This window comes from Microchirus variegatus, assembly GCF_963457635.1.
Source record: "Microchirus variegatus genome assembly, chromosome: 14".
Lineage (NCBI taxonomy): Eukaryota > Metazoa > Chordata > Actinopteri > Pleuronectiformes > Soleidae > Microchirus > Microchirus variegatus.
The window spans coordinates 18,180,079-18,323,262 of record NC_139815.1 but is presented as its reverse complement, the minus strand read 5'-3'; the positions used below and the strand labels follow the sequence as shown (position 1 = coordinate 18,323,262).

Sequence of the window (143,184 nt, the reverse complement as noted above, 5' to 3'; positions counted from 1 at the left end):
TGAAGTTTACTGTCTCAATGACAGCAAAGCATTCCAAAAAATCCCGACCGTCGACAACGCTGTTGTTTCTGTGATCTCTACAGTAAGAGCCGGTGAGTTCTCCGACACAGAACAGAATCCCTGGACTCAAATGTCGTCAGGAATCCCTCAGGAGTTCATGATACCAATCATTGTTTTGTGCGAGGGACACTGGCCTCTCCAGATGTCGTCAAGCCTCTTCAAACAAGTCCATGCAAGTGGAGGCACAGGGTCTGAACATGGAAGTTGTAGGAATTGAGTTTCCTGAAGTAAATACTGATGTTCCACAATCTACGGAGTATCAATTAGTCTTCTTGTACTGTAACTCCAGTACAGCAAACTTGCTTCATAAAATGACTAACCCATTCATGTATGGAGGATGATCCACTGCTTGCACTGGTGCACATTTCAATCATTATAAGAACAACCTCTGACAGTGAATCCCAGATCAAAGAATGTCCAGACTTATTTCCTTAAACCTCTCACAGTTTAAACGTATATTTGTCCTGAATAAACCTTTTAAACGCCATCTGAGAAAAAAAACATGCCAACTGTTGCCAAAGAGCTGGTGTCACCTTTCCAGTCACGCACACTGCAGAGATTACACAACATTATGGGATACATTTCTGCACATACTTTTGAATCTCTTTTTGGCAGGAAGTGATGTATAATCTGGTGAAAACACCTGCGCATCAGCTCTAAAACAAGGGGAACAACAGAGACTCGGTGCGATAACTGTGACTAATTCCATTTCCACAGAATGTGTTTTGTGCACCATGTTATCCTCACCGATTTCCCAATCTGCATGTTGGCAAAAGGAATTATCTCTCTCTGGTCTGATAAACACATCCCAAGGTATGATGATCTAATATAAGAACGCTGCAAAGAGATCACTTTGTTTTTACAAGTGGAAAACAAAGATTCTTAAGCTCTCCTCATGAATACATAAAGCCTGTCTTTTGTCCATTTCATGTATTCATTATTTTACTCCTTCACTGCCATTAGAAATAGTCCCATTAGCTGTCAAAAACACTGACAAGGAGACATGTGAAAGAACCCTGACCTCAGTTTTAACCAACCTTCCAATCGGTTGCTGTAATCGTGTTTTTTATTGCGGTTATGTTGCTCAGAGACCGAGGGAGTTTCAGAATACGTGAGCGTTACATGCCTCTCTTATCACAGTAAACACCTGACTGTTAGAGCCAAACGACGCACAAGCCATCTATCAATATTAGAACATGGAAGGAAAGTCTATCTATGAGTGACATTGCACAATTGTTGGAGATGGTTTGTGTGAAGCAGTGACAAATGTTAATAAACTGACACTTTGGCTGAACTTTGAACACTGCACAAACGTGTGTGCGAGTGTGTGTTTTTTCATAATTTCAAGCCAATGTGTTGGTTTGAATACTGCTGATCACTGGAGTTAGAAAAGCAGGTTCTGATCTTTAAAATAACACTTGGGTCTCTTTATCAAGTCTAATTGTTACATTTCAGCAGGAGTTGAAGTGAGGGCGTGATGGCATGATTCTGCTGGCCTCACACTAACATGAAGTGGAGGCCTTTCGCTCCACTGGGATAAATACAGTACTTTTAAAAAAAACACTGTGGTATCATCGCTTATTATTTTATGAAATTCAAACCGGAAAAAGCAGGTTTCTGTCCTGCTTCTAACACTCTGGAGATGTGGCCGACCCTGTGGAGAATGATTTTTTGGTTTATTTTACAAGGTGTTGTCCACCACTTTAAACAGCTGTTCAACATCTGATTTCTGGCTCGAGAACCACGGCTTCTTTGGAAATTTCTGTTTGACTTTTAAATGTGTCCTCACGATGGCATGTGTGTCGTGTTGAATACCAGGGAATTTCATGCGTATACTGGTGACGCAAATTCCACAGAACTGTCATACTAACTCCTACTATTTGTCTGTATACCAAAGAAAACTTGAATTTTCATGCTCTTGTTAGCCAATTTGAAATAATATTATCCGTGAGTGTGTCTCTAAAGTAATTTTATTGCTTCCCACGAAGCTAGACATGTTCTACGCATGTTTTTAGCTCACTTTCTTTGATGTGCGTTCAGCGAGTCACACAAACGTCGTCCAAACATAACATTTTAACGTAATTGTGCAGAAATTGTACCAATTTGCAGTGCTGCTGCTGTGGCCTTCACCTCTAAGCAATCATATCATCTTTCATAACAAATTGCAATAATCAAAAGCCATTTCCCGGGCTAAAAGTGTTATTTACATTCTCATAAGAATTCATTTTTGTTTTCTGACAAAACTGTACCTGCACAAGCTCCTACTGTATATGATTGATAGTTTTGACTTAAGGGGGTGCACGGTTTTTTTGTTTTGTTTTTCCACAGGTGCACCCTGCCGTCAGCAGCTGAAAACACACACTCTCACTATAACAGGTTTGGAATAAACACAACTTAGACACGAACACGTCACTCCGTGCAGCACAGCGGCCATGTGTCAAAACTGTGTCAAAACTGTGTCAACCGTGATGGATTTGGCTCCACTGACTGGATAATGACGTGATATGATGAAAAAAGCTTACAGGGATAGTTTTTTTGTTTTGTTTTTTTAAAAAAGGACAAAATAAAAGGATACAAATTAAACACATAAGGCAATAGAAAATGCTACAATACCTTGGAACGTAGATCTAACAATTATATGAGCCTGATAAATCTGCATTTTAAAATATTTAGAGTATGGTGTTGTACAGAGGCTATGGTACAACCTGACTGACTGAAAAGTACAGTACAATAAATCCTATAGTCTAATGGTGTGTTTCCATCAGTTCAGTTTGGTACCCGATGGCTGCCAAGTGTGATGTTATACCAGTGCACCAATAACGGACAACAAAGGAGGACATCCAGCAGCTCTATGTTTCTGCTCAGTTCGTCTCCACTAGACATCGAGCTTTGCATGAGTTTTGTTGCGGAAAGACTTGTTGCAGAAGTGACACTTTTCACTTGTACCATATCATTAAGGGAACGATGTCAAAAAAACAGAACGGTTGGGGCTGGTTATTCTGGTACTATTCCTAATTGAAACACAACAAAAATGTATAACAAAACGTTCCACTAGGTGGAAACACCAAAAAGGTACAAACCAGTGGTATAATTTATAGCAGAAGCAAGAGGCAGCACACTTATTCCCACAGAAAAGTGTATTATGGTAGTTTATCAGAGGAAAATACCATATGAAAAGAATGTCATTCATTCATCTTCTACCGCTTTATCCACCAGATGAGGGTCGCGTGGGGCCACATAGAGACAAAAAACCATCCACCATCTCATTTTCACATCAATTTGGAGAGTCTAATTTGCCTAATCCCCAAATCTGCATGTTTTTTAACTGTGGGAGGAAACCGGAGAACATGCAAACTCCATGCAGGAATATCATTCATCCATCTTCTACCACTTTATCCTCCACTTGAGGATCGTGGGAGGGCGCTGTGCCAATCCCTGCTGACATAGGGCAGAAGGCAGGATACACCCTGGACAGGTCACTAATCCATCACAGGGCCACATAGAGATAAACAACCATCCGCTCTCACACTCACAGTCAATTTAGAGTGTCCAATTTATCTAATCTCCAGGAACATCCTATTCATTAAAAATTAAGTTGTAGAAAAGTAGAACGTATATGTCAGGTGACAGATTTGTTTTAATCTTAAAGACTAACTTTTCCCAGTTGAGCTACAATCAATCTTCTCATTTAACTCAACACAAAACATGAAATGTGCTTATTGTTTGACGTTATTGTAAATGTCATTGCAATGCGATGGATAGTTCTGTATTACTGTTGTATAGCGCAAAGATAAATACACAATATAACAAAACCAACATGACACAGTGTCAAGAGTAGATATTACTAAAATCAGAAAAAGCGAGAAATTGAAAGATGACATCATTATTTCTGTGAGGACGTGGCAGAGGGTTGGAAGAACTTTCATAGTTGTAGATAAGACGATGAGTAATTATTACAAATGTCGCAACAATACAAATACTCCCCCGATGGTAAAATATTAGTTATTCTTTCACACTTAGGGAGTTTATCTCAAACTTTCTAAAGAAAAATATCTGTCCCACAAGTGACCTCCATCAGTCACTGCAGTGTTACTTACTGTAAATGAATGTAAATGTAAATATAAATGTTATGTAAACTGGTGAGGGCAGGTTAATGTTCAACAACCCCCCCAAATCCATCACAGGAACATCTCACTGCGATGACCCAGCCAAGCGGAGACAGCTTATAGTCGGCGCTTTGGGTCAAAATGTCTTTTTTTCTTCTGAAATGACCCCTCCGACAGGAGGGATTATGCATTGGACAGATCCTGTGGTCAGGTCTGCTGATTAGCAGCATCACAAGGCCACAAAGGGGTCAAAAGAGGGTTTTCACCTACGTCACGTTCTGGGCAGTAACCCGGACGCACGGGCATATTGGAGGTACTCGGAGGTAAAAAACTGTGATGGATAAATGCCCGAAACCACAGAAAAGCTCCTCAAAACGCTTTATAGATTCAAAGGCATACAGGGAAGGACTTGATCCGCAGGAAAGGGCACGATATTTGGAAAAGTAACGGTTTATTGGTGGTGCAGATCCTTACGAGTTGGCTCCCTCGAGGCTTCTGTCTATTGCGTATCCTGATATGGTCAATAAAGTCTTTATTCAACTTAACTTTAACTGTATGATATCACGAATACCCAAGGTGTAACATTAGTCAAGAGTTTTTCATTTCAAGGACCTACAGTTTGATATGCATTAGTCCACAGACCACAGAGTATATTTGTACACACTGTACAGTGTACACTATATGAATTATATTATCATCACACTAGAAAATTTGTTAAATCCTTTTACAACTGTGTATTTAAAATTACGTAACTCCTGGATACTTTGTGCAATTTAATCGTGTAATTTGAACAGCCCCTGAAAGTATATAAATATATCTATTATTGTGGTGCTAAAAGAGTTACCTGACAAGAAATGGGCCCAAAAAAAAAATCGGATGTTTTCTAGATTTCTGCCTCATAAATCCTGGTTTAGCTTCGTTAACCACAAGCGCCTCCTTTCCTCTGATGACTTTTGACATTGTTCTCCCTGATTTGTTAGAACTTTTGGTAGTCTATAAAACTCCAAATGTTATTCCAAATGACAGATTGGTACAGCCAAAAACACAGCAATAATTCATCATTTCCTTTCGTTCTACATTCGGGATCTGCTTGAGTGCACTTTGTTTACCTGCGGAGTACCTCCAAAATGGCGACTTCCGGTTTAATGACGCGCTGTGAAAACCCTCTAAGACAATTCATGCAGAATTATATATATATATATATATATATATATATGTATATATATATATTTGTATATATATAATATAATATAATATTATACACCCCCTGAGTTCCTCAGGGGTGTAGTAGCCTCACAGAACAAATACTGTAGATTAGGAGTGAAGAAAAACAGCAGCTTTGAATTCTTTACATGGTGAAAGGTTAAGCACTCTACCCTATTTACTTCCTAAAATAAAAATCCACTATAACATAATTGCATTGCTTTGACTAGCCAGCATACATCACAGTACAGGAATCAAAGCCCGAGCAGGGATTAACCTCTACCCGCTCAGCGAAACAGGACCTCATGCAGACTGAAGTTAGATATATGACAATTAAAACATTCGCTCATAGTTGGAACTCTATTCCCCTGGCTGACTTTTAATTTACATCCTGCCAGCATGCGGTGCGGAACAGAATTGGGGGAAAATGTGTAAATCTCCTCAGCGAAACCGAATTCAACAGCTCTAAAAAGATAATGGGGGGGAAACCTTCGTCGTGAATCAGGCCGCGCCTGTACCTCGTACAGCTGCGTGGCCTGGGAACAACATTCCTGCGTGCAGTAAGTCACACACAGAGGTGGTGGTAGAACACGCACACACAATCGAAAAGACAGGATTATTCATCATTCTAGTCACACTCCTGGGAAATATTTCATGTCTTAACTCAATCTGGAGGCGACGCTGTCCCAAAGGGGGCCCCCCCCCCCGTGATGTGGCGACTAATGGGCTACAGACCCAATTTTACCTCTCAGTGACGGCAAACTGAGCCAAACACACGAGGCCTGCTCACTGTCCGCCCCACGGCGGGCTTACAAGCTTATCGCCACATTTATATTAATTGCACAATGTCTCTTAAGAACCCGGAGCTAATCAGATCGACCGGATGAAGAATGATGACAGCCGAGTGTAGTTGGAGCGGCATACTAAATCTTATGCCCTGTATGTGAGGTCTTTGCTGCCACACACTGTTTGCACATGTTCTCTATATCTGTGTATGTGTGTATGTGTGTGTGTGGGCTTATTAGACCAACCAGGTGAAATACTGCAAGGGATCTAAAACTGCAAAATGAAAAATCACTGGCATTCGCCGTATCAATTAAACACAGCTGCACAATGCATTCGCTGCCTGTAACGGCCACAGCAACAATCGCTCGCAATCTTGTAAGAGCAAGTCTCAGGCATCATTGTATACAAACTATCTGATTTATAATATGATTTATATATGTAATTATGACATATTATTGCCATTGGCTAACTTATTTGTGCAATTTTCAGGCCGTCCCTGATTCAAGTGGACCTAGACCGGAAGTTCCACTTAACGCTGTTTTTTCGTGTGCATCTGCAGACGTCCTGCTCCGGGCACTAGTCCGGGTACATCCGGTTGCGTACATTGAACCGCAGAAGAAGAATAACGTCCGTTGTGGAGGTGTTTCACGAGCGACAGTGTCTTCTGACTCTGGGTCTGACTCCGGGTCAAAGTCATAAAAGGTATTACATCGGGGAGTCGTGAAGAAGCTTTTTTTAAAACACTGTTAAAACAATGTTTTGATAATGAGTAGCAGTGCCTCCACCGTTCCAGAGGGGGGAGCTGCGCTTCTGAGAGCGGGTGTGCTGATTATGTCACTTCCGGGTACTGGCCAATCAAGACAGTTGGGAAGGCTCTACGCTGGCTGGCCAATCACAACACACTCTTCTGGGAGTGTCTTCTGGGGGTGAGATTTCAGTCTGAAATATCGCGGCTCAGGAGAGCGTCAGAAAAGACAGATTTCTATCGGCTCGTTTACAGCAACTAGGAGGTTTTTGACCATAAAAACAAGTTAATGTATGTAAGTAGACCTCCATAATTAAAATATATGTGCAACAGGACCACTCTATGTGAGCTTTAAAGATGCCTACCGATTTCTGTTTTGTAGCACCTAAACGAGGGTCTTCTACATTGTACTGTGAGAGACTCAAAGACAGAAGTTGTCACAGTGTTGTGTCCTAAGACACCGACCGTATATTCTTTGTTGCACACACAAACTGAATGATTAACACAGCACAATTCTACTTGTTCTGCTAACTGGTGCACACTTATGACATTGCCAACTTGTTGCAGCTGAAGACTTTCAATTGTAAGCGTTCTACGGTCTGGATGCCTCGTATTTGATGTTTCGGCCAAGTTTACTTCCATTGCGCACATCGTGATTTATGACGAGCGTATAAAATTGCTTAAATCTGTACGAGACATGTGTATTTCGAGGATTTCACACCTAACATGTTAAGATGCTTGGTGATGAGGTGTAAACTCCACAGACCAGACAGAGCCAAGAAAATACATAGCGGCGAATTTTGAGAGCTGAAGGCAGAGAGGGAACCAAACTGAGACAAAAGATGGGGCCAGTGGGTGTGGGTGTGGTCACAGCAAGGGGACGTTAGTACAATCTGAGAAACGGGAAACCACAGAGTTAACATGGAACAGGGCTTTACAGGGAAGTGACTAACAAGGACGGGGGAGTCTGCCAAAGCATCAATACCACACTGGCAGATTAAATGATATGGTGAAGACAGGAGTGACGACGAGCTGCGGTCTAATCCAAGCGGGAATCGATGATGAGCAGCAGCTGCGTTCGTGAATTGGCAGAAATTCTGTCTCGATTTCCGCTTAAAAAAAAAATCATCATCAATCAACAAAGAAACCTTGAAAGGGAAAAGTCAGGGGTTTCATAAAGTGTGGTTTCATGAGTTACTGACACACCGACTATACTGTACAATTTCAGAAACCATGCTGATCAATACCAACTGAAGTTGTACGCATAAATCAGCTACAATTTAAAGACAAAACTCACAATTTAATGTGTTAACACGACACAGCCTGAGAGCTCACACCCTGTACGGCCACTAGCTTCTTTACACCAATGGACAAACAAAGCCAGATGAAAACTGAATTCATGTATAACTCTGACATAATATCAAGTCATAAATGGCGGTAGATGCAAGTCTAGCTCAGAACTTTTAGTTAGGACCTGCAAACTGACATGTTGGGAGGTTGTGGAATTTCATCCCAGTAAATGTATGAAGGGTGAATTGAACGCAGGTCACACAGGTTCATAAAAACAATATTTGTCCAAAGGTTTTACCATCAAGTATAAAATACACTAGGAATCAATCTCACAATTTCAAATTAGTGCTCTGTCAGGGGGGAAAGGGAAGAGGACAGAGCTGGGCTTTACCACAGCAGCAGGGGAATATTGGGGGGAAGGGTCCACAAACTAAACCACTGTGACACTGCACACCAACAGAAAAATGGGATTGTGAAGAAAATTCAGTTCAGACTGCTGCCTAGACCCAGAGCACCTGTCCAACAGCCATGTCACATTCAAATGTGATTATAAATATGTTAAAATGGATGAAGTGAAATAAATATTCAGACAAAATAAAGAAGCAATGTTCAAAAGGAAGTAAATCAGCCTCAACTAATCCACATGATTAGCTAACCAAACATGACAATTTAAAGAAACTAAACAAACTAAACTTAATTTACAAAAGAAAAACACACAAAAGCAACCTCAACGCCCCTTAAAATGATTTGCACATGAGGCAAAACAGACCCGAGCTCCAGCCAACACAAGGAGGAAAAACTAAAACTGAAGGAGGCCTAAACCATCCAGGACCAGGAAAATGAACTCAACAGCAGCCAAAATCCAGGGTTTAGCAACAGGAAGATATGGTTCAACCAGCAGAAAGAGCACGGCAACAGTTAACAGGGAGCTCAGTGACTGTCTGACAGACAGAAGGACAAGAAAACTCCGGCCTACCTTCCAGATACGAGACTTCATGAGAAGCTCCAGAGGACCATTGATCGGCCACGACAACAAGTGGCGATGACTTTACTGCACAGGACGCTGCAGACACCACAGGAGAGAGGAAGGAGAACACAATCAGCACACCTGTATATATAACTGTGCACGACTCCGCCCAGCAATCAGTGAGACTCCACCCACTACTACACAACCTGTATTTTCACTTTGTTCAGTAAAGGTTGACAATGTGCAATGTGGTAAACAACAGTTTAGAACTGCTGCTCTTATTTCTGCGGGGCGGCTGATTCTGAATCAGGATTTACGATCCACACTAAAGTCAACACAGCTTTCTTTTCATACCACCAGGGCTTTTGAATGGCAGCCATTTTCTTCTTTAAAGAGCTCGGTTTATGAGGAATTATTAGTATGACTGCAACATGTCTTTGGCCGCTCAAAACTGGTGGGCCGAAAACTACCTGTTGTTTTACAGCTTCCTTTAACTCCAACTACAGATTGTCCAAAATAGAAGACAGACTCGTAGCGTTCCCATGGCCACTGACCCAAATAAAAAGCCCCCCCTGCAATAATTTAATTTATGAGGACGACCAGGCACTTGTCCCTGCAGGTTTTACAGCTCAAAGCTGCTTTCAGACCAAATGCAGATTATGCGCAATGCTATTTAAACACGTTTACATACCAATTGGACTTCAGGCAACAAATAAATCCTGCACTCTTTAACAAGGCTGGCTTTAAAATGTTGATTTTAAATCTGTAAAGGTAGCAGTAAACATGCGCAGATGGGGACAGGGGGCCTTGTGGTAAAAAGCCCTCAAATTGCGCCGCATAAATGTTTGGTTTCATTATTTGCTGGTCTTTACTGTTCCCTGTAAATCTCCTCTATGAGCGTCGTCATCGTGATAAAATGCAGATGGAAGTTGTGTCATTAAGAAACAATGATTTGAACAAGCAGGCATGGATTGGACGCACTTGATCACGTTAATGCGAAACATGTGCTGATGAGCGACTGCTGGTCGACTACACAGAGTGTTGATGAAATGACTGATCTCTTGTTGAAAAGCCAAAAGTCCAGTTTGTAACACAATTGAAATCTAATTGTTCTTTCCTTTGATGGGAGACAGGGAAGAAGAAATGTGCTCTTACTGTAAGACATTATCAAGTCACACGCTTCAGTCACTTCTGGGAACTGGGGAATTTTCAAATCAACTGTGTTGCTGTTGCCTAATTCTACTGAAACTCATATTACACAGAACAATATTCAGAACGCAGTAAAACCGCGTCTGTTAATGACATTCTTATCGATGGAAAGTGCAGTGTTGCAGCACTACATGTGCAAATGTTGACAGTTTTATCCTTTATTTAAGCAGACGAAGGAGAACAAGAACCAGCACAACTGTTTTCAGCTGTGCTAACATCATTGCACAAGGGTTTTCTAATCATCCAATAGTCTTCTAACGCGATTAGCAAACACAATGTACCATTAGAACACTGGAAATGGGCCTCTATACACCTATGTACACATTTCATTCAAAACCAGACGTTTGCAGCTAGAATAGTCGTTTACCACATTAACAATGTATAGAGTGTTTTTCTTATTCATTTAACGTTAGTCATTGAAAAAAAGTGATTTTCCTTCAAAACTTCTTACTGACCCCAAACTTTTGAACGGTAGTGTATATGGAAACAATGTATGGGAAGAAGGTATTGGAGGGGGAAATTGGGAGGGGGGGGTGGGGGGGGGGTAAAAGAAAAATTAATTATTTATGTGAACAAATATGTGATAACAAGGAGAGGGGACATGATACTGAACTGAAATGTTTGTCACGTTTCAAGTGATTAGATTAGATCAGATTAGCCAATATGCCTTGAAAAAAATCCAGGATTTGGACTTAAACGACAAGCTTTTAGATGTCTGATGTTTTAGATGTGAAACGGATTGAAAGGTTTATTATTTTTAATTTGTTTAAATTGACGTACATGGTGTCTTGTCTCATGGCAATTACAGATATCAAACGGCTAACTGCCAGTCTTTAAAGATTAAAATAAACATGACTATAAACCCTGTTTTGTTTTATAGAAAACAGCTTGAGTCCTCCTCCAGAATACTTTATTGTTGCTTTAGTCTGACTACGTCTCAACAGAAAATGGAGATTAAGAGAACTGATGCTCAGTGGTGATTTAGGAGCAGATTATTATCAAACTAAATAATAACAATTACCTGCTGCTTCACCATAGAGCTGTTGCCAGTCCCTGGTTATCGCGTTATCGAGAAAAAAAAAGAGATTTCCCTGAGCTTTTCACGCTTTGAGGTTAATGTCGTGTGAAGTTAATTATATAAACTTCTCTAGAAGATTGTTTTTGAGAGTTTGCCGCCTCTTATGAAAAACAGGCGACCTTGTGTGTGTGTGTGTGTGTGTGTGTGTGTGTGTGTGTGTGTGTGTGTGTGTGTGTGTGTGTGTGTGTGTGTGTGTGTGTGTGTGTGTGTGTGTGTGTGTGTGTGTGTGTGTGTGTGTGTGTGTGTGTGTGTCATAGCACTGTGAGTGCACAGACACATCTGTGTGGTCTGTATCACTGTGCAGCCTGACGTTCACCTCCCACTGTGACACACAGGAACAAAGGGGTTAATATAGAATCTGCAAATCCACATTCATGACAATAAACACAGATTCTGCCACTTGATTTCGCCAGAACAATCAACTGCAGCTTCTTCTTTTTTTTTTATCTCAAGCTGAACTGGTCACATCATCTCTGGTCACGGTGTCCTTGGACTTTAATGTGAATCCTCGAGTGAAACAAAATGGAACCTTAATGAGCTGTAATCTTTGTTTAATTCAAAACAGTTTTCTGTGAGATTAAGATTAAGGCCTTAAAGGCTCAGTATGGTATGGTTTGAAAGCATCACCCAGTACATACTGCTTCACACCTTCAGGGACTCGTGCAGCTGGCTCTGTCTGTGCTAAGCTTGAAATGTTTCCAGTAACATCACTGTCACATAATCATCTGACTTCCATCACTGGCTCACTCCTTTTTTTCATTTATTTATTTCCTCTGGCAGTCGAACAGAGCTGAGGTGATGCAGAGTCGGTGTCGTCTGCTCCGTGGTTGACGATCGGTGTCAAACGACCGGAGACAATAATGCTCCGCAGAATCCACTGCAGCTCTCACTGTAGTCATGAGCACTACAGTTCAGATAGGACTGTATGTGTGTATGTGTGTATATACATATATTTGTGTGTGTGTATATACTCTATGCATATTTTATCTTATATTATATTTTATGGTGTCGGGTAACTGGGGTGTTTTTCTTTCCTGTCTCCTGTAAATAACTTTAATTTAACAGTGCTGTGTGTGAATGCTGAAATTGTTAATTTTCCAGAGGGAATCTCCCAAAGGGATTAATAAAGTCGTCTCTCTGTCTGTCTGTCTTAGCAAATAGAGTGTGCACAGATATCTGAGTACAATGAGATTAAGGTAATGTGCAATTCACCCCAAACTGAAATACAATAAATACTTTAGCACCAGTCACTTTACATTTTGGTCACTAAAAACTATACAGCCCCCTTTCCTGGTTCACATTGCATTTTGTGCTATTGGTTCTGCCCTCGTTGGCTTTTCCTAGCCGTTATTGTCATGTTGTGCACGGATTTTCACCCAGGTTGGTGTGTTGATCAATCTATTTTGTAACTTTTTTGTTTTAATTTGATTTAGATATTTCTAACTCCTGCAGAAAAGACCTATTTTGTATTTGATATCAACGTTTTGGTCGTTTTCTCTTTCCTCCTAAAGACGAACTGTCATCTCGACAAATGTGTGTGCATGTGTTACCCAGAGGATATTGGACATCAGTTAATCTGATAAAGATCTGGTTTTCTGCCAGTGCCAGTGCTTTAGAGTGATGCATTTAATCCCATTCTGCATCTGGATAACACTGTATGAAGGCTAAAACTCCCATGAAACCCCTTAAAAAGTGTAAAGTTGCACAATATTTGTGAATTTCTTCATTCATGAGGAGAAACTATTAACGACTTTTATGAACACTTTAAGAACAGATTCTTCTTTCTCATGATTTGGACCTTTAAACTGTCCTTAAACCGTTTCCACAGATTTGTTTATTCATTCATTTGTTCCCTTCTCAATTAAAGTCGGGGAAAACAAAGCTCCACTCCACACAAAATGAGGTCCTCAGATGCTTTGAAACTGGCCAGGGCTGACACACACTAATCGCACACCCTCTCACAAAAGTATCCTCAAACACTCCCAACATTTCGGGGAAGTTGAAAAACACAGCGTGTTCGTGCAGAAAGGCTCCGACAGCGAAACACAACGACGGAGACAGAAACAAGTGTCATGTGTTTTTGCTTAATATTGCCTGGCCCTTTGTTTACACGTCGAAGAGAGAGACACACTGAGTCCAGCTGCTCTGGAATATTTGGGCCTCGCGCTCTTTAACACATCTTCATTGTAGCTCTGGCTGCAGCTGCAGTCCTGCGCCTGCTGTCCCTCTGAATGCACAGCGGGGACTTGGTGTGGTGCAGCACAGACCTGCAGATCATCATATACGCTGGATAGTTTTACACATATTAAGTTTCTAGTGCATTTTAAGTGTTGGCTTAAAGGCCAGGTGATTTCATGTTTTTTTTTTGTGGAGGGGAGCAGGTTCATTTGTTATTTGGGTGAACAAATTTCAAATCATTCAAGCTTTTTTTGTTGCAGATTTGCTCTCAGTAGGGGACATGTCCTGAGGACAGATATTTTATTCTTGCTGTTGGACAAAAAGTGCATGTCTAACAACTTTTTTTAAGAGTGCTTACACACTAAAATGTAAATAATTCACACTTCACTGAATTGCTTCAAACTGCCACTGAAACAATGCATTCAATTTGCCTTGACCTGAACTCATGAATGCACATGTGGAGACGCGTGTAACCGGATCATCACACTGAAATCAGAGCTCGATCCCAAAATATAGGAGTCAGGTTTGCTCAGCAATGGAGAACGACTGTGGAGAAGTAGACGTTTGAGTAAGAGGACAGAGAGCGGTGAGAAAAAGACTGAAAAGTTTACATTTTTGCAAAAAACGTCATACATTTTCCCCGTTCTCTCATAAGTGAATCATTTAAATAAGAAAAATGAGTTTGCACTTATGATTATTTGCCCTTTTATCATAAAATTGCTGCATTTATATTTTGTATTATTGTAATATGCGTGGAGTTTGACAAACAAGGCCATAGTTTAAGGAAATGTGCTTTTGCAACAGTTGCAATAAAATGGTTTATTTCTGTGTGGATTCTCATCTGCTGCAACTAAAACGTACATTTAGTAGTTTATGCCCTCTAAAAAATCATATTAAATTACTTTTTTCCCCCCCCTGCCCATGTACCTCTACAGCCTGAACAACGTCCCTGTCTGTCTCCATTCAGCAGGCATTTGATCTGCCCGCCGATGGACTCGAGACCTCTGACCACGCTACGATTTCAGGGCCCTGAGCAACTTGAGACGCAGCCGCTAAAACTTCTGAGCTGGCACAAGGAGGCGTGAAACTCGGGTCTCACCGAGACACGGGGTTCATTAATCATGTTCACAGAGAGCTCTAATAAAGAAACGGGGGCTGATGTGATCTTCGTTCTCGGCTCCTCTGATCCTGCACCAGGATCGGGCTCCAGATGTTCGTGCTGACAGACTCACTAACATCTGGACACACACAGAAAGAGAAGGAGAGAGGGCTCAACATTTTCTTGCATGTAACATCACAATCATGAGGATTTTACCCTCAAAAGGCCAGAGGGGCTGTGTGTGTGTGTGAGAGAGTGTGTGTGTGTTTGTTTTGACATAATGTATCTGAAATGTGGTCTTACTGTATAACTGCGGTGGAGACAACTGCTTTCACCTGGACGTCTCTGATTATGAGTGTGTGTGTGTGTGTGTGTGTGTGTGTGTGTGTGTCTGAAACTGATTAAACACAAAAGTGATTCATCAAACAAAGGGAAACTGGTTTTGATTTCTGGTTTCCTATAACCTCACACACACACAGCAGTTGTATCTGACCTGACAAAACCATTTTACAGCTTCACTTTTCCTTTATTACCTTACAGATCCACTAGAGAGAAACATTAAGCCGTTTTATTGTCAACCATTTGAGTGAGTTCTCACATTCTGGCCAGGATCTCATGCATCATGTCATGAGATAATATCATAAATAAATACTATAAATGTGGGAAAAACGCTAGTTTTACTTTGCTTGAGCTTCATCGATGGCTGCTTAACAGTCAAACATTGCTCGATCGTAAACGACCTTTCCCATGATGCCTCTCTTTCATCGCTTTCACTAATGTACGTAGGATTATAAACAGATTTATGTCGTACTAAAACAAACACCAAAGGCAGAAAGTGATAACAAAACGTGGAGAACGTTCACATTCTGTCCCGCTTGTGTATTTATGTAATAAAATAGAAGTCTGACAACACTTTTTGCATTTGTTGTTTCTGTGTCATCAGATGACATTTTAATGGCTTCATTAACAAGATGATAAAAGATCTAACGGTGCAATCATCCGTGTGGTGTTCCAGTAATTAGTGGGATGTACTGTGTGTGTCAGAGCTGCGTGATCTGTATCATGCATACACATTTTAATACACACACATTAGGTAAAGACGTCACTGAATAAAAGAGAGATTAACTCATCTGGCATGCTGATAAAGTCACTTCAGTCGTCTTTCTGCCTCTTCTGATGATCAGTTTGAGCTTCAGCAGGTTGTCTTGACCTTATTACTGAAATTAATACAGTTAGTCAGTGAGTGAGAGGACACAGAGGAGGATTTTCCTCATCCAGGACAGAAAGATGTGCATTATTTACATCATTAATAACAGTAAATAAACACAGCACATGCTAAAAAAAAAAGTATGTAAAATGACTTAAATGCAGAATTAAATCTCCTCCACATGCTGTAATATTACTCTGCTTCAGTTTGCCTCCTCAGCAGAGATACAGTGATCCAGACTCTGGTGACTGACTCTCTTTATCTGTGCCAATAGATGAGAGGGAAGCAGAGACATATCATACCCTTTAGAATAATTGAGTTCAACTGCAATTAATGCAACAGCGCCCTCCACTGGTACAAATAGTAATTTTTGTAAATCTGATCTGTGTTTTTTTTTTTTTTTAATGTTATCGGTTCATGTACAAAAACCTGAGACTCACTTCACTCACTGAAGTGAAACACTGCAAATTAAGCAATCAATAAAATTTTAATGTTGTTAATTTAAGGTTTAAAAGTAGTTGCATTCTAACAATCAAGTCAAGAATGACTGAGATTATGGGGCAGTGTATCAATAAAAGATAACAGGTCTAAACTGTTGTAATTTTAAATCTGTGGCCATAATTCAGTGACATTTTGACCGTGTTGTCTGTTTTCTCAGGAAGTTAAAGAAAACAATAATACAAAAGACATCCGTTTTCTGTTCATTGCTGCTGTATAGGTCGATGTGAATGTCCTGCAGGTTTGTGGTCTTGAAAAATGTCTAGACAGATTAAAGTTTGACCTGATGAAAAGTCAAAGGTTAGATGGATCATGAAAGAAACCCAAATCTCTGTCCAAAATGTCATAGTAATCTATCCAAATAAGGAGGGAGCAAATTCATTCATCATCAACTGCTTTATTCTCCCTAGGAGGGTCTGCTAGTTCATCACAGGGCTGGAGGGAACAAATGAAACAAAAAACCCTCAGTTGAATGAGGTGAATTTCCTTTACTGGTATAAATCAATAACATTGAACACTGATGACTTTAAATGTCAGTGTGGGGGGAGCCTACAGTCATTCGGGGATGTCAAGATGTAATTATAATCACCTTAAGAGTCTTGTTTTTTTTTACATAAAATATTCAAAATATTCACAAAAATATGAATCCTGGCTTTGATTCTGTAGCTTATACGTTTTCATCAACAGTAGATATGCATTATATATATATATATATATATATATATATATATATATATATATATATATATATATATATATATATATATATATATATATATATATATATATATATAAATACTGACCATTTACCAAGAAAGTGACAAAAATTTGTTGCTGGTGAAATCTAATGTCTTTGTCATCGCACTGCTGAAAAACAACGGGCTCGTTTGTGTAGTTGTTACAGTTTAGTGTCCAATTTTTAACTGTATTTCACGCAGAAGGAGGAGGACACGTCCCCCTCGACCCTTAAAACACAGGGTCCTGCTGTGTCCTCAGCTGAAAGCAGGTGCACGGTGACAGGCAGTAAATGTCAGACTGTGGGCTGGTGGAGGCACCGAAGCAGCATCGGTCTTAAGGAGTGAGTCACAGATGCTCACTGCGGTGTAATGTGGAGGATGTTAGCGCACTGTTGAGGCTGGAGATCATTAGTTCCTACACACATTTAATGGTTGACAGAGACGGTTTTATGTTCCACATCACTGACGCCTGTGTCCTCACGATGTAGAATAAGACACTGACACAGTATACTGTGTCTAACAGTGTATTTGTACTCTAGTTCTGTGGGTATTCTTCCAGACAGGTAGATCAGCCGGCACACAGCGGATCAATAGTGCCAAAAAACAGTCTGCAGACAGACCAGTGGAGGGTTTGTTCAGGGTCAGTGAGTCAGGAACTGCTGCTTACTGAGCAGAGAAACAGCACAGACTCTCATCATTTGGGAAAATAGAGTGGGAGATCACCTGTAAATCACTGATAAACCATCCGTTTGGCTGTCGTGTGGTTAATCAAGTCATGAATAAAAACACCATTCCTAATCTGATACTTTTACAACTATCATATATTTGACCATGTTCCTAAATTAAGTCAATAATGGCAACAGCATAGAAGCCTTTTACAGTCATTTCCCTGTTTTTGCAGAGTTCACAACACACACAAAATAGCAGTCACGTGAGGCGCAAGCATGCAAATCACAGAAGGCAGAGCACAAATGACTCACAGCGAATGTTACAAGCACGGAGAAACAAAGAAGAAGATGATGATGGCTGAAAGAACTTGCAGCACACAGACGAGACAATCACCGATTGACAGGTGAGTGGAGGATATAAAGTGAACTGATGAGGTAAAGAGGAACAGCTGCAGTGATGTAAGAGATAAACTAGACAAAGAAAACTGTAACAAATGTCTAAATTAGATATTCAAAATAAATCAAACATTGTTTCTGTGTGTGTGCCCATGTATAACTAATGTTATGGGGACGTAAAACTGTTTACAAAGTCACATTATGGGGACTCTTCTTCCTTGTGGGGACAAAAAGCTAGTTCCCATAATGTAAATGACTATATTTTAAGGTGAAGAAATGTTTTAAGGTTAGGGTTAGGATTAGGACAGTAGTAATTATGGTTAAGTTTCGAGTAAGTCTCCAGGTAATGAATGTAATGTCCCCTTAGGTCATGAAAACCTCACGTACGTGTGTGTGTGTGTGTGTGTGTGTGTGTGTGTGTGTGTGTGTGTGTGTGTGTGTCTGCTAAATCTTTATAGCTTGGCTTCATTCTATTCCTCATTTGCCTCTGTGTCTTTTTACTCCTGTATAAATAAAGCTCGTCTCTATATGCATGTAAAAAAAATGCACTCCTTTGTTTGGGTGGGGGACATGTCATTTAGAGCAGGTCCCAGTTTTAAAGTGGTTAACTGTTGTTCTTACAAACAGACACGACATCAATAAGAATTTGAATAAAGGGTATAGGGAAGCCAGATCTGATCACATGTGGTCACAGGAGACAAATCCAGGATGAATCTTAATGCCAGGAACTGTGATAGTGGGTGACTCGTTTTAGACGAGGTCAAACTTTTCTCTCGCCTCTGTCAGACTTGTATATTAAGGTTCTCACCAACTGATGCACGGAACCTGTGAGAGTCAGCAGAAGATCAATAAAAATCTAATTTCCATCGCCTGCCCCCATGAGAGTGAGCAGATCAGAGGAATAAGAGAACTGACGTGTGTCTGGATCAAAACGCTTTACAGCCTCATGCCAGAAATGTGTATCTCAACGGCTTCGCACTGAACGTCGTGACTTTCATGTTCACGTTTGCAGACACTTTCAAAGTTTAACCTCAAAGTTGAAGAAACATGCAGCTGAATGTGAGACAGGAATCATCTCATCTGCAGCTTTTCAGGTTGTCACTTCATGGACAGAAGTGATGACTCAAGCCAAATTACAGAGCGAGGGGAAAAGAGCCTTGAATTACGGCAAATTTGTTTATTGGAAGGAACGGAGTGAAAGTTAAATGGAAGCATGATTTGATATGATGAGTGTAATTAAGTGGGAGAATGTGTTTTCCATCCAGCTGGGCCCGTGACACAAAAGCTGCCACATTGTACACATTGTCGATGTATTTCTTACATTCAAAGGAGCGACGTTAAGACTTTTCACGTGGGTGTGTGCATCAGTGCGTGCTGCTACTCCTCTGGATGTGGGGGAGCAATAGTTGTTGATTGATCTAATGTGACAAAAAAAAATAAAAAAATCACACATTCTTAACATCTAAGGATTATTAATAACTACTGGACGCTCCATCAGCCGTAGTAAACAGGAAGTCAACACTGAAAGATCATCTCTGTCAGAGTTAAATGAATACAGAAAGAGCAAAATGCATCAAACAAAATTTATTTATATAATATAGTCTCAAACTTATCTTTTAAAAGCAAAAAAAACCATTTGTATAATAAACAGGCATTGACATGTTAACCCTAACCCAAATACAACACATATAAACACTAGTGTTAGTATTATGAAATACATTTTACATACAGTTTCTAAAATGTGTCATCATACGTTAAGGCTGCTTGATAAATGTTTAAAGCTGACACCGTTTTATGATTTGGCGAGGTGTCACATATCCTACATATATATTTAAAGTCATGTATCATAAAGAATTACTGACAAGATAAATTGTTAACCCTTAAATGCCATATTTTCCAGACTATAAGTCGCACCAGAGCATTAGTCGAATCTGTAAAAAACATAGTCTAATTTGCAGTTTAAATTCTGCAGTATAGCTTTTTATTTTTGGTGGGATTTTATCTGCGTTCTCTCTGTCTTCATGATTTAGTTGTGTAATTCTTTCAGTGGTGCAATAGCAGCGCTCGATTGTCACAATTGTTGACGGTGCCCTCTTGTGGTCATAGATGATATAGCTAATATTTTTGATATAAGTCTCTTCTAAATATTAGGTCGCATGGTCAGCCAAACTACTAAAAAAAGCACGAGTTATAGTCCGGAAAATACGGTAATATATATATATATATATATATATATATATATATACGCATCTCTTGCTGACAACAGGAAACATCAGTGTCAACATAAGTATTACGCTACTAAAAAAGAACAAATATAATGTCAGTTCCCTCTGATTGACATATTGTAATTGTTTCACTTAGACAATTTAAAATTGAACCCTGAAAAAAGTGTGTCAAAAACATCACATCTATTCATAAGTTCCTGTTTATCACCATTTTTGCATGAGCAGGCCGACTGTAAACAAATGAACATCTAATAATACTTGAAGATTTAGTCACTGGAACTCATAAAGCCACCACATGTTTATTTATTGTGGAAAAATGGAAATGTCTCAGCAGACTCACTTAGTTACCACACACTGTGGAGGCAAGATATTAGCAGTAAAGAGAAGAAAGCAAGCTGTTTATAGTTTGTGGACAAATACTGGCACAGCTGTAACACCACGTCAAACCACAGGCAGAGTGGCAACAAACACAGACTGTATATTATTATGCACCACAACTTTACAAATGTAACACGTTCCTTTGGATGTTAGCGTTCGCTTCCTCTGGACACGACACAAGAGTTTACTACAGCACGAGCACAGGCTGCAAACGGCACATTAGAACGAACACAGTCACAGTGTAAAGAATTACAATGCAGGGACTCAGAATACTGATGATAGAGAGACAACCGCTACATTTGACCTGCTCACAGTGGTCAGAGCTTCATCCTCTACAGTCTAGATCAGGGGTGTCAAACATACGGCCCGCAGGATGAATTTGTGAACATTTCGCAGTATAATTAGAATCTAAGAATAAAGTTGAATACCATAAGTTGCAGTGCACACAAGTAAATGGTAAACTTAGACATAACATTGCTGAAATTTCAATTATTTTTCTCAAGGTTGTTCATAATATGTTTTGTAAAAATATACTTCATTAAATGTAAAATACAGGGAAACATTTGGAGTTCTTGTTAGTTTATCATGCTATTATTATTATTATTGGCCCACTTGAGATGAAAACTGCACTGTATGTGGCCCCTGAATTCAAATGAGTTTGACACCACTGGTCTCTGTGATTCAGTAATTAATGCCTGAAAATGATCTGTTCTTCCAAAACAACATAACAAAGCAACAATAATAATTCTACTTCTACTACTACACCTCGTTATAATTATGATAAATTAAATTAAAAAATAATAAAACCACACAGAAATGGCTCCACCTTTTGGACACTCACGGGGTCAACAGTGCAGTCCATCAGTCTGTCCACTGGTCTCACAGCATATCAGACTGGATAGAATGCCAGCGAGCCGTTTCGATCTGACCTCGGCTGCACATTTCCTTCCAGTGTGCCTGTCCTGCCTCAGGAGCGTCACTGCCAATCAACACACAACCCAAAACGCTGCTCTTTGTGTAGAGACGGCCCTGCAGACACACACACACACACACAGAGATAAGTAGATACAAAAAATATGACAGAAACAACAAAGTCTGTGGAGGATTAACAGTGGTGGACGAGGGATGGACAAACGAAATGAATAACATTTGGTGAATTAATGTTGTTGTTGATGCTGTCATTCTGCCTCCGTTTGGTCTTCATCAACAGAAATGAGGTAAGTAGTAGGTCATAGCCTCCTGTCAGACCTGACTGAGGGAGCATTTGTGTGTATACATCAGCATCATAGAGAGAGGAATGGGCAAGAACCTGTTTTTTGAGCAGCAGAATTCACTTCAGAAACCTTTCATGTGCATTCTTTGTGTTTTTAAATCATATTCTAACCTGTTTTCAGCTGTCTCACTTTAATGGTGTAACGTTGCCACTGACAGAGGGAGTCTTGAGGAGCTGGTCGACTTAACATCTGCTTTTTGTTAAATAAGATACAGTTTTTAACACAGAACTACGTGTCAGTGTTTGAGATGAGATTTGATTTGTCTCACCTGCATGATGATGAATTCAAAGACCAGTGGCAGCTGAGTGATGTCACCGGGGGGGAGGTCAAACAGAAAGGGAGCATTCCAGATGGGGTTAGGACCACTGACTCCTTTGGTCTCCTTGGTGCCAATCACTTTCCCATCCTGACGCAGGTTGATGACAACGTAGTGGTCTGTGGAAAGCAATTACAGCCACAATCATGATTTGATTTCACATTTATCCTTGGTATAATGCTTTGAAAAAAAACTAAAAAATCATCTACATGAATTATGTGTAGATGGTGCTTGGGTTAATTAATGTTTGTGCATTGTATGAAATGTTGATATAGATCCTCATAATCCTCTTGAAAAACCATCAGCGTTCCAAATCAGTAAAGATGAGTCTCCTCATAAATCCAGGGCAACAAGGCTAATTGGATTTACAAAAATTAAAAAGCAGTGTTACTATCAGATAAGAATCCTTCGAGAACCACCCATTCTCACACGTTTTATAGAAACATTTTATTTTGAAGGTCATCAGGAACACGTCACTGGCCACTGAGACTAAAAACAGTCAGGTTAAGATGTGTTAAACTCAAACTTTAGAGTCCTTTTCTTCTTCACATGAAGGAGGTTTACATAGGTTTACAGGGCCAGCATCATCAAAGCAGAGTCATGAATCAGACGCAGTGAGACGTGAGGCAGATGGGAGCGGAAATGACACTGGGCTCATCGGTTTCCTAATCTGATTACACTACAAGCCAATCAGGAAACCACTTTCGTGTCAGAAATTGATGTTCAAGAAAACAAACAAGTAAATTGTCATTATTCCTTCAGATTTAAAAAAATCTAAAAATTAAAAGTTGTCCATATAAAATCCTCTTAAATTAGCTTCTGTTATGAATGGAGGGGTATTTAAAAAGTTGTCTAAACTGAATCAACACTGATTCCTTTTCAACTTTTCCCAAATCCTATCGCCAAAGTTTTTTTTTGTTGTGTCCTCCTGCATTTGATTTTGTTAGGCAACAACAAACATTTAGTTTCAGGTGATCCTCACCTGCAGCTCCAGGGATCCGCGTGAGCTTGGCCAGATTCTCAGCCTTTCGAACCATCACCTTGACGCGCTGGGCCAGCGTCTGGTACTGCAGCAGGATGAAGAGTTGGCCCAAAGCCCGCGGGACGCCGACCAAGCTCTTCCTGTGACCCAGTGAATCCTGAGAACTGACACTCTGAGGGTAGGAAGCACAAGACGAGAGATAAAGATTACAGAATGTTCTTTCACCCTGCAGATGCTCCCTTCATCCTTTGGGAGGCTGTAAATAAAATTGCACCAAAGGGAAAGAATAATGTGAGCCACGTTAACCCGTACATCCTCATGCTCCTTCTCTCCCTGTCATTTATTAGTTCTTCTTTGTTGGTTTATATGCACTGGGTTTATGTGGGTGCAGCCATCGTCCTTCATTTTAGTAAGCTTCTGTAAAAACGCAGAAAGTATGTCCATTCAAACTATTGTAGAAACATGGTGGCGTTAGATAGTGCCTCCATAAAGCACTGCTCTTGCCTAAAGTACATAAAAAAAGGTTATTCTAAGGCTAAAAAGCAAAGATGTTGCAAGTGATTATACACTTTTACCAACATATTTAAGGGAAGTATATACAGTATCTACTAAATGTTATAGACTGTCAGGGTAAAGTATTATGTTGCCTACATGTCCACTCACCCTGAATTAATATATGCGCATGCACTAATTCTCTGTGGTTAAAGGTAATAACTAATGTGTAATGGTAATTTCTGCTTTAACGTCAGCTCTCATTAGCTTGCATTGTTTGGGGTCCAGTGAGTCATGGTCTGTCAACTGGCTGAGTGCGAGGCCGCCGGCATCTCGCTGAGGCCGGGCAGCAGAGTGTGAATGTGATTTCCTCCCAACAAGTGAGTTTCGCTTCACTGCCTCTGTCTGTCACTTGCACTTTGCCTCAGAGAGCGTCACTCACACTTCGACTGCCGTTCAAAAGAAGAGATGCCGCTCTGCAAAGTCACATTGCCAAACAAACATTGAAGCTATAGCCAGGGATTTGTTTTTCCTCAACCTTGCCTCTCTTACTTTTTCTCCAAACTGTTCAACCTGGGCTGTCCCTTAAATATGCTCCGCCTTCATAGCAGGTCTCACCAACACCTTGTTAGTAGACCTTCCCTTTCACTTTTGCTGCCGTCCTTCTACCTACAGAGCTGCACCATCAACCAAGAACCCTTAGAAGTATTTTATACCAAATTTAATTAGTAATTAATGAATTCATAACTATGCTCTTCATTATTGACCTCTATGTATGTGTACATGATGTGTTAAGTCTGTCTTCATGTCTGTGGACAATAAAGATTATGACTATACCATAAGCTTGCTCTAGATTTTATTTTGATTTGTTTATTTCGGGCATGTCAGTTAGATCGATCATCATCTTAGTTTAATTCTTGCACATGGCCAAAAGGGAAAGTGGGAGAAGCAAAAGCTTATCTAGTCCCGCCCCCATTACCCACAGAATACATTATCATCATCATACTGATTTTTCAGATGACAGTTTGACATAACATAACCAATTTATGCTCCCTGGTTTTGTGGATGTTGTGCCTTGCCCTCGTCTGGGCTCCTGGACTTTTGGACAGCGTCTTATTTCAGTGAAGTGAGTATTGAACTTTTCTCAATTGTGCCTACTGTCTACAGTCACGCACAATCACACTCATCAGTGGCTGGAAGGAAAAGGTGATGCTCTTTGTGGGTGAGTGACTGTGTGTGTAGAGGAGAGGATGAACTCTGATTTTCACTTAAGTCTAAATGGCAGAAATAATTCCAGCCTAATGCCAAAATGTCCACTAAAGCATCATGACCCCCTCCCCTTTAAAAGCATGTCATTAATGCCCTCTGTCAGTGGATCAGCAGAGGGCACAGCGTCGGCACTCTGACACTTTGCTGTACTCTGCTCGTTTTCTCTGTAATCACCAACAACAATGTCATCATGACAAAAAAAACAGTGGGAAAACTAGCTAATGTTAGAGCCGACATGACGCACAACTCCTTTGTGGATATAACATGATTTTATGCTATCTTTGAGCCTGTGTGTGGTTTTTCTATCTGTTAAATCAACTCAAAATACAGACTTTGACGCCTTCACACACACACAAAGCCTACAGTCCCCCCGGTTGGGTTTGTTCTAAGATCCTTAAGTGCACACAATCACCCGAGAAACTCAGTTACTCACTACAGTTCACTTTGTTTTGTGCTTGGGTCAAAATTGAATTGTCAATCCAATTGAGTTTTGCATAAAGACTGGAAAGTCAGTCGCCACAAACCTAGTTAAGGTCATTATTTTTGCATTGGTCAAGTTAAGTGAATTCTGCTGTTAGTGGAGACTTCCGGATGTGTCACAGCCAAGGAATTGTTCCAGCGTGTTATTCCATGTGAAAACATAAATTATTTTCACTTTACACTTGTTCCTGTAGACTCTGATAGGGGATTTAAGATATTTAAAGTATCACTTATACCTCATGTAATAGCCCAGACACCAACATTTAAACCTGTTTTCCTGCTGCAGTGAACATCTTAACCACTATTTGTGTGACTGAATTGACCTTCATGGGTGTTGGTGTGTGCCTCTACCGCCATCTTTGTTCTCAATATGGAGTTCTCACAGTTACCTGCAGCGTTGGCTCATTATCCCCTGTGATTGCTCAAGTATAAGGTGGCAAGTAAAGGATGGACAACTAACAGTAAAAGCATGTTGCATTTTGACCAGCACATGCTGGGTTGAGATTTAAATTCAGTCAACTTGCATTAAATGATCCCAGGAAGGAAGCGGTGTAATTTCAGTATGGACTTCACTGTTGAAAATGTTTTATTCTTCCTTTATAGAGTCTGTTCTCTTTTGTATTCTTTTAGATTGTTTTCCTCTCCTTGCCTCTTTTGCATGATTTGCTGGTTTGGCAGTCTCTCAAAAACAGAATGAAATTGGACCAATTCACCAGGCTGTGCTGTAGAATCAAGCCCTCAGCAGTCTGGAGAAGATGCTGAACTTCAGATTCTCCCTTCATGGTGGAGGTTTAGTTTACCCAAAAGGGAGCAGTAACAGATTCTGATTGTCCTCTGTGCCTACTGCTATTGATCCTTCATACAAAATAATGTTCATTTTGATTTATTACAACAGTAATCATCTGTGCATGGGGGCATTGAGTTTACTGAACTGATTTTGTGGCACTTTCAACTGTTCATCCTGTTTCACGCATGTTTTTGCTGCTTAATTAACAATAATAATAAAAAACTGTCTCGAGTGATCAATAAAATTGATCAAATCATCAGATACCTTTTTCAACTTGCTCTTAGTGGGGGTGAGCTGCCTGGTGTAGGTGGTGGTGATGTCAGGCTCCCAGTCCATCTGCTCACAGGACAGCTCCACGACGCCCAGCACAGCCTCCCTGAGGCCTGAGAAGTCCTTGCTGTAGACGGCCAGTCTCAGAGTGCAGGTACGCAGCTCTTCCACTGAGCCCACCTGCAACACAAAGCTCTGACTCTGGAGATCTGCGCTGAAGCTGCGGCGCCGAGAGGCAATCTGCTGAGGAGAAGGGCAGAGTGGAGGGAGGCTGGCTCGGACAAACACCCCACTGCGTCTTCGATTGGCCCCCGAGAGCCCCAAGATGTTGACCAGCAGGGTGGCACAGGCTGAGGAGAAGAGCAGGGAAAAGTGCAAGAGAGGAGCCGGCTTTGAGTGGATGGAGAGAGAGTTAGAGCCGTACTGTGATCCACTAGGCTGATGCTGCTGGGTGGGAGCCTTGGCAGTAGCAGCACTCAGTTGACTGCTCTCGCTGTAGAGAAAACTTTCATTGCTCACGGTGCTACGCCGACCCATTGCCCGACGAGATTTAGACACCAGGCTAAGCTTTGTGAGGGAGGGCAAAGAGGCTCTGCCATGACTTTGAGGTTTACTGAGTGTGCAGGGCACTGCCGGGGAGCTGAGGCGGCGCATTGGGAAAAATGATCCAGCAGACTGCACCAGCTCAGCTGATCTGGTCGGACTCGGGTCGAAGGGCAGAGCAGCAGCGTCATCCTCAGAAGGAGAAGAGCTGCTCTTAAAGGAAGGAAACTCCAACACTTCTCCATCCAACTCCTCATACTGCTGCTTAACAGGCTGCGCACACGGAGACGGAGTCAATGTCACAGTCACCGTCTCTGCTGGACGAGAGGACAGAAAAGCTGCCTCCTTGTCCTGTGATGAAACATTCTTCCTCCGTCTACAGCAAAGGATACAACCGAGGACCAAACAATAGCAGAACACGGCCAGACCCACGGCCAGCAGAATCTGCAGGTGAACTGCAGCAAGACAGGAAACAAAAGGAAATAAAGCAGTCAGGGTTTACAGCAGAGTCATTGGGATTATTGAGGAGGAAGAGACGGTGAGATGACAATAATCTGTGAATGATGGGGAATATTTATACAGAGGAAAAAAAGGCAGGAAAAACTGACAAATATCAGTTTTGTTTGTTTGTTTGTTTGTTTGTTTGCGAGTGACCTGAGACTTTCACTAAGTCATCACAGACATCTGACAAAACATGATCTCGTTGTGTCTGCACTCTGCATCCTTGATGAGATTAAAGAGGAAATGTCTTGTTGTTGGAATCATAATTTTTATAAATGATATTGTCATAGTTTCTGCTTTGGTCCGACGCAGGAACAGCACACCCAAAGTGAGCTGGTGTCAGTTTTCCCCTGTTCTTGTATGGATATCTTTGTGAGGACCAAAACAACCTTGGTAACCTAGGGAGTGAGGACATTTTGCACAGCATTAAAATACTTTTGAGGGATAAAGACCTGGTTTTAGCACAAAATGTTTTCTTCATTTTGGGGTGGGGGGGGGGGGCATGACAGAAAATGATGGGGTTAGTGTGCGGTGCTTGGGAATGCACTGTGTCCATTTCTAACACTAACCCTATGAGTGTCCTCAGTGAAAATGTAAAGCGAAATGACACATTTCCAAATTTCACAAATTCAATCTGATTTTTATAAAAAAAATGTGAGTACGATTTGATTTGCTCAGTTGTGCTTATAAAGTTGGTGAAAATAAAAAATATATAATTTCATCAGATTGCACTGTAAAAAAGGATATAAGACGCGCTATAGTGCACATTTTTTGTCTACTTTGTGTTGTCGGGTCAAAGTTATGATATATTTTATACAACTTTTGTTTTCTTCTTTTTAATAAAATAAAATTGGGAGTAGCAATAATTCTGCAGAAGAGACAAAATAGAAATGAGCCAAATGTGACATCATTTCCAATGTTCACAAATTCAATCCGATTGATTGGGTTGTGCACAAAAAAAATGATAGAAGACATTCTTATTGCCTCTGTATATACACGTTTTAACATAGTAATGAAAAAAGCAGCCTAAATGCTCTGTGTCCTAAGGGTAAATAATATACTGATCAGATTTCTACCCCTCAATTGCATTCCCAACACATTTTCCCCAACATGCAACACTTAATGCAACAAAAACAAGGACAGAAATGAAAACCAATTCAAATGTTTTCACAACAAGTTACCCTGAAACCATGATGGATGCAGCCGTGACTGAGATTGAAGCTGTTAAAGCTGGACACTGATGCTCATATAATGTCACATAATGACAGTGTACTGGGATGACTCATGCATCAGACACACTCCAGGATAGTGGTGGTGAAAACAAGGTCTGAAATCTGTGAGCTTCAACCAGTGACCTTCAAAAGGCACTGGGCAATCAGGAAGAAAACCCCTTACTGAGACAAAATGTACATTCTCATTACCACTAAAACTGCTCACACACATCCGGTTCTTCATTTACTTGAGAGGAATGCAACGCAAGTAACTCAAAATGTAATAAGATCAAGAGAATCCTCATCACAAGAGGCTCATTACAAACTAAAGGCACATCATTTAAAAGCATCCGTAAAGAGATTAGACCACTATTAAAAAGGTACAGTAGTATCAGTGCAGATCCATATACAGTCAGTGTGTGCAGGAGCAGGCAGCTTTCCCAGCCTCCATTAGGAGATGAAAATACAGTTGGGCTGAATGCTGCAGTGGAAGTGAAAAAAAAAACTGCTGATGGGTTCGCTCCAAAATATGAGTCAGACTGACCAGACTGTGGACCCTGGTGATCTCAGTACAAATGAGGCAAACATCATCAAAGCATGTCATGTAGAAGGGATGTGTTTGTATTTTGCAGAAAGGCTGCTGGTAAACTTCATTTAATCATGTTACCGTATGCACTCATAACAGCACACATGCATTAACATGGGAAAACACATGATGCATTTTCTTTACTGGAAAAGACACATGCAGTAATTCAGTTTTGTTTGTTGACAAAAGTCTTGGTCCATGTTCATACAAAGTTATCTAAAACAAACAGGAATACACCAGGGACACGTCCCCTCTCAGCCTCTCTGTTAATTAAATCCTCAGGTGTCAATTTGTTTCCTTGTTTAGCTGCCTCCCACTCTTCCTGCTCAGCTCTTTTACTCCGTTTTACAGAAGAAATCAGCAAAAATATCTGCCATCGGGGGACATTTCCCCTGACTGTACAAACTTGTGGGCTACAGAGTACAATAAACAAAAAAAAACATGCAAAACAAAGAGTTAGAGACAGCAGTGATAGCTTCCTACCTCCCAGAGTGTACTGCGACATGGCCCCTCACAGCTTGATGTGTGAGTGGAGTCAGTGTGGGAGCTGTTTATGAGAGCAGTCACTGCCAGTGCGCAGGAACCCGAAGCCTCCCAGCCAATAGCTTCATCGGCTGACTGAGCTTTTGTTCCACTCACAGGGAAGGAGAGAGGCTCCAGTAGTTTTTATAGCTCTGGCAAGAGCCGATTTTGTTTCTTTAGTACAGTTATGCTATAGATCTATGGGATCTCACAAAGGAAAAACTATTTACATTTCACAGTGACACAAGACTTCAAGAGCAGTCACAGGGACTTGACCTGGTATTAAAATAAAATAAATTGTTGTGAGAGTCACACAGTCTGTCTGTAAGGGGCGTAGGAGTAGTTTTTGTATAATTACAGCAACACTAGGCTGTGTTTCATTTTTATCACATACGTAATTTTGTTTTCTGAATATTTATACTTTGCTGGAAGTCGCCTCCAAAAATATGTGGATAGAAAATTCAACCGTAAGACACTAAAAAAAATGGTTTTCAAAATCCAAATGTTTTCCTGAATATTCATGATGAACTCAATACAATATTTTGAATGAAGTTTAGACTGGCACATCACGCGTCTACACTGTTAAATCAGGAACTGCGGATTTTACTGCACCAGATATTGACTACACTGCATTTAAAGCTCAGAGGTGTTGATGGTGTAGGGTTTATATTTGAGAATTGTATTCATAAATATTTGGAGAAAAAAAGTACCTTTTTAATTAACTTTTTGTCAGCTTTTAACACAACCTTGCATGTTTTGTGAAAAAGAAGTTAATACCTCCTTTCATCTGGATCAAATACATCAATTCATGGGTTATTGGTCGTCTTACAATACAACTCAGACAGTAATACATGGTCAATTTTCTGGATTTATTTCGTCTTCATCCGCATTTCATTCTCCATGAATATAAATATGAAAAACACATTGCAAAATGTGTCCATGATAGTGTTATCATGACTTCCAGACAGCTCATTCACATGGATCCTTCTTTGTAGACTGGTGTGATAAATCATAATGATTAATTCATTCAATTAGTCATTCATCTTCAATTACTTTATCCTCCACATGAGGGTCACAATGGGTGGGGTAACACCCTGGACAGGTCGTCAGTTCATCACAGGGCCACATATAAAGGCAAACATCCACTCTCACACCTAAGGTCATTTAGAGTGCCCAAACCTAATGTTAAACTTGTCCAGACTTATAGATATTTGGAAACTGTGCTTGATGAGAGACAGAGTTAGACGTTAATTTGAATAATCTTTCAGGACAGACCATAGAATACTCAAAATGTTTATGTTTAAATATTAATATTTTACATAACAGACTGAAAGTTTAATAAATCAATTTCCATTGTAGGTTTACTCTGAACAAGTGGTGTTCTTCATGAAGACAAACAGGAAGACGTGGGATTATTCCAGAAGCATCAACAGTTTACGAAATGGTCAGTCCACTTGATAAATGCACTTGTATTTTAACCTTATCGGTCCTCAGATGAACATTATTTTATGTGACATTGGTTTTCACATTTCTTTCTGGTTGTTAAATTTGTGTTATTGTTATTTTAACAATGTTAGACGAGAGTCGTTTATGAAATATTCTGATTGCAATTGGTCAAAATCTATTGGAGATAACGGTGTAAAAAAAGTGTTATACTGTGAAAGGTCAGGAGTTTCCTTAAACCTGCAATGAAAACTGTCTTTATGTTGTGAATGTAGAGCACTGTCATTCATTCAGCACAAAGTTATATGAAGAGAGTGAGTCACTCCACACCATACAGAAACATCTATAGATCTGTGAAAATATGTTGCCTCGTTCCTTTCCCTTCCAGTTCTTATTTGCAAATCATGGAGTGGACTTTACAGAGAACATCTCCTTCTCTGGACTTAGACGGCAGTTTTGTTTTTTTTCATTCCAACATGTGAAACACTGGTTCATTGCAGGAAGCTGGTCAGCAAATCTGTTTGTAGATGTGAAGGTCTCCCACGTGGGAACTATATAGTGGACTGATGACACACACATGCCATCTATACTGTACTCCAGCTGTCACTCCGCGACATAAGTCCAGCTGCAGGGGACACGCGTCTGTCATAAATTCACCGTCGCAGCGGGCGTGAACTCCTTACAAAGAAAGAAACGCTCTCCGAGGGAGAAGAATTTTCGGATGTGAAGCTCGGTGATGAGTTCAAGTGAAGGTTCCTGTCCACAACCATCCAACCGAATGCAGTGACAACAGCTCAACTGCTGCTGCTCTCACACAAAGAAATTATGGGTTTCATTCTAATGATTCAAATGTACCATTTTTCAATTGAACACCGCCCAAAGTGGCACTGCTGTCCAGGACAGTCTTGAACAATAAAGTTTATCTTGAAATTATGATATATAAAATTGTATGAATATATAGATATCAATTGTGTGTAAAAAAAAATAAAAAAAATCTGTTATCCAAGGGTAAATGCATTTCTAGTAGTTGCTGTAGTGTTTTATTAATAGTTTGTGTTTTGTGAGTGATTATTGTGCTGGCTTATATATAAACAGAACAGGCATTTACATTAAATACTGGCATTCATCCACACTTGTCCCGACTCTCCTCCCCAACACCGACACACACTTGCAGTAAATTAAACTTCAGTACCTTCCAAGTTTTTGATGAAGAGAACCTGAATGAGAAGCCAGAGCAGCAGCAGAAGTACAACACCTTCGATCATTCCTTTACAGCAGAAGGAGACGATGAGCTGCCACACGGGAGGGTTGGTGTCCTCCTCATCTGCCGGAGGAGGCATCATTTAAATATCTGTATGAAGAAAGTGACCAAACTGCTTTAAAATCATAAAATGTACATTTTTGTCGAGTTGGGATTGATACGAAGTTGCACAAACTGTCCAAGATAATACATAACTGCACAACTGCATCCTGAAAACAATCTAAATGGAACAGCTTCAATCTTCATGAGGATTTCATGAAGGATGGAGGAGGAGTGCTCACTCTCTCTAATGAATACCTAGAGCCTCTGTTGAAGCGACTGGCCATTTTCTCTTCATCTCTCAAATTGCAGTTAAAATTCAAGACCTGTTGAAAAAAACAAAACAAAAAAACAGATGATTGCTTGAGTGATTATATGTGAAATACTTTGCATTACTTGTATTATAATGTCCACTCACATGTGCTGAGCATCGTCACCCATCACCAGAGTCAGCATCCACTCTTCTGCTGTGTTGGTCTGTTGACTAGGACAGCTGAAATCCTCACAGACACTGTATGATGCACTTCTTCTGTTCTTTTCACTGTTGTCTCGGTTCTTGTCATGAGTGCGAGGCGGTGAGTCTCGTCCACCTGCTGTGATTGTTAACTGCAGTGAGCTTTCTGCATGTGTGCTGCAGCATTCAGAGTCTTTCTGGCCAAACTCCAGTCAGAGCTGCAGTGGCTGAAGGAGCGCGCACACACACTTGCGTTGTGGTTTTACTGCACTCTTTGTAAAAAATTACTTAACCTAATTAATATTAATAAAACAAAACATGGTCTGATGGAACAGGTCATCCAAAAATAAATAACTTTGTCATAATGTTTCTAAAATTACATAAGAAAAAAAAACTAATGATTCATTAAATAATTGGTCAATTCTCCATTACCTTATTTATGACGGCATACTAGGGCCACATTGAGGGAAAAAAATTCACAGACTATGAGAATTAAGTCTTAATTTACAAGAATAAAGCTGTAAATTTACAACTTTAATCACATATTATGAGAATAAAGTTTTACTGTACTGCCAGACATTGTTCATGTTTTGCACAGATCTGTCTTAGAATGACTAACTGGAAGTGAAATTTGGAGAGTCCGAGAGTTGTCAGCTATAGTTGTGTATATATGTATTATAAGAAGTGGATAGAGCACCACCCCACTCTGCCTTGAAGACAATTTTGTCATGGTGGCCACTCTGGATCTGCAACAAAAAAATACTAATAGGCCCCCCCCCCCCCCAAAAAAAAGAGAGATGCCTGTAAAACTGCCCACAGGACACCTGAAGATGTGGGGATAGGCTTTTATATTATATATTTTTAATTCATGGAGTTTGATATGTGTAAAACCTTCCTAAAAGCCATAAATGTCCATAAAAATATTATTTCCCAGAGTGACGTCACAGCTGTGTACGAGCACAGCAAAGTGCGGTCATGTGGCATCTCGGGAACGGCGCAACCGTCAGTGAACCGTACGATATGAAAACTTCATGAGAAATATAAATCAATGAGGGGTTTTTCGTTTACATTATTAAAAATATTACAACAAAGCAGTTTTAGTTTTTTATTCCTTGCTCATTAGCATTTACTTTCAAACTTATCATCGATGTATTAACGACTCATTGAGGAGAGGAGACTGAAATTGTGACACTGGTGACAGCATGGACTAGGTAGCTGTGACTGCGTAATTGCAACCTACAATCCCATTTATTAAAGAAACTATGTAGGCTAGCGGCCCTGCATCCCTAAGACGAGTAATGCATGGTTTTGCAGGGGAACATAGAAATCCCCTGCTGGGAGGCCTCCCAACATGACGTGCAAAAAGGCTTTATAAACACAAAAAGGTTCAACAAGTGAACCTTGTGAGTGAGACAAGTTATGTTAAAATCTAATGTGACTACACTTGCATATCAATCAAAGTTTAGCTTCATAATCAAATCAAGAACCGTTTGTCTTACTACCAGTAGAGAATAAAGGAATACCTGCTCTTGCGCATCATAATCAATTACTACATTATTACAAAACTTGGAAACAACTTTTTTTTTCTAAATAATCTTAAACATGGATAGAAACCAGTGTACATATTAACAGTCAATTAATAGGGTTTGTTAAACGCTAGCTCTCCCACTCCAAAGTCCATAGAGAAAATGTGTAATTTCACAGCACAAGTCATTGGTACACTGCTGCCTCCATCAGTAAGCTTGTGTCTTTGTGAATATGGAGTATAACGTTTTCATAGGGGTAGTAAATTGTCTCTAAAAGGTGTCACTCACCTTTATTGACAGTCCCAGGCTTTTGTATATGATGGGTCCGACCAGGTCTCCGTGAGCAGGAAGCGGAAGGTTATTCCTTTAATAAAAAAGAAAAAAAAAAAAATGCATTTTAACACCAACACTAAAAGTTGAGAATTATATAAATAAAAACACGTGTGTAACCCTGAATCCGACTTTAAACATTTAACATTAAAAACAAATAAATCTTTCCAGTGAAAAACTCAATAGTACCTCGACTGTGAATGTTCCAGTGAATTAGCAGCACACTGGCCATTTTTACTCCATTTGTCCATTTTGATAATGGATTGTCTCAAGTGTTTGAGTTTCATATTTTTTTTTTTTTGTTAAATGGGGTTATATCCTAATTTCTTTGCTCCATTTATGCAATCATTGAAACCAGATATTTTAGATTGAGAATATAATTGATTTGAGAAACGGTGAACAACTTTTCACAATTTATATAACAGATTAATGAAAATAGTTGCAGCCCCATTTAAACCAATGATTTAAATGCTATGAGAAAATGGCTGCCAATTCAGATAAGTGAGCTACAACGGAGCTAACACTACGAAAAAAAATTAGCCACCACTGGCTCAAACATTTCTAGTTGGTACAAAGTATGGGCGACAATAAGCCAAGCCTACAATTCAGATTACATGGAGTCAAAGCTATAATTGAGTGTATAAGCAAACAAACCTAAATTGGGCCAACTATGAGGCACATCATGATTTATATTAAGCTAATGCTACTTTTGAGCAAATAAAGCTAACACTAAGCCAAAATTGAACTCACAATGAATGAATGAGACACAGCTTGAATATTGAGGTATGGCTAATTTTGAGCAAATCATTAAGTTAATTATTTGGTGCCAAAATGTAGCAGACAATGGTGCACGGTTTGGCCCAAAATTGAGCTAAGACCAAATTAAGCTAGCATTAAGCCAACATTAAGCCGACCATTTCACTTGCAAGGACACATAGCTCGAACCAAAGCTGAAAATGAGCAAATAACTAACATTAAGGCAGAATTGAGCCGACAATGAAGCACAGCATGACTGACACAAAGCCAGGACTAACTTTGAGCATATAATTCAGCAAACAGAGTCACCATTCAGTTAACTTAACAACAGTTACTCACCATTCTGGAGGGACCACCAATCTGGGGCCAGGTGAAACACGCCATCTTGGAGCTCCTTGGAGCTGGTGCACCACCTGTTCAGCGTCTGACGTCATGTCGCGATAGTTTTTTGTTTGTTTGTTTGTTTTAAGTTCTCTCTTGCTATTTTGAGATTTTATGGCGATTTGGTGCATTATCGCCACAAGTTTCCTCCTTCGTCTCTTCAAAGCAACAGCACAGAACTGTTGGCTGGAGGAAGCAGTCAGCTGACTGCGTGAAAAACACCTGCGTGAAGAAGAGCAGGTGTTATATGTCACCAATCAATCAGCAGTGTTGCCAACTCCTCAGTAAGGGAAGTCGCTATTGGCTGTCCCCAACAGTCTCTAAATTACGTAATCGCACGATTTGCATAATTGACCATTTGCCTGATTTCACCGCATGTGCTTCCGTGACACGGTACATATAATATCAGTACTGACACATAAATAGCGGTGGACAAGCGAAGCCCATGGATGTTCATATTATACATCCATGGCGAAGCCTTAAGAAGCGCTGAGGCTTTCCTGACAATTGTGATGAAAAAGATTCAAAGCTTCACCGCTTCAGTGACGGTGACATCTGGTGGACAACTGAAGACATAGCAACCTCTCAAGAGCACGACTGAAGCACTGACGCTGTTTTAATCCCATGTCAGCAATTTACGTTTGGAAAAGATTGTGTGGTCATTTACGTGTTTTGTTCATTCATACTCGCCCATACTATAAAACATCCCAGATTAAGCCAAATAATAAATCTAAATGATATGAAGGGTTGGTTAAAGGTTAAAAGGGAGTCCCTCCATTCCTATGAAGCCACAGTGCCCTCTACTGGAGACAAAGGACACCTGCATTTGGAGAAGAAACTGAGTTTTTATTTTCTTATGTGATATTTATTGAGTTGAAATGTGTAGTATGTGTATCAGAAAATTGCTGTGTATGTAAAACTGTTTTCTGTTTTCATAACAATTCTGGTGGAATAAAAAAATAATTTTGACAACAAAAGTTACATAATAATTATTATCATTATTATCATTATTAGTAGTAGTATTTAACTATTAATTACATTGAGAAAAAGGCTATACCAATGTCAGAATACATTGTGGAATAATGAATAATATCCAACCAAAATATTAAAAACGGCTATAAAGGTATTAATACTTTTGATTATTTATATAACAGATTATTGTCTCCACATCTAGGTATACTAGACTAGACTAAGACTAGCGCAATTCTAGTCGGACTAACGTGTTTATATGACGAATTATTGGCTTAGTCGGACTGAGATCGGACTGAATGGGTAATAACAGTTTAAAATAAATGTTAAAAATATGATGCAAAATCCATAAACATTTTTTTTTTTTTTTTAGTCTATATCATGAAATTGTCCAGAACGAAACTACTTGACCTCACACGTTACTTTTTAAATCCTGTTGTTGTTGGTGTTGTTGTTGTTGTTGTTTGCCTTATCTTCTTTACTCACTTCCTTATAAGGAGGAGGATTGTGCTTCTGTGCGGTGCGCATACTTATTCCTCCGTCAGTGCGTCAGTGACAGCTGCGGATCAACATGACACTCGCGTTAATACTTCTGTGCCTTTTGTGCGTCGTCCACAGCGTGACCGAGGCGAACTCCACGCATTTACCGAGGATGATATTCACAGACAAAGGTATGAAACATTTAACGTCTCTGTCTTTCTTTTACGTTTTGAATACGTTTTCACTTTAAGAAGAAGAAGACAACATGAACATAAAAAGCAGAAGTCAAGAGAAACAGTCACTGAATGAACAAATTAAAGTTAACCCACATTGAATGTAATGACTTTTTTAAATGTCCCTTTAATAGTCTGTGTCACGAGTGTTTAGTAAACACAGTTTCTTGTTATTCTATTTATCTTCCATTAATCCAGACAGAACTGTTTACACTCTAACCTGCAGGTTTGTGTTGTGAACTCAGTCCTCACATGACGGATCAACACGAGCATTATATAGTTATATAGGGCTGTAATTTACGATTATCTTCATGATTTATCGAGTAATCGTGTGGTTCATAAAATGTTGAAAAATATTGACGATGCTCTCCAACGTCGAGCTTTGTCCACAAACCAAAATGATTCTGTTTGAACGATTTCTTAGTTTCTTAGCGAAGAAACCAGACAATATTCACAGTTAAGATGCCGAAAAATCCCACAGATACTGGTTTTAATTCTTCAGAAAACACAGATTATCAAAATATATTTGATGGCTAATTTAGAAATCGATTAATAATGGATTAATCGTTTCAGCCCCAGTATTATACAATTATATAAAATCATCATTACTTTTAACTTTAATTCAGGTGAAATATAATTCCATTGGATGGAATGGAAATATCTATATTTAACTATTCAGGGTCCTGATTGTATGAATTTATGATTATTATCCCAGAAATGAATGAGCCTCGGTTTTAGTTTTATATCCGGAGTCAGTTCTAGAGAGGGCTGCACTTTTGGACCACAGTGTTTTCACAATAATCCAGATGGACAAACTAAATATATTTTTATTTCCCTTGGAAGGGAAGAGTGAGATGAGGATTATTCAGCTGCAATATGTTGATAAATTAAACATGCTGTACCCCAAAATGCCACAGAGCGTGCATAAGTTAGCAAGACGTTTGATATTCGTTTTCGAATCAACAAATAGACATTTTCCTATTCTGATTGCTGTAGTGATAGCCAATGATAGGCAACTACTTACTACAGGTGACGTTTTGTTGATATCTGCCATTATTGTGAAACAGTATGAAATTAAATATTTAACAAATTCACGTCCTGCTAACTAATGCACGCTATGCCACAGTACTTGTATAAGCTTGAAAGTGCTGTTATTGAAAGCTGCAGCGTTCAGTGTCCAGGATGGAGTTGTCCATCCTGGGGTGAGTGTGGAGACTGTGGACATAACAGCTGCCGCTGCTCACTTTAATCCTTTGAGTGCTCATCTGGCACCAAACACTACTGTGTATTGAATTGAAAAGGGTAATAGGAAACTACAGAAGACAGTTTTAGTCTTTGTTGGGAGGACACAGGCATGGACATGATGCATTGTTCCCCAGCCAGTTTCAACCTCTCAAAGTCCTGCAAAGGTGTCGACCTTCCAAAATGTTGCACATCTTATTCTTGTTATCATCCATTAATCCAGACAGCCTAACTGAAACCCACTCCTGAACCAGTTAATTCTTATTTAGTCTAATCGGCCTATAGAGCCATCATTTGATATGATAACGCAAATAAATAAGGTGTTATTCCAAAAATAATTGAGACAGGGTTGTGAAAGACAGAGGGACAGGACAGATTATCCCTTGCATTGTCAGGATTTGTCCTTTTTCCATAATTGAGTGTATTTTGTTTTATCGTAGAGACTATAGTTAAAAGGATAGCGTTACCTGAACACGATGCTGTGGTACAAATCCTCCTGAATGGACAGTCTGACACAGTCATAGCTGCTACACCAACACACCTGAACTCATACCACTTTCACACGGTGAGTGACCATGTTCCAATAAGATAAATGAATGACTGCACTGAATGTGTTGAACTGAGCCTTTACAGTAAAGCAAAGTTAAAGAACCTTGGACATCATTTCTCCTCACAGACTCCAGTGAAACCTAAGGTGTTGTGGAATTGCTCTTACGGCTCTTCGTCCGAGGTGAGCTGTGTAAAAAAATAAAAAAAATGACCTCATGGGTTCTCAGGTCGATGTGATGGTCACTCAGCTCATGTGTTCCTCCTCTTTGTTATTCAGGTCTGCAGCTACAACTTGAATGTGGTCCTCAAGATGGAGGAGGCCAATCGTTGGTTCATGTGTGGGACCAATAATGTTAGTCCTACACACTCGCTGTGCTGTGAAGCAGTAAGTCACAGTGTGTGGTTGTTGTGAGCAATCACTGCTTTGTTTGTTTGATTGTTTCCGATGCTGCTTCATGAAAAGTATAAAAACAGATGGTGTTTGGTCATCAGGCCATGAGTTGGTATGAACACGCGATGTTGACTTCTGTCTCATTGTTGTCTCGTGGAGCTCCAATTTTTCCCCAAAAAACCACGAGAGTGCAGGCGAGGGCTTTAGTATCCGGAAGAGCAGAAGTCTGCAAAGTGTTCTATTCTTGGCTGCACAGTGCAGCACAGAGTTCTACACAAACTTCCAACCTCAGAGGATTTACGTGTCCAGTGGATACATTTTATATATGACGGCAATGCGAGAGTTGGCAAATAATGGCTTTTCCAAATGCTAACTGCTGTTAGCTGCTGGAGCCTCAGTGACGCTGACGTAGTTTCCTGTGTCTTATTTGCATTTAAAGAGACAGGCACTCAAAACAGATCGCTTGCTGTGATGCTTCATCCTTATGGTATTTAGATCAAATCATGTCACAGACATGTTCATTAGGACACCAGGGAGGTAGGTTAACTTGGAGATATAGGGTATAATATGAGTCCTTTTAGTGTTTTTGCCCATTTTTCCAGACTAACGTTCAATATCTGGCAGTTATCTGAAATAGAAGCAATTTAATATTCTTGAGTCTGGAAACTATGTACAGGCGTTTTTCCAACTCTCTCCTCTCTGGTGACAAAGACACTGATTCTGCGTCCAAACACAATCCAAACCGTAGGATTTTTTTTTCTGATAGCACAAACCGTCCTGTGATTACGGTGATGCACCGTACACTTGCACAAACATGTCGTCTGCGTTACAGTCGGTGTTAAAGGGTTAAATCACCCTGAAGCTTCCAGTCACGGATCAAGATGAACAACATTTCAGACAGAATTACAGGTCGTGTCCACGGTTATTATACAATTCTTCAAGTCTAAATTGCGGTTCTTTTGGTTCCTGCAGTTTGACACTGTGAAACCCTCTGCTCTCGTATTTACTCGGTGTGTCACTTTCAATCAGGGCTCTCAAACTCAAATGACCTGGAGGTCAGTTAGTATTGGGTGTGGCCAGTAGGGGGGGCCAATCAAGTTCAGGAGTGGTGTTTTAGAATTTCAAAATAAAAGTTTCTTCTGTTGATGTGGCCTGATACATAGTTCACAATAAAAAGGGTTTTATGATGCAAAATTAATATATTACTGAAAAAAAAAACTGAAAAAAATAAGTCAGTATAACTTGATATTAAGTGGTGGGCTACATAACACAGATAAACTCACTCACACACACACGTTAAGCCCGGTCTTCCTCTTCTCCTCGAGGGAATAAACTTCATCTGTGGTCATAACTGAGAGCCACTAACAAGCAACGACTGTGCTGATTTCTTTGATCGTGGCTCCTGAACATTGGTCCTACTGTGATAGAGGTTCTCAGATAGTTTCTATATAAAGGAGCGTGTGTGCTGCGACTGTATGACCTGCCAGTAACCTACAGTTTTATGTGTGTGTCGCCGTCTAAATACATCACACACCGTGCTTGATTTCATACTGAAGTTTATTCGATCCATGGCATAACACCGTGTTGTTTTTTTTGTAGGATTTTTCATCGCAGTTACCTTCGTGCATGACTACAGACAAATTAAGGGGCATAGATGAAAGCATAAAGTCATTTCAGATAAATGAAGGTGAATCCTCTGTCCTTGATGGTGAGTTTTAAGTTATTTTTTTGTTTGTTTTTTATCTACTGAGTTACTGTTTTGTGATTTACCAGTTTTCATCATTTATTTATCTTAAATCTTCATCTATACTCTATATGTTTTAAAGAACCCATTTTCTTTCCCCTTGGCCAAGTGCGAAATAATCTTATAGATACTTCTTTACAGAAACAGGAGACAGTGCCGACCTCTACATTACGCACTCTGGATCTCAAAGGAATGTTGGCATTCACAAGTTTGGAAAAAAAAATGTTAGACCATCTACTCAGGGTAAAGGTATGTGTGAAAGTTGTGCTTGTGACATTGGTTTGATGGAGCTGCCATGCTGTTACTTTCTCACAGCAGCTCGCATTAGCTGCTGTCTCAGGAGTCGATAGCAACTAGCAGCGAGCCTTTAAACAGGTTTGCTGTCGCCTTATCTTGCTTGGTTTTGTTTTACTTCAAAATAATTCAAACTGATTCCAATTGGTTTTTTTCCATTATATCTCCCAAAACTACCAAAATAAAGCACACAATACTTCACTTTTTATTTACAATGTATTGATATAATAGGGCCTCAAGTTTTCTGTCTCAGACTAAGTAACAAATCCACTGTCATGTACAGTAGGTACTTTTCCATGTGAAATGTAAAATGCATGTAAAATACAGATCTGGAAAGTAATGAATTACATTTACCCATGTTACCGTGACTGAGTAGTTTTTTTTGAAAGTACTGTACTTCACTACATTTTAAATCACATCCATTAAATAAATCACATAACTTTGGCTGTGAATGACGAGGACAGGTGAATTGGCATTAATTATGGTCCTTGAGTGACTGAGAAAGTTAAAGTATTTGTGACCTTTGACTGATACATTAATGACCTTTAATTAAAAATAATTACTGTGAGATTTGTGTCCCCAGACCAGTACTTTTACTTGTACTTAAGTCAAATGTGATCAAAATAGTGATACTTTTACTTGAGTATTTCAGTATAGTCTTTTAATCTGGTGAAATAAAAGTAAGCAGTGATACTTGTATATATTTGGCTCATTCAAATGTTTTAATAGAATAATTTGTATCACATCAAATCTTATTTCATTAAATTGAGTCATTATATAATAAAAAGCATTTGTCCTAAATTGTACAGAAATAACAAATCGTCCTCTACCTAAGGGGAAATGCAGATCCTTGTAGACGTGTTAGTCATTTAGTCCTCAGGCTGTGAACTCATAGTTGTTGTTTTTTTTTCAGAACAACACTACGTGGATATGATTCTCAGCAGGCGGAGAGACGATTCTTTACAGAACAGAGTGTATGCCTTCTATAAGGAGAAACACCAAGACCCAAATTTGTTCAGTGGCATGTGGCTCCCCTATGTGACCCAGGTTTGCATGGTAAGGCTTTGCATATTAAACATCTCCCCTCGTATCAGATTCATGTGAAAGTATATAACCTGCGCATAAAAGAACTTACCTTAAGTCTGTGTGTGGCCTCTAGTCAGATCTCGGTGGCAGCAAGCAAACTCTGCAGAACAGATGGACGTCCCAGATGAACGCCAAGCTCTTCTGTGGAGACGTGAACACCAAGCAGCACTTTTCTGAGCTGGTAGATGTGACCATCGTGCATGACGCAGACGAGTGGCAGGACACCAGGGTTTATGGACTCTTCAGGAACGAATGGTAACGACATCATCGTCCATCATCTTTGTTGAATTCCCTCGAATGTTTGATTGACGTGCAATGTTGTGGAGAAGCTACGACTTGTGCATTTCAAAAAAATCAGAAATACTGTTCTACTGTATACACCAGGGTATGTGATCGGAGTGGAGCTGAGGAATTGCGTAGGAAATGAAACAAATAACAACAAATAATATTAATTAGAGTCACCTTATCTCTCGCTTCATTTTAATCTAATTTCACTATGCCAGTACACTACCGTTCAAAAGTTTGGTGTTACCTATTCAATTTTTTTGTGTTTTCCATTAAAACTCACACTTTTATTCATCAAAAGAGTTAGAAAATATAGTCAAGGCATTGACAAGATTAGAAAAGAACTTTGCTTTTGTCAAAGAACCAGCACAACTGTTTTCAGCTGTGCTAACATCATTGCACAGGGGTTTTCAAGGGTTTTCTAATAATCAATAGCCTTCTAACATGATTAGCAAACACAATGTACCATTAGAACACTGGAGAGATGGATGCTGGAAATGGGCCTCTATACACCTATGTACATATTCCATTAAAAAACAGATGTTTGCAGCTAGAATAGTCGTTTACCACATTAACAATGTAGAGAGTGTATTTCTGATTCATTTAATGTTAGAGTCATTGAAAAAAGTGATTTTCTTTCAAAAATAAGGACATTTCTAAGTGACCCCAAACTTTTGAACGGTAGTGTATGTGTGAGGAAGAAGAGGATGATGAGAGAGCAAATGATTTTATTGGGAATAAATCTACCTCCTATGAAAAGACCGTAGCTGAGTCTATTTACACTACTGTATTTTAACCTGAGCTATTTTTTACTTGGACAATTTTTTTTGAGCCAAATATTTTTAGTCGGTCACGATTATAGAAACCAAAATTAGAAACCAGGATGACTCACTATAGTATTTTATTCCATATTTTATTCAATCTGGACATTTGTCATAAGAGCCAGTGTTACCAGAGTCCAATGCAGTGGATGACTTCCTCTTGTGTTTGTAAGGAAAGGTTGAGCTTGGTTCCTCTTTCTAAATTAGGCCTGTCTACTCAGCTGGTCAGGTTTTTGTTTTGTTTCTCCAATTTTTGACTAACAAGGCAAAAATATTTACTGACCCCACAATAGTTTCTTGTTGCCGCAGATGTTTCTGCACAGACTTGCTGACACGTGTGTCTCCCTGCAGGGGCATGAGTGCCTTGTGTGTCTTCACCGTACAGGACATTGACCGCGTCTTCGCAACCTCACAGTTTAAAGGCGCCGACATGGTCACCGCCAGGACTCGGCAGGTACGTTTCATTCAGAATGAACAGGTCAGAAAATGATGCCTGGTGTTATTTTGTCTCCAGTCCTTTAAACCATGCACAGGTCATAGCATTCATTCATATCATAGTAAGATATTTAAGATATAGTCTACACTCTTAGAAATAAAAGAGCTAAGTAGAACCATATACAGGTTCTTCGGCTTGTCCCTTTTTGGTTCCAGGTAGAACCTCTTTATATAACACCATTAGTGTTGCCAAGAAACCTTTTAAAACCCTTTCTTTGGGAAAGGGTTTTTCAGAAGCAAATGGTTCCAGGTAGAACCTCAGCCCTTGTAGAAGAACACTTTTGGAACCCTTATTTCCAAGAGTGTGTGTCGCCTCATGACCATATTTGGTGAGGGGTTGTGGGTAATCTCACACACGCAGAGAGGACCACTTCTTTGTGGACTTCTTGCTCTTGCTCTCTAGATATAACTGTCCAAACAAAGTATTTCATTGACCACACAATGCCAATGCCTGTCTTTCTTTTCCTTTAGTGTGTCACAAACAGCAATTCGCTTTCTCCTCTCGCCCTGAGTTTGATCGTGCAGCATTCAGAGATGGAGCAGTCGGTTCAACCTGTGAACAACTCTGGACCGCTGTTTTCAAATCGCCACAACTACACGCACATCTACGCTGACAGCAGTGGCCAGCACACAGTTATTTTTCTGTCTCTGAGTAAGTAATGCTGTCGTAAATAGATACAGGGAAATGAATCCCGATGAGATCTGTCACTCCTAGTCATAGTCAAAGTGCAGAATAATGGCTGGGTTGTGTACACATGTGTCGTTCATGGTGTAATTTACAGGGGCGGTTCACCCAAAATGTTTCCTGGAAGATATCAACAGGATGAAGTCTCATGCATGAAGCACATGCAGTATATTTTTACAGTGAATGACAAGCAGTTATTCTCATTTTATCCAACAGATAATCTTTTAAGTTTTCACTGTTTTCACTGGGGTGTGCCCTTTCTTGTGTTTTTCTTTTTTTTTTGAGAATGCTTTATCATAGTCCTGATGAACTTTTCCCAAAAGTAAAAACACTATGATGTAGACGTTTTACTTCAGGTCTTACGAAGCATGATTTTCTGCAATGGGGATAGAAATAATCAGTATATATTTATACTTTTCTTTGAGTTGTGGCGCGAAAGAGGTGAATATGATGGTACTTTATAGAGGATAATGATTCAATATGGGAATTTTTTTTCTATGTAATGTGGAACTCTCTCATCTTCCGCAAGCCTTGCACCTTCAGAGGAAGCAGGTCAATCGTTAACCTTTAAAAAGCTGAAATGAAAGGTTTTCCTTTGGCTTTAAAACCTGCCCTGAGCTGCTAAAGCTCCTCTGCTCCAAACATCTGTGTCACACTGTTGAGCCAAATGAAATGGTAAAAGGAGGCACATGATACACGAGCTGTATATACAGTAAATGTGATCAATGTTTCACCCTGGTGTGCACTTCAAACTGATCTACGATCACTTTTACGCTGCTTTGACAGATCATCATGGGCAAGAAAGTTGCTTCACAGTTCATAAACTTAAGACCCAAATCACGAATGTACCTGTTTACATTTGATGATAATCAATTGTATGCCTTTTTTTCCATGATTGATCAGCCATATTAATATTTGTTGGATGAATATGTGGGAGAAGGGACTTTTCCCAAAAATAATATCCAGCAGACTTGAGAAAGAAAAGAAATCAATAAGTAATTTGAAGCAACTTGTGATATGAAATGAGATACATGAGTGGGTTGATTGTGTTCAGGCAGGTTTGAGTCATCCACTTTACTCATTCCTTTGTCTTTGAACAGATAATGGAAGGATTCATAAAGTGATACAGACTAAAAACCAGACCTTAATCATCGCCGAGTATTGCCCCTTCACCCACAGGGCCCACATCCACAGCATCATCTTCCAACCTTCCTCTGTGAGTAACTGCAAACTAACCACAAGCCACATAGAGGAGTGAATCAAAGAGTACTAGTCATATGGCAAAGAAAGGTTAACTGAGTTAAAGGTTATAAAAAGAGCACTTTTTAAAATATATTTTTGGTTGAACTCCTCTGTTACTTTTTGTCTATCATTGCAGAGGAAGCTGTACGTTTATGCGGGAAGTGAACTGGTCCAACTGGATGTGGGAAACTGTGCCATGTATGGAGACAGCTGTCAGCAGTGTCTTTTAGCCAGAGATCCTTACTGCGGCTGGGACGGTGCTCGCTGTTCCCCGAGGATGAAGTAAGAACACTGGGGCTTTATACACCTGACAGTTCGCCAGTCCATCACAGGGCCACATAGAGACGAACAAGCAACCACTCACAAACTCACCCCTACAAATTTACCAATTTAGAGTGTCCAATTTGAGGAAAACATTTTACTCTGTAACACTGATTCTCTGAATGAAGATCCAGTAACTAATATCGTGTGAGGTCAGAAAACTATGCAATATCCGTTTTAATGAATACAGAGATAGGACTGCACGGGCGTGTTCAGCCCTGCCCTAGAGTGAGAACATTTTATTTCACAATAATTCACTAGTAAAATGTGTAAGGACAAGAGTTCATATTCATGTAAAACATGGAAAGGCGGAGGAGGAGGAGGATGATCTAAGGCCAGATCCTCAGTGGCCAAATGAATCCTGGGTCTCAGTTGGACATATAGACAATAGACCGAGCCTTGCTTCTGTAATGCTGTGAATTTCCCCACTGTGGGAAGAATAAAAGACTCTCTTATCTACCCTTTCTGAAAGGTCCCATATTATTCAAAATCAACTTTTTAATCATTTAAATCCTTATATCGGGGACTGTGGAGGTCCTATCAGTCGGCAAAGTGTGAAAAAAGAGGACTCACTCATGTTTTTGTGGTCCTCCTCAGTCTGCAGAGTTCTACACAAACTTCCAGCCTCAGAGGATTTATCTGTCCAGTGGATACATGTTATATATGACGGCAATGTGCCTGCTAGAGCCTGCAAATGATCACTTTTCCAAATGCTAACTGCTGTTAGCTCCCAGTAGCCTCTGTGGCTGATGTCATTTCCTGTCCCTTAAGTTTTGTTTTACTTTTTTTTATATATAAAGAGATACTACTAAACAGAGCGTTCTGAACAGGGCTGTTTTGGCAGGGTGATTGAACTGCTGTGGTGCTTCATCCTTATGGTATTTTGACCAAAGCATGTCACAGACATGTTCATTAGGACACCAGGGAACTAGGTTAACTTGGAGAACTAGGATATAATATGGGACCTTTAAAAGAATAGATCAGGGATTTCCTTAGTAACTTTATAACTGGTGTCTCCTAAAAAAGAAATAGTAGCTCCAGGACAGTGCACTGTGTACACACCAAGTATTTAAACAATGGTGTTTGTTTTGTGGGTTGATTGTGGTTCATAGCCAGGAGCAGTATTAGTGTTACAGTAATAAGTGTCCTACACCGTCACTGGGGTTGCCGCAGGTTTGTTTTGGGGAAAAATAATCATTCAATCTATCTGGGGTCAGATCATTTCATCCAAATCATCATCAATATCTTGCCGAGTCACAGACAGAGAAACAAGCCAGCACAGCCGACCTCGTCGTCAGGGTCCACATCGTGATTTTAACAACTCAAGTCATATATTTTTTATGTCGCTGCTGTTCGGCAGAAAACATAACAGGACACCTGAGAGAAGTAAAGTGATCATGTGATTTGATTGACTTGTTGAGGTGGTTTTTAGGAGTTTCTGTTGACATTGTTATGTCAGTAAATAAAGGAGAAAAAAGGAGAGTCAGGTGATCTGATGTGACACTGAGATAATGAGTGTCATGAGTGTCATGAGTGTGTGTGTGTGTGTGTGTGTGTGTGTGTGTGTGTGTGTGTGTGTGTGTGTGTGTGTGCTGTTTGAAAAGTACAACGTCATTATGTGTCATTCCTCATACCAGAATGAGGAAATGTAAGTCTTCATAGCTAGAAGACGTTCTGACTCAAAGGAGAAAGTTTCTAACTGGATAATGATGGGATTTTTGTCTGTAAAGCCCGGCAACTTTTCTGTTTTCTTGTCACGTGTGAATGCCGTGTTTGCACTTTGCCAGTCCTACTTATAAACCGGGACTCTGTGGATGCGGTGAATACAATGAAACAGCACAGTTTTTGTTATTATAGAAAAGGATGAGAGGAACAGATTTCACTTTCTCAACATGTGTAGGTGATGAGTGTGTGTGTGTGTGTGTGTGTGTGTGTGTGTGTGTGTGTGTGTGTGTGTGTGCAGGGGGAGTTCCCTTCACTCCCCTTCCTGTCTCTCCTTTTACACACAGACACTATGAGTGTTCGATGACTGTGATCAGTTTCTATAATTCAAGAAACATGAGAGTCTGATTCATGATTTGATCATTGTTTTCTGTGAGTCGTAGATTGTGGTTAGTGACCAGGGAGGCTTATTTTTAACTATTTCAATGCCTCAGAAAGGCTCATTTAGCAAAATTACGGTATAGTTTCAACGTCACACATGACACATTAAACTGAACGCTGAACATAAAAGCAGCATAAGCTAAACATTCTTCTCCATTTATGATTGATTCACCCTCACGATCAGCAGGGAGAGAAAGACTCGGCTGTTTTACTGCGGCTCACATCTCACTGTTTCTCTCTCTCACACTTGTTGAATGTCGCTTCATTTCCCTGAGGATAAAAAAAATAAAACAAGGCCAGAAGTTTTAAATTTCACAAACACGTAAATCCGCTCTGTCACAATCCACTCAGTTTCAGTGTGACAGAGCGGTCCTGTTGTCACATGTATGTTGGCCAATAGTTTTGTTATTCTCATTATTTTAACAGTATGAGAATATAGGTGAGGTCTCGTGTGGTTCCAAGAGAGACCGACAATGAATGACAACAAGAGGCAGGGCCGTGTGATCCCAGTTGGACGGTGATAATTATCAAGGTCTCTTCGAGGGATCACAGGAATCACGATACAATACGATACATGATAGATACATGGTCCACGATACCAGTAAATATCATGACTCTGTGATGATCAATATATTGCAAGACAATCATATAGCAATACATCACGATATCCGTCTAACTGAAGACAACAAAGCATTTGTGAAATGTTAAAAGTGCAGGATTTCCTTCACACTCAGACCAGCAGGGACTGTTTACTTTATTCATTAAAATACTGATATTTCCCCTGGCGTATCGATTATCGCGTTGCACGATGGAAGGAACCAACCATAACATGTTCACGCATGCATTTCTGTAAGACATGAGACTCTTTAGGTCACGTGGGTCAAACTCAAGGCCCGGGGGCCAGATGTGGCCCGCCACTTCATTTTATGTGGCCCGCGAGTGATTAATTGGTCTTAAAAATCTGTGTTAATATAGGTCTATGCTGCTTTAAGGCGTGTGTTGACCATAAACTACATTTCCCACAATGCATGGTGATCGTGTTACCCACAAATTGACGGCACCGCCACAGTGTATCATTGCATATGCATCATGAGTGAAACTGAATAAGTAATAAATACAGAAAGTTATTTAGCAATATGTTACGGAGTAGTTACCTTCATTTTACATTATATTTGGTAACATTTAGTTACATTTATTCTGTATGACAGTTACATCTGGCCCTTTGAGGGTAACCATTATGCTGATGTGGGACTCAGTAAAAATGAGTTTGACACCCTGCTTTAGGTTATGAAGACATTGTGCAGTTGTTTCTTGCTAACATGTATTTTCCTTTGGACAGCGACACGCTGCAGGGCCCGATCACAGGAGACTACACCAAGTGCTCAGTGAAACCTCATTCAGGTATGACTCATTTTTACTCTCTTTAAAACTATTTAAGAATGTGGCCAAAAACGGTTACTACACTCAAATTCAAAATACCAAGGTCTTTTAGGTTTCGTTTTCTCCGCCATTGTAGCTCAGACGTAACTGGCAACCTGTGGTTGCTCGGCAACTGAGACGCTACTGACTGCAATGATTGGTAGACGGCGGTAGGTGGCGCCACATGCCAAAACATGACTTCAAAACATAAACATGATGTGCGGTCCTCAAAAGATTGGTTTTAATGCGAATATTTTGGCTGAGTTCAGTGTGTTATATGAACTAGTGCAGTGCCTGTAGGAAGTATGTACTGTATTCCTTTAGTGGGAGCTGAAGAAGATTTTTCAGTTATGGCAATGAATGATTAGGAACGTAAAGGCTAACATACCACAAACACTGTGCAACCTCATTAGGCACAAAGCAAATGTTTTCATTTTCGATTAGCATTAGCATAGCTAGCTGTTTTGTGACTGGCAGTCACAAAAAATAACATTTTTGTTTTAGCTACGCTAATGCTAATCGAAAATGAAAACATTTGCGCTGTGCCTAATGAGGTTGCACAGTGTTTGTATTGTGTTAGCCCAAGGCTAATGCAAACCTCGCTAACTTACGTTTGGCAACAGGTTCGTCAAGTTCGCCGCAATGTAGTAGCATGCTAATGCCAAATAAATATGTACCATGTTTTTCCAGACATTTATACCAGCTGTCAGTCACTGGTGTCCACTCATGTGTTGTACTACACCTATTTTCCTTTCACTGGGGACATTATTTACAAAATTGACATTTTCTCCTCACGAATGTTCTAAATTAATGTGCAAACCCATTCAAATGGAGTTCCTTTTGCAACCAGTGGCAGCTAATCAGTGTATGGTTATTTCCTGATAGACTTTCACAGAGGAGACCGGAAACATCTGCCCATATTTCTTTTTTACATATGGTCTCTATTAATGCATGGAGGCAAGAAACAGTAGCTTTGTCAAACAAAAACACTAATAATTCCACAATCACCAGCCTTTTTCACAGCAGACATTTTGAGCACAGGTGTCACTAATTAACAGTGGCTATGACCAAGTAATGAAGTGTATTTTTCTCAGAAACACCACAGAGCTGTATTCCAGTTGAGTCTTCAAATATGGGTCATGGTCTTCATACGAGGGGGAAATGATCTCTCTGTTTTGCATGTGGCTTGTGGCACATGTATTTCCTGTAAAACTTCCTCTCTTGGGGGGGTGGGGGGCTTTTTGATACAGCTAACACCTATTTATTCAGCTCAGTGTATCACCTGAACTGTGACACACTGAAGCTTTCGCCCAACAAATAAAGTACAACGACTGTTTAGAACTACTAACCAAAAACAAACAAACTTTGCACACAGTTCATACAGACATTCAGACCCTGGATGAGCCCTCAACACAATGAAAGACATTATATTTTTTTTCTCTTCCCATCAACAACCACACAGTTTTAAAGGCTTAATGCCTTCTAACAATCTGGGAGAGACTGGGTGGTCTCCTCCTACCTGGCCTTTTATACTTCATCCAGGACCAATCAGCTGCCAGCATTCAATCAACCATGCACACCTGCATCCCATCATACACTCACCAGCTCAGGCAGAGAGAGACAGACGCAGGTGCAGGGGAAAGTTTACCTGGGATTGTAATCGATTATTTATTCAGTTATTTATCCAGTACTCTTGTACAAAACAAAACAGCAGAGGTAATGTGTGTGTGTGTGTGTGTGTTTCTAAACCTTGTGGCCATTTTATTTCCTTTTATATTTAAAGGGAAATAAAGCCAGTTCAACACACGGGCTCCTTTTAGTTCTGCTATTTTTAGTTTAACATGAAATAAAACATGTGTTACTGATGATAACAGTTCAATTCATGTGAATCAGGAGAGTGTGAAAACCAGCATGCGACCTAAAAAAAAAAAAGGAAGTTAAATGGAACTCAGCCATCACTAATTTGATTAAATACAATGTTGAAATGGCTGCTGTGCAGAGGCGTCATTAAGTATACATGTAAAACACGTTGGCTGTAGAGTGACCTTTTACATATTTTACTGCCTGATTACTGTCAGGTTGAGGTATGTGCACTCTAACGATGTCATAAGGCTCAGGCGATGAAGATACCGTAAGGGCGCAAAACTCGACCAATGCTCATACGGCACGTCCACCACCGTTATCCTTGAATGCAAATTCTCACTATCATATTTCTGCTGAAGCTGTGTGTGCATCACTTGATAAGGAACTTTAAAACGAAAGATCTGGTCACTTCGAAGAAGCGCGTTATCTTGCGCTGCATGTCATCAACTGGTGTTGCGTCATCGTCAAAAAAACAGTTCCCCTTTCCTTTCTCAGTTATCTCATCTTATGCTTTTCCAGTACACGGTTTAGGTGAGGTACTGAGGTACTGAGGTACTGATGAGGTTCTATAAAGTAATGGAACACTCACCAAACCGTTTAGACTAGAGCCGTGTCGTGGCGTGGCCAGATCTGTAAAGTGGACCTATGTCTCATCAACCCTGGATTAAATTGAGTCCTAAAACATCTTGGCATTTATTACACCAACTAAACACTGGTTTAATCTCTCTTGGCTAAGTTAATGTTGTATCCTGTAGGAGGATCCTGTTATAACAGACGGAATAAATGTTGAACAAACAAAACAAAATCAACATTCATCTTAAAGCAACATTGACCGTCCTTTGTTTCCTCAGATGCAGTCACAGGTGAGGCCGCGAACAAGATCACACTTCCTGCCAAGTCCAGGCATTTCCTCCGGTGTCCGGTGTTGTCCCATCATGCCCTGTATAGTTGGCATCACCACAAAAGCTCCACACCGTGCTTGTCAAAGGGCCCGGACTGTGTGCTCCTCATTGACAACATGAGTCCTGAGAAGGTGGGAGATTACAGATGTGTGTCAGAGGAGTCGGGCCACGTTCAAGTGCAGGCACTGTATCATCTGCGGCTGAAGAACAGGGCAGTGGCTCCATCATTGAGCCCACTGCTCTGGGGTTGTCTGACGACAGCGCTGATTGCGTGTTTGTCCTCTTGTTCCTGATATGACGCCAGTGGAAAAAAAAGAGAATTAGCGACATCTAATGGTGAGATTCCCCTCACCTCTTTCTCAGGTAACTACGGTGGCCTTCGCATTCTCGAGAGAAACTTGTTCTTTCTTGTTTGCTTAGTAAGCTTCCACCTGAAACACGCAGACCACACACGCTCTGGCACCTTACCTAAAGTGCATATAAAAGGTGCATTATTCCACGGCTACAAAAGCCAAATGATGTTAATTTTCTATTTCTGCCAATAAATCCTGTTATGCACTCGACCTTAAACATAATGCAGGTTGAATTCCCACAACAATCCCAATGTTAAATGTAGGCACAGGGGGAAGTAGCTAGTCATTACATTCATGGAACAAAACAAATGTAATGAGAAATAAAAACACAATAATTGTGTATTACCTCAGACTATAGACGGAGCCGTTTTCTGTGTGTCAAGGGTCTAAGAGTAACATGTTCATGCTGTTTGTGTTTTTCAATCGTTGTTTTAGAGAAGCGTGAACATTGGAAGAAGCCTTAAGTGTTGCACTCTGCATTTGCATCATGCAAAGTTAGAGCTTGTGAGGGTACATTTGGAAATCTGTGCTGCCCGCTTTAGCCTTACAAGCAGCGTATGTCTGTTTTCACACCTTTTTTTTGTATGATAATGAATTAGATTCGGTTTTGTGTAAATATGTAAATTCAGTGTGCATAATTTAGATCTTGCTGAATATTACTTGTACAAAAACATTTGCTCAATAAAGCCTTGTATTTATTTTTTAAAAAAAGAAGTGAACTACACAATGTGTTATTGATCTTTGCAGCGATAAGTAATTGCAGTTGTGTTTTAGTTCATGACCTCATGGTGGGGTTTCACAGGAACTTCAGCACCTGGCTTCCTCATGCACTTGCAAAAAAACCCAAACACTTCCTCTTGGGACAAGTTTTCTCTACTTCTCACTGGTGTACTGTAGGTGGTGGGGCTGCCACATCAACCTTACTCGTAACATTATCGTCTACATATTTGAATATTGACACTTCTTGGAACCTGAGGTGACGAGACTGTGGAATAAGCAAAGCATCACATTTCAATAATCTGTATTTCTGGTTGGGGAACTACATCAGAGGTAGCCTTTCTTTACTAACAGAACACAGTGACTACTGTGTTCTGTTAGTAAAGAAAGGGGAATTGACTTTGCTTCAGCTTACTGGAAATACCTCTGGAAGTTTCACCACCAGCACCAGTTCCTGTATTTAAAAATGCAGAGGGGCACTGAAATAAAAACAAACACACACAAGTAAGATATAAAGTAAAACTTTATCATGACATACAAGTTTAAAGCCCTGAGAACCATATCTTTATATTACTAATATGAACAAAACTGAATGTGTGAAAACCACTTTGGAAAAGTGCTCCTCTTAAATACAATCAGCACAAACCAGTTTTTACAAGCATTCAATGTATTTTGTCCTGTTTTTTTTTTTTTTTTGTCGTTTACTTTAATCAAAGAGAAAACTATAATATCAGTAATATTGTTATTATCATGTCCATAATAATAATAACAGTACAAAAATATGCACAAACCCCACAGTTGAATTAATATACGGAGCGTTGTACAAGCCAGAAACAACATAAAATTGATAAATGAGGTATTCAATAACCACTTGCATATGCACCTGTTTTTACACAGATCAGGTTAGTTTTTAAACAATTAAAACTGAATTAAACTCCTTAAAATCATCTGAGAGACAAAAGGTTCTGCAGACTTTTAAACTTCACAGCTTCCTGAGTGACGAGACTTCACCTGCAGTTACTGACAAAAAAAAATAAAAATAAGAATAAAGATCCAAAATGCAAGACCAAAAACCAAATGAACATTCAGTGAAGTGACTGCAGCTTCTGTCAGTACTCGTCTCCCAATGCAGTTTCAACATCAAATGCAACAGTGGATACGCGTGCGTCCCACTGCCCTGAGGTATTGTGGTATGATGAGGTTTTGGGTAGAGGGTGTCTCTAAAAGTCACGCACACACTCGTACTCATTCACACAACATGTCAGATGGGAGGGGCCTGGAGGTCAGGGAGATGACTCGACGGTTGCCAGTTTAAAGCCTGAGTGACCAGAGTGACCATAGCTGTGGCTGCTACCACTGAACTGGCAACGAGAAGGAAACTGAGCACCTCCTTCATGGCAGTGGTGCCACCTACAGTATCGTTATGTTATTACAAGAGTTAGTCGGCCTGCTTGCACACACCTGAAGCACACACAAACAAACACACACACACACACACACACACACACTCACACACACATAAAGGCAGTGAGGCTACATTGTCAAACAGTCATTGCTTAGACTGAGCAGATGAATCAGAAAGCTCGGACTTAGAAATAATTAAGTGTTTTGGTAACAGAGCGTAAAAAGATTAAGCTTCGACGTTACCGAACACGAGGTCCACCAGAAAAACAAAAACAAAACACAAATAAATAACAACAATCTCCTCTCATAACTGGTGTTTTAACATCTGATTGAATCTTTCTGAATCCCCTCCCACCCCCGTAAAAGAAAACAAAAGTGATTACTCTTCAAAGGATTAAGCTTGAAGAGAACGACGTTTTCCCCCAGCTCAGTGGCTGGATCTCACCAGCAACTACTTTTAAGGCAGCATCTAAAATTCTCACCTTTATAAAATACAGTTCTGTGTCACACTGAAGGGCAGAACAAAAAGGAGCGGACAGCACCGTCGTCCAGCCCCTCGAACCCGCAGCTGTGATCTTCACTGCAAAAGCTGTCACGTAATGGCTAAAGTACAGTCTAATAAAAAGCAAACAAGGCTGCCCGACTCATTACACACTGCGCTCACAGGAGGTATCTAAACAGTGAAAATGCCTCACATTCAATACAGATAATGCTAGAAAACTCAATGTTCATTCTTAAAAGGTATTTCAAAATGCTAAGGATTCATTTCAAAGGGAGGGGAAAAATACTTCACAATTGAGGCAGCAACCCAGTTGTTTCTGGATTTCCAAATGTGTTGGCCTCTGAATGAGAAGCACTGTGTTGATAGTGGGTGGGATTAGATTAGGGGGAGATATGAGGAACAGCATCTGGGTCCATGACACTTAAATAACTGCTTAAGTTATTAAAAAATGTCCATCTTTACATGTCACAAAATCAAAGGAATTTAACTCACATCACCCTAAATATATCTTTACAAGCTTTAGAAAAAAAAAAATCAAAATTAGATTAAACAAGGTTAGATGCAACATTTTTGTCCGGTCCAAAAACAAACCTTGAAATGCTGTTCTGTGTTCACCACAGTGGGCGCGAGCAGGATAATATGAGGGATCATTCTCGAGGAGTGACTGGGTTAGTCTTTGGTATCCAGCTGTGCAATAACCACAGTCTAAACGTGAACCAGAAGGACAAGGGTGTTAAAGCTGGTCACATGATTGTACACATGCATATTATTTTTCGCCTCTATCGTGAAAGAAGACATTAACTGCGATTTCCGAAATTTGCATTCAAATTTAAGGTTAACATGGCCTTTCAAAAACAAAAAACCTTCGTAGACCCCTGTGACCTTGAAATCTTTCGTCAATCCTACAAATCTGCAGCTGTCAGCGAGGGAACCGACTCTTTTCCTCTTCCCTGAAAACGATGCACGATAACACAATTCTTCTCAGACAACAATTTGAGGAACAGAAGAAAAAAAAAAAGGAAGGAAAGAAAGAAAGAACAAGATATTTCTACAGGTAAATACAGGAGAAGAGAGATATAAGCCCATCCCAGTTCTGTTTGTCCCAAAACCACCAGCGTTGTGTCAGTACTTTAAGGTCGGTTAAGGTACGGTTTCCATCACTTGGGGTTGGGGCGTCAAGTCTCCTTGGCTTTACAGCCATATGAGGTATATGCGGTAACTCCCCTTTTCTATGGAGTCAGATGAGGTATTCTTGAAACAGTCATGAAGACTTGTGCGTTCATCAGGTATGAATCCTTTTTTTTTTTCCCTTTAATTCAACAGTGATTCCTTACAGCTGTCACATTGCTTCCTGAGAGAGGGATAGATAAAGATGCCCCCCCCCCCCAGAGAGGAGAGGCCAGTATGAAGCCTGAGAACTACTTGACACTTGATGGACATTCAGCTCCGTGGCTGCAGCTGGAGGAGGGATGCACAAACCAAAACGGAGCAACAACAAACTCAAACTTGATTCTGTAAACAGGGGAGTGGCCTCGGTGCCACCGCGCTGTAACCAGGTGGGTTTGTTGCAGGTCGATCAGAGTTGCTCTTCCCTCTGATTTGTGCATTATTTAGAGGCAGCTTTTGCAGACATGTGGGAGGCTGAACTTAAGGTTTGTACATCCAGCCCTTCTATAACGGATCCGACATAATATATACTGAGCGTGGAGTTATGAAATGAGGTATGTAATGTGCTGATTCACAAGTTAGCTCAGCAAAGGACCTACAGCGTGTTAAAGAAACCTGAGCTGCTGGCCAGATTGGAGGTCTGTCACTGCGAGGTGGGCTCTCTGTACACGAGGCGCCACCGGCGAGAGTTACCCGATTTTCCCTGATTGCAGCAAGGTCATAAAGAATACAAAAATAAAGTTGATTCAGGTTAAATATACTACAGCTCCTGAGGTAAAGACACCACTGCAGGTTACTTGATTTGAGGTATGTAAAAAGGGAAAAAAAAACTAAAAACAAAATAATTCTTGAACACAAAATCAAAAAAAAAAGACAAACAAATGGCAACAAACAAAACAAAAACGCTCTAAGATAAAACTTTTCAAGTTCAGTTATGACTACACCTGTCAGTGGGTTTTGGCTGAGCTGATTGTGTTTAGCATGTACATTAGGATTAACAATGTGCATGAATTGTGTGGCTGTGTATGCATGTGTGTGTGTGTGTGTGTGTGTGTGTGTGTGTGTGTGTGTGTGTGTGTGTTTGTAGTGTGTGTGTTGAATAAAATGCATAGCTGTGCATTTGGGCACACGTTATCATCTAATATTCTCAGGCTCTGTGTTCGTGATTGGACAGCCAAGACGTTGACAGGGTTGATGAGGTATTTGTTGTGCAACAGTTTGTTATTCTTATTGGTTTCTCATTGTACTGAATATTCATGCGAGGTCTCCCCAGGGGAAGAGAAGCCTGTGGAGCAGGAGCAAAGGGCCACGTGAGTCAGGGTGACCCACTGGGCACAGGCTCAGCTGAACCAGGACCCTTGGAGGAGGAGGAGGAGGATGCGGGGCTGAGGGTCTGAGCCATGGGTGCAGAGAAACCAAAGCTAGTGCTGGTGCCAGCAGGGGAGGCTGAAGCAGCAGCGGCCGACACAGCAGGCCCAGGGGCCCCGCCGGACTTGTGGGCAAACAGGGTTCCTGTGGGCAAAAGGGCAACATTACATATGGATAAACACTAGTCGAAACTGCAGTTTGAACCAACGCAAGTAGGAAATCACAAAGGCGATTACATTTTCATCCTTGTATTACAATATAGAGCAGATAATGTTGTAATGGTGTCATGTGGTAGTGCACCATCATTTGTTTTTAATCTATTACACACATGAATACTGAATTGAAGTCTGGCTTAGAAAAATATTGCAAATCAATATATGCAATTAAATATTTTCCCTAAATCGCTCAGGTAAACATCACTGAAGCGGTGAAAAGGTTGTGTATTTGTCACCTAAAAATATACCACATTGTTATTTAATTTTTTTCATCAGTGATGCATAACGTTCATAAACAGCCACACATACCTGAATAGACTGTGCCATTAACCTCCACTGAGACAGTGATGCTGGCATTTCCATTAGTCGAGATGCTCAGAGACATATCCTGCTGCTTCTCCTCTGAAAGTGCAGTAATGACAATGCAACATGACTTTAACATGGCAGAACAAGATTAATACATGTGTTTAACCAGATTAGTGGGTGAACTGGCAATACTGACTTAAATACACACATTTATTTATTACCATTTATATCTGTAAGTCACTGTATGCTTCAGTGTTTCACAAGATTGTAGCTCTGAAACAATTAATCGGTTATTAATCGATTACTAATTTAATCGTCAACAACTTTGATAATCGATTAATTGGTTTGAAGCTTCTTTCATTACTAAAACAAGATTCCTGCTTGTTTTAGCTTCTTAAATGTGAATATTTTCTTCGTTTCTTTGCTTCACATAACAAAGAAATGGACAAAACAAGACATTCAAGAACATTGCCATTTTCAGGTTTGACAAACACTGATCAAAGTTTTTTTTGCAAAACATTAGTCGATGCGTTTCATGATGCTAAAAACATCATGACAATTGTCACAACTGCAAGACACAAGAGTATCTTGAAAAATATGGCAACACTGACCTCTGGTGGTGATGGTGGGGGCTCCCAGGCGCAGGTTCATAGGCATTTGGGAGGCCATGGCCAGCAGGTTGTGCTGGAAAGCCTGCTGCATCAGGCGCTGCTGTTCTTCTGCCAGGCGGGCCATCTTCCTCTCTGGTCCCTCTCCTCCGCTGCCGGTCTCCAGCTTTTCTCTCAACTGCTCCAGTGTGGCGGCTCGAGCCAAACCAGCAACCTGCTGCTGACCCAGAGCCAGCGCCATGGAGGGCCTGACTGCCATGAGGGAGGGGGTCAGGTCATCTGGACGGGAGGAAAAAAAAAGGAGGGTTAGTTTTATGCATTCTAATGGATTCCATTAATCCATCTGTATTGACTGGATATGTAAATAGCGGAGTGCTCATTCAGTCACAAGCGACCAGACCTTGTGAACGCCGCCTCTTGCCCATTGAGAGCCAAGAAAATCTGCACAATATTAATCAGGATAAGTGGGGATATGATATGAATGATTTGATTGTTTTTCTTATTTCTATAAGACAAAGGACTAATTATCTAAAACATTAAAGAGAGAAATTAAATTACAAAAAATACAATTACATAGAAGGCTAATGGAAGAATGGAAGACTTTTTGTTTTGTTGCAATGACAGTGATCGGGTGAGGGAAACCACAATCCTCCCAACATGACATCATCAGATACATAACAAGTAAAATTCTGAACATTGCATTACACAATGAAATTTTGTGTATTATCGTGGTCTGTGGCAAAGTCACATTCCAGCCAAGTCATCAGATAAAACAGTGGCGTAATGACAGTTATCAACTTGATCCTACTGATGTGGACGGAAAACTTCAAAGTTCATAAAATGTCCTCCTCCACCCCCGGCGTGGGAACCATGTTATTTATCAGCAGTAAAAGGTGAGGGCTCTGAGCAGCCCGGGGGCAAAACTACTTCGCACATGGTCTCTATAACACCTGGAAGGACGACACACACACAAACACACAGGCATGCACAAACTCACAAAGTCGTATAAAAACCCAGGGGGACAGAATGGAGGTGAAGGTGAGATGTTGCAAGAATGCAATACACAAATATCACAGCACGCTCTCATTTCAACATTCTTGCGTGCACACACAAGCATATGCTCTCGTACCAGAAGCCTCGGATGGCGGCGCATTCACACACAAATACTTGTCACACAACAGCAGATTTTAAAAGATGAAATCTTAAATTAGAAATAATTTTTAAAATGTTTCAAAAAGTAATTCTAATTCTCATGTGTTTATCCACAGCTCAAACTAGATGTAGTATTTCTAAACTGCAACAGAGGGCAGTGTCCATAAAGACTCGGCATCATCAGCCCACCTCTAAGTGCAGCACTCCACCACTATAGGAAGTGGAGGATACAGTGTTTGAAGTCAACATTTAATATAACCTTCATCAATCAAAAGAACGTTTTCTGGGCATATATGCTTTCCTCTATATTTCCTTCTTCACCTTCCAAAATGACAAACATGCTCGACTATGATCTGCATGTTTTAAATGGTACATCACACACTTTCATTCCACACACTTTAACTCCTATTACTTTAAAACCTCACTGCCACAAGTCTCTGGTCCAGAGTTAATCTTCACAGCTTGAAGATGCTTACCTTTTTTCAGAGAAGGTCCTGGTGAAGCATGTAGACCATTGAGGGCCACAGCTCCCAGAGCTGAAAGGTGCATCTTGGGTGGGGAAAGGATGTGCGGAGCTGTGCTGGGAGAAGGAGAGAAGCGGAAGAGGCTGCTGCTGTAGCTCGGACGACGACCCTCACGTCGGTTACTGTCGATGGCGGCCTGGAGCTCACTTGGTGAGCTGAGGCCTTTCCTCTCACACTCATAGGGGTAGAGGTATTTCATGTACCTGAAGAGATCACCACAGAAAAATTCACTGAATTAGTGGTGTGACTCATCAAGTCAAATGCTGCAACTTCAACCAGTTTAACAAGTGTAAACCTGTGTTACATACTGGCTGTAGTACATGTTCATTTCAGTTAATAGCATTTGTCTATTTGACTTATGTGTGAGGACAGAGTTTGACCTAAACAATGTTTAGGTGTTCTATTTTAAGGCCTGTTCCATGAAGTCTGTGTTCACATTAAATTCATATACTCATGCACACATGGCCAGAGGGGGAGAGAAAAAAAATCTGGTTTCTCTGACATCAATCTTTTAACTCAAAGGCATGCAACTGCAGATTTAATGAGTCATCTGTTCTAAAAACTGTGCAAAACATGTTTTGTATGCCGAGGATACTTTGATGACATCACGCCGGTCCTACAAGTATGGACAGTCACAGCTCTGGTATGTTTTCCATCCCATAAAAACATACGGTAAAATAAACGACCACTATTATGCATGCTGACTGCATAATGGTGGAACAGCTCCACTTAAGATCAATAACAAGCTAAGAGCAGTAGTGTCCATTAAATAGCTAGCAGAGCAATGCTACACAGCAACATTAAAAATACATAAAGGTTCATTAGGGCACCCAGCTAGTGGACAGGATATAAGGGTGTTACATCCACTGAGGGGGTTTCCATCAACAGAGCAAGTGAGTTTTAGTCGAGACTCAGCGTACAAGCCGTCAGTCAAACCCCACCTTAGTCACTGTGAACTCTGACCCAAATCATGTCAATAAATCTATGGAATCAATGGGCTCTATGTGTGATGTAATGGACGGAGAAATTGAATGGGAAGAGGCAAGGCAGCCTGTCAGTGGAAACAAACCTGTGTGTGTGTGTGTGTGTGTGAGTGAAATTTGACATCTTTACACATACCAACACATACGCACAGGAATACACTTATTCTAATACCACAAACACACACTTACACTTATAATAAGGGAGGTGCTCGTTTCTAAACTACAATTCACACATTTTGGACTCTTACTTTATTTCCATTAAATAACATTGAGGCTAACATCAGACAAACTCTTTCTCTCGGTCAGGTTGTTGAGGAAACGGACACAAAAACTTACTGTGTGCGCAGGGTGAAAGCTGCACTGGTGATAGAGGTAGGCAGGTTGAGTCCCTTTGTGATTTCTCTCCAGATCTTCTTGTTGATGACCTCCACCAGTCCCCCCTTTTCGGTCACCAGCTTGTACAGCATGTACAGGTCCAGGACCTGCTTGGCCATGATGGGGATACGATTGACAGGGGTTCCTGTTTTGGAGAGAAAAATAACACAGAACATGAAATGCTGTTGTTTGTTGTTGTTGCCATTTTGACTATGTTACATTCATAACTTTATTGGCAGGCTACATTGTGCTGCGCTGGTATGTCACACTATTTACATAGCTAATCCGACCAGCGCACCCCTATGGTGGAAACACAAGCCAGATCAAGGTTTACCATTCCAAAGTGTTCCATGGGGAGCTGACCTGAACTGTATCATAATGCTGATAATTTATCTCATGCTTCACTGTTGAGATTTAACGTGACAGTGTAAAATGCTTCGGTATCACTTTAGATTAGGGAACATATATTCACCATAGGTGCTTACTAACATATATTAGCACGTATTAACACCTTATTCTACATAAGATTATTCTATCTCTATTACTAAATGAATTAAGGTATTTCCTACATAAGGTGTAAATACATGCTTAATATTTACCAATAAAGGGCTAGTATGCTACTCATATGCATGTTAGTAAGCACCAAGTTAATGGTGAATATGTTCCTTCTTGATAAGTCATTTTCACCAAGAACTCATTTATCCACCAATCAATGCCAAGACAGCTGGGATCATTTTTGCCAACTCTCGACAACACTGACCTAAGTGGTGTCAGGACGCTGGTAAAACAAGGGTAGAAGACCTGCTGCCTGTATGCCTGTTAAACTTGGCTTACAACATTTTTGCCCAGTTAAGGCAATCTGGTGTGACCTGGACAGGGGGGATTCGCAAACAACACAAAGCAAAGCGGCTCTAGACTTTTGATACAGATGCATTAATCTTGTCAACAGCTTATCTGCAGTGAAGCTTGCAGGGAGCGTGTGTGGTGGAGGCCGGGGGGGGGGGGGGGGGGGGGAGAGACAATGAGGGGGGGGGGTCTCGCTGTATGCAACAGAATCAAAAAGTGCAATGTGCAACAGTGTGCGCATGGAGTGGGAGGCGGGGACTAGGGATTGTGACAACCTGCTAATCCATGTGCAGTGGTAGGTGGGGGGGGGGGGCTCCTGGATAGGCCAGTATAATGAAGCTCATTTAGAGGATTGCACTGACTAAATCCACACCCCTCTGCTGTTAGTGCTGCTGGGCTCAACACAGGGGGAGTCGTACAGATCTGCCCTCATAGTTAATGCCAACCAATCCTCCAGCCCCTCCACAGGCTGCTCTTAACCCGGAATTGGACTCATTAATGACTTTGTAGAATAGCAGTGAGATCAGGCCATGAAGATTAGCCCCGATTCATTTTCTTAAATTAGCAACGCGTCTTTAAGCCACGTGCAGGGGACTAACACATGGCACATGGATGTAGAAAAAATATAAAAGTCCTTAACTCGTGGATATCTTTACAGTTAAAAGCCAAGGCGATTCGACTTGATAGTCTTCATAAGGGCACAAATGTGTCTGGAGTGCCACTTCTCTAAATTGAAAGGAAAAGGATTATTATGAATTTTGAAAGACTATTCTCTTATCCTTGATATGTTATAGACATTTTGAGACCCAATACAGCACTATAATTAGTTTTTTCACTGAATAATAATATATTTGTTGTTGGACCTTCAGAAGTCAGCAACATTCATGCAAATAGGATTTGATGGACTGAAGTTATTACATTTTAGACAGAAAATACGCCCATTTAAAATCATCAGGTTAAAAGTATATAGTAGTCCCTTTACAAAAATAACAGCAAGTAATTGTCACAATAGAACACAGTGTAATACACAAATTTCACATTCATGTCAGCCTGAAAACAAGACATGTGTATTGTCATGTGGACAACAGCAACGTTTCCAGAGCACAAAGTGCAGCAGAGCACCAGGCATTCTTTGCTGCCAACGCCTCGTCAGTTCTTTAATGCAGCATTGAGCATCAATCCTGCATCAAACAATTAGTACAACTAGGAGGGTCAGAGATCAGCCAGGGGTTATTGATGTGTGAATTAAACTGCAGGTCAGCAGGAAGCCATGTTTTCATACTAGCCTGGTTGTGAACAATGAGACACAACAGCACTGGCCCCATAGTGACAGGCCAGCAGTTAGTTAGGCTTTAATCCATGCCCATGCTTTTATTCCACTCTTCATCAGCATCTGCTGTCACGTCAACAGCAGATTTAACACATTTACGAAAAGCCGTTTTGCAAAAGAACACATAGGAAAATGTATTGTACATGACACACAAGAGAACTATATGTGTGTGAGAGAGGAAATCATAATGAAACCTAAAACAGTATTAATTAGTTGGCTTGACCACATATGAAAGCACTGGGAAAGCACCTTTGATAATACCATAATTGACCAAAAATCACATTACCAACACTTGGGCAGTTACCCAGAGATTTCCCTAATTCAAGAGAATAAACGTGCCGCCTGCCTTTGGTGTCTAACATCTGCTCCATTTCCAACCCTGCAGACATTTAGCTCTAACAGGCTTAATTAGACGAGCAGAAAACATCCCTTTTGATCACAGCAGTACAACTCCTCTGCCTCTCTGGACTACTTTATGCACTCTGTCCTTCATTTTTTACGGTTGCCACTGAACACCTATTGCTTTCTTCTCTTTAGCCAAGACAACTCAAGAATCACTGATACAAGAGTGCTTCATGGCAGTCGGCCATACAGGCCTCAAGTAGGCAACTATTGGGTATTTCATTTCTCTGTAAGGCCATGATTTGTCTACTTGGCTACTCTGAGCCAATCTGTAATTGGCTGCAGGCTTCACCTCCCATCATCCTTTGCCCCGGACTGATTTTCCCCCAGGGACAGGGCCATCAGGAGCCTAGTGATTAATGGCACCAGGGGTCAGAGGTCACACTGGTGGGAAGTGCCACGGCTGAGGGCCCCTGAACCACTCCCTAAGTCTTTCCTCTGACTTCCACTGTGAACACTAGAGCCACACAGCCAGCCTTCAAATGGCTAGACTTCAAATGATAAGAGATATAGATACACAGTCTGACAGAGGAGAAAAAGAGCAATGAGTCTAACTGACACGGACAGTTAAAAAAAAAAAAAAAAAAAAATAGAGACAGATTCCCTGTCTTAAGTTTGACCAAGACTGGAAATATCGAACTCTGATATTGGATAGCAGAGCTGAAATTCTCAGCAGATGATCAATTATCTTTATATTTGATAAATGCCATGCCTGTGATGATTTCCCAGATGGGTAAAAGTCATTTACAGCATTCGCACAAAGGGGGGAAATACAATTCTTAACTGACACACAGCACACAAAACACATTCTTAAAAATCCAATTGTTAAGTTTAACACTAATCGAGAAAAAAAAGCCACTGATCTTTTCAGAGACATTTATTAGACATAGATAACTTGACCAAACCAGTGGTAAAAACAGACAGAATCAAACATTTCCCTCTCATGCCACTGTCCCATCTTTCCATCTCAATGTGCGGACAAAAAAAGAGGTTGTTTTATTTGACCCCTGACCTACTTTTAGCAGGAAACAGCTGTTCACATTAAAGAGTCTCTATAATAAATCAATTGGGTGTCCCTGACGCCAGTGGTGGTAAATTAAATATCGCTGACTTCACATGATGGACATTTTTTTTAAATAATTAAGTTACAGAAGCGACAGCCTTCCAGCGGACGACACACAGGAAATGAATTTTTTACTGAATGAGAGTCGGTTGGGTGTGAGGTTTCACTAGCATCTACAGTGAAAGAAGACGAAAAATTAGACTAAGAGGAGGAAACAACACATCTTCACACTGTTTGGGTGATTTAATTGTGGTGATTAAATGGAAGATTATTCAGTTGGAATTTTAAAAAAATAAAAAATTGGGGTGGGGGGGGGGGGTGTGACTAGTAACACAACTACTGACACAAATAGAGCCACGGAGAGAGAAAAAGATAAGAAAATAGGCTTTAGGAGAGATATTTTGCTTCCTTTTACGAGATAGGGAAGGGAGGATGGAATGAAGGAAGGGGGAGGTGTAGTAGCCAGCCAGCTGAAGAAAGACTGGATTACTGCTGTAAGGAAGGTGTCAGCCAACACAAACAGCCCCTGGCTTCACGGCAGTGTCTGAGTCCTCTCAGAGCACCCACAAGCCAGCCACCCACGCCTAACACCACCTCCTCCTCCTCCTCGTCGCTTCGGCAGCCACCAAATCTACATGTATGATCAGACCAAAAGCTGAATGACATCTTACTGTCTGGACCATTTCCTCAGCTTACTTGTATTAAATTCACGATGGTCATTGGAACAACTGCAACTGTGAATCTCTAATCCTAAATCAGTAAATCATTTGCTGTCGGCTACAAATTCTGTATTAAAGTGTGGTGGGATTATAACATTGTTTGACAGCATAAACAGCACCACTGAAAACTGCTGGTTTTGAACTAGTACAAGAAGCTCTAATTTCAAAGAATTCCTTCTCAACACAATCAAGTGTTGGGGGGGGGGGTGAATTTTTGTGTAAGTCTAGATAATATTATATTACATACAACATCCTCAGTTTAGGAAACCGTCACCGAAGTGACGTCGATGTGTTTTGATCCACCCTGAGGTATTTAGTATTTTTTTTAATTTTAGAACCATCACAACAGAGCAGCCCAAACCCTTCACTAACAGCAAGGGAAAAGACACTGACAGAAGAGACGGGTGTCTGGGCTCCACATGCTGGAAGTTTACTTTATGTCGGGCAGCCCCTGGCTGTTTAGTTTATATGTTCATAAGTCAGGGCAGCATATTGTCAGGACCCTGCTCTATGCTGGGGCATGTTTGTTTTATTTTTGATGCATGACCAAGGACATAAAAGGTAAAAAAGCCTTGAGTGCGTGGAATTTGCTATCTTTAGTCCAGGCAGAGCCACCACTCGCCTGATGGACCAATTCATATCAAGTGCTGTAACGCTGTAACGTTACGCTACAGATACATTGCTATTCCAAGCATGAAGCTCATGCCACAGCTGATGGAGGGAGAGAGGAGGGAAGGCAGGAACAGTCATCCAACATGTTGGTCGATATGCTCTATAGCACTGGCTGCATAGGTTTCTTTCACGTCATGTCAATAAAGTGCAATTAATGTGGATTGACAGAGGGAGAAAGGCACAGAGACAAACAAAGAGAGGCAAGACAGGAAAGACAAAGAATGAATGACTTTGCTTCTGTCGACTGTACTTAACCATAATGTGAAAAACGTGATTAATCTGGATCAAGTATATCTGCAGTATAATAATACATTTCCATTTAGTATGGAGTAATACCTTCTCCAAAATCTCTATCTATAGATATAGAATAGATACACAAAGAAGCAAAGAATAGCTCTTAACCCTAGAACACCATTGCCTCGTGCAAATACATTTGTGTGATTTTCATGAAAACCAAATTTTCATCTTTATTCTTTTTTGGGGGAATTTTTTTTGTTCCCAAATTCCTAATTTTCCAATAATTTTGGCGCATTTTTACATGGTCCCCTCATGATGCTTTTCTTTCATTTTGTTAGACATGACACAATTTAAAATATTAGAACACGACTCAAATTTGTCACGTATTGTCACGTTTTGATATATTTTGATGACAAGTACTTTTTATTGGGTGTATTTATTATCTTGGGTAAAAATCACCCGGCGTTAGTGATGGTGTTTTGAATTTGAGCGATAGTGTTCTAGGGTTAAGTAAAAATGATTACAGTAAGCAGCCAGCCAGTGTGTTTAAGGAGCTGTCCTCTGTGTGCCGTCTTTGCCTTTAGCCTGTGGCGTAAAACATTGCAAACTTGGCAAGGGTCCAAACAACAGCCAAAAGCTGTAAATCTCAGCGGGTGCTGTTTTCACGCTGGGGAGAGTTGAACTACAAATAATGACACTATTAGAACTTCCACCACACGATTTGATGTTTGTCAAGTGCAATTTTGCAATAAATCTCTGCTTTGAGAAGCTAGATGCACTTTTAAAAGGATTATACATCTTTAAAACAATTTAGTCCAACCTTGTCGAGGCGTCTTGGAATAAAAGATAAAGAGATGAATAGATGAGAAAGACAGAAAAAGAGAGAGAAATATGACTCCTTCTCCGCGGGCCATGAAGATGGGTCACCTGGTGAAATGGAGGGGGAGGGGGATTGAAAAGGTTGGACGGCGTGAAAAGTGAGATGGCCTCTCTAACTGTAACCCAAGTCCCCTCAATGCACAGAGACCAAAGCAGATCAGCTAACCAGACCCCAATCAACACCAATACGAAGACGGGTTCATGAATTTGGACAGTGAGATGGTTGAATGAATGTGTCGTATGCTACATGTTTAAACAGGGTCACCAGTCTTTCAATATCTGGAGGATCTCAGAAAGAGTGTGTGACATGGGAGAGATGTAAACCAGACAAGGAAACTGTTGATTTCTTCCCAGGATGTCTGTTCATATTAGTCAAAATAATTGTTCATATAGAAACTGGACCCCGACTGCTTTGCTGGGCAGGTAAACCAATATTTTACAACAGATAGTGATACAATGGCATCATCTTTTAGAGGCAGTGGATATTATACAGATGGAAATCTGATTGACTTAATTAACTTGATAGATGTCTGACTTGGACTTCTCTGCTCTTTTGTTCTTGTATGTTTATGCATCGAGACACTAGAGTTTCAGGTTATTCCTCTTGTCGTGTATATGGTTAAATGACTCCACCCTGCTGCCATATTTTGAAGGTAACCAACCAGTATCTGGGAATGTTTGTCTTCAGTAAACATTTAGTTGTTCGGTGAAAAACTGCAGGTGGTTGATGCAGTAGCCAGAGGGCAGTGCTCTGAGTGTCTTATTGTGAGGAGGGCATTCCGGACGCTTCACGACAAATCAATCAGATGATAAAAATACAAATTCTTCTAATGACTTGATGTTTTCAGCACCACAGGTCATATGTCGTCACAAAAAAACGAGCACTGCTCATAAACCAGCTATGCATTCAGTATGTCCACATCCTCACTGCACACTTCTGGTGAGGTCTTCTTACTGTCAAGAGAGCACCGTCTTCACTCTTTTTGCTGCTATAATACCATAATTATAATTATTGTTCTGCTCTACATAAACTGATGTTTTTTCCAAGAGATAACTTTTTGAACATATTGAAATATATACAGATTTGAAATAAACCTTACCATAACATTATCATATCCAAGAGTACCTCACCCCTCCATGTGACGCACAGTGTATCTCTACTAATTTCAGCCGGCTTTTAAGATAAAAGAAATTGGTCTAAAAGCATATTTTGGCAAAGTGAAAATGATACAAGAGCAAAAGAGGATTTACCAGGCATACATTTACACACCTTATTTAAAACTTCAAATTGAAGAGGGTGATATAAAAGAACAATCCAGTCAATTACATGTTCAGCATGCTTTTGAATAACGAAGAAAGAAGAAGAAATGTTCATGTCTACAGCATTAGACACTACATAATGGTTGACCCCTGTTCTATATTCATATCTGTGTGGAGGATCAAGTGGGAGAAAAGCAACCCAACAGTTTGCTCCTGTAAACAGCCATCTATGATCTTTGCAGAAATGTTAAGAATGTATGTCACAGCGACATGACAACGGTATGTTCGCTGAATAATAGAGGAAGGGGCTCTCACATTCACTGCAGATTCATGTTATTAAGCCACAATGGTCAGGGTTAACTCTTTCCACTCAAGAAGCCTGGAACTGTGGTTTAAAAAAAACGAGAAAGAGAGCGAAAGAGAAAGAGAAAGAAAGAGAGAGTGTGTGTGAGAGAGAAGGTAACAGGGAAGCGTAATATTCTGAATGTATCAAAAGGTGAAGCAATCAACTTATTCACATAAAATAACAATAATGGAAAGACTGATGAACACACATGATAAATAAATAAAATTACGTTTATTAATGTGAGCTAATCAAATCGCCATCAAAATATCACAATAGGTCCCCTGATTCATTCAGCCCTACTAGCTGCTGTCACTCCACTGCTGTTATTGTGGTTTTAAAGAATAAGTAGGTGACAGTGACGTCTTCAGTGGCAGGTGCAGCATTGACAGACGTGTGCTCTCTCTCGTCCTTCCAGTGAGTCTTATAGCACACAGCTAACTGCTTCAATCAATGGACACCCTGCACTGACAGATAAAGCCATCAACTGACAAACCCCATTTGGGGACCAGCGCCACTGATCAATACAGGAGACATGAGCTGCTATAAGCCGAGGAGAAAAAGGAATATGTTGAAACGGGGAAAGAGATTGCTGGGGGGGGTTGTTCACTCATCTCGGAAATTTTAACTCCCATCAATGCTAATTACTTTTGGCCTTTGGAATCCATGACAGTGGGCCATACATTTAGCTTTCAGGGATTTAGCTGATGCTCTTAATGCAAAGTGACTTAAAATTAGGTCAACAGCGGAATATGCTTCGACTCCCACATTACAAACAATTGATTGAGAAGAGATTCAAGAATGCTTAGAAGACCTCACCCGAGGTTTTTGAACACTTAAAACCTTACAAAGTGGAATCACGCGTCATTAAAGGAATAATGCAATGACCTGACATGTATGCAACATTATACACATCAATGAAAATGCCACTGGAAAGTGGCAATAGTGGCTGTGTGTCACGTCCATTTCTTCCTTCAAATCAAGTATCATGTTTTCCACTAGGCCCCTTTGCACTCAGATATGTTACTGCGTGGCTTATGCAATACTGCTGCAGACCAGCACTGGAAGTGAGCTCAGAGCTATTGTACTGGTATAGGGCTCCTCTGGGGGCTGTAATGCATTTCATACCATCCATCACAGGGACGAGGGGGCCAGGAAACATTGCTTTAAGAGCACACACAGGACACAGATGGAAAAGCAAGACACACAGATATGCAGAGATAGCAAAAGTTGTGGGACATTTGTTCGAGACATTTGAGAATTGCCTGCGGGAACGGCTATGTGATAGTTGAAAGTGGGGAAAAAGCAAATATCTCATTTAATAAGTTAAATAAGTCAAATAACATAGGGAAATAACACTGGTTTTACAATTGAAATAGTACTTATTGAATTTGTCTATTTACTACTGCCATTATTCTAATTGAATATTGCATCAGCATTTTTAGGCCTGCCCTATCTAGCCTTCCATCCAGGATTATTTTTTGTGTGTGCCTTGAAATGTTTTAGTCTGTCACTGTTTTGTCACGCTGGCCTTTTACCATCAACGCATTTCCCAGTTGAGTGTCTGATTGCCCTGTCTGTGTTGTACAGTATGTGCAAATGCACTAAGTTGAGGACTTAATGAGATGCATGGATGAACTGAACAGCCAGTGATATTTTTACCCTGACAGATGACCTTGCTCGGAAGCATGAAGCATGAGGCCTGCACTGGTCATCGTCCCTGATCAGTTACTTATGAGCATGGTGATTAAGAATCTTTCAGCTCTGCAGCTTAGAGACTTTAATCCCTGTACAGTATGGTCGTAATTAAAGATGGACAGCACAGTGGCAATCCTGGCTGTAAAGCAGCCGGGCTAAATGAGTGAGGAAATAAAGAGGAAGCGGTGCTGGCTGGGGGTTGGGATCAAGAGACAGAAAGTGGAAGAGACACAAACGTCTCGTCCATGTCATGAAGGAATTGTATAACTATTAAGTTGTGCTTGCTTTTTAAGCAACGGGCTGTAATTTGCTAGCCTTTGGGTGGAGTTTACAGAAGGCAACAATAATCTCAGCCCTAAATAAGTTTCTCACAGTAACCATACAATCTTTGATCACAAATGCAGGAAAGGATGTGTCCAATGAGAACTGCAATTCTGCTTTGGGACAATGATTAGAAAGCAGTGGTTGGGATGTGTATCATTTGGGTCCCCACCATTTCCTGAGAAGAGGCCCTTTGCTACCAGTTCTACCTGATTATCTTTCTGTCTGGTAGGAGAACTTGTCCAGCCTCAGCCACCGACAAGGGACTTTTAAGGGGAAATTAAAGAGTGTGGTCTTTTTTCCCCAACACAAGCTGGCAGATGCCTCCCTTAACCTCCCTTTACTCAACCTGGCACCCCCCCGTCTGCCCTTGTCTCCTACTGTGGTTTCCATGTCTGCTCTCTTCATCCTTCATCCACTCTTTTCACCCTTTTCACACATAGAGACACGCGACTGTCACTCCCTTGTCTGTCATCCTTCAACGCTGCCCTATCAAAAAGGTTGGCCCCCACTTATATGGAGATCATTAATCATCCCATGTTGGACAGGAGGCCCCTTAATCCAACCCCTCCTCCCCCTGGCCTCACCAAGCAGGCCACAGCATGGGCCTCCGCCCCTATCCCCCATGGTGTTATCAAGTTTCAGTGGTTGTAACTGTAGCACAATAAACAGAGGCGAAGGAGAATGGGGTGAAGGCAAAGGAGGAGGACAGAAACAGAGACAAAATGTAATTTTCCTAACAACAACTTATTGGTACAATCTTGGTTCTGGAAAACAACATTAATATTGGAGAAAAGCATCTTACAACTTACTTTGATTAAGTTGATTTATTTTGCAAATAATGTGTTTACATTAAATGTACAAACAAATTTTGTTTAAAGGTCAAATAATTGGTCTGTAATTAAAATTGTTTTGCTGACTAAACGGGGCTGCAATACCCACTGTTTTAAACCAACCAGCTTCTGCCATTTTCCAGAAGTTGTGTGGTGTCACCAAAAGGAAAATGGGCTGTATCAAAGAGCCAGAGAATGTTCCTATTGTAGTGGGGTGTTTGTACAGACGGGCCCGCCTGTTACGAGGGCCAGTGTGAGGCTGACCAGGGGAGTAATATAATGCATACATGGATTCCCCAGAGCCCATTCATGGTGTAATTGGTGTGGACAGAGCTCTTGGTCTCAGGGATACAGTTAGGGAACTTCCTCCAGTGTCCTACTGTGAGGCCACTTTTTTCACACCACAAAAAAACCATAATGGACATAAAAGATTTAAAAATGTAATGCACATTGTGTTTTGGTAGTAGTGGTCTACATTCCTCATCTTGTCTGTGGCAAAATAAAGGCTGCAGAGTTTTTTTAGTTTTTTATTTAATAATAATCCATTTCACAGGACAATATGCTTAACTCAATTTTAACTCAACAACAAACAAAATACACATTCGCTACAGCTGAAATCATTACTGGCAGACTCTGTGACGCTTGACAGGAACAAACAAAGCAGAGCCACCAATGGTGGGTTTGATTGTGGAGATAAGAAAACCAACATCTACTATCTCACCTACCTTCCCTCCAATTACACTTTTTCCTAGCCCCAACAAGGTCACTATGATTTAATGACACAATCAAGTGCAGCTTACCACTTTATTAACAGACCATCAACAGACCTAAATCTTCTACATGGGGATTTCCACCTGAAATAACTCAGAAGCCGTGATATCACACCGTGGGGTCCTTTTTAAGCTGAATCTACACTTCCCATGAAGAGTGTCACACTGGGATGGATCTAGTCCATGCTAACTGCAACATGGGAGGCTTTCTGTCTGGAGCGTGAGGAGATAAAACACTTGTTTTAACCCCCGGTTACACCCACCCTTCTTAACTGGTGATTTCACAGAACAGAAGTCTCTCTCTCTCTCTCTCGCTCTGTCCGTCTCTTTCTCTGTCTCTGTCCATCACAGTCTGCGGCCATTAATCATCTCAAGTGGACAGCGCTGACAGGCAGTTGGCTGCATCACTCTTATTTTCTTCCTCTTTTTTTTGGGCTTTATAAAGAGCAACCCATGGCTCCCACAGCCGCACTTACTGCTCCCACCTCCTCCGCTATCTCTTCACAACCCCACTTCCTGCTCCACAACCTCACATCACAGATGAGAAAGCCGCCGGGTGTCAAACCAAAACAAACAATCACCCATCTGCTTCACTGAAATCTATGAGGTGGTTAATGGCATCAAGCCAATTTTAAAGCTTTTCTTTGTGCTCCCAGTGGGGGTGAAACAGCAAAACCTGTACTGAAAAAAAGATGAACAGTAATCTTGATGCAACGTATGGAAGCTAGCACTATCCACCCATGTGCTCTTTCTGAACATGAACAGCCCTAGGACATTTTTATTATATTTACATGTTAAGTCATAATAAGATAATGGTTTCTTTCTGCAGCACACCTCCATAGATTCTCCACTTGAATCAGGCTGAGGTTCTCTGAAACTACAAGCAACCATCAGTCAGAGGTGAAAGCACACATGGGGATATCAATTGATATCAAAAAGTCAACAAAGACACAAGCGACACAGAGGTAAAAGTAGAGAGGGTATATACGTCTTCTACCATTTCTTAAATGCACAGGCCAACAATGGGCCCCTTTACGCAAAAAAAAAGGATTTAGGACAGCTGCTAAAATTCCTAAACCATTAACACACACACACACACACACACACACGGCTGTTTTGAAGCGCACAGGCAGGAAATGGGAATCCCTTGTAAGTTTTCCTTCCGCTGTTGCTTTCCTCTCAAGGCCTGGAGGCCCCCACAGCGAGGTGGGAAAAGCACTTCACCATTTGTCTCTCTGTCCGCAGATTCCATGGATGGATTCTACTTCACCTCACCGTCTGCCACACACCACAACATGCAGTACTATCTAGGTATGGTCGGTCAAATACAGAGAGCAGTATTTTTATTATTACAGCAACAATTTTATCTGCTCTTTTAAAATTGTGACATAATACAAATGCTTACTAGATGTTATTCATTTGGAAAAAAAAAAACCAATCATTGTCCATGTAACTATAGAGTAACAAAGAAGGGGGAGTAAACAAACAGTAATTACAGGATGCCAGGACAGGCTTGTCATTTAGCTCATACACAAAAAGATAAAGGGGAAACGTGCAAAACAATTTGTTCAGTTGTGATTAAAGCCTGCTTCACACTAAGGCTGCAATGATGAATTGATTGCTAAATTAAGAAGCAAATATTTTGATAATTATCAGTTTGAGTATATTTTTTATTTTATATATTTTTTAAATATTCAAAAGTTCACTGATTTTTCAACATCTTAAATGTGAATATTGTCTGATTTAAGGAATAATCTGGATTTTGGGGACAAAAAGAGACATTTCAAGACGTCCTCATCTCGAGGTTATCAACAGTTTTCAACCTTTTCTAAAAATGTAAGGACCAAACAACTAATTATTATGAGAAGGATCATTAATTCACTTAACTTCGCATAGTTGCTGATCAAGAGAGTGAAATATTAAAACAGGAAAACAACAGTAGTGTATCAGAGAGAAGAGGAAGAGGAAATCGAAGAGAATTACAACACCGAAAAACACATGTAGAAGCATGTAGAAATGAAACAAAGCGAAATTCACTCCGTTTACACGATTCCCTGTGTCCCTTCTCATGTGTTTTCGTGATGTGACACACTAGTCAGGGTTCCTCCTGGAGATCATGTAGAGTGGCTCCCTCCCTCACCCCCGAGTTTGCCACTTAAAGTGTGATCACGTGACAAAACGTTGTGTAATGTGGGACACGCTGCAATCCTTCGACTCTTAAGTCGTCTAGTGTGAACTCAGCTCTAAGGTTTGAAAAAGCAGAGGTCATCAGCCAAGTGCTTCTTGTCTTACAGGTGTTGGAGGTGAAAGGTGAACCAATATCCTATACACCTACAGCATGGCTGCATCAGGTTCTCAATGCCAATGTTAATGTTGCTGCCTATATATTTCAAGCATGATTGGTGTATTGTACCTTTATGGCCATCTTTTGAAATACCCAGACTACCACCATTATTCTTTTTCTTTGACTCAAACCTGTCCATTATACATGAGCACTCTGGAGACACAGTTACATTTGTTACAACCTCTGTCCAGCACTGACCCTTGCACTCACGACTGGTCACTTGTACTAATGATGATACAGGAACATGATCCATGCCAGATCCACACAAGCTGCTTCCAATTGCACTCATTCTATGTCACTCTGGAAATGCAATTTATTGAAACAAACACTCTAATTGTCTAATTCAAAGATTTGAAGATAATTTAAAGAATAAACCTTTTCTTAATTTTTGAGTTTTTAAAACTAAGTGACAAACATTAGGGCAGAAACTTAAGAAAAAAGTTATTGTTCGCTGAAATAAATTAACCCATTTTCTGCTGTCTCTTGTGAATGTAAATGTAGTGAAAACAATGGTGACATGTTGAACTGCTATCAGCTAGTTATCTCCTGTCAAGTAGTATTTTAGTGAGCCTGATGGATTTCTCCGTCTGACCAGCGTGAGTAAAGGGTCAGTCAGCCACTCCCAGCATCTGCAAATGGACAGAGATGCTAACAGGGTCCTGACAGATCCTGTCCCTCCCTCTCTCTGACTCTGCTTAATTCATCATCCGGCAAACAAGACTACTGGGTGCTACTATAGCACAAGACACTCTGAAGCTGCTGCTCGTGTGGTATACACACGCACATGCATGTCAATGCATATGGATCTATTTACACACATGTATGCACCATACCATCATCATCAGTCACAGTCTGACAAAACATACCACGCATCACATATACAATCACATACATACTATATCACCCATCATAGTGTGCGACGAAACATAATGGGGGAACGAGACCGCCCACACACACACACTCGCCGAACATCTTCACTCATCACAGCCTGTGACAAAACATAATGAAGAATGAATCATGCACTCACTCCCAGATCATCCTCACACATCAGAGCGTGACAAATTCTAATGTTAAGTATGCACTACTGTAAGAACATGATGATTCACAATGGGAGGTATTGCTGAAGTCATGTTACACGCTTGGCAACACACTTGTTTGAGTGTTGTAAGCAGTGTCAAATCAGCATGCGGTCAGCTGAGCCTCCACAGCTGTTGGTTAACTAAATAAGTTAGACCACTGCCAGATCCTCTTGGCTCTGATACTGTCCAACCAAAGGATCAACGGAGGCAGATCTCACCTGCTGACCTCTTAAGGCCTTAACTCCTGGGAAGGGAATTAGAAAAGGATTTCAAGGCCAGTGAGAGTTGCAGCATGTTTTTTTTTAAGTTGATCTGCAGCAAAGCAGACAAAACAAAGATAAAACAATCAGAGACATATTGGCTACTGAAGCCACAATGGAGTTTATTTTATCCTTACTGAGTTTAGGTGGCACCATTTCACTAAATGCACCATTCACCTAAAAAAAACACAATCTATTGTGAAATCCCAGGCTCTGTGTAAAAATAGTAACCAATCGTCACAGTGAGGCAGGAAATGCTTCTGAAGAAATGGAAGTCAAGTGGAATTTGCTTTGTTTCACAAATGCATATGAAAACATGTTTTTATCCACACAAAACCAGCAAGTTGGGAGCCCTAAAACTCTAGGAAAATCAAGTGTGAAAATCTCAAAATGCCTCTCTAGCATTTTACTGTATATAAGCAATAAGCTACTTTGCAAAAATTATGTCATAGTCCCATCTCACTCTTGCTCTTTTTCATTCACTATCACCACATTTGTCCTTGTTGTCTTCTTCTACTTGTAATTTGCTTTATGGTGACATTGGCTGGCTTGGTTCATTTTGTCTCCGTTTCTGTGATTTGCATTCATACTGTAATGTGTACTTGTTCGAATGCACACAAAGCCCTTATTTTGGAATGTATATTAAATTGTCAACAGGATATATAGTCTGAAACCAAAGAGCAAATCCAGATGTTTCAATCAGGAACCCGCTGACAAACCATTTCCACAAAACTCTCAACATGTAAAGGTATTTCAGGAAACACTCCTTAATCCCAGCAGAACCACTAATTTTAGGTGTATGCCAGACAGTTGGGAATCTAGCATAAGCGAAGGAACATCTTTTCTACAAAGAACACAAGCAAAGGCAGCACTGGCAGAGTGGAAATGCAGCTGCTTCTTAATATGACATGCATATCTTCAGAGCACTCTTACCTCTTTTCTGCATGAAGGTGAAGAGGTCGTCCAAAAACTCCTTTCTTTTGGGGTCACTGTCGAGCTCGTACAACTAAAAGAGAAAACAAAGGCTTCAGTTATGCACCATTCAGCTATGTGTACCTTCAACCTTCATCTCAACACATTACTTCTGACATTTCTTTTTACAGTTTAATCAGTTTTGAAATTGCATGAAATCATTTGGATAGTTCATTTAGTTTGTCTCTGTATATCGTTGTCTCTTCGTCAGTGCTCGTTCTTTAAAGAAGACGTTGCTGAGGTTTCTTCGGCGACTTACGCCCATTTCCATTTTCTTTTTTATAAACACTAATGTTATTAAGTAACCAAGTCAAAGGTGTTAATCAATGTCTTATCATTCAGTAATCAAATATTCCAAGTGCTGACCTTTGCAAAGTCTCTGGAGGCCTCTCCTCTCCCTCTGCTACTGTCAGCCTCATCTGCCCAGCCTGCACTCCCATTCTACAAAAGAAACAAGACAGATCAAGTCAGTGAAAACAATAGGTAGTTACAAACATGGACAAAGCTTAAAGTCAGCAGTGTCCTCAGCTCATTACCTATGAGTCTTAAAAAATGAATGCAGTTAATTATCCATCCATTTTCTACCAAATTATCCTCCACATGAGGGTTGCGGGGGGTGCTGTGCCAATCGCAGCTGACATAGGGCGATAGGTGGGGTACATCTTGGACATTTCATCTTTATTTGATCGTTACCGTAGAGAAAAGGACAGAATGTGGACAGAGAAGATGTGACAGAACATGACAATGTAGAAAGTTCCACAGCAGCAACTGACCAGGATAAATGGCCTGGTTCCATTATCCGAGTAGTTACAAATGCATAGAATAGATTTTGAACATCGATCAACACTTGAAAAGTGTTGGTCGAAGTTCGAAATCTCAAAAAAGTTTTCAAAATTTGAGTATACAAAGATCTGATCAGTTTAACAGCAACTATAGATCAGAAAGTTCATGTCCAGACAAAAACATAGAGTTGAGATTAGTTACCACAACTGCCAACATTCTGCATTTTTCCAGAGGTTGAAGGCGTAACCTCTGGAGTCATTGTGCCCCAGAGCTCCCGTTTCCCCCTCCCCCTTCATCCTCAAACATCTCCATTTGACCTAAACCATCTGCATCTGGGCCTGCCCTGCCCCCATCCATTTCTTCCGACCCAGCTGGATACAAGGGCCCCCCATCCTTCAATCTTAATGCAGCTGTGATGGGTGGCCAAGTTCATGGAGTGTAGCTGGCTGTCAGGAGGGGCCAGGGGAGGGTGGGCTGGTCAGTAGCCTGAATGTGCATACACACACATGAGCAAAGGTTGATCATGGCCGTGTGCATGTTTGTGAGTGTGGGGGGTGGCAATGGCCCCACAAGACGGGAAGGAAGGAAAATAGGGGCAGAAAGGGGTGCACGGTATGTGCCGACTAGGAATGTCTCCTAAAGACAAAACCTATAAAAGCATCAGGAATCAAAACAAGATCCGTTTGGCACGGGACGTTAATGGCTGCAGCCCGGGGTCCAGTTTCAACCAGGAGCCCATTGGTCAGTGGCAATTACATGGACTGAAATGAGAGCAGGGGCCAAAGGTTGTCAAGGCCCTTGAGAGCAAGTCATTTTCACCCTCTCATTTGCTGTATAAGTAACAGTTGTCAACATCCATTTTCACAAAACAAACACTTATCAGTCACAGAGTTGCAAACCTACTGCAAACTGTATGTTTTATAGGTTAAGTTATGCCTGACGACGACACAATTTAATATCTGAAATATCTCCTTTCACACATTAAAACTAAAATGTCTTCAAGGTACACAGTAGACAGTAGAAATCATTGATAAATTCTTCTTATTGTATGAAACGTTTTGTTATGAAATGCTATATACAGTGTGTATAAACATGCATTTTGTTCAGATTGTTTAAACACTGAATTAGGATGAAAGGCTATTTTCAGAAAAAGAAATAGTGTTTTTGCTTTTCAGCTTCTATCTTGGGTTTAAAATTATTGCTCTCAGTCCTTATCAATCATACATTTTGCTGTCAACTTGCATGATCTATAGTATGTCATTCAGATTACCAAAGGACCATCATGTGAAGGTAAATATACTGTATATGGTACATTCGGAGGTCTTATAGACCTTTGTTCACAATTTCAACAACTCGGTTAACCTTTAACCACTATAAATGATTATAGCGGAAGATAATTCAGTTTGAAGCCATATATAATCTCAAATGCTTGCTCTTGCATGAAAAAAAAACCTTTGCATTCAGCACCTTTTATAATCACTGAATGATCTCTGTTCAATGGCTCAGAGGTCAACACGCTTTACGTTTTCATTTCTTTTGCAGTTTCTTTTACACCAACATGTAACAACAACATAAGCAGGAATATATATTTTCTTTAAACACAGGTCAACCTGCAAAGAAAAAAGCAGGCTAACCACCTTTTGAATTGCCACTGGGAGTTTCAATCTCACAAATGCGCTGAAAACAACCAACAAACAGAGCACTAACAATTTCAATTACAAATTTACATCTTTCACTTAGTCAATCTTCTTAGACCTAGGAGCAAAACATAATGTCCACTGAACAAGGTGCAGGCTCCAAACGAGACTGTCAAAATAAATTCATGTTTGCATTATTGCCAGAGCGACTGTTGAAGCTGGTTTGACCTATGAGTGAATATTGGTTGTATCCATTCCCATTGCTTTTTCACCAGTGGGAAAAGACACCTGAGTCACAAAACAAAGGGTATGTAAAACATCATCACTTTGCCAGTTGGTATGTTTGTGTTTTGCTAATTTTCCATAAAACTGTCAAGTTCTGTGTCCTACAGCAGCAACAATAACCTTGGCATTAATGTTGTAATAAAAAGTTGTTTATAATGCTGAATAAATCCATTTAACTGATACTGTTGTCTAACACTAACTTGCAGCTCACAACAATTGAATGTAACTTCAAAAGAACAGGCACAAAGTGGTGAGTTACTGGCCTTGGATTTCTTAGTGGAACACAACTGTGTTTATACATAAGCCAAATGTACACACGCACATGCATGCACACACACGCACCTCCCTAAGGGACAGGGAGGTCAAGGTGTTCCTGACATCAACAAAGAACAAAGGTCAGAAGTGAGAGCACACGGTCCAGCCAGTGCTAGAATAGGCTTCCTGCAGTAGCCGTTTCTGATGTGCCTGAAATAGATCAAATACAAGTCGGGATCATTTGTGTCATGATGCCAAATTAATGAAATAACATATATTGTGGGAAGCATAGACAGATGAATGCTGTAACTGATTGTTTGGGGAACACAAGATGTTTCCATACATACATTTTCAAGTTTATTCATTGTATGTCCATGCATTTAATTTTCCATGAAATCTAAATATTGTGTTTATGTCTAATTTATTTTTATGAATTGATATTTTCGGACTAACGGAACAGTTGTAAAAAACTGTAGAATCTGATCTGTTAGTTTCTGTTGCCTGTCATAAGACAAAAAAAAATGAACGGCATCTATAGAAAAGCTGTCTTCTACCCCCAATGGTTAAAAAAGGCAGTAATTGGAACGTGGAAGCTGTTTATCATGAAAAGACATGTCAGCTCTTGATCTGGCACCTTGGTCAGCTGAGGAATGTTAACACTATGTAGTTTTTGTCAAGTTAGAGTGGATTGTGATGTTTTAGGACCACTCCTTATGATCATTCCCCTCAGCCCCTTCATCACATCCAGCACTCCACCCAGAAATTACTGCTTTAAAAAAAGATATTCCCACACCCTGCTTACATTTATGATGGAGCTGTACAAGGGCTGGCTTCCCACATAAAAGTCATAATTAAGAGATATAAAATGATTGACGTGTCTCTTAAAGTTTGTGTACACAGTGGTCCTGTTTTTCCAGCTTGCATTTTAGATTTCATTTTTAAATAGAACATGTGCACATGTGCACGTTTGTCAGTGTGGACGAGGATGAACAGAAGAATTGATATATTTAAGCAGCCCTAGTTTCCTCTCCGTCTCCCTCTCAGGCTGTTAGCAGGTTAACTGGCCAGCCGGTGGGTGGCCTAATCACGTTAAGGCCATACATGACCTACTGGCCCAGTGCCATATCAGGGATAATAATAAGGTATAACTTTTCCCAATTCAGATGAGCAGCCGCACTCAGCCACACCATTGCAGTCTGTTGATCTTCACGCGAGGACACTAAATTCTTAGCGCACAGGTTTTGAAAAGGACAACCTTTCATCTGCAGTAAATTGACATTCTTTGCATAACCTTGTATTGCAAACCTCGCAACATACTCCCACTTGAATGTTGATGCATAGCCAGAGGGTAATTCTATGCAGCCATTATAGAAAGATGCCTGGAGTACAGCCACCATTTTAGTGAGACCAGGCATGCCAGAACAAGAAGGGTTAATGGCTGCTGCTTAGGGAGTGGGGGATGGATGGCATTGATTGCTCAGGATGTTGACAGCACTTCTCCAATTTGATAGTGGGGCTGTTATTAGATGAAGATGCTTGTTCTTAATAAAAGCATCATGCAATTTGACTTGAGCCTTCCAGTAGCAGATTGAGGAGCTCAAATAGCAACCAGAGAGCCGAGGAAATATACCCTGCTCTCTGTTCACTTTGGCAATCATGTTGAAATAATAAAAGATGGAAAAGCCCTGGATCAAGTGAATTTCCACACATGCTTTTAAGATGATCACGAGCCTATTGCATACTTAGCAGGTTGAGTTGAACCTATGTGAATTGGGTCATTTTCATATTATACATAACAGGCTTATGACTGGCCAATGGGGTGGCAAAAAAGCAGCTGAACCCCATAGCTAATCTGAAATGTGGAGTTGAATCACAAGGACGTCATATCTGTTCAAGATGTGTCACTGTGACCCTTTTCAGAACACCTGTCTTCATGAGTGGATCGCACAATTCCGATACTATCGTTTGAGAATGCATGTGGCAACATTCCTGACCAGCAGTATATTTACACTATCAGGTGTCATACATACAGTTATGTCTAACACCAACAATAATACCACTGATCGTCATATCATTAATGTTTACCGATAGTAAAAATCTTCATAGCATCATGAAGAAAGCTTAGTTTCCAGTGCATTTCCCAGTGTAATGCTACAACACACATTAATCTTTCAGTTTACCATGGTCGTTAGCATTACTCTATATAGCTATCATTTTAACGCTTGGTACAGAGCTCAGCATTTTTAATTCCATCAATCCGATCAACTCAATGATTGATTTTATAGAGAGACTGAAGTAAAAGGTGCAAACCAGCAAACGACCAAAACACAAAACATTATCACTGAGATCTATGATTTTTCTTCTTTCTGAATCATCTGTGACAGTCTACGTGTGTGTGCCTCTTGCAGACACATATAGACATATGCACACACCAAAACACACACAAATACATTGACATCATTGACACACCTGTACAGTCAAAAAATATTTTTATATTTTTGAATATAGGGTGTGGGAATCCAATCTCATGTGGTCACAGGAGACACGTCTTTTTTCCTTTCTTTTTAAAAATATTTTTTGGCCATTTTTGCCTTTATTGGAGAGGACACTATAGAGGTAACGCTATATAATATTGGGATATATTCATTGACATGTTTGTGCACTTCATGTTTGTGTTCTTCAGATTTACAATTTTGGCATTTCCACTTCATGGCTAGGCAGCACATATGTTTAATTAAGCGATTTAATCATGACCATAAAGACGATTCTTTAAATTTTAAGGGTTGTAAACAATGGTTGCAAACAAAAAGGTCAATGTTTTTCTTAATTCGGTGACATTCTGCTGGTTATATAATCAACAGGGAAAATACTAACCATATTGGAGTGGTTATATGGCATTCAGGGCAGCATACAACCACATCATAAACAAAATGAATGGCAACTTCAAGGTAGGTAGGAAGTGTAAAAATACTGTGAAACTGCTGCGGATCAGAGGATGTCAGCTGAGTTTTGTAATGCCTTTTCCCATATGTCAAAGAATGTGGTCACATGTGTCCCCAAGCCACAATGGATGCGTTTTTTTCTGACTGGATATGAAGACATTTTCAGGACACATTGGATGCATTCAGATTTGTACTTGGAAATGTTCACTTGTAATCCGTCCACTCAGGCCTCATGTTAATACCAAGTCTAAACGGGCTCTCTATGTCCCACCCATCACAGCTTCACATAGCAGATCAAGTCCCCAGGGCCACAGCCATTGAACAGGAGGCCCAAATCAATAGCCCTGGATGTGCAAACACGGGGAAGTCCCCAGCCCCCTCCGGACGCAATCTCACAGCCCACGTCAATACTCATCATCCTCAGTCATCTACCGCAACACCAGGGAAACTGAGATGAGGGCAGGATCATTGCTCCCAGGGTGACCTAACCCCTTCACCTCCAACAAGACAACCTAACTTTGACTAACACTGGAGGTTTCCATGGCTAACCCTCATCCGATTGCAAAACAAAACAGTGTAAACAGACACAACAATCCTAAATGAAAACAAAACAAATGCACATACAAGCAAAATCCCTATGGTAACGCCAGGCAGTAAATCAGGGGTAACAAATGTCACAATGCTCTCAGTGCAAGCTCTGCCAGATCAGACACAGAAGGGAGGGTCAACAATTCAAAGAAATTCACCAATATACCTGTACACCAATAACAGGACCTCACAATGACAGGAGAACCTCTCTCATCACACAGGTATTTTTAACATCTCATTCATGGACTAATCTTTTTCAGCCCAAATTGCTGCCTGTCAAAACAGTTCAGCAAGGGCAATCTTTTAAAAATGCAAAATAATTATGTAATTTAATTACAATAAAGGCCTCCAGCTGAAATCTGAATCACAGTAGTGGTGAAAATCAAAATATCAGAACTACTCAAGGACCAGGTTCTTCCTTTTAGTATAAAGAAAATGTTAAGGCATTTGCGTTGTACACCTTTTAAATGAATAGATCTGTTAAGCAGATTATATACACAGTCGATAGAGTATTACTTCTTTTAGTAGAGAACTTAAGCCTGCGAAGCTGCCTTCATGCTCTCATTGAAAGTGAATCTGCTTCCTCTCAGCATGCCTCTAAAAACGAACATTGTGGGGGGCAGCAATCTTTAATCCAAATCAAATAATTGGGGCCTTGATCCCTCTGCGGGACACTGAGAATCATTTATCGTGCCTGCTGCCATGTGGAGGGGGAGGGGTACGCCATTGGGGTGTGTGGGGAGTTGAGCTGAGTGGATGGATGGCGTCCTTTATCTGCTTACTACTGTAAAGCTCTGGTTAATGGTGATTTCATGTGTAAGGATAAGGGAAGTAAATCTCACTGCCGCCCTGTAACTTATGATGGAGTTTGAACTTCCCAACAGATCCAGTAGTTATTCTCTGCTCTCATTAAGAATTATATGGAGCATAAAAGGTCACATATCACATGAACGCAGGTCGACAGCAGAGAACAGGACTCAGGGGCATGCTTTTCTCTGAGTGTCCAGTCACGTTTGTAGCTGGAAGAGGTTTCTGGCTCTTTGGGGAACAGACAAAGTGGCGGGGACAAGTGGCTAAATGTCCAGGGGCAGAGCATGTTGCTACCTGCCCCAGCCTCAGCAGTGCTGCACTTCTAACAGGCCAGTGAAAAACAGGCCTCCGGGCATGACCAACCCTCCCTCCATTAATCACTCCAATTACAAAGCTGAAAAAGAGAAACAGAAAAGAGGGAGGTAGGGTGTCACAGGTAAATCCAGAATGAAAACAGGCAGAGTAAGGGGCTGTTCACACAAAAACAAGTCTCGATGAATTGGTGAATTGAGTTTTGGGAGCCCCTGAAACACTATATTTTGAAACCAGTCCCACGGTGTGAAAATCTCAAAATGCCACCCTTGCATTTGCGTGTCCCAAAGTAACCAATACATTACTTTGGGAAACAATGATGTCATAATCCCACCTCTCTGATGTGCTTGTATTCTCTGGTGCTTATCTTCACTGTTGGCTTCCTCTTTGCCGTTGGCTTCCTCATCTTGTGTTTGGCATTTGTTCGGTCTGTTCACTTTATGATTACTTTTGTTTTATTTCCTTAGTCGCCCTTACTTTCTTCCCTTTGTCACATATTCTATGATTGCATACATACTTATTCATATAAAGCTTGATTAAAAACGTATCTAACGTTTGTTAAATGTTAGATACTTACAATTATTGTGTCAGATGTTGACGGGGGAAAACTTGGGGATCGAGTTCCAGATGAACAGCGATTCCAAGCCTGTGACTACATCCTCTCCATTGAGCTGTCTTCGAAAAATCAGCAGCCAATCAGGAGGAAGCTTCCTAAGGCCCGCCCACGGTCACAATCGCAAACAAAAACAATGGCGCAAAGAACAAATCAGGGAGCGCAAAGAAGGGAGCGCAAACGCAAAAGTGGTGGAGCAAACAAAATTCTGATCATTGTAAATAAAAAGTGTAATTTCAAACAAATAAAATACAATATTATTGAATGATTAAATCAATATTCAATATTTGCAGTCTTTTGACTTTGTGATTCATTTTTGTTTGCTCAATTCATAGTGTTGTCTGCCTCATGAAGTGTTCAAAAATATTGACACATCTAATTCCATATGGACACGGCCTAACTTACTTATAAACACACTTTCTCACTTGATTGAAATGTTCATGTTTACAAAGCATGTGAGCACACTGTAAACAAGTATAGCTTGACCAACGCTGCCTTATAAGAGGAAACGAAGAATGAAGACGAATCACTTTAAGCCAGCAGTTGTTGGCACAACATTTGATATATTCATCGGAGGCTCGTTGAGTATGTGAAGCAGTCTGTCAGCCTGTAATACAAATTGAAATGATTTTATAGCTAACTTTGTTGCAAAACATATTTTTCTCTGAGGTATATTTTAATAGATTTTCTATATAATTTCAGCATTTCATCCATTTCAATGTAACAAAACAGTATTTACATATATACACATATATACTGTGTCATCTATGACTTCAGTCTGGCTCCATGTCTGAAAGAAAGAGGTGGATCTGTATATTTAGTTCCAAGGTAAACACTTCTGTTAGTGACCAGCAAGTCTGGTTTGCCAAATAAACTGACTGCATTTGTTAAGCTCCAGCCCTTTCACCAAGACACTACATTCCACAGGCAGAGGCCCCATCCCCCATTACATGACTAGCTGGCCCCCTTTGCTCACACAAAAACGTTTATAGGCTGGTGTGGCCAGAAGTTCACACTCATTGGTTCAAAGACCCTTTCACAGGCAGAGCAAACATTTTAGTGAATTACATCTATGCCAGCACATACAGTACTCCATATGTTAACCCCTTCAAGCCCTATGAGAAACTAGGCACCAACAGCTAGATTTTTCAACTAAAATATGCCGAGGCTGGCATGGAGCACCCTTGGTGCCACCTCACCGATTAATTTATTTGAATTTATTGGTTTTACTCTGTTCAATTACAACAATAGACATTGGGTTGTCTTGAATATGTACAATTACTATTTCAGAAAATACACAATGTCAAATTCTTACAGTGATTTGAAGCTACAGAATACCACATTTTGGGGGCCCTTGTAATGATTGCTGATATGAGTGAAAAGTTATCCTGCTCCATTCAAGTCAAAGCAGCTATTAACAATTTATTCTAGGCTAAAAGCTTTGGCTAAAAATACCATGCATATCTCACATCTTTAGAGCAGCAAACATCCACTTCACCCCTATGCTAATGGCAGCTTGAGACATCACATGGACCTGATAGGCTGCTATATTCATTCTCATTATACTGACAGCATCAGGAAATTGATACATTCACAATCAACAAAAAAGTCACTGTTATTAAGACACATCACATCTAATTACATGTGAAATGACAGAGGTCACAGTGTCTACAGTCATATGGGTAAAAGACTTCATTGTCTGGTGTAAAGCAGAGAGGAAGAGAGGCAAGAGGGTGGCTAAAACCCAGTTCCCCTATTCACAGGGATTCCTCCATCAGTGAAGTTAATGTTATGACTATCGCTCTGAATCTGCAGTATCAAATGTTCAAACCATAAATGCAATTCACAGCTTTCTATAGAGTCTAATCGATAGGGAGTGATTTCTCAGTCCAGTACCAGAGGTATCTGTTTCCTCTCAGCTAGCGTTAAGTGTGCAGGGGCATTCCACCTCTGACAGGCCAGTACACCCCGGGGACCCAAGCTTGGATGGTGCAGCTCGTCACGCATCTGGAGCTCATCTTCAGGGGCCGACAAGCTACAACATCTCTACTGGACAAGGCTAAAAAAACAGATTCACAAAATCTTGGGAGATTTAACAGTTAGTGTGGGAATCACTGAACCATAATATAAAGAGCCTCTAGTGTCACTTCACTGACATTACTGTGGCAGTTATGCAATCATCAAGCAACTATTATTTCGCCATCAGCTATCAGATTCAATAGCATTCGAAGTTTGCTATGGTGTTGCAATAGTAACATTGTTAATGGTTTGTTACACTTTTTGACTGGTTTGAAATAAAACACAGTAGTTTATTTCAACTCCGTACTTTTCTGTAGCAGAAAAGTAATGGCAGTCGATAAGCGGAGCACGGATATCACCAGCAGTAATGTCTGTCAGCCATTTTAGCTCTTTCTAGCAGGAAGCACAACAGTAGACATTCTTATAAGTACAACAAATTAACCTTCAAATATATTTATCAAAAAGAGGAGTGAAATGAGATGATTAGTATGGTCATGATAAATCTGTTTTTTGTGGTTGGTGTGTCAGTTTTAAATAATGTGGGACCAGTGACCAGTGAGAATAATTAAACAAATAAATGCAAAGACACAGCAATTCCATTGACATATTTTCAAGTAAACCGATGTTAATGCAGTATTGATTGAGCATAATTCATATACTGCATTATTTCATCCAGCTCCTACAATACACTGTAAATACACTTGATGCTCAACTCAAACACTTCTATACAAGTGATCAACTAAGGTTAAAACTGTGTCAAAATGCATGATGATCTGATCACACATCCCATATGTGTTGTCCGCGTGGACCTTCCCTCAGGTTTTCTAATCATATTTATTAAGCGAAGGAAAAACCTAAGATGTCTTTGTTTGACCAGATGGCTGGCTAATCAAGGCCAGCTCCACTGGGGGTTGGGGTATCCCAAATCTGCCACAAACAGAATTAGGGCATGTTCCACATTAATATGCTGATATCTGTTAGAAAGGATTGATGTTGTGACCGAATTGTGAAACCAGTTTCTGTACCTGTGTGTAACTGGCACATGTCCTTTTTTCCCTGATATTTCTGTTGTCAAATAAGTATAAATAAATAAATGATTTCCCTCATCGAATTTAAGGATAGAGAAACACTTCTAATAACCTGAACAATATATCTTCCTTATATCACATTCAGTGTAGACTTTGCTGTTAATAATTCAATTTTTGGTGCCACTCTTTAATCATTTACTAACATGACTTTTGAAATTATCGACTGCAGTTTACATGGTCCATAGTACTATTCAACGTGTGTTTGTCTATTAACCAGATTAGCTACAGGTCAAAGCATGATGTGGGTTTTTTCCCTGCCTACTACAGGTAGTGGATCCAACAAAATGTGTGCTGTAGAGACCTTTTGCAAGTTTCCATCTAAAAAATATAAAAAAATATATATATTTCAAACACGTTTTACTTCAATAAAGTTGAATATGTGTAGAAAACTAGTAATAGACAAGGAGCACACAGTGTGATGTATTCTATATTCTGATGTAACAAATAAACAAATGGATGGATTAATGAATGAACAAAGGAATGATTTAATGAAGCTAGTTAGAATAAGGATTTTTTTATTTTTTTACATGTCCCCATTACTAGTCAATGGTTGTGGCAGAGACGACTTAATGTTGGTTTCTTGAGTTTCAGGAAGTGAGCAGCTTTGGGGGTTGTGCAAGCTTAAATGTAGAACGTAAATGTTGGAAGCTGAGCTGTGAACACATTGTTTTTAGTGTAATGTGACGTTTCCTGGGCAGCAGCCAGAAACATCTTTTTTTTTTTTCCTTCCTCCTCCGCCGGTGGCTCCCTCTTACAAGCACATGATTACACTCAGCTTGTGTTTGAAGACTTGGCAGACAACCTAACCACATGCTACTATAAACTACACGGGATTTTGGCAGGTATCGCAATAAGTGTGCAGACTGAAAAGCAAGCGGGCCATAGTGAAAGTAAAGCCTCATACATCTCTTTCCCCTCCTTCTCCTCCACATGGCTTTGAGCCAAGTCCCAGTCAGCTGCTGTGTTTACCCAAGGGCCTTGACACAGTGGCCCAGTTAGCACCTAAAAGCCCTGACACCAGCCTGGAGCTCAGCCAAGCGGTTGCAGAACACAGCCAAGAAAGCCACGAACAATAGGCAACTTTCACTCTTCACCTCCACACCTCTTCACTGCCTGCACTGTACAATGAGAAAAGAATTAGCTGGAACCAAAATATATAAAATGTATAGTATCAGCTGTTTTAAGGCCATACTGCCAATTTGTATTTTGAATATGCCAAGAAAGGGATTCGGTCTCTACACATACTAAAAGTACAAAAGCTCAAATGTCTTCTTCAGAGAAGTATGCATTATTTTTCACACTTACCAACCACTTCACTGAAAACACCTGTTCAACTGCTTGTTAACACAAATATCTAATTAGCTGATCACATGGCACCAACTCCATACATTCAGGTATGTCGACAGTAGGGCTGCCCCCGTATAGTCACCTAAACATTAATCAACCAGAAAAATCATTAGCTGGTGGGATTTCATTGGTGCAGACCGGACAGGTCATCTTACAATATGCTGGGCAAGAATTCTGACCTCTGGGATCATTTTGAGAGGGTGAAGGACACCTGGGACAAGGTGATCTGCAAACTATGCAGGCAGACATTTGCCTACTGTTCCTAGGCGTCCCAACAGTACCAATAAGAAACATGTAAGTACAGTCATATGCAGCATAGTCACTGCATCTTGAATATAAAATGAATTCATACAACATCATACAACAATGTTGTTAGAGGGCACTTAGAGGGCAACTAAATTAATTGGGTCAATGCAAGTTTAACTAAATGTACATCTTAACAGGTGTATCCATTGGCTTGCAGAGATAATGTGGCACGACGCAGCAAAAACAAAACAAACAGAAAATTAACATTATATGGGGCTGGCTTCATCAGCAAAGGAAAAGGGTATGTTTACACTCCTTAAGGCAAATCACTGGATAAGAATATAATTACGTTTCTGTATGAAAATGCATGTGTTAAGATTCCACTATGATTGAAATAATATATCAAGGTAAAATCATGTTTGGATGACAGTTATGACTAAATGTTTATGTTTGTATGAGAAATAATGCCAGAAGGTGGTCATTAACGCTATATGCGTCATGCTTGAATCCTAAAGTTTGTTCTTACATTTCTAATTAAGCCAATACGTCACATTTTAAATACTAAGAACAATATTGAGTATTAATCCTGAGGGAAATACACATGATATAAGATATAAGCCACATACTGTGTCAGTGGTCACTCCACCACACAATTTGAAAACGCAGTGGTATACTATATACTCTACATGTGTAGTATGTGTATCACTACACATAATAAGCCCATATAAAAAGGAGATGTTGTGAAATGACAACAGTGTCATATGACCTTGGGTCTATATCCCTGCAGCTGCCAAGGGCACTAGTGGATGTCTTTGTTTCATTTGGCTATTCCCTTTTCTCTGTTTGCCTTCATTAAAGAGCAGGTGTTGAGATATGCTGGGTGGGAGTGGTTGTAAAGGAGGAATGAAACGAGCAATGGTGTGGGGAGAGGGGCTTGTGGTTTCACTACCAACTGATCAAATTACAGCAGGCATCAGTAGCTCAGTTTCCATTAGAAGCAAGGAAGTCAATCCTCCAGGGTCGATTTGGGAAAAAAGTGTGACAGTTCTAATGGACATCCAGTATTTGCATTTAAATGTGACAACTTTTGCCTTTCAATTCGATTAAAAAGAAAGGAGAATTGCAGCCCTCAGTAACAATGCGTATGAGGGGTCATACAAGTAATTTGCATGATGTTGCAGGAGCAATTACTTCAGCTGTAGGACAGCCAATTCTCACACGAAGACAAGAAGCGCCTAGCTTTCCATGGTGCGGTTTGGAACGGCACACCCTGATGTTACCTGCGTCTTCACTGCATGTATGGGACGGTTAAATAATTTGCATTGCCGTTTATGTCAGGTACATAAATAGCAAGACATTCATACCAGCGCAACACAGTGTAGCACACCAATAAATTCCACAAAGAAGAACGAGACACGGTAATTAAAGAGCAACAACGGAGGACATCAATCGTTACGTGGCATTTCATCTTGACATGACGCTTGTTATCAAGCTTCATCTAAGGGGGCTGCAGGCTGCTCTGAGAAACACATTTTTTGATTAAAAACTGGGACAGTATGAATCAGTTATTTTGGTACAATGGAAACACAAATAATAACAACCTCGCTGACGCAGCCATTGGGCACAGTGCACACGCTGCCTAGGGCTTTACTTTTCCAAACCATACTGTATTGTACCAAGCTGAACTGTACCATGATAGAAACATGGCATAAAAGTTTCACTAGTGGCAACAGTAATGTTTTACTACTGGCAGATAAGTAACCACTTGGTCAGACACAATGCCATAAAAAACTGTAAATATATAGCTCTTTTATGCTGTGGTACAAAAACTGTGTTCTTCAGTTTTCAAAACCACTTCAAGACAGATTTCCATTAGAAAGAAGTCTGGCCCAAGTACTCTTCACCTGTTGGTTTGTGTGGTTTATATTTCATCCTCCAGTACCAGTGTGGAGTAAAAATTTAACAATGAAAGTAAACCATTGCTCATGTAGATGAACAACTTAGGATGCAGGGTTATACATGAAAGTGTGAATGGTCCTATGATCTAATTCCAGAAGTTGTATGTGTAAATGGCAGAATCATCATGATAGACTGCACCCAACCGACTGACATTCAGTACATTTGTATGAAAATAGAAAAAAAAAAACTAATTACTGATTACTGAATTACGAATCTGGAGTCAAGCTACGCTCTGTAGATCAGTTGGACCAAAGCTGGCCTGGGTACGCTAGTCATGTGCTAGCCCCTGTGTTACTAGACATAGTGAAAACAAGGTGAAATTCATGCCAGTACATTTGACCAGAAACCCCCTGATACTAATGAAGTGAAAATGTGATGTTTCTCCTCATATCGGCACAGAAGGAGACTTGATTCAAAAAAACGATTCCACACTAATGTTTGTACAGTGGGACAAGGGCAGTAGTCCAACTGAATGGCATAGCTTGACTTGACTGTGCATGGAAATGTACTGATTGTTGGACCAGACCATGATGTGGCAGAGGTGGAGACTGAGCCCACTGGCCACCACGAGAATCCTCCTCCCTTCTGCCAGCAGCAGATGTGCCCTTTGGGACTCAAACAAATAAAAAAGTGTCTTTCACCAGTGGGTCCTCCCATCCAGCTCCTCCCATTCAGACCCTTTGGCTTTTTTCTTTTACAGCCCCTGTGACACTGAGTGAAATTAATTGAAAGATCACCAGTCAGGGTCCCAACTACAACGCGGACATGCACCGACCCACCCACCCCCATCACCCCCCACCCCCCCTGTCTATTGCTGGGAGCCCCCGCTGGGAATGTTCACTGTTTGAAGAGTTAACTCTTTAATTCCGTCTGGAATGTTTCCTCTGGGTGGGGCAGTGTAGTAGTGTTGAGCCAGACCACTAACCACTCCTAAACAGCATCCACATCCACCCCCCCTTCATCTCCCTTCTAAATTCAATACCTCTATTTCTGGGCTGGGGAAATCTTCCACACTTGGCTGTTAAGAGCAAGTCAGCGCAAAACAAGGCTTGGTCTATACCAGGAAGGTTACATACGCCTTAGATAAAGACACTTTTTAAACACCCGAGGCCTCATTCAAAATTATTAAATGTAATAAATAAATCAATCTTTAAGTGGTGAACACTCTTTATTAATAAAAAAAAAAGAAAAACAGTTATGATTTCCAGAACAATATTGTATTGCTTTCATGCAACTATTTGATACTACAGACAATTTTAATTAAATGTTATGCATCACCAGTTGTGCATCTCTAGGTTTTCAATTGTTTCCACCCGGACACAAATTCAACCATAGCCATATCAGTCAGGCCAGTAGCATCAATCATAAAAAATTCATACCTATTCAAGACCTATTTCTTAGATCAAGGACACTCTGGAGAGTCACATCCTCAGAAACCTGCATGAATGCCTGACCAGACAGGCCACCAAAACAAAGAAGATAGAAGCTCAGATCACACCACCCTTGACTACCACTACAAATTCCCTGCATGTTTTTCTTTTCTCATTCATGTCATTGTTCTGGTAGAAAGTATATGACATGAAAGCCACAATAGACAATCACACATATGGGAGCTATGAATATGATTAGAATCTGACACATTTAACGTCCTAATCTAAAATGAGATCAGTAGCATATAATTGCTGAAGCCATTCATCACAAATTCTGTCTGTAATACAATTTTGTCGTCATGAAGACACCTAAACGACAAAGAAGCAGGTGCAGAACGTAGCTGAAAAGATAATGTGAAGCTCTTTCCTCTCTGCCAATATTAACACATATATTTTCTTTTCAACTTCTTTCAGGTTTCTTTGAAGCAGAGGAAGTTATTAGTAGTAAACCAGCACCATATGGGACCTGGGAGAAGAAATTGGAACAGCCAGGAGAAGCTCCAGTTAAAAGAGCAACTCAGGTCTGAAACATTACAGTCTACAAGCTTTTTGTTCAGAACAAGCACTACAGCATTCATGTACGGCCTTTGTCATTACTTCTCATTTAAATGTTCTCCATTTGCAAGTGGTTTGTACAAATGGGGATGAGATAATTTACAGCCTAATTACATCAGCAAAAAAGGAAGTCCAGTCAACAACAGCATCAGACTAAGTACACCATTTAAAACCCACTGTCAGTTAAGGCATGTGAAACATAACAATCAAGACAGCAGAAACCAGGTCACGTTGGCGTAATACAGGATGCACAACGAGCAAAAAGACAGAGGCAGAGACAGAGGCCCCGTGGCTCCCACTACTACAAGAGATGCCGATACGTGAGCACATTTCTTACACCTACAGCAATCTTCCCTTGCACACAGCGGGCCGAGGAACAAGGTTAATTTTGCTCCACGTTCCACTGTCAAAGTGAAAACTCCATCAGTCCATCAGCTAATTGCAACCTCCCCCTCCTCATTTATCATAAATGACCTATAAATGAGGCAAAACATTCCTGTCTCTAAAAGCTCACACATTTTCCTTATCGATCTCTCCTCTACAGCCGTGCAATTCCCCACATCCTGGCCGGTGTGTTGCTGGGGCGACAGCTAAATTATGCAACAGCACTGGGTCAACAGACAGCTATCAGTCCCTCAGCAGCAGAGGTGGGCTCATGGATGGCAAATGATGGCAGCACCCAACCGTGACATGCCCAGAAACATGACTGGGACCACCATTTTCTGGTGGGCTGACTCTTTTTCTGTGTCAAATGCCAGTTCACTCAAAACCTAACATGTTTCAACATTTTCTTACATTTTATGGAGGACACAACTCATTGTTTAATCGAGAAAATAACTCACAGATTAATCGACTGTCTAAATAATTGTTACTTGTTTGTTTACACATTGCTTATGAAGCATATCAGCTCCATGTGACTCCATGCGTTTCCCAGTATAGCAGAAGTCTTGTGTCACCCGACGACTTTCCCTCACTGCAAACAGGAAGTGATTCAATGTATGTCAAGACAGACTAAAGTGAGACAGCTGTTGCATTTTCATGTAGACAACAAAAACGTTGGGAGAACGATGATGCCTCTCTTTTGCACTGACATTCACTGTCCCTACTGTATCTTCAGCCTTCTCTTGTGTTTGGATAATGTTTGGCAGTTTTGCTACCAAACATGTTTCAATGAATAGTTAACAGTGATACTGAATTGTAAAATAAGGGAAGAAGAAAGCCAAAACTATTTTCACAGACACTATTTTACTTAAATGAACAATACAGATTAGCGATTGATCTGCACACGGTCAGCTGCACTGCACATCCACAGCTCATTCCTTTCTTTGTGGTCACTGGTCACAGTGCTTGTCTCTCTCCCTCTGTGTCTACAGTCGGACAGTAAATAGAGCTGGGTGAAGCTCACTCGTGTGACAGGACTGGCCATTTCCATGCTAGTAAGTCACTAGTCACTGTAAATATAGCGACAAAGTAACTAATTTAGCAGCACTGTTGTTTGGTCTGTTGATAACTTTTATTTTCTTTCTTTTCTCCTGGCTTGGTTTATTCCGTCTCTGTTTATGGGATTGCGTCCTGAAATTATACAGTGTTGACAAGACACTTTTCGAAATGAATATAAAGATCATTTGTTTTGTTACATATAAATGGGGCCTTAATCCCAATTTGCTGACATTGTACCTGCAGCTGCCAACGTCCCTTTGGAGATTTTACCAGTGTTTCATGGCGTAGCCACTTCTCTTTTCCCCTTGTTTGACAATTATTTCCTCTGCTGTTTAAGCTGAGCACATTTCTTTGTTCCTCAAAGAAGGAAAAAAGGTTAGCGAGGTGCTCCATACACATGAAGATAGTTCTGTTCTTGAAGACCAAACAGAGGCAGAATAACAAAAATCACCAAAACGTACACACTGCAGATTTAATTTATTGAATTTAATCAGGATTGAGGAAGCCTACCTAACATCAGACTCCATCCAGTCTGGAAAGGATGTCACCTCCCACTTTCACGAGGCGTGACCAACAAACCAATAAACAATACACTACATTTACCATTTAGACCAATGATCCCGATAAGGTATGCACAGAGAAAACATTATCACAAACATACTTGTAGTTTTCCAGCAGCAATGGCTATCTAGTCACTGTGTCTAAATAAACAACAGATTGATTGATTGTTCAATTATGAAAAATTATCAATATCTGCAGCCCTAGCCACCAACATGTTCAGTTCCATGCCTGTTAAACCTCCTAAAACCTATTCTTATACTGTTCGTCCCTGTGGTGTGGTGAAGTGTGAGTTTTAGTGTGAGGTTTCCTTGTCTTCCTTGTATCACTCTCCCTTTGTGATCACAGCGATGCAAATGTGGATATGCTCTGCTTCCCCCCTCCATTTTGTCTCATTTGTGAAAAAACAGACAGGACTTGTGCACATAAACTTGTAGACAAAAACCATGGTATAAATGCACCACCTGTAGAACATCAGAGAACATCCCTTGGTTACAGCAACCAGTCGATCATCTGAACCCCCAGTGTACATTGGGATTTAAGACACAATCTCTGCTCTGCAGCCATGATTAAAACTAAATCAATCACAGTGCAATGATCGCAGGGAGCATAGAGGTCTATGGACATGTGTCTATGTATGTGAGGGGGGTGGCAACGGCGCAGGGGGGGAGTACAGGGGTCACTAAGCCTCTGTCCCACTATAGTGGAGGCCAGAGTGCTGAGGTTGGTCAGTTGTCCACCCCAACTCTCTCTCTCTACACGACGGCTTTGTCCGTCCCCTTGTTTGACAATTATTTACTCTGCTGTTGAAGACAAGGCTGAGGTCACCACACATACATCACTGACATGAAAACACTGGTTACCCGTGTCCGTCCAGCCCCCAACTGACCTGTATGGGCCCTCACCACTCGCTGACACTCAAAACACCCATGAGTAGAAGACGACAAATCAGTCCAACCAATCAAATGGCTGTCAGTCAAGTGCTGCTGCTATAGGTGAGACTGATTTTTACGTTATTAGGTGGTACGTCATTACAACAGAGGTACACTGGGGTACACACCCATTAAACAGTGCATCAATATTTGCCATTTTTTAATTAAAATTATTATTTATAAATTACAAATTATGCATTTTTGTTCATTGTGCGTTGTTGTAGGAGAACAAATTCACAAATTGATTGGCATCATTCATCAGCTGCTGGCTGCCCTGATATAAAAAAAATCAGCATTGGCCATAGAAAAACCCATATTGGTTGACCTCCTGTATGCACTGCCAGTTTAAAAATATGGGCTACGTGTCATTGTCTGAGAACTATGAATCACTGCAGACATCACTATTATTTGTTGGCGAGGCAGCAAATTATAACCGTATGTCAGTAATTTGCTGTGGCTAAAATCAGGAGCCGAGCACTCTAAATACAGATCACCAAGTCTCAGCAGTTTGGCAGTCTGACAGAGCGGTGACAATGAACACACCCAGGGTGCTTTGAATCCACCACTCTGACTGGCTGCATGCAATGTAAATATACAGTAAATGGTTTTCTGTACGTGCCTCCTTAGCTAGTCATCTAAACTTCTCTCCGCCGCTGCTTTTAGATCGTAATAAATGTGCTTCCCCCATTATTACAGGGGGGGTTTGGTATTTGTGGCATCTGTCAGGCTTGTCTCTGGCCTCTTGGAGACAATGACATCAAAAATCCACTGTCCCCCTCCCCCAACAGCAGTGCAACCTGAAACTGCCTGAAGAGATGAGTAGTCATTAAATACTGCAGAGCTGACATAATGACAGGAAAGATAAAAGAGAGGAAACAAAAAGGCCAGACCGATTCTCATCCCATAATGCCTCCCCGAACCCCCCCCCCCCCCCCAGGCTCAGCCTGTCTCTCCCAATAAAAAACACCAGGCCACAGATAGGACATTGGTCAGCTACAACTTTGCTGCGGTGATATTCTGTTCTGACAACATGTGCACAATGCCTGGTCACCTGACGTGATAATACCACTCCTTTTTCTGACACTTGCGGTAACAATGAACAGCCTAAACAATGCAGTGAAACATACACTGTTCATATGCTGTAAAGTAAAGTGAAAGATTTGGCTAAAGGTGCTCTCATCAGCAACTCGAAGCGGGGAGGCATTGTTTTAAAAAAAAAATGTTGCTATTACATTTAATAATTTTTTTAATTGTTCAAGAGAAAGTGCCTTGAAGTTTTCTCTGACTTTGGTCATGTAAAGTAGTGTATAATCACCTACAGAAGACCCACATGAGGGATAGGGACTCAAGTTGATATATACAACACAACTACTATGGCTCCTTCTCCCACCACCTTTAACCTACTTCCTTCTATCAGCATCTCTGGACTGTGTATAATTGCCAAATGTATGTGCTCTAAAGTTAAAATTGGATATGTGGTCTGGTGAGGCAGTGGCACCATTGAAAGACATTTGCCTTTAAATAGACCGTAATAAAATCCAGACATGCCCTCAGCCCACTGATCAAGCACAGATCTGTCCTATGACACTCTTGTGCAACGAAGGCTTTTTATATCATCCAAAGGCTGTGGAGCTCTCTTTACGCACTATGGCTCAAGATATTATGCTAAACCGCATGTAGCTGTTTGGCAGTTGGCAGTCCACTGCACGGTAACACTGCTTAGACAACATTTACAGTTCTTGTTCATAAATGTAAAATAACATTTGGAACATTCATAAGTGATATATAAGACAACATTTGTTTTACTTTTAATGGGAAATCAAAGAAAATACTGAGCTGCTCTAGGTTCAAAGGTTTGCATGCACTAAGTTGCACTTTCAGTCTTTTGTGATAGTTGTATAGGCCTTTTATTTTCTCAGACGGTTGAGCTGCCAATTTTCCTTTGCAAAAAAGCTTACATTGTCTTTCTGTGTTTTGTATGAACTGCATGTTAGAGATCTCCCCCTTCTGCTTGCTCCCTCTCCAACTATTATTTTTTATTATTATTTTGCACAACGAAATAAAATGTAAATCTCTATATTGTTGTTTTCTTTTCAAATATCACAGCAAACACTGCCCTGTGGATGTGTTTCTGATGTATTATAGCTTTGGATAATTGAATTAAAACCCTTCAAGCCAAACATTGAAGAGTATATAAATGTTGTTATTTTGATTAGTCATACATCTTAAATTCTTCATTGGGTAAGTGCATTTAAGAGCACAACTGTACCTTGGAGAAAAAAAACTACACTTGGCACACAGCCTAAACTCTCTGGGTGGGAGTGTAACAGGTTGCCACTGTGTACGACAGCCAACCTACTCAGCCTCCAAAAAGCCACGTGCTGACCCGGCCAACCGCCCACTGGTTCACAGCAGCAACACTATATCTGCGCTGCTGCTGCTGCTGCTACTACACTACCTGGATTGGAGCCAAAGCACAGCCTGAGAAAAGTGCCAGGAGGGATAGAAACAGAGAGGGAGCGAGAGACCTTCGCAGCATGTGAGAGCAGAGGGAGCGAGCGAGCACGAGTGAACACATTGCGCCTCAGCCTGGCCCTTTGCCAGGACTCACTTAGGAGGATTTTGCGCCGCAAAAGTCAATCTGCGGTCAAGCCTCCAAAGAGATTTGAAGTGTTTCAACAAAGATACTACCGGAGAGGTTTGTCCCACAGTCAAGATTAAGCAGTTGCTCACAGCAGGAGGCTGGACAAACCAATTCAACAAAACACTCAAAGGGAGAGTGGACAAGAGCGAAAGGTCTTACTCCTGAGGGTCACAAAGAACAAACTCACAGAGTAATCCTGGTTCAATACATATAAAGAAGCATGCTTTGCTTTCATAGGCAGTGTTTAGAAAACATTACTGGGAAATAGGAAGTGATGTAATGAGGAGGAAGTGTTGTGGCAAGCAGCCAAGGCAGAGCACTGACCTGTCTGAAGTGATCTTCAAAGCCCCAGTCCGCCTGTCCATTAGGTGAGGCAGCAGAGTGAGGCCCTGCAGGAGACAGGCCCTCGTCAGGCTCCTGCTTCACTCTGATAGGTGGCGATGCAGCCCTCTGAGGGGCTGAAGCCGAGTAACTGCCATATGGACGAGCCGGGATGCGGGAAGCGCTCTGCTGCAAAGAGAGGGTCTGCTTGCGGAGGAACTCCAGACCACTGGCGCATCCCTCGTCCTCATCGCTGCCCTCATCTCCCTCCATCATCTCATTGTCATCATCCTCATCCCCAGAATCCCTGCCTCTGTCCTCATCATCCTCTCTTTCTGAGTCTACGCTGCTCTGATTGGAAACGCGGGGTGGCAACCCGCCACCAGGGATGCCCCCAGCCAGGCTTTTACCCATGAAGCTGGCCCCGGAAGCCCGGGCAGCTGCCAGAATTGCCTGCTGGGCAGCGACCTGCTGAGCATACATGATGTGAGCCTCTCGGAGTTTCCTCTCCTTGCGCTCCATTTCCAGTCGGGCCTGCTGTTGGCGTTGGAGTTGCTCCATTACTGCTTCCAGCTTCATTCCCCCTGTAGAGGTGTTCTGAGGAAAGGCAACACCAGGATCTTGAGACATGCTGGGCTGTAGGGGGGAAATACAGAGTCATAGATGATCTACCATTCACTGAAATCAAATTACCCCTTCATCTCATTATAGAGGATGAAATGAGCCACATGCATCATCCCCCCCTCCCTTCAAATTAAGCCCTGTTAAAACCTCACCCTGTGAAATATAGATTAGTTGAAAAAAAAAAAAAAAAAAAACGATATTGGAATTGTTCAGCTGAAAATCTGCAGCTGAAAATCTGCAGCATCACAGCAAAAAACTATTGAGCTATATTTGGTTAAATAAACAGAAAATGTGCAAACTCTGGCAGCTTGACCGCTAAACTCTAAATTTACATCTTAATGAATGCAAAGACCTGAATATGCCCATAAGAGCAAATAATAAAACGTTAATGAAATTGTGACTGTCAAAATGAGTCATGCAAAGCGTTTCAAAACAATAGACCTAAACAAGTTTTATTTTTTGTTCACACAAACAATAACAAAACATTAAAAGGAGAATTCCTGTATATACAGTCATTTTACACAGCGGTTGCACGTCACAGCACGGGCTGCAGAACTGACCTCAACTATTCTACTATAAAATTCTTGAAGACAGTGTTCAAACTAGTGAACACGGACGGTGGAAATGAAATCTAAATCTAAATAGCCCGCAGCAAAATTTAATTCACAAAATACACATACAATCTCATCTTAAACTGGAAAGAAACGTGCAGCCTTTCCACATTTGGCAGACTGCCACATCCTCAAACTACGTGGAAAACGTACGCTTTCAGGAGATTCAGGATATGCTAGCGTACAAGCGAGCAGAAAACTAGCGCACAAAATGCCAAACATGTAGTACAGTGTAGTGGTGTCGAATGGGTTAAAAGCTAACCTACCATTCAGGGTTTTTTTTTTTTTTTAAAGAAGTTTTTTCTCCTCTTTTCTCCCGTTAGAAAACGTTAAGTTGAGTTCGCCAACTCTTTTCCGCGAGTAAAAGCCGCGTCCAGCTGCTTCTGTCGGAGCTTTGAGCTCATATGAATGTAACCGGGCGCCGAGCAGGAGCGTGACTCACCATTTGTGCCTTACTACTGTTGGAGTTGTCCACCATCCCTTCTCCCTGGGCTTTATCCTCCTTCTTCCCTCGTTTCTGACGCTCGTTCAAACACTTGTAAACACAAACATACGCTCCGCGCGCGCGCACAGAGAGACAGAGACAGAGAGGTAGTGTGCACGCGCCGCAGATTCTGTATAATCCGCGTGCGGAAGGGGTTGTTGTTGTTTTTTCTTCGTCTTCTGAACGTCCTCTTTCGAATGTGGCAGCGCTTCTGTGTGTGGCTTCCCCCCGCTGATTTTCCTGATTTTCTTCTTTAATAGAACAGGGGGCTGAGTGGAAAATGGCCCGATCTCATGTCTCAGAAAGCGCTTAGGTAACTCCCTTCACTCGTTTTTTTTTTTCTTCCTCCCCTTTAGTCGACACCCCCCGCATGGCGCTCACAGTGGGCCCGCCCAGCGACAGCAGCAACAAGTCTCTCACACACTTTACCTGCACATATTATTATAATAACACAAAACATGTATTAATATTAACGCCCTCTTTTATACTACATTTTTTTGATGGATGTACATGTAGAGGCGCGTCTGAATAAATGAAAAGTAAAATAAAGTGTGCACTACACACCCCGACACAAATATTATTATATAATATTACTAATATTATTGCATGTTTCCCCATAAATTAATTGGGTTAATTTCGTGATTGAAGTTGCATCTCACTATGTGTTGCTGTAGTGTATTATTCATATATTTGTTTTAATCCTGTACTTTGTATCGCTGCAGAGTATATTTAATCTTATATGTATTTCATAACTGAATAATATTTTATTATAATATTGAATAGTTATCCAGTGTATACCTGATTCTGAAATGCTCTAGCAGATGTATTTATCTATCTATCATAAACATAACATAAAAATGTTATCAGGGACTTTGTTGAATTTCCGTGAATGAAAATGCGTCTTTTTTTGAATCACTGTAGTCAACGTGTCAATAATTATGATGTAACAACTATGATGTAATATTTTAATAAACATACATACGGCACAACACAAGTGCGTCCCACAGTTAAATGTCATAGACATTGCATTGAGAATGTAGCATAGCTCTATGCTGCCCCCTTGAGGTGGTAATAACTAAACTATCACAACTGACTGACAGATGACAATAATACACGTGGAATTTTTAATAAATGCGTTTTATTTATTAACGTAAAGTCAATGCAGAGTACAGTCAAACAATAATAATTAAAAAAGAGCGAGATTAGCGTTTTCCATCATAAAATAACGATTTCAGTTATTGCATTGAACACTCAATAACACTATCGTTACCACAATGCAAGCAGATTGTCCCATTAGTTGCATAGTACAGGTGAGTCAAGTGTACTTGCTACTGACCGCTGGTATTAAGTGCAATATTTGTGTATATGAAGACATGCAATAAAAACCAAAACATGGCCGAGGGTTCATAAACTTTAAATCACACTCATAACAAGTTACTTTCTCGTGGTGAGAAATTAGCTTTTTATTCCTAAAAGGCCCATGTAACACCCACAGAGTGTCTGAGAGGAGATGCTGTATACACACACTGCTCATGATATTTATATTTATGGAACACCTTCAACAGTTTTGCAAGGATTAGATGGATTTGGAGAGCGATCGAAACATTTCATGAGTAAAAAAACTATCTATCTATCTCTAGCGCAACCTGCTTCACTTTTTTTCGAGTTCAGTCAAACCTTGAGCATTAATTTATCCTGACATAAATCTCTTAGCAATTTTCATATAACTTTTTTCTTAACTCTCAATTTCAAAATAAACCTAAACGTTAATAGTAAAATATGACCCAAATTGAGTGAAAAAAAATACACATATATTAGATTGCCACTTTCAGTACATCCGTTTTCCATTCATGTAAGAAATAAACAAACAAACAATAACATAACACAGAACATGATCTGACCTGCGTGAATGTAGTTTAACACAATATCAAAAAGCAATGAACAAGAGTAGAAATGGATTTAAATTCTCATGACAATTTGACTTATGGGATTTATGAACAGCTATTCTTTAGTGTCAGATAGAATGTATGAAAAAAATAAATAAAGACACACAGAGACAGACACATTTTTGGATTAACAGCCAGTCCAGGATCTGATGCTTTGAAAACATCTATGCCAAACTTTTTTTTAGAATACCAATAAAACTAAAACAGAATTTAGACCTATTATATATATAGATATTGCACTACATTTACAAATGTATTAAAATGTCTCAAAGTAGAATCCGTAATATATTTTTGTTTTTATGCCTACAATCCTTTTGAAGCAGTTTTGACAGTGTAATATATCTTTCTCTGGAATTATTATTCATACAACACCATTTATAGACTGTGAAGCATAATCAAATATCAGCACTTATCAGTAACTCATTAGCTTACGTGTATGTGTAACATATAGTACGTGTAGATTTGACTGTGAATATGTAATACTGAAAGACAGGCAGTGGATGAGTGAGTCCTTCTCAGTACAGTAAGTAGCAGTGATGAGTTCTCTTTGTATTTCTCAAATACAAAAGTAGAACATAGTACAGAACCTTGACCTTTGATTTTCACTTGAATGATTATCAAGACAGCAACAGTTGCTGTAAAAATAACCACTATTGTTTCACTCCCAACACTTTCTTTGTTACTTTTGCTCAGTTAAGTTACATTAGTAATACTAGTATTAAAGCCATACATGTCCATCTTATTTTGGAATGAAACGTTGAAAAAAAAAAAAAACACACAAACAAACACATAACACAAGACAGCCAGGTAATGTGCTACTAGTAGTCAGTCAATGTAAAAGATTAATGAGGTGCATTCAAAAACTGGAAGTAAACAAGTTATAAAAAAAAAAAAGAAAAAAAAAAAAAGGACTGGAATATGAAAATCACAATATGCAATACTTGTATGCATGTTGTGCACTATTTTTCCACCGTGGGAACCAAATCCCAAATCCAAATCATCAACTCCTCTCCCACTCAATTTGAAGCAGTGGCATAGTCACTATTTCCTGTGGTTTCAAAAAAGAAAAGTAGAAAGGTCAAGTTTTGGGGGGTCACAGTGGATAAGGCTTGTTCTTACATCCGTCCGCCACTTCCTCGCGTGTTGAGCTTTCTCGGGCACATGCAGTCCGCCGTGATCGGGACTTGGGCCTTTAGAGCAGTGAGCGGTGGCGCTGGGTCCAAATATTTGGCCTCAGGCACCAGTGACGTCAGTCAGCGACTGGATCTGGATCCAAGAACTTATGCAAGGTTTAAGTCACGCCAGTAGCATCACTGCATGGAACAAGAAGGACCCTCGAAGCAGCAGCAGCACACAGAGGAGCCCATAGCTTTGGGCGGAATCAGGTCGAGGTCCTCATCGTCAGGGATCTCATCCAGACGGTAGCCGTCCTGAAGCAGCTGTCTGCTTAAATCAGGATGAACCTGGAGAGCAAAAAGAAGGACCTCAGGAACACGCGATTGTCACAGAATAATGTGGCATGCAGCTCGTAACGTTTGGTAATTTTTGTTGTTGTTGATGCTGTTGTTATTCAGCTTGTTTAGTCTTCATAAACAGATATGATCATTATCTATCTGCTGCGTCCTTCATCTCAACAGGGGCTCCGTCTACACTCCGTATTTATCGAGTAAACCAAATTGTGGTCATAGTTGCACGAGTCGCTGGACAAAGAAAAAAAGCACTGTAGCTAACTGGCTTTTGTGAGTTTAATTCAGGTCATTAGTCCCAAAAACCCTTTGCCATTTATTACTTAAAAACATATTAAAAACAGGCTCCTCCTTGATATATAAATACATGGTAATGTGGCGTCTATGTCTGCGTGCTTCGCAATACACTATATGTCTTTTAAGTACGAAGAACAAATCTTCCATGACTCAATAGCAATGTAACATAACAGGTACAATTGAATGTAAGGTGTCAACAACTCTGACCGCATATCTGACGTAAAGAAATGGCCAGGGGCTCGTCTGACATTTATCAGTCGACAGGCACTCCGTGTACTGTTCCTACAAAATGTATGAATGAAATCTTGAAAAACAAGATCTGTGGCTATAAAGCTCACAGACAAACAATAGAAGGTCGCACACCTCTTGCTATACAAAGTTTGGTATTTAACGCAATCCTTCACAGAAACTCTGATCCACGTGTATGTACATAAATGAGGCGTGAGGTGAAACTTCGACTCTGGCGGCGGAAGGATGGATGAATAACCAAAAACTGTTTAAAATGACACCAATATATAAATTTAACCCTTATTTCTTTGCACACTGTGGTATGAAATGCATTCTCAGAAACAACAGGGTAAACAGGAGCATAAATAATGTTTGCTTCAATCCAGATTGTTGTGCTTTAGCTGAAAAGATCAGAGTTTGTGTGAAGTGTTGTTAAACTTTAACACACTTTATGAACTAAATGTATTATTATTATTGTCATCATTGTGCAGAACAGTCTGCCATTTATGATCTTTTTTTTTTTAATGGCTTATTTGGCTCTGCTAAATGATGTGGCAAATGGAAGGCTTTGGAGAGAAAGAGAGAATGTTTAGAGATCAGCAGGATCTGATGTGATCTGTGGCCAGTGGTGATGAATGGTTTGTGAGCCTATTACAACTTCCACACACTGGACCCAGAGACGCACGCAAACATTGAGCCTCTAGGTATGGTGATTAATCCTCGTACAAATCCAAAATTTGACTAAACGACCCCCTTAAAATGTCTAAACCATTCACTAACCAGGCTACTGTGAATGCCCACTAAGTGGTGGTTACACATTTATTTTTCCACAACCCACAGTGCGAGGAGGAGAGGAACTTTAATGTGCGCTGCTGTGGAGCATTTTCTGACTGTTTATGGGTCTATTTATAAAGATTGCAAAAGCTGCCCCAAATTACAAGTACAGTGTGATTTATGAAGAGAACTGTCATCGGACATACATGTGCATGGTTTAACACATACACCAACTGCCCACAGTTTTATAAATGAGGTCCCTGGTCCCTGTTTGTTCCATATAGCAGATATAACATATTTTTCTATGACATATCCTGAGATAAACTAGGTTCTTACCCATTTATTGCTTGACAAACACATTCGGTGGTACCCTAATGCAGCAAAGCCTGCACTACATAATTTGCAGAAGTAAGTCAAAGTAAGTCAAGGCTGACCTGCCAAGCCAAAGCAATTTGTTAGTAAAAGATTGCAGAGGGATTACGAAGATGAAGGATTGTTGTTTTTTTTAAAAAAAAAAAAAACTAAAAAAAACTCACCTCTGCTGAAGAGTATCCTGAGGAATACTGCTCAAAATCAATCTCTTCATCACTGCACAAACAAGAAGGACGGGTTAGTTCTTTCATTCTTATGTCAACTATTTAAGTGTCAAAACCGGAAATGTGTTCAGGGACAAATGAGCAGAGAAAATGATATTGCATGTGTAATGTAATGTTTTTTTTACACATTGACACTATGAGCATGTCAATAAAATGACAACAACAACAACATAAGACCTACAGAGAGTGTACTGCTTGTGCCTCGCTTGGTATAATCTTACCTGTCTGAGTCCAGTGTCACCAAAGTTTCCTCAGCATGCTGACTCAGAGCAGTGTAGCCCTTATTATACTTCACTGTCCTGAAAGGAGAGCCAGAAATTAAAAACTGCTCTTCTTTTACATTACGCTGATACAACATTACAAGAAGCAGTTCCCTATGTCCTCATGGCTCCTCTCCTCACCTCTTGGCTCCTTGTCTGGGCTGATGCATCACTGGAGGTCCTGGGGAGAGGGCTTTTTTCTTCAACGCTTTCCTCGCCATCTCTCTGTGTTTCTCTGTAAATAATAAGAGGTATGCTGTGTGTGTCAAAATGAACAGTTCACAGAATTGCACAGAACTAGCATTCTGAATGACTCATACAGTAAGACTCATCCTAATTATGCAATAGTGAAGATTTGATAAGCAGGTAAAACCCAACTGCTAAAGCCTCAAATAATCTCACTAAAGAACATTAGTGTGGGGTGTATTAGGATGAAAACATGCTCTCAGCAGAGTGTAAATTTGGTCAACACGTCAGATTTAATTGTACTATTTATTGCCTTGGCCATCCTGTTGTTCAAATCTAGTAGTTACCCATTTTAATCTTATCAGTACATTGAATGACAATTGGTATTTCAAATTTACAACAACATTTTACTTTTGTCTATGGTCCAACAGTCCAATCAGTTTCCATTTAGCTGAAATGTTAAAAGAAGAAAACAGCTAATCTGCTTTAGTTGTCTGAAAAAAAAAAATTACAATGAAGGGTAAACATAACTGGTGAATTCTTATTTTTAGTTTTGGACATATTTATTCACTAAATTAAAACTTATTTATTGGATAATTAGTGTGCCGGACCGGTAGAGCTGTGCCCTATGTATTGAGGCTACTGTCTTCTGCGGTTGCTGCAGGTATGAATTCAAACTATGACCCTTTCTGATGTGTGTCTAACCCCCCCGCCTCCCCTTTTCATGTTTAATCAGGCAAAGTAAAGAAATGCCCCCCAAAATGTAAAGAATACATTTGGTCAAGCTGGGTTAAACAAGTTGCTCCAAAGGAATTGGATACAAAAGAGCTTACAGTATTTAAGGAATTGGGTGCATAGTAAGCAGTGAAATATTAAAAGTTGTCTGCTCCTCTGCAGTGACAGAGTGAGTGAAGTGAAGGGCATTTGAGCACCTCAGTGTAATATGACTATGGGCCTGCTGTCCTCCTTATAGCTGTGCGGTCAATACTGCAAACTCACAAAAACAATTATGAGAGGATATATGATCTACAGACCAGTATAATAACAACCTGCTCAAGTCAGTAGCTGCAATCAGTGTAAAAAAATATCTTACGTAGTTTGAGGTGGATAGCTGGAGCTCTGGACATGATGTAAGGTCCTCTCTTCTCCAAAGGCCTGATGCCTCCATCTGCAGTCTTAGGTCTTGTGCCACTGCTGGGCCCCTGAAATGGAAAACTGATGCTTAAAACAACAGTAGACACACATATTTAAATCAGCCATTCACATGACAGCGACTCGATTCATTTAGGCATGTAGACATGGTCAAGACAACCAACTGAAGCTCAGAGCATGAGAAAGGGGAATAAAGTAGGGATGAGCTGAAACGATACCCTGGCCAAAGTGACAGGATCAGATAAGCTTTAAAAGAGACATGTCTGCCACCAACGTCATATGACAAGGATGAGTGGGACCTGCAAATGTCTACCATGGAGTTGGCTTCTTTCAGCTGTCTGGTAAACACATCAGTAGAAATGTCCTATTAACTGCTATGCTGTTTAAAAGAGGTAAATGCCTGTATATGGAACCAATATCGTTATCATGAGAAATTCAAGGTTGAGATATCCAGTGACTTTGAGTGTGGAATGGTTGTTAGTCTGAGTATTTCAAGGAAAAAATATGAAAACATACGAAAATGCCTTGTTGATTTCAGAGATCAGAGGAGAACACAACCACTGTGGAAGACCATCTCTGAATGCAAGTCAAATTATTAATGTAAATGGGAGGAGGAGACCACACCAGTTACTTTAGTAGGTGATCTGTGTACCTAAAGTGAGTTTCTATTCACATATTGTAGCCACATAACTAACTTTAGTTGTAACCCTGTTTCTTAATAAATGTTAGAAATGCTCAACAATCAAGTCTAATCAAATATTGCAAGACGTCTTGCCTGATAAGACAAGGAAAGATCTGTCAGAACCAGACTCCGTTCACTCCTAACAGGAAGTTTCAGTGTGACAAGGGCTTGTTGAAAAAGAATAGGCGTTTTCTCTGACATAAAAGCAAAGTTTGGTCAGGGTGGGAGGAAAATGTGAGCAGAGGAGAGGCGGGGGGACAGAAAGGGGGAAGAGGGAAAAAAAGACAAAGACAACCAATCAACTTATCAACAATCAAACAATACAACTAGTATGTTAGACTGCAGCAAACAAGGGAGAGGGGAGCGTGAACCAACAACAAAACAACAACAAGACACAAAACAAACCGACAATAAAAGACGAACCCGACCAAAAGAATAGAACAATAAAATAGGAAACCTAAAACAGAGCAAGCCTCCACAGAAACCACAAAGGTGAAAGTGGCACAAGAAAAGATGAGGGGCAGATAACAGGTTGGGAACAAGAGAGGAGAGAAAGAAGATAGACTAGAGTAAGAGGACAGAGAGTTTAGACGCAGAAGTGTATGAGAGAGGAAAACCATGAAATCATAGAATAAAAGAAAGGTCCATGACTGTACAGTGGGACCAAGTTGTCTAACCTAGTGTTAGTTAGTTAGTAACCCCTAGTGTAACTAGTGTTTGTTTATTTAAGCGCTTTCTCAATCGGCTTAACTCCACTGTCTCCAGTAGTAAACAACATTTCACCAGCCACATTGCACTTGTGAAAAGAAAAAAATAGAGAGGTGCGTGTGTGTGTGTTTATAAAGCTAATCAAATATGTCACTCGACAGTAATTTACAGTCAAATCTACCTGAAAATTAGAAGATAATTACGTCAGCATAACACTGTCACCGACACTGTCACACTCTCATGCTAGCTGTTAGCTGTAACCACCACCCACTTTCTATTGGTAAGCTAGCCTTACTAGCTTAAAGCGTTAGCAGACTTTACCGACAGAACTTGTTTCTCCGGCTGCGCCTCCAGCAGCGTGTCCTTCTCCGGCTCCTCAATGATGTCGTTCATCATCTTTGAGTTCGCTGTCACAAAGTACATCTCAACACAGCCATGAAGACGGGCGTCTCCCGGGAGAGGAGCTGTTTTCCTCAAAAGCAGGTGAGCCTCAGCTTTTTCTTTGGCATCCCCTTCCTCTTCCTTATTTTTTTCCCCCCTTTGGTATTTTCTTCTTCTTTAGTATATTTACTGGCGACAACGGTGCATTACCGCCACATGCTGGACAGATTTTGCACACGTCCTCCTATGGCAAGTTTTTGCATATAATCGTCAAATTTGACAATCTGTAATTACCATTTCGTTGTATGATTTGTAGTTCTAGATAAATGTGACGTCATTCTTACTAGTCAAAACTAGTAACATATATCTACAATTCAGTTTTCACTCACTTTTGCCATACTTGTATGCGGTCTGTCATTATAGGTTTGTCAATTTCAGTTTCAGATATTATGTATATACAGTACCCTTTTCCCCAACAAATATGTGAGGTACAGTTTGGAAAAAAGGTAATTTAGCAGGAAGGGGGTTAAAAAATAACAACAAACAAACACATTCCAGTTATTGGTTTTCTTTATTAGATCCACCATTTTGTACACAACAGAACAGTATGGATTGAATTAACATAGACATTTTTGACAGGAGAGAATCTTTAGAGCTCACCTCTTCATACACATCTGACCTGAGGATGGAAAAACAAAACATCCATTCAGCTGCAGGCAAGATCTTATGAACTACTGTGCCCTAGATGATCTTATTCAGAGATTTGATCAGGGCAACAATACGGGATACAGGGTTTGAAGCAGTGCTGGACTAAATCAGTACTTCTAGATGAATCTATTCCCCGGTCTCAAGTCACAGTAACCTTCCAAAGAAGACATAGCAAAGTGGTACACTGCACTCTCACCTTGACCTTTTATATCTTGTCAATGCCCAGCTCCTCTGGTGTTGAGATGCCGAGTTCTGTCAGAGTGGGTTTGAGCTCTTGGATCACATATGGATAGATGTCTTTATGGGGTCCTGCTTTTTGCTGCACAGCATTACAAAATATTCAAAACATGAGGTACATTTGATGTTTGGAAAAAGCTTATGCTAATAAAGAGTGGTGTTGCTCACTTTGACAGCCTCAAGGATGCGGATTGCGCTGGCCATGTCGTTCAGTCTCCGGCAAGCTCTCAATGCTGAATCCAGAATCTTTGGCTCAGGTACCAGATCACACCCAACCAAGGTGTTCATGCCTTAATTTGATTGGAAAAGGGCCCATTAATTCACAAATGCAATAATCACGCTGTATATGAACCATAATTATGATCAGTGGACATGATAAAACACTCACCTTTCCTCAGTTCCCAGCCATCAATGTCAGGCTTGCTGAAGTAAGTGATCCAACGGGCATCAAACTCCTCGTCGGTCTCCACTTTGGCATGAGAGTAACATCTCGAGGCCAACGGAGCTGAAAAAAAAAAGAGATTGTAAATGGATGTACAAGAATCAAAACATTTGTAAATCTACTACCACACATTGTTCTCATGTCAGCGAGTAAGGCTACATTAAGACTGTAGTCTTCATTTTCCATGACAATTTTAAGAAAAAGTACTGCAAGGTATAAAGAACATTTGACATACAGTATGTTTGTTTCAGTTTCTTTAAAAACATGTGATATGACTATTTATGGGAACATTACCACATATCCACTGGGAAAAAAGGCTAAATTGTATAAAACGATACATCAACACACCCATACATGGGCAATAACATCATTATTCGGTCATGTTATGGAGATTTTTGATTATCAGGTGAGACGACCAATGATGGAACCTCAGCGATGAGTAAATTTAAAAGATTTTTATTGTAGACAGCTCAGATCCGAGGAGAACTGAGACAATACCTGACATCTGAACAGTAAGTCATCATCGCAGGCATATATACAGTAGTTAGTAACCCTTGAGATAGTGGATCCGGTCCATATGCCTGGCGCCTTGATATCTCAGGAGGGAACCTTGAAAGCTGCCTAGTTTGTGTCTTATCGTAAGTTATGGCTGTTTAATATTGAACACCGGGTCTGGTTATGAGGATATCAGTGAGTAATTTAATAACTTAAAGTTGGCTGAAGGTCTACATTTTCTCTCACTGGTCAACCAAGCATTGTTTATTCATTCATATTATTATTATTATTATTATTATTGATAGAGCCTGCTAATAAGTATATGTTGATAACCGTTTCATACATTGAGATATTAACTATTGTAATTAAAATATTTAAGTGTAGTATAGAGCAGACACAAAATGCAGACTAGAGAGACAGACATGACACATTTGGTGTCTGAATTGTTACTGTGTTATTATCCACGCAGCTGCCACAACTTCTCTCCATCCTAATTATCTGGATATAGGATATATATAACATTTAGTCTTATCTTATTGCAAATACAATCCTTTACTTCGTCATGAAAGTCAACTGCGTTAAAAAAAACAACAAAGTGTTGAGAATAACTGCGTAAAACTGCGGTTACTGACGCTCGTGAACAATCTACAGAGGGTCAACGCGAAGGTCGTAAATTAAATTAAATGCTTAAATTCCTTTAGCGCCTCTTCAAAAAAACAAACACTCATGGGCACGGTTTATTTCATTCGAGCTCACAAAAACAGAAACTAACAGGTACAGTTCAAAGTCACCCTGTAGTACACACACACACGCATTTCTGTATTCACAGAGCAGTAGCGCAGCTCACCGGGAAAGCCTAATTTGGCCAACTTCATGACAGAAGTTGTTAAATTCAAATTATGAAATGAAAGTAGAAGGTCCTACCGGAGTAGCCGGCTCGCGACTGAACCAGACTCCGGCTCGCTGTCGCTGACAGTCGGGACACGGCTCGGAACATAACTGCAGCAGTGGATGCTTACGTCCACTCACTGTGAAAGTCAGCGAAAGAGCTCTTCTTGTTCTTCTTCTACTTGGTCTTTGATGTGTCAACGGTGGCTCGCGTCTATGCAAGCTGCATTACTGCCACCTTGTGGTTGCTTGGAACTCCTACAGCGTCCAGGGCAGACAAGAGCCGGCGGTAACACCAGTAGCCGTAGTAGTGTTACAGGAGCCGGTAACACCAGTAATGTAAAATTAAAGCCGATTACATGTGCACATTTTCACAGCAGCCATTTCGACATGGAACTGTAGGTGAAATAAAGGTTACAGAAATATCATCACACTAAACACTGTATTTTCTGGATGTGTTATAAGAGATAATGATATATGTGCAACATTCAATTGACACGACAACAAATCTATTTTGAATTCAGAAGTTGCAGATAAGCCCCAGCAGAGGGCGCTCCTGGTGTAAAAATACCCTCAGCACTCGGAGAGCCACAACATGAGCTTTTAGGAGTTTCTTATTTAAATGTCTGTATAATATACATATCCTGCAAGTAAGATTTTGGATAAAACAAAACCCTTTTATTTGACTTTTAACTGTGTAAAAGTGAGTGTACGTGCGTATATGCACACGACACACGGCAGCGAAAAGGACGTGAGTAAAGTGTAGTGGATTAGTCCGTGACGTGTATTTGTGGATTCAACTTTGTGTGTATGTCGGTATTTGTTTTCGTTGCCTCTTGAGGACCTGGCTTAAACACCGGCCTTGTCGGGACCAGTTGGTCCACACAGACAAACTGAACATATCACAGTGACTCAAGTGGTTCATGAATAATGATGAGAGCAGCAGCAGGTCAGTCATGAGCATTTGTGTGTGTGTGTGTGTGTGTGTGTGTGTGTGTGTGTGTGTGTGTGTGTGTGTGTGTGTGTGTGCATGCTTGTATTCGCTACCTCTTTATGACCTTTTCAGGACCAGTCATCCTCATGGGGACCAAAAACCTGGTCCTAAAGAGGCAGAACCTCATTTCTGAAGAACTGGTCAAATTTCGGGCTATGGTTTGAAATATCGTTAGTTTAATAGTTCTGGTTAGCAATAGTACATTTTTTTTAGGCTGTCCAAATTAGTAGACATCAATGCAGAGTCCGAAGAAGAACAGCTGCGCAAACCTGCATGTGTGTGCGCGCGCATGTGTTCCTCGTGACATGGTAAACTTTAATCCGTCCTAAGCCTAGGCCACAGTAGATCCATTAGTATAATATGCTGCAGTGTTTCCCTCTCTGCCCCTGCCTGTCTGTTTCTCTTTCTATTCATCTTGTCTTTTCCTCCATGTTTGCCACACAAGAGTGTTTGATATAATTCTAGTTTCAGTCAAGTCGAGTAGTTAGGAGGATAAGCTTCATGATCTCTGACCTCACTGTAAAGAAACACACAATTGAATTGGATCAATACAGTACAATGTAGGTTATAATAATGTATCACATTTATGTTCCCTTCTGAGCTTTCAAGGTTTTCAGTTGTTATGGCAGCAACAGTATATGCTACGCTGTATATCATGAAACAACAGTCTCAGAATATTGCCTCCAGCATCATTAGAATACAAAGGACACTCGGTTGAATACGTTTATGATGTTTTATTGGCATTTTTCCATTATTTTACAGTGATGGTCACAGTCTGGAAAAGGTAAAGAGATGTGAAACAAAAAAAGAGTGGCACTATTGCAGATAACGATGGGCCTCTCATCAGTGTGGCCTAAATATGTAGCATGCAGTTGCCCTGTTAGGATATTTTAGCATGGATAGATGAATTATTCAGTGTCTTCTAGCAGTGAATGGACATGCATAACACACTTAAAGCTCGACGTTAATGTTGCTAGGGTTGTATCATGGGTAAAGCAATGTGGCCTGGTATGTGAAGAGGTTGCCAAACATCCTGTATCTTAATTGCTATTAAACTCTCACCTATAGTAAATTTATTTGTCAATCACAATGTTAAGTTTTATGAGTAATGTCCACACGTGTCTGATGATCAAGTCATTATCAATCATGACATTCAGGTGACATACAAATGCACAAACTCTCACACATACACGAGAGCCTTATGATACAAATATGACAGCTATATTTCTGAAGTATACGATTAGTTAAAATGTCAACCCTTGCTTCTGAATGGTAAGATTTAGCTCCCTGAGGAAAATATACACTATACAATATATGGCATCAAATTGTTTTAATACTGTTCCGTCATCAGGGTTGGTAAAATACTGGTTGCACTAACAGTCATTACCACAAATGTCATATTTTCATCCAAATACATAACAAGTGATTAACCTTGGGGGCGACTCTTAAGATCCAAGCAGCTCCAACATGAACCTTAATCTCAAGCTGTGCGGTTTGTAAGTTCACTATATTACTGGAAAAACACTGTGGTCATGTCGCATCACAACATTGTAATTGATGAATACACAGCGCGTCTTACATGGACAACTCTACAACACGGACAGAGGGGAAGGACATCTTGGACCAAAGGTGCACATACAGTTTATAGACAAAAAAAGTGATGAAGAACACGGGACATGCGCTGTAACCATCGATGAAACCATTTAAGAAGCACTGTGTACAGTCGAGTTTGAGTGGATGTGCATGTTAAATATTACTGTTTTATCAAAATCAAAAGGGTGACAACACAGAACAACACCGACAAAGGGAAGGAAATGATGGGTAGGAGAATGTATGATATGTGTACCATGTGCAAACTTCTACGAGTATCACAATTAAAGCATGATTTTGCAGCGCCTGCCGTTGAGCCAAGGAAGTGGGCGCTGCTCGTGTTGCGGGTTTGAATGGGTTTGGTTGGTGTCATTATTTTTGGGGGGAGGACGGGGGGGGGGTGTGTGGGGTGAAACAGGGATGAAAGCACTTCTTGCTGCAGTTTTCTAGCCACTGCCCAACATCTTTGTCGCACGCTGGTTGGCCTCATCAATCCTGGTCTTGTTGGAATCAGCCTGGAAGAGGAAAAAGTGTTAAAATCAGTACTAAAAAACTGGAATGAGGAACTTTAATAAAGCTTTATGTGCTTCATTCATAAACAAAGGGTATTTAACACCCAGATTTGGTTCACTGACATTTGAATTAGATTGTATCCATTATTGTGTCAAACCCACATTTCATCTGCTCAAAATCAGCACAGCTGCAGCCTCATGCTTAGTATGTAATCCATGATAAATATCAATTAAATGCTGCCATGTGCTCAGTCTATTAGCGACATTATTTTCAAGTTTGTCTACACTACAATACTACAATTAAAGATACTCATAAGTCTGACTACATCACACATGTAATGTAATGTAAATAGGCCCATTAAAATAGGTGTAGTGCACTTTTCTGCTTCTTAATGACTTGTTTTTAAATAATACAAATATATATTGCTTAATTTTGCCAGTTTTTAGGAGAAAATTATTTTCTTAGTATTACTAGTTGTCCATATTAGGATCAACCTTTACTATTCCAACAACTCAGAGACATTATTGTTGCCTAGAAACCACTAAAGTGTTATTGTGTCCATCAATGATTATGAAAAGTGCAGAGGCAACTATATCAGAGTCATTCAGTTTTGTTCAAATATGGCAAAGTCTCCAAAACAAATACTCTTGATATCTTTCATGGCATGTGTCTCCATGAGGCGCTTATGTGTATTGTACCTGTGACATGATCCTGTCAACCTGGCGGTTCTGGGTGTCAATTTCCTGCCCCATGTCCAGGGCCATGTGACGCAGATTGCCAATGATGCCGCCCACCTGCTCCAGATTCTCATCCATCTCATTTTCCCTGGCATCGTTTGTTACCCTGGAGAACAAGAGGAACAAGTGGGACTAATTTCTGGCCGGAGATGATGTTGTTATGTGATTATAACCTGGTTGAAGCATAATTAACTGTATAGTTAAAGTGCAGTACAAGTAGATATATGTTTTCAATTAATTTGTGGACGGAAATAAAAAGGGGCACTACTGCACCCCCTGTATATTATGGACTCTAAGAAGTTCAGTGACATAGGCAGCACATAACATGAGTCGTGTTCATCCACTCAGTTTTAAAAAGACTTGAATCTTACTTGGTAGAGAGAGCCGCCTTTCAGCAGTGTGTGAATGTGTGATGCAAAACTGTAGTGTAAAGCAGTTTTGAGTCGTGTGTATGTCTACATTTTTGTCTGTTTTTATTTTTTTTGTGTCCTACCTCATTTGTTCCACAGAGAAAAGGTCTAAGGTCTATCTATATACATAGTATATACAGAAAGAACACATACGCCAAGATAAACAATCAAATGTTAAAATAAAAACAACAGAAACAATAACATAAGTCATTTTAAAATAAGTCATCAGGCATGCAACTGACCAAAATGGTCAGGGAATTAATCTTTTAAAAATCTGAATGGGCAATGTATTCCAATAATACATACTACATATACAGTACTTTTGCATGCATATAGAAACAAAAGAGCACACACGAGCTACATCATACACAGACACAGACACACACACACTTACCTGCGGATGAAGCCCCCGCTGATGGCCATCTGTTCACGCTCGTCCACCACTCGAGCTCCAGGCTGACTGTTTACCACTCCATCCTGGTTTCCTGCCCAGGCCTGGCCTCCGCCCTTCATCCTGCCACACACACATTTCAGTCAGGGCACTGGAACCGTTGTCACGTTTATCCGTGCTTAGGTGTATTTGTTTATATAAATGTACAGTATATATTGTGACATGGCCCAATATTCACTCAAGTCAAAACACTTTTACATAAAAAGGCCTAATAATCATTGCAGATTATTAGTTTTTGTGTTTTGTATCTTAATTAGTAGCATTTGGTACTCTCTTGTGCAAGTAATGAGTTATAATCATTAGTGTGCACGCTGATATTAACGCGTTAACACTGTGAAACACTGTGAAACACTGTACATGTATATGTTTGTGCACTTTGGGTGTGCGCATGTCTGGTGATCTTACTAGTATTTAAACATATACATGAGTATATGTTTAGAATGTACTATATAGTATGATTTCAAGCCATTTACTAAAAGCGACATGCCACGTATGATCAGAGGCACATGCATGCACAGTACATGCATTTACATTCTGTCATGAATAATTGATCTAACGTGCAGATCAATAGAGAAAAAAAGGACATTTATACAGAAGGGCACAGACACGGAGCAGAGACTCCAGACAGAGGAGACACACACATGTACTGTCCATGTCAACACACACAGAGTGGTAGGGCGAGACATAGCACACATTGTTGGGACACATGGGAAACACATAGAGAGGAACATGATCAGATACATGTTGTATCTGTTTGAAGAAAAGCAAACTGTTAGATTCAGCCAATAACAAAAACAAACAAACATGCAATAATAAGTATAATACAGTTGTTGTAGTACTGTAAGCCCTTCATTTAATCTCTGGATGATACACATACAGTCAAATAGTCACATGTAATTCTTAGCTTTTATTATGCTTGGAGTGCCTTGTGAGCAGATTCACCACTGACAACAACATAATGGTTATTATTATTATACATATGTTTTAAAGTGTTTTACCCACTTTTTACAGGCAACACCTCAATTATTTATCAGTAAATATGTGCATAATACTTTTCTGACTATTTTAACTATTTAGCCATTTCTGCAACATCCAATGTTATTTTGAGTAGGTAAACCAGACAATTAGGGTTAGAAACAGTATATGTATGTATATGTGTGATCTTAAGCATTCGGCTAATTTATTTGGTGAAAAAGAAAATCAATTTAATCCCATAAGAGAGTCCAAAATCTCCAGGAATTCATTATTTGTAATGACGTTTTCTTAAAGTGGTGCATCGCAAGCCATCAGGTGCTCCAGACAGTTTGTTACCAACAAGCAAGAATACATTTTCTCATGCTATTTGACCCAGGGCCGTCATATAAAGAGTCTGGATCAGATGGAACACATGACATAACCACAGGATTACATAACAAGTGTTTTCATGAGGAGGACCAAAGAGCTATAGAATAGACACGTTGTGAACGTGGAAGCAGCACCAAAAATGGACCAAATGGAGGCAGGAATTCCTTGATATAACTTAATACAGAAAACAAAAAGTAGTTACTGTTAAGAAAAAAACTGGCATCACCTCTGCTAACTGCTGTGACACAAATAAAGTGAATGAGTTACATGTGCCACTGTCAAGATCCGGTTAAGTCCTGTTTTGAAGAAAAGAACCATCTGTTGATGTAATAAATCCACAAAAAGGTTATAAAAACGTTCACACAATAAAGGAAAAAAGTATAAAAAAAACAAACGCAGAGAATATACTGAGAAATGTGTTGCAGTGACCCAAAGACAAAATGACCCGTGTTGCCCTATACATCTTGGTTTGATATCCACTTGTGTTTTCTATAGCTCTCAGATAGACAACTGTATATACAGTACAGTGCATGTATTGGCCCGAGGGTATAATGCACTTAGACATGACTCAGTGGCCATGGTTTGGCTTTAAAAGGCTAGGGAACAGATCACACAGGAGTTTGGCTACACTGGCATTAGGAATCCATCTTCATATCAAGAATGACAAACTAGGGTTAACATAATTAACAATATTGTGATACAATTTGCCTCAATATCAATATGACAATATATATAGTATTGGTATTGGTCCGATAATGGTCAAAATCACTGTGTCAGACATATAAAAATGTAAAATCCGATACAATCCAGAAGTCCTTGCACCATCTGGATGACAGACTTAAATTTCGTTGTACTACGTGCAATGACAATAAAGAGATTCTGATTCCTATATATCTTATGCTTTACTATGTACAGACTGTAAACATGTAAATAAAAGTAATTAACAACATTTTCGGCTGAATTATGTTGTGTGGTTTTTATTTCTTTTTTATGGGAGAATAATATTTGAACTCATAATAAGTAGTGAAATAACATGCTACATCACCTTCACATCGGTAATTAAAGTACAGAAAGTGAACATGCTGAACTTATTTGAACACATCTCAGTGTTTTTGTTAAAGTCAATTCTCACACCTAACAGCTTTTTTTTATGAAACATGCTCATTTGCTTCCTTACTGAGAGTTTAATGAAAAAATACCACATTCTGCTCTGTGCTCTTAATATGACGCTGTCATCAGTAGACATCAATCTTGGTTTATCACACAGAGAGGGAACAGCCAACCTGGCACTGTGCATGAATCTCATCTACATCTCTATAAAGTATATGTATAGTCTGAATATATTTCGATGGATTTGTGCAATGATTCAAGTATTGACAGATTTATTCCTGATCCATGTGAAAAAAAAAAATCATCCATCTGTTCCACCATCACATTAACACGGCAGTGGTGTCAATCTATTCATCTGACTTTCTGCAAAAAAAAAAGGAAAACACATTTCCAAAAATACTATACTAACTATAACCTTAAAGTCAAGTTTCAGATTTAATGACCTGGCTGTCACATTAATTGGCTCACGGTGCTAAGTTAATGCTAAGTACTTGATTAAAATAGTAGTCAGCACCCATTCATGTGTAAAATAAGTGCTTTTATCTCTAAGTATTGTAAAAATCAGATGCCTGACTTTGAATGCACGCCAAGAAGCCAAAGAGGCCATACAGTAGAAATGTAAGCAGAGAAGGCAGCTCGTTGATCTTTTTCTTTGGTCTGACTTTGTACACAGCATGGTGCATCATGCTGCAGGGTGGGTCAGTGTCTGGGTGGGGTTAACTGGGAAAGGTGGGTGCTGTGGCCAGATCACTGCTGGAGGAGGAGGGGGGGGGGGGGTCTATCATCCAATGAGGAATGAAGGGCTTTTGAGGAAAACCACCACAGAGGACGCAGAGCAAATACAGTGGACAGAGGACCATTCTTGCATGTGTGTGTTGTGTGCATGCAAAAATTCATGCAGTCAGTCTCAACTCAAGCAAACACACCCATACATGCATGCAGTGCTGGTGCCTGTTCAGAGAGTGTGTTGTTTTGGTTATCGGCCTGACTGCTCACACCACAGTTCACCATGCTCTATACACCAGAAGCAGAGGCAGGTAGGCAGGCACTGAAACACATGCAGTCAGGTGACACATCAGGCAGCACCTACTTGTTACAGGGACATGAACATAGACCACAGAACTGTCCTAGATTGTTCAAATTCTTTTCTGCATCCATCATGTCCTTATTGATTTGGTCCATCCCCTCCTCGATGCGCTCCAGTTGTTCTGATTACCAACACATTGTCATTTTTCCCAGCAAAAGTACGAAAGCACAGGAGAAGAGAAAAGAGGAGGAAGAAGTTTTGGGTGGAAGGAAGGAAGGAAGGGGGAGTAGAGACGGGGAAACAAAGGTGAAGAGACAAAAAAAGACATTGACTGTGACAAGAAGAGAGACATCAGACATCACCATCACCACCAGCACTGGACAGGCAAGAGCGTGAGGCTCCTGGCCGGTACCTACTTTTTAATACATGGGCATATCAGACCACAGCATTGTCCTATATCTTTTAAATCTTTCTCGGCCTCCTTCAGGTCTGCGTGCACCTTGTTCATGCCCTCCTCCACGCGATCAAGTTGCTCTGGTAGGGACAAAGGCATGAGAGCAGTGAAATAAGGTTGATTGGGTGTTTTTATTTGGAGAGAAGGCGCACTACACTACTGTGCAAGAGGCACAATGCTCGGCTAGGTGCAGAAGGCAAAGCAGGCAACAAGCGTTTAGGTTACCTGGATATTTCTGAGCAGCGACTTTGAGTGGTCTTATTTTTGTTATGGAGTGTTTTTTTGTTTTTTTTTATCCATCACCGTTTACTGTGGCAACAGTAGCGCATGGCCAAAGCCCCAGGTCAACTTGAGTCCAACTCTGGTCTAAGTGACACATAGGTGTACTAATCCATCTTTGAGAAATTCACTTAAGTACACTTTAATTCAGACTAAAATGTTAGCATGTATTTTAAAATGTCTGTTTTAGTCTGACTAAAACAATAATTCATAATAATAATAATAATTATTATTATTATATTCCGACAATTCAGCAGTTAAACAGAGAGAGTGAAATATGTTGAAAAGGAAGAAAGTTGAAGCCGCTTCGATGACAAATCAGAAACCAACCCATGAGTGAAAAAGCAAATAATCAATGAACAAGTCATTAAATAAATGTGATGAAGAGCATCAGTCAAGCATGCGAGGTCACACTCGCCTTCTTACTTGGGTGATCGAGAGTCCAAAGAGCTATTTAGAGGTTCTGATTCAAGGTCAGATCCTCTCCCCGCCCTTTTTAATGGTTATAGGATAGCATGGCAATTATTTCCATCAGTGGGAAGGACCACTTTGTCTTGCAGGAGATTTGATTAGTCACACCGTACTGCAGAGGACACTGGCTGTCATACAGTGCAGGTTAAGGTGCTACAGCCGCTGCAATACACTAGATTATTACCAGAGTTTATTAGCAGCATGTAATAGATTGGGACTGATAATGAAAGAATTAAGATTAGCTCCACCTCATAACAGTAAAATGCTTTATGTGCACGGTTGTGTCAATATTAACAATCCAATAATATAATAATGCACACAGGAGAGATTTTATTTGCTGCCTTTCACCTTGATACATTTACTGATACCTGTTTTACTTAAAAGCCTTGCTCCTGCTTAAAGATGTTCTCCCTTGTTTTATACAATATAATTAATTTGAGTTAAGCTCTGTCATTTCATACTGATGCACTGGTGTCTCAATAAACAGATGGCCTAGATAAGTTCACATTCTACTACTTACTAAACTAAACCCGTGGTTCAGTGATTTCCCAAATTCTTTACATCCGATTCAACAGATACCTCACTCTCTCTACAACTGCTACATAAAAAAAAACAGGATTGGCGCCAGTAAACGGTGGTCTGAAATTAAATGAAATAAATATATTACACATTAATGATTCGAGAAGGTGACCTGACCAGGGTGTACACCGCCTTTTGCCCTATGTCGGCTGAGATTGGCACCAGCGACCCGCCACGACCCTCATGTGGCGGATAGAAGCGGTAGAAGATGAGTAAGTGAGCGAGTTTCATGGAGGTGACAACGTCTGTGAAGGTTCTCGGTCGTCTTCAGGAGATGGTGTCAGGACTCAGCGGCTCCCCACTTCCTGTTCCTGGTCTTAGTTTAGCTTCCCCACCATTTACCTGAGCATGTCTGCTTCCTGTCCCTGTTTATTTATATATATATATGTTCGATCCATTTACATCGGAAGTCAGAGGTCGGGACTCGGACTGACGGGACCCCGAGTTGACCGCACTCCAGTGAGAAGTCAGGAAAATTCATGGAAGTATCTTGGGCAAGACATTAGAAATACCAGTCGATAATAATTCCTCTATGTGGTATTTTACAAAGACAAAGAGTGAAGCAACTAACCCACAGATAAAAATTAATTTGGCCATTATTACTGAAGATCTATTGTCAAAATGATGCACTAAATGATTTATATTTTTATGTTTAAATCCCTTAAACATCTAAGAAATCAATAATGTATTTCTATATTTTATTATTTCTATAACTATATTAATATAGTTTACATTCCTAGAAGATAAATAACAGCCGCCCCAACTCTTAAATCACAAGTCTTTTACTTAAATGTTCTCAATGGTTTACTGTGTATATCCTGACATGGGACAAGCTGTGATGCTCCAGTCTCATAATGGAGTAGTAAACAAAAAACGCTGGAAAAAAGGCAACGTCATTAGCAACGAACACCAACCATACGTCATGTGCATGCACAACCTGCAGGAGCTACAATCAAAGGGATGTTTTGTGCTCTGAGCCAACACAATACTTGCTACATGAGGCCGAGTTCACTGAGGCAGAGATGCCATCCATCAGCACTGACTACAGTGTAATTTGGGTCAACGTGCATGTAACAGCCATGCAGGGAGCAAGTCATTAGCTGCAGTGAGACCTCCACCACAGGTAATACATCACTGTGAGACAAATGTTCTCCTGTATGGCCTGTGTGTGTGTGTGTGTGTGTGTGTGTGTGTGTGTGTGTGTGTGTGTGTGTGTGTGTGTGTGTGTGTGTGTGTGTGTGTGTGTGTGTGTGTGTGTGTGTGTGTGTGTGTGTGTGTGTGTGTGTTCACACAAGTGTGTAAAGGGCAGCTACACTCCTGTTTACAGCTTGACACGACTTAATTAATCACCACAGCATGAGAAGCTATTACTTTTTTCTTTGGCAATATAAGAGGAAATTGTTGACATTGATATCATGGCATATACTGTATGTCAGAGGAAAATGAAGTAAAGGCTTTGCAGGGGTAGGAGGGGAAATGGGGAAAGGATAAACAGGGTGAATGAAGACAAGGCTTCTACAGGCAAAGGAGGAGAGAAGAAGAGGAGGTCAGGACTTGAAAGGAAACGTGAGTTCAGTTGCTAAGAACAGAGGGTGAGAGGAGTATAGGTGAAAGGAAAAGAAGAGGAGGAGGCCTAGACAGTTGGAGGGTCAGAGGGAGAGAACATTAGCTGAGAGGGACAGGTAATTTAAATCTGTGAATTGATTGCTGTCCTGTGACAGCAGCAGTGAGCATGTGCACCGTGGCAGCAATAAGTCCAAGGTGAAGACAAGAGGAAAGAGAGGGAGGGCGGTGGCTGCTATCTGTATCTCTGACAGGCCAACTACTCTCAGGCTCGTTCACGCATGGAACTGAGAAACAACAACCTCCACACGCATCCTCCAAACATTGTGGATGCTCCACAACACCAGCAAACATAGCAACACAGCAAGTCCCATTGAATTAGTCCAAACAATACGTGACATTTGACTCGGTAGCATTTTCAAAAATATCTGCGGTCAAAGTTCATTGGGAAATGCACTTAAACCTCTCTGCAAAAGTCAAATTTGACATTTTTAAGATCAAAATCTTGATCTTATATTTAACAATACATCAACAATTAGAAATACATGACTATATATATATCTGAATATTAATCTCACTGGTCTCACAAACATGCTCAGTATTAACCACCACTGTTATGTCACTACACTCTTAGAAATAAGGATTCCAAACGGGTCCTTCTACAAGGGTTCTACCTGGAACCATTTGCTTAAGAAAAACCTTTTCCCGAACAAAAGGTTTTTCAAGGGTTCTTGGTAACACTAATGGTTCCAGTAAGAACCATTTTGATCCAGAGAACCCTTTAAAACCCCTTTCCTGAATAAAGGGTTTTAAAAGGGTTCTTGGTGGAACCCTCCAAAAGGTTATAAAGGTTCCACCTGGAGCCAAAAAGGGTTCTCCGATGAGGACAAGCCGAAGAACCTTATATGGTTGTACTTAACACTTTTATTTCTAAGAGTGTAGTGCATCCCCTGCTGTAGCATAACTTCCGAGAATAGTTATATAATAAATAAAGATATATATATTTGACTTAACCGCCAACTGTATAAGATTAAACAACGAGTTCACATTTAATATAGCACATAACACAGTTTGTGTTATGTGCATTAAGTGAAATAAGGAGCAGCAAAGCAGAAGGCTGACTCTCTCGCACTATGGTAAAGCAGACAAGCCTGAGAGACAGTGTTGAGAGATCTTACCTCCCTGCTCATCCAACATAACCAGGGTCCTGATCCCAGCATCTTTACTCTGACAGACAGATAAAGAGAGAGAGGGAGAATGAAGAGAAGTGAGGTGGAAAAAAAAGGGGAATAAATTAAACAGATCAGTGAAGGTCAACAGAGCAGAACAAAGCAGAGCTCCCAGGGCAGCAGAGGTGGGTCAATTTACAATTTACATTTTGAAATATTTTTTATTTGACTGTGACTAATCTGTCTGGTATGATGGGAAGAGGTCAACTTTAGAGGTCGTTCCCTAAAGGTTGACATTTTTGGACATCCACTTACTTATTTGATATATTTCCAAAAGCTGTACGAGAAGCCAATTAATGTTCTTATTTCTATATGCGGCAAAGGTCAAGCCCAACACTGAAAACATGATTAGTTTTATCCAATCAAAACTAATTTTTTTTACTATATTTGTATCTGCATTGAAGCGGAATCGGTGCAGCTAACACAAACAGTGACATGGTCAATGTAAAGGATAAGTTTCACTTTCTGTCTGTTGTCCTGATATACTTCAGTTTTGCACACTTTAAGGAAAACATGACATACTGTATCTGAATAAGACTCATGTGTGTTTTCTACTTTTAGACAGAGCCACGATCTTTTCACTGTTTCCAGTCTGGCTAAGCAAGTTATCCATAGTTTCTAGTTAATATAATATATAATGAACAGACCTGAGAGGAACATCAATCGTGTTATCTAACATTTGGCAAAAACAAAGTAAAACCCAGTATTTATTATTATTATTTGAACAATTAATGAATAAATATATGTAGGGTAAATCCCCAGGGGAAGACCAAACAAATCTTCTACTTGTATATTCCTGCAGGATTTTGCACTTCAATTTCGCAATTTCACACAATAGACTCTTCCACCAAATGGCATGGGCTATATTTGTTCTGTTCTGAGCTGGTACCAGAGATTTGTTGACAAAGCTCCAGTAATGTTACATTCTGAATTGGCTTACACTCTCAGACACACAGACATGTGCAGTAGTACACAGAACACAGGCATCCATGCAAATTCATACGCTGCTACAGTCCGTGTGCAAGCACTTCATCACATAATAACACACTTCAGTGGGCACACAATAACCATATTAACCACTGTGCATACAACAAAACAACAGCTCTGTGCTCTCCACGAGCCCGAGGCCTTTAAAAGTCCGAAGAACATTCAGTTCATGCATCAGCTATTTTGGATCAGAGACCATCCTGATCCTCTTGGAGCAGTGATAGATGGAATTTGCACAGGAAGTCAGTCAGATGTGGCACTGATATTCATATATCAATCAAATTAGTTATGATAATAATCTGCCAGTCGGTGCTGATCTGTCAGAGTGAAGTTTAGTTGGTTTTGGAGAGCCAGCACTCTTGCCTGATAGCCGGTAGATGGGAGAACTGTTTGTTTACCCATCAGGAATCATGGGAAAGAGAAGTCATTGCCAATTGAGGGTCACTACAAAGAATAGGAATTCTGGTCATGCCAACTGGCACAGTCCGGTGTGGTGATAGCACATCTTTCTCCATGGGTGTGTAGCCACGCCCAGCTCTTTTCAAAATCACCATCTCAACCTGAAACCTGACAATGTTTTTCTCTGCAAAAAAAAATCATGTGAGTTGCTACAACAAAGAATACAAAGAAGGTAGGAATTAATGTCTTTACATAAAATGCCTAGAGTTTTGGTCTGCATCATTTCATTAGATCATAAATCTGCCTCACCAAAAAAGGGGTGAATTAATAATAAAAACATTTATTAATTGTAGGAGAAAGGAGAAAAATAAGCAAAGCAACGGAAGTAAGTAAGAGGACTGTTGACATTAACACAGACTCCTCAGTGGCCTGTTATTGATTTTTTACTTGGATATCTACTCTATTGTCTCCTGGAATCTATTTCAACATAGTCACTGTAGAAACAGAGGCACCACAATGACCTGGTCAACCAGCGCTTGAGATGATATCTGATACAGACACACACACAAATCTAGTGTGGAGCCGTACATTTAGTGGTTAAATCAATCAAAGGATCAGATGGTTGATTAAAGATACATGTCAGATCCCGGAAAAATACACCAGATTAAATGGTTGTAAAAGGTGATCTTCAGGATTTCTCTTTATTTTATTGACTCCTTTAATCGATTAACGTATGTATTATGTGCTTTCTTGGCCAGCAGTTCAGCTTGACTTAAAAACAGACAGTGAGTTAAAACATTTAACCTGGGTCTGTGTAGAGGTAATGAAGTTAGTCTACCAGCATCTATAAAGATGCACTTTCACTGACGCACAGCTATATGTAACCAATGTGGCTGAATACTGAATATTTACCAGAACTTTACAGTATTGCCTTGAAGTACTATATACAAACGTTCAACTTAAGGTCTATAATAATAATAATAATAATAATAATAATAATGTTTTAATACGTTTCTATATTTAATGCATGATTATGTGGCTTTCAAGACTAATTTTAAACCCTCTCTATGATGAGTATAGAGTTTTTATATCTATGTCACAGCCCTAGTGAATGTAACATGATGTACATCTTGTCTTTCACGGGCTCCTTTCTATCTCTCAGTTTATCTCACCCTCTCCTCATCTCAGTTCCTCTCCTGTCCATGTTCCATCTCTCACACTTGTTTTCTTCACATCTCATTTCAGCCAACAGGCAGTTTCTCATTTGTCTTGTTTGCAGGCCCCGAGAGAAGATAAGAGTTTTCATAAAAATAGGTCTCAAGACCACCCTTGATAAAGCCCTTTTCAATGTGTGGCTCCTTGGAGTCACTTCATGACAAATAGATTTCATTACACCACATCTATACCGATAAACTGGACATGTACACAAGGTTATTCTTGAGATGCACATAAACTAGATATGTAGTCTACTCTACTGATGCATGACTGAACTAATATTTGCTATTTTATATATATAATCCTGTCCAGTGCTTTACTATACTTTAGTCTGATATAATTAGATAAATACTTACTTTTTAAGAGTTAAAGCGGACCTAGACCAGTAGTTCCAATTAACGCTGTTGTTTAGTGTGTATCTGCGTCATTACCTCATTTACGAAGCCCTGAAGTTTCGAAACAAACAGTTCAGCCATTGCTGAAACCGCTGTGTTTTATTGTAATCTCGGGCTCAGCGAGATCTCCCTTCTGGTTACATAAACAGCATTTCTCCTAAACAGCAGATCCTCCTGCTCCGGGCACTAGTCCGGGCACATCCGGTTGCGTACATTGAACCGTGGGTCAAAATATCAATTTGGTGATATTTTGTCGTCGTTAAGAGATCCATCCATGTTCAATACATAGACTTCATGCACTTTGTGTGAATAAACTTGAATTAACTTTGTTGTGGACCATGTATTAAGTATGTATCATATTGTGAGCTGCTCTGTGAATCCCACCCCCTAAAATGAACCCATGAATTGTTTTTATATTGTAAATGTAAAAAAAAATTACTATTGCTCATTGTGTTCCTGTTGAGTTTCTCTATAATAATTGTAAGGTCCAAAGTGCCTTGAGATAATGTATGTTATGATTCAGCCCTATATGGATAAATGTAATTGAATTAATGCGTAATACTGAGGGTACAGTGTACAACACAGTACAGCTAAAGGCTAATTCCTCCACTATTCTTTAATAGATTTTATGCAAGACATGACACAATAACAGAAACCGCTTATAGATGCATAAACCTGACATAGTTTCAGTCCAGACTCAGGACTTGAACAGGCTCAAACAAGCAGGTATCACTGCACAGATCTCAGATAGATCACCGGACGACAAGTGTAGTCTGACTGCACCGAATGCTCCACCACTTATTCTATTAGTGTAAGCTTCACTATAAGCCCTTTAAACGGCAAGGTCATGGAGCATTAGCGCATGCTCACAACTCCCTATGTGAGTGAAAGGTGCACTGTAGCCTACTGCTCTGTGTGAAACAATTCATCCAATTCAAAAGGGTCAACAAAGAATATATAATTAAATATATATTTGTCATGTAGTTACTGCTGCCATTTCTGCCCTGTAGTCTTTCAATCTTTCAATCAAAACAATACCACAAGACCTAGTTTGATGACTTTGTGGGGCAGCATGGAATCATGGGAATTGGTGTGCACGGAGAACATAGACAGCAGAAGACGCAGCAAAGAGTAGACATGGTCCACATAAGACACCACCAACTCATAGTATGACATTTCTTTCCTCACTCTGATATTTCAAAAAGCTACAAAGCTAAAAAGAGTACATGCGCTTGACTATAGACACAAGGATAAGAGGAAGTCCTGCATGAGTCGTAGGAGAGTGTGTTGGAGAGTTGAGTGTGTGTACATTGTCCACATTGTTGCCTGTTCTAGCACACATGGCATACTAGCAGAGTGGTAATGGTAATGGTAAAATGGATGTTAAATAGTATGTTCAATTTTGGCCAATATAAGTTCACAACTCAATATATATATATACGAAAGTCTTGTCATTTTTAGATATTTCAATGCAGAGATGTTGCATATTATATAACTGGAAAAGGAAAACAAAGACACATAAGAAAGCTGTTGACTCTCATCCATAAAGCATTTGCTTATTGGCAGTCTGTACTGAGCCTGTTTCTGGAGAGCAACGCTAAGTGAAATGGATAAAGAGCACACTGTCAGTCAGACAGAGTGGACGAGATAAACATGACACAGCGGCTGTTTGCCTTTTTCTCTTTCATTCTCTCTTCACCCAAGAGCATCTGTGAGCATCACAGGGGGAAAAACACTCTGAACCAATACAACTTGAGATATTTTCATCAGAGACTGCTGGTTGAAATAAACAAAATGGCATTCTCTTGACATTATCCACAAAAGGTCAAATACTCAGCCACCATCAGTGAAAACGTCTGTCTGTCGAACTGCTCACTGTCAGCCACAGGACTCACACTGTTCCTTCAGGCTTCGGTGTCTGAAACCAGCAGATACGACTGTTCCCAACACGCATGTGGATTAAATGTCGGCAGCATCAGTTCAGCAAGCAATTAGAGCCGTCTTTGTGCAACTGTTTAGTTGTAAAAACATACATACAGTACTACTGTCCCAAACACCTGAAAGGTAAACGACAGCAGCTCGAGCAGCAGTTTTTTTTTTTTTTTTTTTTTCTAACTCTCTTCTTCTACAACTAAAATCTCGCAAAACCTACATATGTAGCAGCTCACAGTGTAATGTACAAACGCAGCACAGGCACCTGGTTGAGAAACCATCATTACATTTTGTGTAGATGGTCACTGTGCCAAGAAATTCACACTTCCTGGACACCAAGCACTGCAATTTACAGTGTCAGCGTAAGATGTCTCTCATGGTTTTTGTTTTAAGTGAAAAATAAAGTATTTATGTTTATCTATCTATAAAGCAAGTTGCGTCTGTGTGTGTGTCTGTGACAGGCATATCTTGCTGACCTTTAGTCAGATTGCCCTAAAACTTTGGATATGGGTTGAGCATGGCCCGATGGTATGCATCCTTCATTTTCAAATTTTTTGGAGTCATTTTAATTTTCGCTGATTTATCCCACTGCACTTTCGCTGATTTATCAAGCTACACCAGACAGGCAGCAGCTCATCAGCAGCAGCTGTGCGCACAATGTTACTGTTTTGATTCACGCCTCACACAGGCAGGGCAGACATGGCGGAAGAGGACTGGAGGTCCGAGTGACTCTTTTCTGAACAGCTCTGCTTCTGTGTCTAAACTCTGCCGTTCCAAAGTGAGGAAAAGAGGGGGGGGGGGACAAAACACCGGGAAGCTGGCAGCATTGCGCAGGTCCCTGTTCCTCCCAAAGGACATGGAGATCACCGCAGAGGGAGAGGTGGAGGAGCGCAGGTGAGTGATAGCCACCGGCCGGTTGTAGCAGGGCATAGTTGGGGTTATAGGACCACGGAGGTCAAATAAACAACGGAATAAGGTAGTTAAACAGCTAAAACAGCTGCTGTCAAATGTGTGCATCTGAAAACACTGTGTCCAAAAATGTGTTTGTTGTACAGAGATCGTGTACCAGCTCATAACTTTAAGGAGTGATGAGTATTTTATTGTGACAAAACGTAGTTTTACGGTGAGTGAGTGTTTTTAAAATGCATGGATGTGGCCACAATGGACGCAGTTATACAGGTCGCGAATAGCCTACTGCTCACTTCATATTGGTGAAATACCCTGCAGTAATGTGGACAATAGCCTTCTGGTAACAAACAATGTTTGTTAATGTATTAATGCTGTCATAGCCTAGCCTGACAGTTTTCATTAGCCCAAATAGCTCGACAGTAGAAGACTTTTAAATTCATTTCCGTAAGGACGTGTATCGCAGCACTTCACTGTTTTCAAGGGGACAAGTTTCAGTGGAGCTCCACCCAATGTGTGGATAGGTGCACAGGTCTCACTTTAGTGATAGTCACGCCAGGAATACACTCAGTAACGTAATTCACTCTGGATTTCCACGGCACATACTTTCTACAGGCACTGCACTCATTTTCCATCGATTTACCATCATAATAGTCGGCATCGCCCTGAACAAGGATCCGTTGAAAATATTTGCAAACCTCTTAAGGAATAATTTTGATGAATTTTTGAAATTCAGGAAATGATCCATTTGCACTGATGCACTTTGACAGTGAGCTGACTTTCTTCTCAAAAACAAAGTGTCTTAGGCACATTTCGCTGTGCCTAATGAGGTTGCACAATGTTTGTATTATGTTAGCCGTTACATTCCTTATCCTGCATTACCATAACTGAAAAATCTTCTTCAGCTCCCACTATAGGAATACATATTTCCTATGGGCACTGCAATAGTAATAACAAAAAAGAAAAGAAAAACATTTTGTTGTTGATGCTTGAAGAGCCTCGGCTGATTGGGATAATGTTTTTAACCCTAGAACACTATCGCTCAAATTCAAAACACCATCACTAACGCCAGGTGATTTTTACCCGAGATAATACATACACCCAATAAAACTGGCACTGGTTCCTTTTACCTTCTTACTGATTGTACAAGTTAAGAAGAGAAAAAAACCCCAGCTCCACTGCTTAGCAGAGGTAATGATAGCTGTAAACAGATGTGAATGTGTCTAATTTCTTGCTGTCGCAGTTGGTGAGTTGGTGTTTGTCCTACTGTTCCACTCACCTCCTCAACCAGAGCCAGCATTCGTCGAGTGCTCTCCAAAGACTGCAAGAGAGAAAGAGTGCTGATTAGCTGAGAGTCCACAAGAGAGCAAATGCAGACATGTAACAATCATCACAGGCACCACAGTGTGTGTGAATGTAAATCACAATTTAAAGCTTGATTGACAACTGATACTCATAAAAGGCCTTGATTCATCCGTTGTTCTATTCTCTCTGCCTCCACTAAACTTAAGTTTCTGACTGAATCCTCTGAATCACAGTCATGTCTTAAACCAAACAACTATTTCATTTCTAATCCTCGTTTCCCCTTGGTAATCTCATCTCCATCCATCCCTGTGTCCCACGTTCCTCCCTTCGTTTCCGCCCATCACATCCATCGAGCCTCTTGGCCCGGCATTATCTCCTCATGAATTTTAAATGAGGCCATTTGAGCTCCTCCATTATTCCACGGCTCTTCCTGAGCTCATCTTAACTCATTATAAAGGAGAAAGTTCTCCATTATTAAAAAAAAAAAAAAGAAAAAAAAAGGAAAATGCATAGTCTTGATGAAGGAGATGTGGAGAAGAAATTACTGAAACAAGCGGAGGTCACAGTGAAGCAGATGTGTTCTGTGGCCTGGAGGCTGTAGAGACTCATTTGTGTCTGAACAGGTCATTTTGAAATGTCAGACACTAATGGTCATGTCTGAAAAGAAGACCCAAGTTTGGAACTTAAGTCCTCACTTTTTCTTCTTTCTGGTTTCTCTACTATTTTCACCCACAGGAACGCAGTCACAGGGTTACATTTCTTTATCTATTAACCGAAAAGAAGAGATGACAACAGATGTTTTTTATGAGCGATGTTATCTTCTGGCTAATGTTTTGCTTCTACATCCTCCTACATCGATGTGTGAGAGGGAGAATTTTAGGGTGTTCAAATAAATGGAAGTCAATGGAGTATCCTAAGAAGCTTGAATAGCAAAAACATGTGTGTGTGTGTGTGTGTGTGTGTGTGTGTGTCCAGGTATACAGTTGTGTCTGTGTGTCTTTTACTGTACCTCATCAGCTATCTGGTCTGCACGTGTCTGCAGGTCGGCCAGCTCATTACGCATGTCTGATTCGTCTGCCATGATGACTGCTGAACTCTGACCTCAAACAGGAAAGACTAAAGGAAAAGGGAGTGAGACAAAGGGGAAGAAAGAAGCAGGTTAGTGCACCGACAATACTGCAAAAATAAAAGACATAATGTGATATAGCTTAGCATTAGTGATCAACTTTCAACAACATTAACAGAGACCAGTGGATTTCTGTTTTCTCAACTGCATTTTTCAACCCTTGACTGTCCCGACCATCACTACAAACACCAGCTTAACGTGGATCGATTTAATAAATTTAAGATGGGAAGAAAAGAGAAAGACTTATAATGAATGATTCATTTCCGGAGAAGACAGCACTTTGTATGGATGCCAACTGTCATAAAAAACACCATAATACAAATGCAGCTCTCCTCTGATCATTTGAAGTCAAGCTTCAGAACATAGTTTTTGTTTGCTATAGAATGAAAACAAGATGGAGCATTGTGAGATACCATATAATATGAACCACCATACTCTGAAGCAAGGATGAAAACTTAATGACATGAATTGATTAGAACACTTGTGTATTCCTTTTCTAAAACTGGCATAGAACATAAAACTCAAATCAAAAATAGAGCATTAAATTGCAGCCTATGCTATGCACTAATTGCGTTGTTCAGCCCTGGAGGTCACTAAAATGTGTTGAGTTGAATTTAATTTTCAGACAAATCATCCCATCTGTTGCGAGATTCATCCAGAGTTTGGAGAAGTTGGTCAGGAAGATCACAATCACACTCAATGTGTCGTGCTTCATCGACAACAAAAAAAATAAAAAAATAAATGAAAACAAATCTGTTTGAAGACCAGATTTGACTCTTTCTATGAATCCCAAAGTCAACGCTCTGCACAGTGGTCAGATCCAGTGTCAAGTGTGTTGTTATTTCTGAGCGGAGAGCACAATGAAATACCATAAACGCATGAAACTCGCAGGGAATAAATATCGACTGAGCGCTAAAGATAGAGTTACAGGGATCAACGGTAAATCGAGATGAACGTGCACCATCGTTCCGACAGCAAGAAGGAACAGTATCAGGACAGAGACGGGGATCTATTTTTGCTGCTTTGGCTCTCTGCCAGACCGTTTTTTCATGAAGCATCGCACAGTGGAGCTGGAAATATGGTCCATGAAAAATGTATGTGGCTGTTACTCTGCAGCTGACAGCTCTACATGCTGCTGCTACTGCTGCTGGTGGTGGTGGTGGTCGGGGTGAAGGTGAGGCGACAAAACCAGCTCCGTCTCTTTGTTTCTTTAATTCTTTCACTCGTTTGCTTTGCCGCTGCTGCCTCTCTCTGAACAATAAAGCCACTAATGAGGCTCATGATCTGATTTAGTCCAATTAGATCTCACTTGTGTGTCTAGTGCGCTGTTTCTGTCAGTTGCGCAAATCCTACTGAGGATTTTCTTTTTGTACGTGTCTTGTCGCTGATATGAATGTAACCACCCAGCAGCTTTCAGCTTGGGGATCATTCATGCTTTATGTAATCTACTTAATGTTCAGTGCAGCAATGGGACCGAGGGACTATTGACTTCACGACTCAATCAAAGGCTGTGACAGCGGAAGGAGACTGTTGAAGGAGACTGTTGGTTATGGTATATAACTTCTGGTGGATTGTACCAGATCTTGTTAGTCAGTTTACAGCCCATTATCCATCCATCAATCAATCACGTCCACAAGGTCAGAAAGAGTCACAGCTGGATGTTTGATAAAATATCTCCTTGTTCTGCTCCGCCCTCTGCCTGTCCGCCTATCTATCTATCCGTCTGTCTGCCTGTCTGTCTGTTTGTCTGCCTCCCAGTGGAGTCGTCAGGCCAGTTAATAATTGAACATGTGCCCGGAAAAAGGAGGAGGAGGAGAAGGAAAACAGCCATTTCAAAGAGCTTCTCTAGGTGTGTGTGTGTGTGCCTTGTAGTCTGTGTGGACCACCTTTCAAGCAAACCTATGTTTGTGAGGACATTTTGACCTTGTTAGGACCACACAACTTTAGCAGGCTTCTTCAGGGCTGAGACCTGGTTTTAGGGTTAGATTTAGGTTAAGGTAATGGTTAGGCATTTAGCTGTAATTGTTAAGGTTAGGGTAAGGCACTGGGGAATGCATTATGTCAGTGATTTTACTTTTACTCAACTTAAGACCCAGCTCCAGGTCATGAATCAGCAACATTCCAAGTGAATATTGTAATGGTAAATTGAATTTCTTTGTCTCAGAGCTACAGCTGCCCAACACCCCTTTCCTAACACAAGACATCAGGTCCTTTTGTGTATTTAAATTAGGATGTCTAGACTCAACTCGCACCTTACTTCCACATCTGCAGGATACCTCTGTGGGAGCCCCTGATACTGGCCATAGACAAGAGGTGTGAAAGCACGGCCTGGAGGGGCAGACCCCTTCCCAGTCAAAGAGATCTGAAAGGGATGTTCCCAAATGTTTAGGTCCAGCCATGCTCTGGGCCTTTCTTCAGCTACGACTACTCGTGTGTAGATTGACCTTTTATTTGCAAAGAAAATAAATCCTTGTCAGCCGGCAGAAGTCTCTATTCCATTCTCACCAGCAGCAGCAGAAAATTTCCACAACAATATACAGACAACACTAACGTTGCAAAAGAGAACTAAATGAACAAATAAATGATTTGAGGAAAAGACGCTCTGTTTTGTCCATGTGCACAAACTGTCTGCACGATTCATTTGTTTCCAAAATGGCAGTGAACCAAGACTGATCATGACTCTGGCGATGCTCCCTTCATGCCCACTTGTTATCAGTGAGGTTGTGGTTGTGTTGTCAGTGGCAACCGTACCAAATTTGCAGCGATGACTGCCCCATAAACGCCTGTACTCTTCACGCACTTATATTAAACACCAACTAACATTTAAACACATGCAAAAGTAATCGAATACAACTAAAAGCTGGTTCATCTCACTCAGCGAGTTCAAACAACGCTGATTAAGCCTTAATCAACTCCACATGACACTGCATTTTGCACTTAAGCTGTGTTTTGAATCTCATGTTGTCTGGCGCTGCATTGTGAGCTAGGGCTGTCGAGTTTGAACAAATTTATAATGGTCCACAATTTGTTCTCATAAAATTGAAGGGGTTTCAATCTGGACCACACGGTGGCACCCACACCCATGTGTGTGGGTTTTCTCTGGGTTCTTGGCTTCCTCCCACAGTCCAAAAACATGCAATATAGGGATTAGGTAAATTGGACACTCTAAATTGGACACTCTAAATTGGCCACGAGAATGAGAGTGAATGGTTGTTTGCCTCTATATGTGGTCATGTGATGGACTGGCAAACTGTCCAGGGTGTACCCTGCCTTTTGCCCTATGTCAGCTGAGATTGGCACAGCACCTCCCGCGACCCTCATGTGGAGGATAAAGTGGTAGAAAATTAATGGATGGGTTTCAATCTGTAGAGAGAGGAATCTCCCTCATGTACCCTTGCTTCTCCAACTGTTACTGCTGCAGCGGACAATATGATAAGATGACAATAATTCAGTTCTCTTAATGTCATGTAAACAACAAAGCTTGACAAAAACCGAGTTAGTCTTAGTCCTAGTCGGACTAACGTATTTGGATATTGAGATACAAAGTCTGATTACACATGGTTACATCGGACTGGAGTTGGACTTGGTGTTCTGCGTATGCATATAAGCTAAAACATTTGTAGTATGAGACCTCTTTTCTCTACATGTCTCATTTTATGTTTTTCCTCCGTCTGTAGTATATGATCACTGTACAGCACACGGATGGAAGAAACACATGATGCTGCCATTGGTAGAAAACAAACTTATTAAATATGGAAAATCAACCCTGTACTAGTCTCTACACTATAAGACTATATGCAGCAAAGTGGCAACAGCATAGACATGGCAGCAAATTAACATTTTCTTTGTGTTCTTTTTGTCTTTTCCAGTCACTTTTTTAATGTTTACATCACACCACAACAACTGTTCCACACGTCACACAACTGTCCTTCCTTCCTCTATAAAGTCACTTCCTCTTTCCCAACTCACACACACACACACACACACTTACACACACTAGTGGCGCTGATTTAATACAAGGTCTGGCCGTCACCATCCCCCACCTGTGGCCCCGTGGCCTGTCGCTCATCTTGACTGATGGCTGCACTGCCAGGCTCAGTCTGTAGAGATTAAAGTCAGCGGGGAAAGAGGATTTATTCTCCAGCGTTCTCTCTCTCACACTCTCCCCTTTAACTGAATTTCCTGCTGTTTTACTTTGTCCACTTCCCATGCCCTCGAGTAGGACTAAGACTGAGAGACCATTCATTCACAGGTACACCAGTTCACTTTATCCCTGATGTAAATATCTCATCAACCAATTTCAGAAACTGCTGAAATACTAAGTAAAACCCGACACTACACATAATGAACTGTTCCGTAAAATCACCATACAATTAACCTATACGTGAAAGCCACTACAGCAGGGATTATGTGTGTTAAACTGTGGTCAGATTAAATCCTCCATCACACGGAACGTGAGAAGATTCACGAGCAAAAACCGTGGGTGATTGTTTCAAGGGGGTGATGTGTGCACAAAGAAAAGACCACAACATTAAGTGCTTTGCATCAAACATATTGAAATATTAGTGCATTTCAAACAGGCGGAGATGTTAAAAGGGCACCGATGAATTATTGATCAAAAATATTAATAGCGTTAATGCTAAAAAGCTGGTGAAGGGAAATGAGGAAATAGGATGAGCGAGGGAAAGAGCCAGAACATGACTCAGCAGAGCCAGTAACTGAGGAACAAAGGATGGATGTTGTGTTTTATAATTGGACTTAATCCCAGTGAGAAGTCCACCTGCTAGCTCGTTATTTTGCTATAAAAGTAAAAAGTCTAAATTTGTGTTCTCTAAACGTCTGTCTCCGTTTGCCTCATCTGTCACTTTCATTACATCTTTTCGTTTATTTTCTGATGCTGCCACTTTTAAATATACTGGATTGTGTGTGTATGTGTGTCTGCCATGTTGACAGTATAGAAGGGAGCAGTATAGAGTTTTTGCACAGAGCTCCAGTCGACGACTGGATTAGTGCTGTTATTAAAGGCTGATACGATTAACACAGAGCTACACAGCAACCAATCAAGGAAGAATCTGACGGCAAACAATTTCAGGCAACCAAATGAATAGTTTCAAAGCAGAAAAGTGGAAAAACATCCATGTTGAAACCACTGCAATGCACTTTTTGATGTACGTTTTAAATTTGCCATCACCTGGTGCTTACTAGCTGCAGAAAATGTCTGGCTGTTAATCTGAATACCTGCTGTGTTAATCCCATTAAACGGCTAAATTTGAGCTATTAAACTGATATGGATGATATGATATGAATCAATAAGGATATTACAGTGACATTCAGGCAGGAATCTATCACAGTATGGGTTCAACAATGCAATAATAAAGAGATACATGCAAACAAATACTGGCGATGAACACAGTACAAACGCAGTAGCAACTGTGGAAATTCACCACTTCACTACAACCATAACCAAGGATAATATTCAGTAAAGGGAGCAGCAGCACAGACCTGGTTTCCATGAGAGGAAACAGACAACATTTCCTCCATCATCTCACGTGATGCTACACAGACAGTTCACAAGAACACACGTCTGTCTTCATTTACAATAAAGTAATAAACTAATTATTCATCATAATTTTTATTATTATTATTTTGAAGCTAGTGATTCTGTCTTTTTCTAGGATTACCTATTACTTGGTTCTCACTAAAGTACACAATGTGGGCTGTGAGTGCGGTAAAAACAACTCTAATCTCATCACATGACCTTGGACAATGTATCCCTAAGACCATTTCACAGTAATGTGGTCATTTTGATGATGGCAAGACAGGAATTGAACCGCAGTAAGTATTTCTATTTCTCCTAATTTGCAGTTACGTCCTTTGTGAAATGCAAAGCAGCAGGTAGACACGGTGCAGCCCACATGCGAGAACAAGATGCAGCACTCGTTTAACCTCCTCCAGTCTGTCAGCCTGTTGTGATTAACTGCCTCCACTGCTGTCACTCCAGCACCGTTTACCTTCAGCCGAGATAAGCAGATGATAACGTGTTGGTGGACGAAATAGGACATCAGGACTCTGTGCTTTTCCGTAGCATTGAGCATTCAAGGGAAACGGTCTAAAGTCTCATGGTTTTCTCATAGGTTTAACCTAAATCTAATTTTATTCTATGTTTTGAATAGTTATAACATTTCCCTCTCTCTCGTGCATGTGTTAGTGGGTGACTTAAAGGGGAAGTAAGTAGTTTATAGTGCCATCTAGAGGAGAGGCTGAAATTTACAACAAAGACCTGCTGCTCTGCTCACCCCCTCCCTTCCCTGAGCGCTACGGTATCCGCAGCTGGTCAAATGTCGTCCTCGTCGTCTTTCTCCGTGTCAGCAGATGAGGTTCGTGAGGTGAGGGAGAGGGCGAGCTACCGCGGCCGTAGCAGACGAAGCGGAGAGAGTGGAGGCGGGACTTCCGCTACAAGTAAAGAGACGCTTGATTTGTTCTCTCGCGTTTGTCCTTACAGGCTCTGGCAGAAACATGGCGTCTCGCTGCTAACAGTGGCTATGCAACCGCGGCCCGCGACCATGTTATTTTAAATGACTTTTTGAAACACTACGAAAATGAAACAAAGAATATTATACAGCGACTAGACAATGCAGGAGCACATAATATGTATACAAAAGTGGATTTTGGGTAATATAAACCCATATATACTACATATTGTCCCTTTAAAGAGGAGAAGGACACACTGTAACTGCTCTTTCTGTGATTATCCATTTGTTCAACTAATTGTGTGGAAGTGAAACAGACACAAGGGTGAACCCTGGGGAGTGCATGGTTTCAGCAGGAAAAAATCTTATTCCCTATTTCCCTCTTCTATTTGCACCAAACTTAATCTCCTGGCGTTACATCACCTTCAAAGTATTCTTGAAAATGAGTACAGCAGATTAGATGAATTCATCTGATTGTTAAAGTGTCTTTGACTGAAAAACAACAGGTACACCATCATGACTCTCATGTCCATTTACACTGAATATGTAGCAGACTGTGAGAGAACACTAAGCGGCACACGCACGTACGTACATGTGTCTGGAAGCTTCACTAACACCTAACAGACAGACAAACTGAAAATATCACAGTGGTTCATGAATAATAATAAAGGAGAGAGTGTCTCTCTCTGT

At 40.4% G+C, this 143,184-nt stretch overlaps 6 protein-coding genes across 7 annotated transcripts; 1 reads left to right on the top strand and 5 right to left on the bottom strand.

Annotated features, from left to right (window-relative positions):
- Positions 1 to 21,709: 21,709 nt before the first annotated feature.
- On the bottom strand, positions 21,710 to 30,046 carry LOC310937021 (uncharacterized protein; the record flags this gene model as incomplete). The annotated part of the gene is made up of 5 exons (XM_083901210.1): positions 21,710 to 21,859; positions 22,373 to 22,539; positions 23,403 to 23,574; positions 26,695 to 27,698; positions 30,025 to 30,046. 5 exons carry the CDS (start codon positions 30,044 to 30,046, stop codon positions 21,710 to 21,712), a joined length of 1,515 nt encoding a protein of 504 aa, XP_083757336.1.
- A 7,735-nt stretch (positions 30,047 to 37,781) lies between these two features.
- Positions 37,782 to 56,451, top strand: LOC310936500 (semaphorin-7A; the record flags this gene model as incomplete). Its single annotated transcript, XM_083900573.1, has 15 exons — positions 37,782 to 37,893; positions 39,618 to 39,742; positions 39,854 to 39,907; positions 40,004 to 40,052; positions 42,009 to 42,110; positions 43,069 to 43,211; positions 43,315 to 43,496; positions 44,699 to 44,801; positions 45,314 to 45,494; positions 46,628 to 46,743; positions 46,906 to 47,051; positions 50,533 to 50,594; positions 53,327 to 53,508; positions 55,345 to 55,349; positions 56,367 to 56,451. The coding sequence occupies exons 1-15, from the start codon at positions 37,794 to 37,796 to the stop codon at positions 56,449 to 56,451; spliced, it is 1,635 nt and encodes a 544-aa protein (XP_083756699.1). The 5' UTR covers positions 37,782 to 37,793.
- A 2,384-nt stretch (positions 56,452 to 58,835) lies between these two features.
- Positions 58,836 to 103,556, bottom strand: LOC310937050 (AT-rich interactive domain-containing protein 3B; the record flags this gene model as incomplete). The annotated part of the gene is made up of 9 exons (XM_083901242.1): positions 58,836 to 59,032; positions 59,413 to 59,505; positions 60,021 to 60,296; positions 61,646 to 61,896; positions 63,013 to 63,196; positions 79,041 to 79,113; positions 79,446 to 79,520; positions 101,847 to 102,479; positions 103,521 to 103,556. 9 exons carry the CDS (start codon positions 103,554 to 103,556, stop codon positions 58,836 to 58,838), a joined length of 1,818 nt encoding a protein of 605 aa, XP_083757368.1.
- A 3,210-nt stretch (positions 103,557 to 106,766) lies between these two features.
- fam219b (family with sequence similarity 219 member B) lies at positions 106,767 to 112,335 on the bottom strand. Its single transcript, XM_083900685.1, has 6 exons — positions 112,179 to 112,335; positions 110,409 to 110,517; positions 109,271 to 109,364; positions 109,091 to 109,168; positions 108,810 to 108,861; positions 106,767 to 106,971 (listed from the first exon to the last, which is right to left on the bottom strand). The coding sequence occupies exons 1-6, from the start codon at positions 112,278 to 112,280 to the stop codon at positions 106,819 to 106,821; spliced, it is 588 nt and encodes a 195-aa protein (XP_083756811.1). The 5' UTR covers positions 112,281 to 112,335; the 3' UTR covers positions 106,767 to 106,818.
- Positions 112,336 to 112,791: 456 nt separating this feature from the next.
- On the bottom strand, positions 112,792 to 115,185 carry cox5ab (cytochrome c oxidase subunit 5Ab). The gene is made up of 5 exons (XM_083901251.1): positions 115,045 to 115,185; positions 113,572 to 113,688; positions 113,352 to 113,473; positions 113,143 to 113,265; positions 112,792 to 112,917 (listed from the first exon to the last, which is right to left on the bottom strand). The coding sequence occupies exons 1-4, from the start codon at positions 115,115 to 115,117 to the stop codon at positions 113,152 to 113,154; spliced, it is 426 nt and encodes a 141-aa protein (XP_083757377.1). The 5' UTR covers positions 115,118 to 115,185; the 3' UTR covers positions 112,792 to 112,917; positions 113,143 to 113,151.
- Positions 115,186 to 118,038: 2,853 nt separating this feature from the next.
- Positions 118,039 to 135,979, bottom strand: LOC310936384 (synaptosomal-associated protein 25-A-like; the record flags this gene model as incomplete). 2 transcript variants are annotated; one of them, XM_083900442.1, is made up of 7 exons in its annotated part: positions 118,039 to 118,107; positions 118,804 to 118,948; positions 119,647 to 119,766; positions 123,601 to 123,718; positions 127,709 to 127,757; positions 134,873 to 134,914; positions 135,908 to 135,979. In XM_083900442.1, the coding sequence occupies 7 exons, from the start codon at positions 135,977 to 135,979 to the stop codon at positions 118,039 to 118,041; spliced, it is 615 nt and encodes a 204-aa protein (XP_083756568.1). The 2 variants fall into 2 exon arrangements, with proteins under 2 accessions (XP_083756568.1, XP_083756567.1); XM_083900441.1 differs by lacking the exon at positions 123,601 to 123,718 and adding an exon at positions 123,248 to 123,365.
- Between the last annotated feature and the right edge of the window lie 7,205 nt (positions 135,980 to 143,184).

Excerpts from the sequence above, each read along its gene's own strand:
- fam219b (XM_083900685.1), bottom strand. The coding sequence starts at position 112,280 with ATGTACTTTGTGACAGCGAACTCAAAGATGATGAACGACATCATTGAG. Across the intron at positions 110,518-112,178 it reads CGGAGAAACAAGTTCTGTCG|GGGCCCAGCAGTGGCACAAG; the intron begins GTAAAGTCTGCT and ends TTTCCATTTCAG. Across the intron at positions 106,972-108,809 it reads CAGGATACTCTTCAGCAGAG|GTTCATCCTGATTTAAGCAG; the intron begins GTGAGTTTTTTT and ends TTTGCTCTCCAG.
- cox5ab (XM_083901251.1), bottom strand. The coding sequence starts at position 115,117 with ATGTTCCGAGCCGTGTCCCGACTGTCAGCGACAGCGAGCCGGAGTCTG. Across the intron at positions 113,689-115,044 it reads GTCGCGAGCCGGCTACTCCG|CTCCGTTGGCCTCGAGATGT; the intron begins GTAGGACCTTCT and ends TTTTTTTTTCAG. Across the intron at positions 113,474-113,571 it reads TGGCTGGGAACTGAGGAAAG|GCATGAACACCTTGGTTGGG; the intron begins GTGAGTGTTTTA and ends AATCAAATTAAG.